Source organism: Eupeodes corollae, chromosome 3 (genome assembly GCF_945859685.1).
Source record: "Eupeodes corollae chromosome 3, idEupCoro1.1, whole genome shotgun sequence".
Lineage (NCBI taxonomy): Eukaryota > Metazoa > Arthropoda > Insecta > Diptera > Syrphidae > Eupeodes > Eupeodes corollae.
The window spans coordinates 75,953,219-76,068,576 of NC_079149.1; the positions used below are offsets into that span (position 1 = coordinate 75,953,219).

Sequence of the window (115,358 nt, forward strand, 5' to 3'; positions counted from 1 at the left end):
CATTCAGTTGTCTATAATCTCCGCAGAGTCTCCAGTCATTATTTTTCTTTCTTACCAGGTGTATTGGACTGGCGAACGGACTTCTTGAAGGTCTGATGATGCCATTTTCCAGCATCTCGGATATATGGGTTTTGGCAGCAGTTGCTTTTTCCCCAGCTAGTTTGCGGGAGCGTGCTGAGACTGGTGGACCTTTAGTTTGGATTCGGTGTGCATATTGCCTATTGTTGAAATTTGGACTGTAGTTGGGTTTTGTGACTTGGATGAATTCTCTAAGCAGCCCCGCATACGGTTCTGGAAGAGATGAGTCCACTGTAGAGATGTTGTAGGTTTTGGTGGCTAAAGATTCTCCTTTTGATGATAGCGAAGTGAGAGGGTCAATCAATCTTTGATGTTTTAAATCCACCAGGAGGTTGTAGTGTGCTAAAAAGTCTGCACCAAGTATTGCTGTTTCTATGTCAGCAATCACGAACGTCCAAAGAAAGGTTCTGCGTAGGTTCAGGTCCAATTTGAGTGTCTTCCAACCGTAGGTGTGAATGGCTGAGGCATTTGCTGCGTAGAGCGTGAGATGGTCTTGTTCGGGTCTGATTTTAAAATAATTGGTTGGGATGATGGAAACAACTGAGCCGGAATCTATGAGGAATATTTGATTAGAAGTAAAATCTTGGATGTGTAGACGGATTTCTTTGGGTGTTGTATTGAATTTGCTGTCACCAACTGCCCCAATTAATGACAGCGTGGCTAGTTTCCCTGGTTTTGTGTTGGTGTTGTAAATTTGCACGGCTTGGTGCAGTGTCGGGCGTCATTCCCCCATCGAGTATGGTAGTAACACACACCACTTCGGTTGGGGGTGATTGACCTGGTTCTTGGGCGCTGCACGTGAGGTTGCGGTTGATGGTGTTGTGTTTGATGTTGGAGCTGTTGCTGAGTGGATTGAAGATTTTTGATGTCTTGTTGGCAGCACTCCAGCATCAACCGCATCTCCAATAGCTGACGCTCTATTTTTGTCAAATCTGGTGAATTGGAGACTTGCTGAGAACTGGACGGGAAACCGCTGTTGTGGACTGACATGACAGAATTGCTTACCAGAGCGTCCATGATTCGGTCAGCCGTCTCGGCCAAGGCGTTTAGGTCATTAAGGTTATCCGAAATGACCAAAAGCGGGCGAATTCTCTCTGGCAATCGTTCGGTCCACAGCTGATGGAGAACCTCGTCAGTCACAGCATTCTTTGAGAGCTCCCTCATCTCTCTGAGAAGCTGGGATGGTTTTTTGTTGCCCAGGACCTTTTCTCGGAGCAATTTTTGAATCTGTTTCTGACGAGATTCCGAGAAACGTTGTAAAATAGCTGTTTTTAGCGTTTCATATTTGTTTTGGGATGGAGCATTGCTCACAATGTCGATCAGCTGGTAAGCGATATTTAAAGGCAGAGATTTTAGCAACTGGTTGTATTTTTGCGCATCGCTTGTTATACGGTTTGCAGTAAAGTCTGCCTCGGCGATCGCAAACCAAATATCTGGTGATTCTGGCGCGAATTGAGGCAAATGCAAGTTTACGGCGTATACGAACTCTTGATGAGCTTGTGTACCCATGTACATTGCTGCTGCCGATGTGAGTGGTGTTTGGATGTTGCCAGTTGGATCACCACCAGAAAGTACGTTGCTTGGTTCTGGGAAATTAGGGACATCAGAGTCAAGCAAACTCTGATTTTTTTCGTCATCAGCCATGGTTCCCAGTTTAGGGATGTTTTTGGGAGGTGTTCTGTTAATCATGTGTATGTAAACAAAAAACTTACAGATTTTATGTGATCACGTAGATCACGTCGGGGTCACCAATGTGGTGTCTTTTATTGACACCAACTTCACAGAAGCTAAGTTACCACAAAAACAAGTGAGGTGAAGAAATGAAACACTTATGTTTTATTTAACACTTATTAAAAGAAATAGAATAATAATTTATTGATTAGCTAAATATATGTATACTAATTTTAAAAATACAGAAACTGTGCGGTTGGATATGAGAAAAAACCAGACCGAATTCAGAAGGAAAGAAAGTAAGAATGGAAAAATATTCAAATTTCAAATTTAATCTGCTCACTTGGGCAGTTTGATTTTTTGTACACTTTGAATCAAAATTATTCTGTTCTAGAATTGTCTATTTTAATTTTGTCATGAGCAGGCAGATGTGCCACCATCGCTACCGTGTCGCCACATGTTTTGGTTGTTCCTGCCATCTATCTGCAACTCAGAGAAAGAGAAGGGAAAAACAAATTCACCTCGGTCTACCGTTATTACTTTTACCGTAAATTATTGACAAACAAAAATTTTTCTAGAATTTATTATTATTTGTGAAAAGTTTTTTTTAATTCAAGAGTTAAAGAAATATATTTATAAAAGTGCTAAGTGTGGTTCTATATAAAAATGAGCTATAAAAATTCAAAAAGAAGGAAAAGAGGATGTGCATTGAATTGCACGGAGTTTCAGACTACGTTTAAGGTTCCAGACGAAGATGAAAGGTTAGTTTTATCCTGTTTAACTTTTGTGATTCGTTTGTTCTGTAATGCAGTACAAAATTCAAAAAAGTGGCTGGTATACGACCCACACTGATAACTTCCAATCTTTTCTGTCGATTTATCTTGCTTAAAAGGTTTGTAGGTTTTCGGGTTTTGTTAAAAAGATTGTCAAATTCTTCTAAAAATTTTAAAAATGAATAACAATATTATTTTGCATTTGATAGTTTGATTTCAAAATCTATTTTTGTAAACAAGATTTTTAGTGGAAAACCAATTTGAATGGCTTTTCTTAAAAGTTTTTATTTCTTACATAAACAAATACAAATCGGATGAATGAAACTATTTTGAAGTCAATATCTTATATTGTTCACGAGATATCGAGAAACAAACATCAATATTTACCAAATTGTTTGTATTTATTTTTGTATGAAAAAACGGACAGTTGGATTTTTATACAAAATTTACGAAATGTTTAAAACAATAGTTTCTGTAAAAAAAATAGTTTGAAGCCAATATTTTTAATTTTTGAAAATATATTTGAGTCGGAAGTAAATTTTTACCAAGTTTTAGTATTGTTTTTTGTAGGTTATTATTTTCAATTCAATTTTTCTCAAAATTTTACCAGCCACGTAATTCCTTGAGAATCCTTTCTGCATTATTATCTGTATAACAAAATTTATTTGAAGTCGTTATCTCTACTGGCTACTACTACGTTTAAATTTTTTTTAATCATTAGTAGGGAAATTTGGAGGTTGAATTTAAACCTCCAAGAATTACCCAAAAACGAAAGAGTCTGCGAAAGACACTTTTCGGACATCATGTTCGCTGGAAGTACCAGAAAGAGATTGAACCAATGGTCTGTGCCCAACCTGAGTGTTGAAGAATCCTTAGAATCCGTATTTACTTTTTACTTAAGTTTTACAATAGAGAGTTAGATGATAAAAGTTTTAGGAATAAAATGCTTACAGTATCCCATTTGTGAGTTACCTACTTACCCATTCAACATTCATATATTTTTACGTTGCTCGTTTTCTTCGCTAATTTTAATTTTACCTGAAAGCTTTTTCTGTGATATTATTGTTTGTCTTTTATGATATTTATATTTATATTTTTCATCTTTATTGTTTGCTTTTGTAATATTAATATTATTTATTTTTAGCATATGGTGTGCAATAGGCCTACTGGGGAAACCGAACACCATTTAAGAAAAAAATCGGTTAACGCGCCTTCATGCTACCTCAATAGCAAAGAAATTTGTCTTGAAGGTGGTGCGGAAAAGCATGAAAACCTCACGTAAATATGTAAATCTTGCTTAAAATAAATAAAACATATGTAAATAGATGTGTTCCTATATTATTGAAATATAATATTATTTTATTGCCAACATTTCTACACCTATTTTAAATTTCATAATTTACACAACAGTCATCATTCAAATAATTAAGGTAACTTAAAAATATCATAATTCTTATAACTCCAGGATGAATCTAAGCATATTTATAATAAAAAGAAAAACACTTTTGACTTACATTGATTTTATATCTAACACCCAATTAAGCTTATAGTGTGATGTATCTTCTTTTATTTTCTTCTTCATATACATAATAATTTTCATCTTATTTCACATACACAGTTTTCATCTTATTTTTTTTTCATGTCTCAAGGGTGTTGCACTATTAGTCGGCTTCTTCTCACCCCCGACGGCACCTTCTCGAAACGAGGAATTATAAGTGGAGGAACCATTAACCTATGTTTGTAGCATTCCAGAAAACGAAGCGTCAACTAATAAAATACAAAACAAAGCACTTTCACAAATATTGTTAAAGAATTAAACAGAATAAAAAACTAACCACTTTTCTGAATATAAATGCGACTTCCTATTACTTTCTTCGGTCTCACTAGTTCGACTGGTGCTGCTATGTTCAGAATGTAAGCCTCTCAACTGTTTGTATATTCGGTTGCATTATTCAATGAACTTCGACTTGCCTCTTGATGCTTATCTGCCTCTTCTTATGTTCACGAAACCGCGGGAAGTATCATATTCAAGGTCAATTTCACTGTGAGAACCAGCAGGTGCTTAGCAGTGATGTAGCTGGCCATTGGTTTTATTCGCATCTGGTGAATCATTTTCAAGAGTTCTGGTGATTTCATTATGAGTTGTGATTCTAAAATTAAAGATAGTTTTCAATGCAAGACTTCAAAAGTATTTCGAAAAAGTGTTAAACTTACCTAACGATATACACAAATAGCAACAATTGACTCTGGCAAAAACTCAACTGCACCGCTTGAAGCTGCGACTGCTCCCCACCACGTTGAAGCACCATTGCTATTCCTAGCACCACTAGCCACTGTTCCAACAATCTTCCACACTTGATTCTTAAATCGTTTTGGCATTTTCTTTCTTATTTTATATACACAATGAAAAAATTTGTGTTTTCCTTATTTTATTACATCCAATTATAATTAAATAATGGGTTGAAATAAAATATGAACGAAATTGTTTTGTTTTCTAATTCTAATTCTACGAGAAATGTCAAATGTCTGAAGTTTTTTCTCTCTCTCTCTCTCTGCTCTTCGAGGTGAAACATGTATACACCGATACGAATTCAACACGCTATAAAAAATGAGAGTAAGAGGTTTCAAAGGGACGGAGACGAGGAAATTTGGCTCTCTCATTTAGTTTTTTCTCTCTGGTCCCACCGATTTCGATGATCCACACCCACTTACTTTAACTTCTTAAGATCACACACTACTTGTTGAAATCACAACATCAATATTCAAATAACAGAATTAACGCTGATAATTTGTGAACAAAAGTTTTATTTTGATAAAAATGGATAATTAATTTCAGGTACAGAAGGGGTATGTTTATGGTTAAACAGCTGACTTCTGACAATTACAATTTGACAGAGCTTGAATATCAGACAGTTATGGTGGAAAAAAAAGGCACGATAACATCAGAATTTTTAAATGGTAGACTTTAATAAAGTCTACCATTTAAAAATTGTTTAGTTTCTGTAAGGAATTATACAAATACCTTTAGACTTTATGGATTACAAAATTATCTCCTAAAATGTTGCAGGTTTATTGAATAAGACTATCTTTATTAGATTTTATAATTTTCTTAATCAACTAGAATATGCTTACTTTTTTTGTAGAAAATATTTGTCGATGAGACTAACTTTATTGAGTTGGATAGTAAGTTTATTAATGTTTAATTTAAATAAATAACAGCTGTGAAATGTGTGAATTTTGAAATTCTTTTTATTCGACATTTTGTTTTACACTTTTAAAGAGTTTAACTTAAACAAAACACAATATTATAAGTAGATTGCCGAATAATGTATCCTCTCAGCTGAGCAGGAAGACATTTACAATAATTAAATCTCATAAACATAAGAATTTATTCGATTTTAAATACATTTCTATAACAATTTATAAACTTAATTTATAACTATTAAAGAAAACTAAATTACAAGCTTTACCTGGATGCAAGGCTTTTTAGGGGCCGGTTATAGCTATCAGTAAAATTTTAGTTTTTAGTTTTTGAACATGTTACAGATTTCTTTCTAGCAAAAGATTGATGCAATAAGATGAATCCTATATACAAGTATTTTTTTCAAAAAGAAACAATGTATCGATAGTTATATTTAATTTATATATGTATCCATTTTAAATTTTTTAATGATGAAATTTCATTTTACTGAACAGCTTTCGTTTTACTGTTGGTGATTCCAATCACATCATTAAAAACTTTACTGAAAAAAGCAACAGTAAAAAACAAACACTTCAAAGCGACATTTTATTTAATGACTTAAATTTACTGATTGCTATAAATGCTCATCAGTTAAACATTTCAGATTCCTCCTGTTTCTTCCTGTTTCGGCCATAGCCGGCTCTTTAGGTATTTTTTATTTTATATAATCCTGTTTGATATAATAAATTTGAATAATACGATTAATTTCAGCGTATTTTTTCGTTTGAAATTAATGAAACATCATTTTAGAGAATTGACAGAAATAAAAGCTCAAGTTAAAACTTCAGATTTGCTGATTTTACGTGAATGCAGGAAGCCGTACAAAAAGGTAAGAAATGTCATGGAATTGAGCAAAAATAGAAGGTCAAATGGCTGTGTTCAATCTTGTGTTGGATGGGCTATCCTGGATGGATAATGGATTTTAAGATACATAATTGAACAATTTGTATGCTTTAATTAAAATAGCAATTAGATAGACGGACATTTAGATTTCAAGGTCAAAATTTATTGTAAACTAAAATTTTCTATGGACAATTTAAATAATTCACTGGATTTTTTCTAAAAAAACTTACAAATTTGAAATCAATTTTTTGTTTCCTTCAAATTGATAAGTTGAACAAGCTGTTTTCTCAGATACCAGAAATTCTTGGATACCTTTTTTGACATCACAGCTGTTTTGGACCTCTTTTCTTCTACACGTAAAACACTATCAAAAAAATATCGGTCTGAGATTGAATGCAGCTAACTTAAACGACAAGTTGGATAAAAGGATCCATTCATCAAAATCTCAATGATGGTAAAGTAGTGAGGGGAACTAATGCAACTTAATTTCATACCACAAATTATTTGCTCTTTGTGCAACTCAAATATTAAAATTCTTAAAAAATAAAAAGGAATATTCTTGGCAGTGACCTTAACGCAAAGAGTTTAAAAAAAAGTATAGTAGAGCTTGGCTTCTTTTTTAACGTTTATGTTGTTGGTGTGATAGTTATGTATTATTTGAGCTATTTAAGCAATTAAATCCAAGAATCTTACCAAACATCTATGTACGTACATACATAAATTATTTTCACTGAATAAAATGCTGCTTGTAAATTGAATGTAAAGTTGTTGAACAAATTACTTTTTAAATTTTAAACTCTTGTTTTTGTATCGAACAAAATATATTATAAAAACAACAATTGAACTATATGCATATAGTGCTAAGTGTAGCAACCATTTATTTGTATAGAAATCATTTTAATTTTTGAAATATCATAGTTTATTAGTTTTGCTATAAAATTTATATTAAAATATGTCAAAAAGTCTTAAGTACTTATATCTTTTTAAAAGTGACCGTGACGCAATCATTACATGCTAATGTAGAAATCGTTCTCGCAACGAGAGGTTAAAACTTTTATCTTCAGGGAGATGTCTACCCTCTTTCATGGCCCGATTCGTAGAAAGTGAAAAAGTACCAATAGAAGCATCCGACCTATAGGGAACTGGGAATGAATTTGGAAAACGGTTCGCAACCGATATTGGTTGTAACTTAGATTGACGTTGATTATGAGATTCATTATGTTTGCTAGAATCTTTTATATGATCTAACTCGTTTTCACTCCTTGAAACGGGAACCTCTTTACTTGTGGGGAACAGATAAAAAAAGTTGAGATATGAGCAGACGCGTTGAAAGAATCCCAATTCTTTTGGTGGAGTTCCCAAATATTGTTTATTGATATTTAAATCCTTTTGCGTTGTTTCACTCGTTGGCACTGGTAGCTCATATGTGTCAGATTGTATTTGGATGTTATCTTTTTTGTCTGCTGTACTGTCCGTGTAATCCAATGACTCAATGAATGCTTTAATTAAATCAATTCCACTTTCAGTTTCCGTCAACTCACGAATTGTTTCAATTGTCTCTTCACGCGATGTTGTGCCTAAGAGATTACTTAATTCGCTTAAGCTGGGAATTTGCTCCAAATTTGTAATCCCCAGTTTTGTTGAAGCGGTTTCAATCAAATCAACAGGAAGCTTTTCATTTTCATTATCAAATGATATTGGTGATGCTTTAGTAGGTCTTATTATTGGTGGGTTTGTAACAACTTCATAGTAGGGATATTTTGTGGGACTTATGTTTTTAATATTCTTTGGTAGTGATATCTTTATAGGCTCAAAAGTAATAACTGTTTTGTCTTTTTTTAAAATAACCGGGTGATAAGCGATCGTTGTTTTCAAGATCACAAGAATAAGAAACATCTAAAAATGTAAGCATTTAGAAAAATAAACGAGCACAATTTTGTTAAAAAACTCACTTTAAGGCACATTGTTTAAAATGAAATGTTAGATGAATGAAACGGTTCGGTTTGGAAAGAACTATTATACAGTTATGACCTCTATGCCGATCAAAATATAAAAGACTAGATTCGAAACGAGGAACACCTTAATATATATGGGGTCTTTATCTACCTGTAATACTGTACATATTTATAATACTTTCCAAGGCAATTCCAGTAGGTCCTTAAAATAATGATAATGAGAAAGATATTTAAATTTGTCAGGTATTTTTTAATAGGGGTTAATATTTGTTGGGTGTTTTCAGTATACCTGTATGTCCATACAAATTATTTAGAATTCAATTTAAAGGATTCTTTTTTCCTTTACTTAATTCTCTTGTGAAAATTGATTTCTTGTTTTATGACTGCCTTGTTTTCTAATGGAAGTGAAAAATAATGAATAATAAATTACAAAGAGTTTACATACTAACTAAATAAACAGCAGCGTGAAATTGTATATTTTTCAACTGTGAACCATACAAGTGTCGCAAAGACTTTTAAGAGCGAAAATGATTTTTATGTTTGTGCTAAGACAAATTTTCGTAGGTACTTTTTTTAATCGACATATGGCGAATTAGTTTGCAAGAATGTACTTCCATATTTTCTCTTAAAATACTGTTTTCAGTATAGTTTGTCATATACAATTATTATTTAATTCTCTTGTATTTTAATACAAAACAGTGAAGTTTTAAAACCGTTTCATAATAAAAATTCAATAATTTAGTTCAGTAACAATTCACAAATCATTTCATTCTGTTCTCCAAATGACCGGTAGAGTTGTCAATTTTATCCCTTAAATATATTTAGCGTCATCATTTCCAATCAATAAAGATCAAAAATCAATAAGTACATATTTTAAGAAATTTAATCGCCTAAACAGTTTTGAAAGAAAATTAAATGTTTTAAAGAAAGGCGTACCTGCATATTTTCAAAATTAAAGCATTGGATAAATTATTTATTATATGTTACACTTGTTAAAGATTAAGGCGATGTTGTTGATTAACTATAAACTAAAGTAAAATTACATTAATATTCCAAAAAATGCGGAAGTTATTAATTGAAGGGTACTTAGTAGTACTTAAACTATCATACAAAACTAATCAGCCTTGTAGAAATGATTTTATCAAATATCTCCCGTACTTAAAACTTTCTCTGGGCTAAAAGTGTCACTACATATACGTAAGACCCTTATATCCCCCGTCTTGATATACGGTCATGAATCATTGACTATGACAAAGCTCATTGGGTTGTTTTTTGAAAAACATTTCATCTGAAATTCGAGTATGAGAGCCATTTACTTACATATTTGAAAGTCGACTAACATACATACTTTAGAAAGTTACTGGTGACTCGGAAGGAATATCAGTTAATTATTTCTTTACTTCATTCTTACTTAGGTTTGAGCAAATAGGATTCTAATGTGGTCAAGGGCAGTAATTGGTAATATAAGGAATTGGCAAGTTTTTGCCAAACATAATTTAGGTTCATTGCAAAGTGAATAAACAGTTAATTTTGGAGAATAAATTTACAAAACTTTCTGCTAAAAATTAATATTGAAACAACATTTTTTTTTTAATTTATGATTTTGGTGTGATTCAAATCTATTTTTTTTTAAAGACAGGCCTTTTGCATTAAGTTTTCATTTTGTTTGTTCTTTTTTTGTACATATATACTTCTATCTCCAAAAATTATTTCTAATTTTTTTGACTAATGCAGTTTAAGCTCATTTCAATTTTAAACATAATTTTAACAATAATGTCCGTTTTAATTACACACATAATGTGCAATAAAATACATGCTAAGAAAAGGAATCTTTTTTCGTCTCAATTTTTCTTTTGTACTTTTATTTAAACGACTTAACGTGAACAAGCTATTAAAAACAAACAATTATTTAAAAATGTAAGTATTGGAGAGCTAAAGATAAATTTGAAAAATCACTAAAAGAAATAAAAAATGTTCGTTATCATGATCAGACATTTTATCAAATAAAATCAATTCACATATTTGTTTTATAGTTTAACATTCATAAGATACAAAATAATTGTTCATTCACTCATTTTTGAAAAAAACCATGTCGTGAATTTAAAATTCAAAGTAACAAAACTAAAAATAATATGCAGATAAAGATTAAATATTATATTCATGAAGAGGCTTTTGACACTCCAACAAGGGCGGGTCGTATGCATCTCTCGTGCAGTTTGTATCCAATTTTGCTGACAACTACAACTGTGTTTGGCTCTACTTTGTCATCATCCTATAAATTAAATTGATTTTGTATTAACAATTATTTTAATTTCATATTCGAATAACCTTTTGAAAAAGTGCTTCGTGGAAGTTTGGATCAAACTTTTCGTTCAATGGATTTATTGGTTCTAGTCCATGACGTTTAAAAACTTGTCCTAAGGAAGCCTTTGTCATTGTGAGACCTTCATAGAGGTTTTTTAAGTGTTTGTTGTTTTCGTTTATCTACAAAGAAATTTCAAAATTATCGTTAAATAAATCTGCCAATTCACAAGTTCTGTCCATTTTGCTTGTATCAATGATACATTTATTGTCCCATAACGTATGCTAATAAATTTAAATAAGAACATTATATGTGCCTTTATTAAATCTGATAACATCAATACAAAAATAAATAAATTGGGTGGCGCAATAGTCCGTTTAGAACTAGATCCTAGTGACTTACGACTATCAACCATTCCTGTGTGCGAGTAATGTTGTCAGGAATGGAAGAGGCAGTACCAGTGAAAAGACATAGGCATAGCTGCCTCGAACCCAAGACCTCTGGCATGACAGTCCAACACACTAACCATTATGCCACGGGTACTACAATAACATCAATATATATCAGGAAAAAAGAAGTAGAAGAAGAAGAGTTCTCAAGGCATTTCTGTATAACCAGCGTTTGGATAGAACAAATCCATAATAAGCTCGTTGAGCTCGAAAACTCAATGTTGTGTTAATGCTAGTTTCAAGTAAAACTGAATTGGATGAGTAAGATGATGAGTAGATTGCTAACAAAGAATACTGATTAAAAAATTAAGTTTTCCTTTTTTTGTTTGTATAGGAATTTGTTGACTTTAGTTCTTAACAAGAAAGGAACAATTATTTACAAACTATAAATATTTATCTTCTAGATACAGTTTAATTCCCTTAGTATCTCACACACTTTAACTCTATCTGAAGTCTGAAATACCTTGAATGTTTCCTTTGTGGATTTGAATGATTCGTTTTAGCTACATTGCGATTTTAGCTATGTGCTCAAATTCGGAAATATTATGTTTCAGCATTATTTTAATATTTTGTTTAAAAAATATATTTAAAAAAAAACTTGATGTTATGACTACGACTTCGTAACAAGATAATGTTTTTTATTTGTAAAAAATACTACTTCATGAATAACCATAGCCTCGAAGGCCTTAATATATGTATGTACGTGAATTTTTGAATTACAAAAAGTTTGTACCTATCTCACAATATATTGATTTTTTAACCGGTTTCAAAATAAGGCTGCCAAACATATAATAAAATGTGTAACTTGATTGTCATCAACAAAGCCTTGGGTTTGATAATGTTTCAATTACCTCTTCTTTGGGGACAGCTTCAGTAGCATGACCCAGAATATCAGCCACCTCCAGCAAATCTTTGCAGAAACCTTGAATGCCAAAAATTTTGGCATCGCTTATCTGTTTTGTTAGACGTGTACGTAGATTTTCACCATCAGCTAATGACCTCTTGTACTTGTCAGTTAGTTCATTGGTCTGCTCCTTCAGAGCTTCTATTTCCTTCGTCAAAGTTTCGATGTCGGCGACCAGTTTCTTTTCATTTTCATTAAGTTCAGCTGTGCCAGTTTTTGTTGATGGTTCAGCCTTTTCACTTCCAAAATGACGAAATGTGATGTAACTTGGTGAAACCCATGATGTTTTTCTTAGAAAATAAAAGATCAAAAACAAAAGAAACATTAATTAAAGATTTTAGGAATAAGTTATTAAATTATCTTTGGTATTAGAAATTTCATATGGTTACAATATTACGTCACGTTGAACATGGTTCGAAAGTCTTCATTTACTTACCGCGCATTATGAGTTTGAAAGTATGAAATAATGCGATTCGTTCGCGTTAAATATGTTACTGTTTTTGTCGTCATTTTAATTTAAAGACAACTTAATTTAAATCGTGTAAATCCAAATGATGGGAAGAATCGAGAAATTACACCAGGTTAGTAGATTTTGAATTTACTATTAACTTCGGTTTTGATTCTGACAGCCGAACTGGAAGTGATTAGAAATTTGACATTGGAATTGGAAGAGATATCATGGTTTCTTCGTATATAGAACTTATGTACAAAGATGTTGCAACATTCAACTACTTAGCGATTCTAGCGCTTGTTGTTTTAAAAAGAAAACTATCGTACTCTTTAAGGCTGTAACACAAGTGACGTCGATAAGACTTGCACAACATAACGGAAAGATGATTATAAAGGGTGGTTACATTTTAAGGGCCGAAGCTATTGAAGCTGCCAAAAGCCTACCCAAAATCAATGAACAGCAGGTATAGTGGTTAGGTAAGATAAGGTTATATTGGTTCTCGTGATGGAGTAGGACACGCTTGGGCCAGTTTAATTGCCCATCAGTGGTGAGCAGTAAATAATTTCAAATGGTATATCTAAGAAAAGTTTGTTACCAACAATTTGAATTGCAAAAGTTTATTTTAAATTTTTTCTCGCAATGCATGTCTTAACGTCAAGCCAAAAAGTCAACTATTTAAAAACAACTTTGCTATACATTTAGTCATTTAATTAAATGTAGCAATGTGCTTAACGCATACAAAAAGTGTTTTCGAAAGAAAACTTTTTGGCAGATGCATATACATATTGTCATCGAGTCTTATTTTTAAAAATAAAATTTGTGAATGGCAACATTCTAATTTGTCATGTCAAGTATAATTGTCTCCCTTTCGAACGAAAGAGAAAAACAATTATGAAACATTGGGCGCGCATGATCTCTTCTCGACGAAATTTTAAGGTTAGAATTAAAAGAAAGACGAATTTTTGGTTAGTTGCTAAAAGCAAGTTTAAAATTGAAGTTAAAATCTGACCAATTGTAAGTTTTGTATTTTTTGTTAAGAAATATTTCTAATATTATATATTTTTCTCTAGAAAATAAAATCGAACCAAATAAAATACATTTGAGTTGTTCTTCGATATTTATTCTTGGACAGAGTTTTTTGTGCTTGCAGCAACATAATTTTATTTTAATTGTTGGTGGTACCTATTCCACAACCGATTTTCTTAGGAAAAGATCACCACTACAGTTTTTCCTAGCCATTTGTTACGGAGAAAATGGTTCACAGTTGCAGTTTGTCCAGTTGTCGTCTACCAGATGATGACTCTATGGTATCTTGTGAAAGGTGTAAGCGCTGGTGGCATTACAGCTGTCACGATTTTGATCCCAGCAAGTACGACACAATAACTCCCTGGTTTTGTGAGGAGGAAGATTGTGTTCTACGAGAAGAGGGTGAAGTTTCAGGTGTGTTTCCAAGTCGCAGAGAATCTTTGCCAACAGCCGCTTCCACAGTAGATGAGGTCGAAGATGAAATTAATTTAATCATAGAAGCTGCTGCAGTGGCGCAAGCTGCTGTGGCTCATCGAGACAAGGAACTTTTGGAGTTGCGTGCTGAACTTGCGGAGACCAAGTTGAAGTTGTCAAAGGTCGCTATCGTCAATGATCACGTAGATTCTAACTCCATCAGCGTTCCAAAATCGAATTTAAACGCTTCAAAAACGAACAAGTTAGAAATAATTAAAAAGATCCAGGCTAATCATCAGGCACTTTTGAACAGCACGATTGGACACTACCAGTCTACTCCGTTACGACAAACTCTCTCTAAGAAACCAGACCAGCCTACACCACCGTTGCAAGAAACATCCGATCAGCATACAAGGGGAAGTGATACTTTTTCTCGAGACCAAGATATGGCAAATCTCCTTACTATATTAAATCGCAACAATGTGCAGGAGCTGCCGAATTTCTCAGGTGATAATAAAAGAGAGTGGCCTTACTTTGAAGAGGTTTTTAGATGTACCACGATCGAGGGGAGATACAGCTCTAAAGAAAATGTTGCACGTTTGCGTAAGGCATTAAAGGGAGAGGCCTATCAACTTGTAAGCGACCGTCTCAAATACTCATCTGATGCTGATGCGATAATGGATTCACTCCGCACCATGTTTGGTCGCTATGACGTCTTGGTTCACGACTTGACTTCGGATTTATTAAACCTCCCGAAGCTCACTTCGAAGTGTGATCCCAAGATTCGTTTATGGGCAGTAAAGCTCAACGGATTTGTCGCAGATATCAAAGCGATGAATAGAGAAGAAGACCTTACAAATGGATATGTTCTCACTAACCTAGCTTCTAGGTTAGCTGCAGGGCTTTACCAAGAATGGCAAAAGAGAAAATCAGTATTGTCAAGAGTTAATTTTCAACATTTTGCTGAGTTTATCACGGAAAGGGTTCTCGATTTACCTCCTGATCTGATGAAACCTGGTGGAACTTCAGAGCAAAAAAAATCACAGTCAGCTGTTATCACGAAATCTTCTCGAGTCCTTTTACATCAACCTGTTTCTTCATCTGCGTCAACCAGCCCATGTTGTAAGTGCCACAAACAACATTCTTTGCTTCAGTGCGAAGAGTTTTTAGCTTTGTCCCCAGATCAGAGGCAGAAATTCGCTAAGGAGAACTTTGTATGTTTCACATGCCTGGACCCATCGAAACACCAGTGGAAAGCATGTGGGAAAAAAAGATCGTGTGGTACTGACGGTTGCAACCGACGTCACCACCCGCTGCTGCACATGACATCAAGTGGCAGCAACTTCGAGTTAAATTCAGCTGCAGTTCCGTTCAATCCACAACCGCATTTCCACTCATCCCATGTTGGAACCGATGTCTCAATCATGTTCAAGATAGTCCCAATAAGGATTTATGGTAATGGAGACTTGTTTGCGGATACTTACGCTTTTCTGGATGATGGATCATCATTGTCGATGATTGAGCAGGATCTCTTTGTTGAACTTGGGCTGGATGGACATCCCGAACAACTAACGTTGCAGTGGACGAAAGGGGTGTCTCGGATTGAAGATTCTATACGTACTTCTTTGTCTGTGTCTGGCATTAAGAGTCGTAAGCGGTATGTATTAGAGAATGTTTACACCATCAAGGATCTAGGACTTGCTAGTCAGTCTATTGATGTTACCCGTTTACAAAGCAAATATCCCCATCTTCGAGGCCTCCCACTTTCTGATCTGGTGAATGCTCGTCCGAAAATATTGCTTGGCTTGGATCAAGCAAAATTCTTACTAGGCCATGGTCAGCGTCATGGCAAGGATGAAGAACCTCACGCCTTAAAGACTCTCTTAGGCTGGATCGTGTACGGCAAATCAGTTCCATCGATGAATTTGTCTAGTTTGAATCCGGTTTCGAAACCATCTATGAACCTCATGTTCCATCATGCTATTAGGGAGGAAGTTGACCTTCACGATCTTGTTCAGCTCCATTTTACCACCGAGGAGTTTGGTGTCATGCCTCCAAAGGGTGAATTGCGAAGTCGAGAAGTCAGTCGTTCCTTTGATATAATGGAACGGTCATTAAAATTGGTAGACCGGCAATATGAGATCGGCCTTTTGTGGAACTCTGATGACGTAAAACTGCCTGACAGTTACGATATGGCTTTTAAACGTCTTATTGGGTTGGAGAAGTCCTTAAGGAAGAAGCCTCATCTACTGGAATGGCAAAACAATTATTTTCGTGATTTGATCTCTAAGGGTTATGCTAGAATAGCCTCGAAGGAAGACCTGGAGAAGGATTGGCCTCGGGTTTGGTACGCGCCAACCTTTATAATTGTAAATCCAAATAAGTTTCCACCAAAACCCAGATGTGTGGCAGATGTGGCTGCAAAAGTCAATGGTATATCGTTAAATACCCACTTGATGAAGGGCCCAGACAACCTAGTCCCATTACATGCTGGACTTTTCAAATTCAGGGAACGGCAAGTAGCTGTGAACGCCGATGTGCGTGAGATGTTCCACAGAATCCGAATAAAGTCTGAAGACCAGCAGTGCCAACGCATTCTATGGCGGGAAGGAGACACCTCTAGGCAACCGACTGTTTACATCATGGAGGTCATGATGTTTGGCCCTAGATGTTCTCCAACATGCGCGCAGTATGTTAAAAATCACCATGCCAACCTTTTCAAACTTGAGTGCCCAGAAGCCGTGGATGGATTGACTAAACGCACGTACGTCGATGACTATTTCAATAGCCATAACTCAGTTGAAGAAGCTATTTCTGTTACGAGAGATGCTATTCGTATTTGCCACACTATGAATTTTGATCTCGTTGGCATACAATCAAATAGTCGTGGCCTTTTGGACCAGATGCCGAAGGGTTATGTCAATTCTAAGTTGGTAAGCATTGATCCTAACGAAAGCGATAGTTTCTTTTCTAAAGTTCTAGGTATGTTTTGGCATCCATCCACTGATCACTTCTCATACAAACTTTCGGATGAGGAGACAATGAAAGAAATGTTAGCCGAGGATGCTGTTATTTCAAAACGACAGATGCTTAAGACCATAATGAAGATTTTCGATCCTCTGGGTATTGTATCATTGTTCATCATCCGTGGACGGATTATACTTCAAGAAGTATGGAGAGAAGGGTATGATTGGGACGAGCCAGTGTCACTTCATTTGCGAAGCTTGTGGTTGAGCTTTATAAATGATCTAAAGCAAATCGAAAATATCAGAATTCCTCGACGCTACGTAATGTGGAACCCTGACGATTGTAAAGTAAGTCTCATAGTTTTCGTCGATGCGTCAGAAAAGGCTTTTGCCGCAGTGGCCTACTTTCGTTTTGCTCGCAATGATGATGTTAAAGTTGCACAGGTCATGGCGAAGGCCAAAGTTGCACCTGTAAAACAATTATCGATACCTCGTTTGGAGTTACAGGCTGCTGTGCTGGGTGTTCGATTGTCAGCCACCATTCAGGAGTCACATACTATTAGAATTGACGAGTTGTTGTTTTTATCTGATTCGAAGACTGTGCTTGCATGGATCAATTGCACCAGTAAATTACCCTCCTTCGTTGCATCTCGAGTAGGTGAAATTCTAGAGTCCACTTCTTCGCGTCAGTGGTTTCATATCGGCTCTAAAGATAACGTGGCCGATGATGGGACAAAACGATTCGAGGCATCAATGGGAGATCAAAATACAAGATGGTTCCAAGGTCCAGATTTCCTAAAACTCTCATTCAAAGAATGGCCCATCACACCTTGCATAACTGTGTCCAATTCTGTGAGAAATAATAGTAAAGGCACCTTATTATTGCTCCACGTTTATAATCGAAAAAGTTACTATGGTGCATATAATTTGTTATCCGCGAGATTTCAAGCCAGATGGTCTTCCTCCGTCAGAGTCATTGCATTTTTGCTACGGTTCAAACGAATCCTTCAGAGAAAGAAAACCGATAGAGAAGTTTTTGTTACGCCTAGTGAGTTTCGTCAAGCCGAAGACTGGTTATTTAGGAAGATCCAAGAAGAGTCTTTCTCTAGTGATATCACTTTTCTTAGGTCAAGTGGTAAGGTCGGCTCTTCAAGCTCTATCCTGAGTTTGACGCCGTTTCTTGACGAGGATGGTACATTACGACTTAGTTCGAGGGCTCAAAAGGCAAATTCTTCGTATTCATCCCGAAATCCAGCAATACTACCCAGCAGACATCCACTGGTCAACTTGTTCATCGATTATCATCATCAAAAGAACTGTCATATGGGAACTGCCACTGTTATTTCTGACATTCGTGAAAGCGCCTGGATAATCAGCATTCGAGGAGCCGTTGAGAGAGTGCGAAAGGCATGTTTTATGTGCAAACGCCTCAAGGCAAGAGCGGCTGTGCCGCTAATGGGGCAGCTTCCCAAAGCTCGCTTAGCCTTTGACTCCAGACCTTTTACTCATGTTGGAGTAGATTGTTTCGGCCCTTTGTTGGTAAAATTTGGTCGAGGTACTGTAAAACGCTACGGTATGATTTTCACCTGCCTTACATTCAGAGCAGTGCAGATAGAGTTGTTGAACGACCTAAGTTTGGACCAATGTACGATGGCTGTTAGACGTTTCCTTATTAACCGAGTTGTCACCAGATATTTCTATAGTGACAACGGTCTTAACTTTGTGGGTACAAAAAATTTATTGGATAAGGATGCTAAAGAGATGGAAGTCTCCCTCTGTGAATATTCGTCAGGGCAGGAGGGTGTTTTATGGCGCTTTATCCCGGCCTATTCTCCATGGATGGGCGGGGCTTGGGAACGTCTTATCCAGTCTATCAAAAGGAGCATCGATTTCGTCCTTAAAGGTCTCGTTCCTAGAGAAGATGTTTTGCGAAACGCCCTCATGGAGGCTCAGGGCCAGATAAACCGACGCCCGCTAACACACATTCCGGTTGATCCTGAAGACCCGAAACCTCTTACTCCGAACTCTATGCTCTTCGGGGAAGATGATCGAGACGTTACGGCCCCTGGAATATTCTCGGAAGCAGATTTTTGCAGCAAACTTTATAGTCGCCGATGCCAGCACTTGATGGCTCAGCTAGTAAGGCCCTGGTACCGCGAATATCTGCCTGTTATCATCAGACGGTCAAAGTGGTTTAAAGACACGAAACCGGTTCAGATGGGAGACATCGTAATCGTAATCGAACCCAACGAAATACGTTCAGCCTGGCATTTAGGTCGTGTCATTGAGATTTATCCGGGACCAGATGGAGTTGCACGAATGGCTGACGTGAAACTATCTAACGGAGTTATAAAATATAAGCGTTCTATTGGGAGACTCGCTGTGTTGGACTTGGAGTCTTCATCCTAGGACCTAGTTCTCAGACGGGCCCCGGAATGTCATCGAGTCTTATTTTTAAAAATAAAATTTGTGAATGGCAACATTCTAATTTGTCATGTCAAGTATAATTGTCTCCCTTTCGAACGAAAGAGAAAAACAATTATGAAACATTGGGCGCGCATGATCTCTTCTCGACGAAATTTTAAGGTTAGAATTAAAAGAAAGACGAATTTTTGGTTAGTTGCTAAAAGCAAGTTTAAAATTGAAGTTAAAATCTGACCAATTGTAAGCTTTGTATTTTTTGTTAAGAAATATTTCTAATATTATATATTTTTCTCTAGAAAATAAAATCGAACCAAATAAAATACATTTGAGTTGTTCTTCGATATTTATTCTTGGACAGAGTTTTTTGTGCTTGCAGCAACACAAATAATGTCTTAAATAAACAAATATGTAGCAATTTTAAATGAAAATAGGAACATCACAATTCAGAAATGTTTTGTTAAAAATAATAATAAAATAAAGAAAATGTAGGTATTAAATAGTTAAAAGCAAAAATATTTTATTTCTAATAAATATATTGATTTCATTGAGTTTAATAAAATATGCATTATGCTTTTAGATCTAATTTACACGCATATTTGTGGCAACCTTTGAGGCATGAGTGCAGAACAGTAATACATACAAACTCATGAAATAAGTGGGAGAGCTGTTTGTTATTTTCTTGTATATACCTATTTTCTTCCTTTGAATAAAATGATTTCCTTTGAATAAAATTAACGTTCGCGCTGCATTACTGCACTGTGAAAAGAATAAAAGATAAACAGAAATTCACCACAAAATAAGACGTAAAAGATCTGGAAGGTAAATAGGGGAATGGTGTAGTCTGTGTACTTGGGAATAAAAAGATAAACGAATGAAAATATCTGACATGATAATAAAGTCGAAGTGATTTAATGTACTGTAGTACCCGTGGCATGATAAACAACAACAGGACAACCATAAACGATCATTGGCCGTATGAGGGCCATGTAGCAAATTACCTTCACTCTGGGGTCAAGCCGACTGCTAAAAAACAGTCGTTTCGTCAGAGCGAAGGCTCCTCTGGCCCTGGTCAGAGCAGCATTTATATGTCTGTCGAAATATAAATACTGATCTAACCAGATACCGAGGTACTTCACTACACTTTTGCTAGCTAATGGCTGCCCGTGAAGATCAACGATGACCATCTTGCGCCAATTCTTACACGTATCCCTCGTGGCCCCAGCCAACGGAGTCCGGAACAGAATTGTCTCTGACTTCTGGACATTTATTTTCAGTTTCCAGTCGTCGCAATATCGCTGAATCTTGTCGAAATCACGCTGCAAGAGAATTCTAATAACCTCAACCTTTCGGGCCGTTCTGTACGCAATTAGATCATCGGCGTACGCAATTGCCTTTGTAAGACTACCTATCAGATCGCTGGTGTAAATGCTGAAGAGAATTGGCGAATTCACCGCTCCCTGTTGAAGACCATTTTTAATTGAGAATGTTGTGGTAGAAGTTACATTGCCACTTTTGACAACAAACTTTCTACTGTTAAGCATATCATAAAGTATATACAACAATGGCTTGCTAATGCCAAGTCTCTAACCATACGGTGTCAAAGGCCTTTTCCAAATCAACCAGGACAGCACCTGTGCATTGTTGTTTTGATTTATTCCATTGGATATCAGAAACGAGTTTAGACGCAGCATGAATTGTGTCATGACCCGCCTTGAACCCGAACTGATTATCCGGAATTATTTTGTTGTCCGCAGCCCACTTAGTCAGAGCCCTATTAATGATTTTTTCGAAAACTTTGCTGATGCTCGGAAGAAGACTTATCGACCGAAGATTTGACGGGTTGGAGTTGTCCTTTCCCTTTTTCGGGAGAGGATAAACCACAGCGGTCTTCCAATGCATTGGATAATATGCATTATTCAGTGCATTATTGAAGAGCGTGGTGTAAATGTCAATTGCTTCCATCGGTAAATGTCTTAGTACAACGTTGGATATACCATCGACACCTGCTGACATTTTTTGTTTTTTATTGAATTAAAGATGAGCTGAAGCTCAACCTTCGTCACTAACAAGGGACTTGGTCCCGTTTGCTCGGCGATTATGGCATTTGCCAAGGAATCGTCATTGAACCGCATGAAACCGCGGTTCTCAGATCGCCAATGTGTGATATCATTACGGAGGTAAAAGTGATTAAGTAGGGCTCTGTTTTCCAGGTCGTGGTTGGGGCGAATGCTAACATTCATCTTGTACACTTGCTGGAAAGCAGCTCCAACCGCCTCCACTTTTTCCTTCGGATCTTCAATTATGTAAAAGTCATCGACAAAGATGGCTTTTTCTGGATCTATTTGCGCTGTCCTGAGTACGTCTTTGTTCTCTTCGGTTCTTTGGAGTTTCAGAGTGGAAAGGTCATTGTCGTTCTTTTTCCTGAATATTTTGTTGATTTTAGGGAACATACTAGGGTCACTTAATTAATTAACTGACCGAATCTTGCGGTCCCAGTACTTGTTAATTGATAACCTGTAGTTCTCCTTAATCAACAGATTGACATTTTTTATTGACGACTTCAGTGTCCTAACCTATAAGTCGTGTGGGTCTGTAAGTCGTCTGTACAAGTTTTTGAGTCTTGGCAGTAAGCCACTCTTGTGCCTTTGCAGTGCGTCAATAGTCGCATTTCTGTATGCGTCCATTTGGTCCCGTTCTTTGTACTTTGGTATTGTCTGTTCCATCGTTCGTTTTATTGTTTCGTTCATCTGTTGTAAGTGTTGGTCAATTTCTGTATTTGTCAGGTTTCTGTTGTTTGGTGGGGCTATGTCACTCAAACGAAGTTCTCTCGCTAAGGCGTTGGTGAAACGAGGCCAACGCATCTTACTGTAATTGTAAGAGTGCGTTGCAACGTATTCTTCCAATTCCACGCGTTCGTTCGGAATCTGCATTACAGCAGCCAGTCCGCAGTGATCACTGTCGTACTCGACTGTCTTGAAGCAGTTTCGAGGGTGATTACCCACTTTGTCTGTAACTGTCAGTCTGGTGTCGTACAGCAAAAGATCCAGAAAGGAGCCACTTCTTGGATACGATGGCTTTTCAGTAGCCAGCAGGTCGACACCATATTCAACGCTGTAAAGATTCATCAAATTAAAAAGATGGTTACCTCTGGGATTATTATGTTGATTTCCCCAATCTTCATGTTTTGCGTTCAAATCACCGGCCAAGATGAAATAGTTTTCTTCCAAGCTCAGTTTAAGTTCCCTAAAAACAATCCCGAGTCCAACGCAATAACCATCATGCCACGGGTACTACTTTCATTTCTTTTGCTAACAGAATATTTTTGCTACGCACATAAACAACACCAACACAGATATTTATGCTTCTACAGCGCTATTTGTTGCAAAATAGCATATCTACTGTATGGAGGGGCAAAAGATCTTTTCCAATATCATATCAACGGCCGCGGACGAATTCCCGAAATGGAATCAACGGTGGAGTCTACGCAATTCCAGTAAGGTTGAACTACTAAGTGAACACTTTATAAGGCTTCTACGACATATTTGGAGTATAGGCCTTTAATGAGCGGTTTATCCGGCTCCCAGTCCTTGCAGTTATACTAAGAATCTGGCCCTCCAGGTTGGGGGTAGTTGCGAAGCACCAACAAGCCTCTGATACTGATGGATTTACCGTTGAGAACCTACGCAAACAAATTTCGGATCTGTACGTGGAATTTTAGGTCCGTTAACAGACCACGTGCGGCCGAACAATTAGCGGAAGCCCTAAACTGCTGAAAGGCACATATTACCGCCATCCAAGAAGTGTGATGGGATGGATCGAGCAGACGCATACTAAAAAAACTACGGTGACTTCTACCGAGAACAAAGACAGTGTCTATTTGGGTGTGGATTTTTTGTTGGAAAGAGAAGACATCTTTAGAATGGTACAATCCGGAGATACAGCCTGCACGACACCACTTCCGATAACGGATTCAGGCTGATCGATTTCGCTGCGAAACGTTCTGGTAGCTAGTACGCAGTTCACACATCTTGATATCCACAAGGGGACATGTAAATCTCCTGATGAATCAACTGTCAACCAGATTGACCACATTGGGATCGACGCACGACACTTATCCAGTTTACAAGATGTCCAAACATTCCGAGGGGCCAACATTGACTCGGACCACTACCTCGTTGTAGCCAAGGTACGTTTACGCATATCCCGATCAAAGCCAAAACAAGGAAGTATTGTGAGAAGATTTGACGTTAGACGGCTGCAATCGCAAAAGACTGCCATGTCCTTTTCCGAACGAGTCTCTAATAACCACTTAAGAAGTCCTATGCTGCCTGAGAATTTTTTATCTTACAACAATAATATTTTAGTTTATTCTTTAATTTCTCAAACACACAGTGTATAGAGTTAGGCTCCCTAAGTACCAACACAAATCTTTTATCATTTAATATTTAGTTATAAGATTAAGTTAAGACAATTGTAATATAAGAATAGTTCAATAAAGATAAATGTAAATGTAATGAGCACACACAGTTTGTTTTTGTTTATCAAGGTTTTCTTATTGCATTGTGAAAAGTATTAGTAAGCAAATAAGATTTAAATTTGAATAAAAGTATTTACGTTGATTATAAATTGAGAAATATTACAATAAAATATCACAAAACCAAAGAAATATTTTGTTTTACACTTTGATTGCACCTTAATATTAAAGATTTTTTCTCAATTTTGGAAAAAATGTGCGCCAAAACAATAAAATGCATCTGACGATGAGTTTCAGGAGCTGCAATTATGTACATATATACTTTTTTTAAAGCAATTTATTTTATTTTGTATTTCTCTTATCGTATCTCAATGCTTTATTAAAAAAAAGATATTGTTGAAATATAATAAAATATAAATTGTGTTTTTGAATTTGGTTTAGTAGACCAAAAAATTGTTATCATTTAATTTATTTTTAAGGAGCCCTTATGACAGATATTTCAATAAAACTTTTTGGATTCAATAAATAAAATCTTGAAGATTTTTTTTGAATTTATAACACACAATATGTATATAACATATTTAATAAAATATTGCGGCTTTGCAAATACCAAAATAATACGCCCTAAAGGGTGCCAATGATTTAAAGGTCCAAAATTTTCATTAAAAAAACTCAAATAGAGTGAGATGGGAAAAGTAAGATCAAATCACTTTTTGTTTGAAACGTTTTTAGATGAAACTCAATTAAGTTTCACAAGATACATGTGTATCTATATATGTATATAGATAAAATGTATCCAAGGACTCCCTTTAGAAATAATACCTACTTATATTTTAAAATTCAAAAATGTTTCTGTAAAATATGTTTTTCTTCAAAAATTTAAATGGATTTGTTAAATTTTTGAATGTATACAATTTAATTAAATATATTCTTTAAAGCGTTAAAAGAAAAAAGTATTTTTAATTTAATTATAAATCTAAAATTTTTATATTGAATTTAAAAATAAAATAGTTAGGTAAAATTTTACCACTTAATGTGGGTTATTGGCATAAACAGTTATTTAGAGCTTATTAATACACGTTTTATATTTGATTTCAGTACAAAAAAAATGATGACGTATTTTAGAGATATCGAATTTAGAAAAAAAATGAGTGTTCATCAATCTAAAAAAACAATAATATTTTTGATTATAAAAGAATTATTAAGACAGTGTAAAAGCTTGTTCAGAACAAAACAATAAGTTCTTAAGAAAACGGTTCTATGGAGGTACCCTTCTGGAGTATAACAGAAGTATTTTTATTCAATTGAAAGAAGACGAGTTAAGAACAAAATTTTTGAGAATATTTCAGAAAAATATATCGGTTCGTTTTTGAGAAAATGCTAATTTTAGATTTTTGACCAACAACAATTTTATTGGGGGTTATGTTATTTTAAGTATTTAAAGCAAAATTTAAAGAAGAGGCTTTGATGCGACCCACAATCGTTTTCGTGTTTTGTTAAAAAAGTTATTTATTAAATGATTCTAAAAAATTAAAAATAACCAACAATATTTTGCATATGTAAAATAGTTTGATTTGAAAATCTGTTTTTGTTACCGAGATTTTTAGTTGTTAACCGATTATTACCAATTTTAGTAGCATTTGCGTACATTGTAGATTTTAATTTTTTATAAATAAACTGACCGTTGTATTTTAAAAAGAATATTCTCTATGAGATAAAATATGTTTGAAGCCAATATTTTTAATTTTTGAAAAGATATTTGAGTCGAAAACCAATGTTTACCAACTTTTATGTTTTGGTACAAAAAAGTACCTGCGAACATTCTGTTATATATGTAAGTGTAAATTCTATTTAATTTTATGGTTTTTCTTGTTTATGCTTATTATTTATTTCATATTCTTTTTGTTAATATATTTTCAATTTTGTGTCAGTGCTGTCGTAGGAAGGGTGCAGTAAGGGGAGTAAAATTAATAAAATAAAGTGATTTAATACAAAATATTGAATAAAGGCAACCCAGAAGATTTAAGGAACACTTACGAAACGTTTGGAAAAGAATGAAATACGTTTTTTATTTGCATTCCAAAAACAAAAAGACCAAAAGAGCCTAACAAAATATCTTATAACTTTGAGTATTGTTTTGTTAAGGTTTTTATTTTTTTATAAAAAAAAAACTGTCAATTCGACTTTTCTCAAAATTTTACAAGATATTAAGAACGCTATTCTTCATTGTGCAAAATTGTTTTGGAGATAAAATAATTTTTTGTTTGAAAAATGTTCAAGGTGACATTTTGTCACCTTGACGTTAATTGGAATTTTTCCCAAAAATGGTATCGCATTATATATAATATAAAATTTAATTCAAGTCATTCGCGTTATTGGTTCGTGAGATATTTAGGGTTAACCAAAAATGTCAACTTTCTTTAAATTGCTATGGTAAAAAAAACCACCCACTTAATTTTTCTCTCTAATTATCTTTTATTTCAGATATAGCGACCTTGAAACGTCGAGAAATGTCAAAATTTTCAATTCAGCAAATTGGACCGATTACAATAACTTCATATGGAAAGTTAAAAATTGCTAACGCGAATCTGCTATTAACCCTTAATTTCCAAGTTTGAACTTAATCGACCCAATGGTTTAGGTTGTAGCGGCTAGAACAGACACACAGACTGACGGAATCGGGGGACTCACTTGTTTCGACTTTTGCACCATTGTAATGGCATGTTTGATTAAAAGTTAAAATGTAGTTTTCAAAATTTTAGAAGTATCGCTCTATTTTTCATTTTTTCATAATTGCAAAGATATCATATTTTATTAGTATGATTTAAACAAATGTTTTTACTAACATTAAAAGTGTATATTTATTTGCTTCTTAACAATTTATGAAATATGACCCTATCTGGGTCTCCTAAGATACGAGTAATAAGACACTATATAACGTCAATAAATACATAATATTAAATGCAAAACATTATCCGAAATAAAAGTATTAACAACGTTGAGTCACGAAATACTTCTGGCTGTCCTTTACAGAATTGCATTAAGGGGGTATTCTGGTCTAGAGACATGAATTTTAGGTAATTTTTGAGGTGCTGTAGAAAAAAGCAAGCAACAATTTTACCATCAATTTTTTTATAGATTATTTATTCACATTAGAAGCATACCTACAAAAAAAATAAAAAAGTAAAAAAAAAATAAAAATTCCGTTAGTTAACAGTGGAGTGGTGCGTCTCAAAAATTTGGTGCGTGACCATACCCACGATTTTAACTCTCCTAGAAATCTGAAATCAAAAACTAAAAAAGATTATTAATCTACAATAATGTCGCAATGTCGGGAACTACGAAAAAGTTACAACCATTTATTTTTACAAAATGGCGACTGCCTAAAAAAAAAGAAAAAAATTACCACTCTTTTGTACATTCTTTGATTTGTTAAAAATAGTAAAAATGAAAATTTGGGGATGGCCGTAGTTCCGGACCTAGACAAGTCCTTAAAGAAGACTCTCTTAAAATTTCAAGTAAATCGGTTCGTCAGAACCTGAGAAATCGTGGGTATCAGACTCAAAAAGACAGTTCTGAGAAAAACGCGTTTAAAGTACCCCATTATGTCTTTTGTTCTATATTAGTTGCAGGCCAACCAATTTGGATGGCTGCTCAGCAAAATACTTATTTCTCCGAAAATAATTTGAATTTGGGAAAATCCTCTCGTAGACATATTCCTAAATAGTTAAACTATGAAAATATGAACAAAAAAATCGATTTTTTTTATTTCTAGACCAGAATACCCCCTTAAAGGAACAATTTTAAACGAAATTTTGAAAAACACAGCTTTTACATATAAAGACGACACATCAATTACTGTTAGTTACATACATCTGAAATGTACTTGTTACAACTTCACAATTTTGGTTTAAGTTTCAATGCTACCAACGCCAAGATTATGCATATTTATGCAAGAGAAGGCAATTAGTATTTTTTCCAAAACCGAAAATGTCTGACTTCGCGAAAAAGTGAATCTATTAAATTAATCAAACCTATCAAAGACATCGGAGTAAAAATAGATGAATGAACACATTAATAGGGCTGATTATTAGGACTGCTATGTTTGCATTATTATATATTAACCGATATTAAAAAAAATGTCTACTTACTTGTTGAATCTCGGTTAAGATTTTAAGGATAATACCTCGAAAACGCACACATACATATAAACTTATTTGTCTTCGAAGGAGAATTCCAAAGATCATCAACATTTCTTGAGGGTGGAATATGTATATTTATGAATACTATGGAGATTTAAAATTTTAGCAGCCACTTTCATGTAGTGTCTTGAAATACCGATGATTAAACCACAACTTAGCTATACTATACCATTAATTCTGAACCAGCTTCCTTAAAATCTTTAAGATATTTGCAAAATATCCTTTTAAATTAATTTTAAGCGCCATGTATTGAAAATAAAATTTAAAAGAATGTTAATTAATACTTATTTTATTTCTTATATAATTATTATTAATATATTAATTGATATTTACACTTAGATCAAATTAAAAATCCAAGAAACTCAAAATACTTTGAAGTTTCAACCATTTCCACCGGCAAGTATAAGCTTCGTGAATAACATTTGAAATATGATTAGGAATACAAATTTAAATCTGAATTTATATCAGTGCTCCAAAATCAATGGCTTAAAGATTACAAAAATGTGCGAATTTTTCATGAAAAATTTCATGAAAAGAAAGGAAATCGTACCTTTGACAGGCATTTGGCACATATAGTCTACTATTTTTAATAATATGTTCCTTTTAACCATAAATAAAATATCCATTTATTTTTCTTGAAATCTACTAATTTTATATCCAATTAAAATCTCTATACAATATATGTACATATGTTATGTACATACCAAAACACAAAACTTGAAGGCTCACTTGTAATGAGAATTAATTAAAAACCTTTCCAAACAATAATCGCTTAGATATCTTTTTTAGTGGTCTAGTGCGCCCGCTATATGCAAATACCATCCCCAAGCCAAACGGATACTCGTACTGTAGTTTTATGGAAAATGTTTAAGTTTGTCGGCACACACCTTTCTAATGTGTGGTATAGCCAGATGGGGCCTTAAAGGGGGTCCACCGTGTGGTCCAGCTGAATACCTCAGGCACAAATCGGGCAGAATAGAACAAATCAGCATCAACCAGCAGATCTTAGACATTTTTCACATTGCGTTCATAGCGAGTCTGTTTTGTATTTGTCTGTGCTAAAAACAAAAACAAATAAGAATCGCGTTCAAGATCGCCTTATGTGGACACAGCGAGTGGTGGCGGTGGCGGTCGTGTCGGCGTTGATGTTGGTTACGAATTTATAGAAGTTTTTCAAAGCACCGAGATTACATACTCAGTTCATTCTGGTCACTCATAGTGTAAGGTTCAACCGCTGTTGAGGAGCAAAGAAACAACGGAAAGTCTGCTTGTTTTTGATTATGAAAATAAAAGATTAATTTACATTCATTTTTACAATCACAAGAACTTAAGGATTTCAGAACCTCAAATTTACCTTATTTAACATATTGATCGTCACCTATAGTTGATCCCTAACACGGGTCACATTTCAAGTGCATTATTACTTTTTCAACAATGTTTCTCTCTCTGTCAACTGAAAGTCACAAAAGAAAACTAAATTTTTAAAATAAAAAATAACATTATATTTAAGCAACAAAATGAAGGAAGAAGATTTGGCGTTGGCTCGTGCTATTGTAGCAGATTCCAAACAATCATCTCCTGGGGCATCTCCAACGCCATTAAGAAGAACCAGAGTAGCCGAACTGATTGATAAGACAAAACAATTTCGGTGAGTGCATGATTTACGTATTATACCATTTTAGTTTATAATGTGCCATTACTATAAATATTTACATAAATAAGTACACATTTTGTTTAATATTTGAATACATCACATCAGCTGCTATTTTTTCTGATGTCCAACATTTCAGTATATGTACATATTTATGTATACAATATAAGTGCTCATTTCTATATCCTATATAATATATTGTAGTACTTGAGTTTTTGATTGGGACACTATTTCGATGCCTGTATAATAAAGATAGTTGACAGATTTCAAGCAGTTGTCAGTTGAATTTATAATTCTTATATTTTGAAATTTTACTTTGAAATGTAAGTATTTGGTCAATTTACATTTTTTTAGAATTGAATTTGTTCATTGGCGGATTTGATGATTTTTTAAAAAAAAGGCCACAAAATATATCTATATTACGTAAGGAATATTCTACATGTTATGGTTCAAAGAGATGCAGACGTTTATGAATTATATAGTGTGTGTTCTATATTTAATTTAAATAAAGGTTGTCTTTCTAGGAGGAAATTTTCTAAAAAATTATAAATTAAGGAGCAAACATAAATGAATTCATGTAATATAGTTATTGAGTAAGACTATGTAATTGAAATAATTTTAATATCCCCTTCTGCTTGGTAAAAGCTTCAAATAAAATCAATGATTGCAGCTCAGTTCAATATTTAATTAAATAAGTTCATAGGATGATTACACTTATGATGAGTAACGAACAGTTTGAGTAAGGTCTTGCGATGTTCATTCTTCTTCAAAATAAAACAATACAAAATCATTTCTTTGCTTTATACATATACAATTCATACATTACGAAGAGATGAATAAACATGAAGTGGCCTCGATTGGACTACAATTTTCGAGGTATTTTATAATCAAAATATCCTTGTACTTTGTACCTATCTCGTAAAGAAAAGATCATTTCGACATTAGATTCTAATCAAATGATCAATACCTTGGTTTTTACATAAAGGGTCTTTGAGAAAGATAAAAGATAACCCAAAGCTTCCTCGAAGTTTTCAACTCTGGCCAAGGCAGCACTCATATGTCTGTCGAAATGTAATTAATTCCACCAAATTTGTTTAAAAGGGAACAAAATTAAAAGAAATTCTGTTTATTAAGCTTAGTACAGAAGATTCTTCAAGACTTTCTGACGATAAAATACCTGACTATTTTTGTCAGATTGTCCTTTGACAATTACATGACAATGAAGTTTTTGATAGTAAAGTCAAAAAAATTTTTATGTCAAGACGATAGTGGGCAGGTTCAGACGACATAAGGGACTTAAATGCTAGGCAAGTTTCTAGTATCTGATTGGCCAGGTACCAAATAATTACCTTCCAATTAAGGCAACTTTAATGGAAGTTAGTCAAGAAAAATCTCCCTAACTATTAAGTCAAGCCTACTTCTATCAAAAAGACAGTTGATCATGTTTTTTCATTCGACTAAAAGCTGAACTTTATTACTCTATAATATATTTATTTTCTGCACAACTTTATTAAATGCTTTCTGTAAAAAGGTTCCTTGTCAATTTGGAAAAGAAATAACTAATATTTCTTTACAATACAAAATTTAAATCGTGATTGACTTGTAAGGAATGTTTTATACACAATCATTTTGTTAGCACTTTTTGTACTATGAAAAGTAGAGGTTTGCGAAGCAAAGTTCTAGATTTAAAGTGCATGACACTTGAAAAACTATAACTAGTTGCCTTGGTCAAAATTTACGTTCAAATAACGAAGTTGACTGCAAATGAAGTCCATTATGTTGCTTGAACCTGCCTAGTAAGATATTTGGGTCGTTTTTTCACTTACAATAATGTCAGATCTGACAATCGGACTAAGCTTTATTGACAAATAAAGAAAGAAGCTATTTAACCATATAATTAACAAACTTGAAAAAGAACGAACTACTATTTTTCAGAAATAACAAAATAAACAGAAGCTGGTTTTGATGAATGCGTTATTAACCTAAAAATTAAAAAAAGCTGTGATGCGACCCACACAGAGAACTTCCCACCCCTTTTGTCGATTTATCTTGCTAAAAATTTAACAGAATGTTCATAACAATTTTAATTTTCAATTTTCTCTTTGTTACTTTATAATACTTAAGTAGAAAACCATTTCGACAGTTTTTACAGGGTTTCGTGTTTTTTTTTAAAAAGTTGTCAGTTAATTTTTTTCTAAGAAATTAAGTAAAAATTACCAACAATATTTTGCATATGATTTGATTTCAAAACTATTTTAATTAATCAGATTTGCAGTTGAAAAACAATTTCAACCAATATTAGTAGCATTTTTTAAAAGTTTTTATTTCATATGTTAACAAATACAGTTTGGTTTTTCCTTAGAAAATTTAGGACGGAATGAAATCATTTAAAAGTTAATACCTTCATTTATTCACAAGATATCGGGAATCAAACATCAATTTTGCGTATTATATTTGTAAATCTTAATTTGTATGAAAAAACTGTCTATCGGATTTTTATTCAAAATTTAATGAATGACGAAAACAATATTTTTATAAGATGGAATTAAGTTGAAGCTAATATCTTTAATTTTTGAAAAATATGCTTAAGTCGAAAATCTCTTTTTACCAATTTTAGTAATTTTTTTCGGGTTTTTATTTTCGATTTTGAAAAAAAAATTACCAGATATTACTTTATTTTTCTTAGTATATAATTACTTTGGAGATAAAATTTTTGTTTGTTTGTAAAACATTCGGTTGCCATTTGATTCAAGATTTAACGTTATTGGTTCGTGAGATATTTCGTTTTAACCAAAATTTTCCCCTTTTGCTATGCTTTGCTACTCAACTTTTTGAGAGTGCTTTTGCGTACAACAAATGTCCATATCTCTACTGGTTCTTGAGATACAGATACCGAAAAAAGCTTCCCGAACGTACGAACACACACACGCACAGACATCTCTTTAAAATCCTTTTATTTAGATTCTAGGGACCTTGAAAAGTCGAGAACTGTCAACATTTTACATTCGACATATCTGACTGATTACAATAACTTCCTATGGGAAGTTAAAAAAAGATTAGTCACTTTAAAAATTTCATTATAATGCACCTCTCTATCATACAGCTAAATTTTGTATCTTAGCACTTATCATAAAATTAAATAAAAAGTACGCACGAGAAAACGAATTTAATCGGTTTCGCACCAACCTCAAGGCCTGTTCAGTATTCCAATGTAACATTTTGCATAGCATAGCATAGCATACACGTATCCAAAATTTGTCTGAAATTCTTCTTGCTTTTGCACAGATCAATGTTTTCACTAGATTAGTGGAAGTTCTTAGTTATTATATACAGAATAAAGACTACAAATGCCCACTCAATAACAACCGCTGATTTATCTAAGAGACATTTCATCATCTAGTCTTGTGCACTTCACTGGAAATAGTTTGAGTTCAACAAACAAACAACTTTTGGCGCCATGTGGAAACTTACTTTGCACATTTTCGAGATGAAACTCTGAATATTTACGTAAAAGTACTCGTAAATACCTTTTTCTTCAAAAAAAAATGTCTAACCAGCGGAAAATTGTGTACCTGTACAGATGTATCTACTGTGCTTTCTTTTATGATTTCCTTATGGATGTCGAAATCAACGAAAAATTTCATTTGCAAGAAGAACTAAAAACAAACAAAAAGGTTAAACAAAATTGAAAAATTTGTTTTCGAAAACGGAACAATTAATAAAGCGGTTTTTGTCAACAAACGGCTTAGTAATGCTATAAGCTTTAAAGGATAATTCAAATATTTTTATGAACATGTACATTTTTAACGGAGCTTATTTATATTTTTGTTTTAATATTTTGAGTGTCTTTGAGCGAAGTTATTAAAGAAACAATTTTAGGAAATTTTTAATATTTCCCCGAAACCCTCCATTGGGTTTTAAGGAACCCAAACAAATTTGAAAAAAGTGTAGATGTATTTCATGTATTTGTTTTACTTGTTTAGTTGTGCCCAAAGATCTTTGTTTGGCTATGATAGAAAAACTCCAATTTTCAATTCGTGTTGTAAAATATTTCATCTTTAAGTTATTTTTATGCGAATTCTCAGTATGTATTATCATAGTTAGTAATAGTTCATCTAAAATTGAATTCTGTTTTTCTTTGCGTTAATCTATGGTTAAATAAAATTACTAGAATTTTACATTCGAGAAAATACACACAGCCATAATTTTGTCCGAATAGTTCTAAAAGATTAAAATCATTAAAAGCGACTTGTTCAAATAATTGAATATTTTTTTTTCTTTCTACACCTCAGAATCTTCAGAAAGTAGTTAGCTTATAGCAAGCGTCAACCTACGATCAAAGGCTCATTATAAGTGCATGTGTTAGTTGTTAGTAAGAAAATAATACAATTATAGCCTAATACACGCACAAAATATAAAACATAATGAAGATTTAACATTTAAAATTAACTAATAAAATAATATAAAGGACACAAAAATAAAAAAAATTAAGACGTTTACGATAGTGAAGCACTGGTTCTAAACAATGATTTTAACTCCACGTTATTTAGATTTAAATCTGTCGATGAACTTGTGAAGTTATATAAAATGCTCATTCGACTTAAAGCCTCATTCTTCTCATATAGTAAGTTTTATGAAATTTAATCAAATGTACGCAGCTCATGAGATGCGCCTCGGTTATTCAAATGTATACAAGATAGTAAATGAGAAGCATCAGTTTCACCATTAATGAGTTTATGAAGAAATATTTAGTCACGCCTTTGATGGAGGGATTGCATTCGAAGAAGATGAATACGATGTACACAGAGAAGCAGATCATCCCAAGGAAGTCCCTTTAGGCCTTTAGGACAAAGCGAATAAAATTATGGTGAATTGATTCAATACGTTTTCTATGAATTTCATCATAGAGAGTCCATATAGCATATTCAAGATAAGGACTAACATGCCAATTGTACAAAGAAAGAGACTCCTTTGCCCAGCGTTTTATAAAACCAAGCATAGAACGTGCCTTATTGACAATAAAATTAATGTGATGGGTAAATTCTAAGTTGGAACAGAAATGAACACCTAAATCTTTGCAGGTGAAGACGCGACAGAGTTCTTGCTGTGATTAACAATAATAAAATATACTAATGATTCGTATTTTAATAAAAGTTATCGTCTGGCATTTTAAAAGGTTAAGGGCAAGGCTATTTTCCCCACACCAAAATGTGAAACTATCAATGTCGACCTGTACAAGAATACGACCATCAGTGGACTTTATTATTTTTAAAATCTTCATGTCATAAGCAAAAATGAGAACTTCACTTGAGCACACATGACCTTACGTCGTTAATAGACAGGATGAACAGAAAATGGCCAATATGGCTTCCCTAGGGAACACCAAATTGAGTGACAAAAGGTTTTAAAGACAATTTCTAAATTTTACATCATGGGGTCTGATTTAAAAATATGATTTGATCCAAGCTAAGAAAATAGTGGAGCTTTAAGTTTAATTAAAATAATTCTGTGGCTTAGTTGGTGAAAAAATAGAAAGAAAGGTCAGTGTATATACAAAGTCAACTTCAGGACCCTGTTCTAAAGCGTTTGATCATATGTTTGAGAATGTTGATCTTTTTAAAACCATGTAGCTGTTTGCAAATAAGATTCTTGCTAAAAAATGCTACACTTTCACAAACAACTTGTTCAAACAATTTAGGAATGCAAGAAAGCTTTGTAATGGGCCTGTAGTTTGTTATATCCGCCTTTTTATCTTTCTTGGAAATTGGTGTGAGAAATGGCTTTTTCCATATACTTGGAAATTTTCCTGTTTTTAGAGAAAGTTTATTTATTTTTGTGATCTTTGAATATTAATTTTGTAAAATTGTGTACGATTTTCGTCGCCTGGATAAACTATTGTCGTATGTTACATTCGAAAATCCGACGGTGGATTTTTTTGCAAATTACATGATAAAAAAAAAACAGAGTAAAACCTTTTTCTTAAAAAAAAGTTAAAAAATTATTTTGATAGGTACTTTCAATAAAAAAAAACTTAAACTTTTAATTCTTAAAAAAGTGAATAAACATTCAATTCAATACATAAAATATATATTTTATGGTTTTAACGAAAAAATTAAAAAAAAATTACATTTAGTTCACAGCAAAATTCAATTTTTAGTCTTTAAAAAAAAATATTTTTAATTTATAATTCAGGTATCAGTAAAAAAAAAAAGATCCAACCCCTTTCTTCGTTTACGCAAAACGCGCATAAAAAAAAGATATGCATTTGTTTGCAACGGACCAAACTTTGTTTTTGTATTCATTTGCAAACAAAATGACAAATGAGAAGAGAAAAGTTTCTAGAAAGAAAAAAACTATGCAAGAGCTTTCTTAGCTTTATTTTTAAAAGCTCTTGTCTGTTAAGGCTTGTCTGTTAAGAGAAAAAATGTTTCATTTTTTCCTGCAGGGAAATTATCTGTGCTTTAATTGTTTAAAAACTAGGTTTACCGATTTTAACCCTAGAAAGATAATCTACGTCTGGCGCGGGGAAAAATTGTTATATCTTTTCAATTATAAGCCGTATTACACTAGTTTTTTATGTTTGCTCAGGACTAGGTCAGAGCTTGCATGGTGCATCTTAAAATTCACGCTGAAGATGCATTAGGGCCAGTAATGACTATGTAATACGTCTGGGAGACGTATGATTATCTTTTATGAAACTTTTGTGCACTGAACAAAAGTATATGGGGAAAAAACTTTTTTTCTCAAAAATTACTAAAACTATTTTTTATAGTTAGCTTACCCCTCAATGAACTAATTTACCAAATATTAAGACTCAAAGTCAATTCAAGGGATTTGTTAAAAAATAAAGAATTTTGTTCGTTCTGTTTTCAAAGGTGGGTCAGATTTTTTATAAATTTTGCTCAAATTTTACTTCTTTTGTACTTAATTATTGATTCATTTTACTTAAAATAACCCAAATAAAATTAATTAAAATACAAAATAATGATGAAAAATCAATGCTCATCTTTAAACGCGCTTAATAAGTGCCATACGTCTCTGAGACGTATGATTATCTTTCACGCACTAAAAAATATGATTATCTTTCTAGGGTCAAGGCATAGTTTTTAAAATCCTTTTGATTCATTAGTAATATTATTAATGTCACGTTAGGAAAATTTATTTTTTTAAAAGTCGAATTAGAGTCACTTGGCTTGGTGTTTCAATATTTGTTAAATATTTTTCGATGACACTATGCACACAGTCAACTTCCTTCAAACTAGAATGCCCCGGCTCAGAAAACTTTTGTATGAATTCTTCAACCGAATCCTGATGGTCATGAATAAATTGAAGGATGGCAGTTGAAGTGATTGTGTTCCTTTTTTGTGGAACACATGAATCACTCCGCATGCTAAAAGAATTTGCAGTAAGAACATCACATACGACAATTGTTTACCGAACGAAAAAATGACAGATTTTGTATGAGAAAATTGTTGTATGTTTTTATTTTGTCGTATGCGCAGTATTTTAACTACTGAAACGATTAGAACCTATACACATACGATAAAACGCAAGTTGGTTATCTCGGAAACTAGGACAGATATCAAAATATCGATACCACAGGTTTGTAGAGAAAAATTGAGATAACAAAACTGCATTCAAATCTCAAAACCTCAATTTTGCACAATAGACAATAGTTTATCCAGGCGACGTTTTATAAAAAAAACGAAAACGTTTTTGATTCAAATACACAGCATTTTACCAAATTTACTAAAAGGGCACAAACAACTACACAATTTTTAAACTAAATTTCATGCATTGAATTAATAAAAAAAGTTATTTTCTTTTTGTGCATTGATTTGTTTAGCTGTGACTTAGCTTAATAGTGATTACCATTGTACAAAATTACCATTGCTATCCAATCATTTTTACTTGACTGAAGTAAACAGTGTCTAAAATTTAATTTTCAAAGCATACAGCAATATGATAAAATACAAATATTTACTTTTTAAAACTTAGTTCGAAAATAATATTCTTTGAATGGGTTGATAAAAGTATGTATATATTACACAAGAACCTTTCATGTTTGGAAAAGGCTCAAACAAGGAAAAGCTATGTTTTTAAATAAATACTACTTAGTAGTTATGTACTAAAACATGATATAATATAACTTCAACCAACACTAGCTGCAGCAATATTTTCAATTAAACGTTCGTTACGATGATGCCTTACATTTAAGTTTAAATTATGTCAACTCTTCCTTCGATTGTTTAGCGATTCATTATCTTAATGTGCAAATATTAAACTAATATCATGACACTTCAGATAATTTGACAAGTCCCAAATATCAGCTACAGCACCTGGAAACTATGAAATGAATGAGCCTGTGTAAGTCAATATAAATTTCCAAATATAACAGCGCCACCTATATAATCAGGATATTAACTTCTTATTTCGTGTTTTAATCTTTCTTACCGACATCAGCTGTGTGAAAACATGATGTGTACCATTGTACACATATAACAATGTGTGTACTAATAAAGTGAAATTGACAGTTCTGAAACTGATGGGATAAAGTGAAAGTTTTTTAAATTATTTTTAATGAAATGCGCTCGGCAAACATTTGTTGTTTTTCAATTCTATCTGATATTAAAAGTGTTACTAAGTAGTTATTCTCCAGCTTCATCAAATTAGAAACTTATTATTGAAGTGCGGACTCTGATATGGTTTCCCATTAAGAAGGTCTTGTGATTAAAGAGTTGATGAAACTACGATTTTGTGAGTGATCAACTTAAACATATTTGTGATTTAATTTATTAAAATAGATATAGTTAGAGTCAAAAGAGCGAAAATAATAATAAAAGTTCGTTTGTATTATATCAATCGGTATGGCGTAGTAGCTTCTTGTAAAAAAGATAAAATCAAAATATACTTTTTTCACAGGGGTGTAATATTGCACTTTAAACTATCGTTATCACATCACTAATGGTTTTATCAGTTGACTTTTTCCTGTATTTGATATGAAAGGCAAAATTGTTGGCAGGAACGTTGTAAAGTATTCATTGTTTATTGTTTTAAAAAACAATTGAGAAACATATTGTCAAGCTAAAACATAAAAATGTCACAACAAAATTTAACATTGAACGGGAATGCAAATGTGGCTAAGAGTGCTGACTCAGTTGATGTCGAAGCCATGAGAGAATGGTGGTAAGTTTTAACAATTTTTTTATTGAGAAATATTTGATTTTCACTTGGATTTTTGTAAAATAATTGACTATTTATGTAATGCAGCAAAAACAAACTGATTATAGTTTCGTTCGCCATCAAAGAGACATGACAATTAAATACATATACATAAATACGATATATAATAAATAATAAAGAAATCGACATTAGTGACCACATGCTATACAGTTGAATTAGACTGTATGCAAAAATGTTTGTTGAATCAATCATTTAAATATAAGTCCAGTCGAGCGTTGCCGCCAACAAAAAAGTAGAACGAACCTTTTTGAAATGAGAATGGATAAAAATATATAGGAACAAGGACTACCGATTGTCTAAAAACACGACCTATACAAATTATTAGGTAGAACCGTGTTTACCAACAAACGGACATTTTTATGTCCTAAACAAAGAGATTTGGCTAAAATGGACGAACACAACCTAAGAAGAACAATGCAAATGAAAAGAAAACAAAAGCGAAGTATTTTATAATGACTTACAGTCCCTGGCCATATTATTAGATGCACTGCAGAATTTTTATAATTATTAGATTATACGCAATGTTTTCAACGTTAAAGAATGGATGTATGGTTACATTTGTATGTAAGATGGAGCTCCATGCCACACAGCCCGGTTCATAAAAACTTATTTGCGTGAAGAAAACATCTGGCCGGGAAATAGCCCTGATATGAGCCCAATTGAAAACGTGTGAGAGCTGATGAAGAGGGAAGTAGGTAAAGATGCGGTCACTTATTGAACGAGTAATTCACGTGTGGAATCAGTACCCACAAATGCAGGAAACAGTAAAATCATGCATTGACAGTATGCCGCGCAGAATTGTGGTTCTTATTAAAGCAAAAGGAGGTTCAACAAAATATTTTAAAAAAATTATAAAAATAACAACAAAAACCTTAAAATATTAATTTTAAAAAAATAATCTTTAAAGATGTTTATATTCTGCATACAAAATAATTTAAATGCATTACAATATTCGAGAACCTGACTAAAATAGCTGGAAATTAAGATTTTGCATAAAATCTAAAGTGCATCTAATAATATGTCCAGGGACTGTACAATATTTGGAAAGGAATAAAACTGTTTCTACAATTTCTATTGTCTGTTAAGCCTAGTACATACTTCCTCGTGAAGTGAACGTTCGCCAGTGGAGAAAGTGAACTTTTGACATTGCTCACTGGTACACACTTGTGAGTACACGTTGTGAACATTTGACTTCAGCTTCACCAACAGTTCCCGTACATTTTGCACGTGAATTGCCCGTGAACGAAAACTCTCCACTTTGTTCTCCACTCAGCTTCACGGACAAGTTCACGGGTGAACCAAAAACTGAAATTTCTATGGGTTCACGAGATGGTTCACAAGTATGTACTAGGCTTTAGGGGTATGAATGTCGGGCCCAAAATAAATATTACATGACTCTTCTTGATCTTATTGTTGATGAAATAAGTAAATCTGAACTATCCTATCTAGTACTACGACATCATCTTTTAAAAAGTGGAATTAATGTTAAGTGCATGTTGGATAAACAAATTGTTATTTAATACAATCTTAGATGATTGGAATAAACTAACACAAAAAAAAAACAAAGGAAGAAAGGTTTTTGAAATATACTGTCTAAAACGCATGGTTTTCAATTGATTATTTTATAGTAATGTTGAACTAAGACATCCAGCATTGTGTATCTCAATTTTGGGCACTAGACGCATAATTATTATTCCCATTTACTTAAATCAAATTGCAAAAAGTTGAACACAATATTGCAATTGAGTATTGGTCTTATTACAACCTTTGTTTTCACATATTGCTTAAAACATGGTTTACACCTTATTGTATATACGAAAAATTATATGGCTTTCAAAAAACATATATTTCAATTGAAGGCAATGGACAAAATGGGTAGCTGACCCTCATTTTTTGGGGACCTGCATTGCTGCGACTGTTTCCTAAGATAAGGTTTACTGTACTAATGACAATAATTTTAAGTATTTTACCTAATCATTGAGTGCAATACGTATTCGGAAGACAACTCGACCTCGTAAACCAATTTGAGTCGATGTATTTCCTCGATATGTTTGCACTTTCTTAAAACGTTGGTAGTTGCGCGTTTTGTAGATATCCTTTATATGAGAACTTGGCAGCAATTTAATTGTCAGACGACAATCTGCACTTCAAAATCTTGACAAATTATACATTTTGGTTGACACAATGAGCCGCCGTCGTCTTGTTGAAACCTCAGCTCCTGCACATCATGATTGTTCAATTAATGAACCAATATCACTTTTAAAGGAGTACTGAACAATTATTCCACCAACCCATAAAACACACCAAATAGTCAGTTTTTTTGTATGTAACTGTGTCTCAGCACTTGAGTTTCCTATTATTTAATTGTTTTTATCATCAGAACAGTACTTGATTTCAGCGATCTTCATAAATTCTCCATATTTTCCACATTTCATCTTTTTCATTCTGAAGTCAATTGTCCTTCGAAAGTATTTATGAGACCTTCGGTTCCTTACTGCAAAAAAAGAAAAAAAAAACTCGAATGTATTTTGTACCTTTTATTAAATGCACAAACAGCCTATAATAATATAATAATTTTACTGTAAATGTTTAAGAAGCTAACGAGACATTATCAATTCTTAACCTGCTTACCTACAAATATTGAATCTTACTTAAACAAATGTAACTACGGTCAAGTTATTCCCTAGTCAATAATAAATAAACTTTTGTTCTTGCATTTATTCACTGTCCCCTCGATGCGTGGACACAAGTGGAAAAATACATTAATATAAAAATCCGAAAGAAAAAACTTTTAAATTATCATAAAGGTACTTTTTCAGTGGGTTGCAGTTGCGCAATCCCTGCAATGGGAGTTGAGAAATCAAAAGCCATATATGCTTTTTTGTGCAGTAGAACTCGATTATTTATGAAAATTCTTTTTTTTTTTTAAATTTAATATGAGCTTAAATTTTCTTATATTTGTTTATAATGTTTTAATAAAATTGCTAAAGTCCATTTATTCAGGGCTGAAAAACCGTTTCTATACAAATTTTAAATAGGTCAAATTGCTCTATAAAATTCAACACATTCCACTTGCAGCTGTCTTAAAACGAATTAATGTCAGTCAGTATAACGTTGAATAAAAAATAAATGTTCAGCTTCAAAATTTAAGAATACCTACAAATTCCATTCCGTTTTTCGACATACTCGTAGTTGAAGTGAAAGAAATTTTGTAAGAGAAAAATGTGTCTATTTAGTTGAAACAGAGTGTACTTCCGAGAGCTCTTGCACATAATATTAAAAAGTCCGACTTGTTCAGTCAGACCAAACGCTTCGCAGCATGATTTAGTTTGCAATCGTTACTAATCGCCGTCGAACGTGTTTCTATAATAAACAATATAAGCTCTTTGAAGCTCTGCCGATGACGGACAAGTCAACTCGCGGCTAGTTGTACTCTTTTGGCCCGATTTGATTTACCGTGACCAACATCTAATCCACCAAGTCGCGGATTCAGTGAAGTAGCAAAAATTATGTAATGCGGTGTCTTTTGGGGGCAAAGAATAGATAAAAATCCACGTTTTATAAGCTTTTGTATAGGCTTAGAACTTTCCCTCGCTGTAAACTCTTTGTAGTTTAATGCCAGATTCGTTTTTGTTGCTGTATTTATTGTAAAGTGTACTTTGTTTACGAAAAAAAAGTTGACACATTTATCCATATCGCATAGGCTACCTTCAACATAAACAAAAGTGCAACACTTTCGCTTTCATTGCAATATCGGCTTTCATATCGTTTTATTCATGTTATTTATTTTCCTTTTTAAAAAAGTTGATTTTTTCTTATTAATAATGCTCAATGCTAAATGGAAACTCGAGCAACGTACTTCGACTATGTCGAGCGAAAACTTTCAAAAATACGATGTGCTCGTCTACCTGCTGCCAAGTTGTTACGTTGTTTTTGATGTGTGTTGCATATGAAATACCGGTTTATTGAAAAGTTTCAAAATATTATTTATAGTAAAATTGTTTTAAATAAAAGTGTTATTGATTTGTTTCTAATATATCTTTATTCAATTGCTAAAAGCCAATTCACAATAACAAACAAAGTGTAGATAAAAGTTTTTTTATTCAGTTCTTAGATGGTTTAAGCTTTTCAAAATGGTGACAAAATTGATCCTGTCGATGTAGAATTGCAAAACATTGCGTTGCCACGGTGTGTTTTGTATGAATAGTAGTTTATTGTTGATAAACATATTTTAATATTCATATGTACATATAATGTTTGTGTTAATCGGAAAAAAACTTGACAACTAAGCTAAATGGATAAACTTTTAATGACATGGATATAACAAGTTTTAGTTCATATTAGTTTATGATAATTTCGTGACCGTAATTTGTTGACGTGAGATAGCTCAGTTTGGGGTCAGGGCATTTTTTTTGTTTTTAAATCGGCACAGCCAGCGTGGCCATTCAAAATGTTATTCATCCGATATTTTATTAATAACAATGTGTGTGTTTCTTGACATTGTTGTTTATACGTTTTTCCCACAAAATAAATTATATAATAAGTGCTGACTGTAGTACCCGTGGCATGATGGTTAGTGCGTTGGACTGTCATGCGATAGGTCTTGGGTCTGATCTTGCCTGTGCCACCTACAGTTTTATTCACGGGGAATGCCTCTTGCGAGGAATTGACAAATTCTCCAAGAGTTATTCTTGTCATGAAAAAGTGCTTTCTCAAATTATCTGTTCGGATTCGGCTTAAAAAACTGTAGGTCCCCTCAATCCCTGCAATTACTCGCACTCATGAATGGTTGAGAGTTGTAAGTCACTAGGCCCTGGTTCTCTACGGGCTGTTGCCCCACCTAATTTATTTATTAATAAGTTATGATTATGACTATTTGAGTTCCAGTTTAGAGTACCTACAAGGATAGCTATTGAAAATGTGTATTTTTTTATAAAATAGTTTCTTTTCTACTATTTCTTAAAACGTTTAAATGCAGATTTGTAATATTTCTTTGCTAGTTACACAAGAGTACAATAGCATCTAGCTTTCAGATTTCGATTAAGAAATTTTAAAAAACATCTAAGGTTAAGTATGCATGCGAATTTTTGGAAATTTGTATGAACCTTTATTGTAAGTTTGTCAATTGTTTTTTAATATTTTTTTCCAAACTTAATCATTTTTTTTTTAAATTGCCCTACCTCCTTATTGGGGAGGGGGGGATAAAGACCCACCATCCAATAGTAAAAAAAATACTTGTTTTTGACCTCTCTACAAAATGGTATCACTTTGTTGCGCCTAAGTACTCTCCTCGATAATTTGGATGTAATCAACTGTTTTGAAAAATGACATGATCCATGGCTGGTACAGGTACCTGTAGTCTAAATTTAGTATTTATTAGCGAAATTTGTTCATACTTGCAACACATGTTGGTTTTTATCTACATAAGACTTATTTTTATATAATAATAGTACCCGTGTTTCATATTTATTTCTCTATCAATTTCTATTATTATCAATCTTGCTGAAATAAGCTTTTAGTTTTAAATTTTGAAAAATAATATTTTTACTCACTTTCAAGTTTATTATTAGCTTTTTATCAAATTATCTCTTACTCACTTACTTTTTTAATTAGATTTAAACTGGCAATTAAATACAAAATATAATTACAATTCAAATACTTCAATGTAATTAAGACTTAAATAATACTTGCTGACTTGCTGAAATAAACTAAGTTTACAAATTTTGAAAAAAATAAAATTTGTACTCACTTTAAAGTTTATTATTTTGGTTTTTATCAAATTATCCAAAAATAAAATAAAAAAAAATATTACAAAATTAAATACTTACTTTTTTAATTAGATTTAACCTCGCACCGAAATACAAAATGTAATTACAATTCAAATACTTTTATGTAATTAAGACTTAAATACTTGTATTTGTATTCGAAATTTGTAATTGCATTGTAATTACTTACTTAAGGTAGCGCTACAGTCCTGTGTGAACTAGGGCCTTACCCAACAAACTTCTCCATCTAGCTCGGTCCCTAGCTAGATGCTTCCAGTTTCGCGGGTAAGGTCACTTTCCACTTGTGCGTGCCACCTGATCAGCGGTCTTCCTCTACTGCGCTGTCCTGTAGGTGTGGATTCGAAGGCTTTCCGGGCCGGAGCATTGGTTTCTATGCGCTCTACATGACCCAGTCATCATAGTCGTTGGACTTTTACCCTTGTGGCTAAGTCTACGACGCTGAACAGCCCGTACAGTTCGTCGTTGCATCTTCTCCTCCACTCCCCTTCGATGCACACGGGACCGTAGATCACACGAAGAACTTTTCTCTCGAAACTACCCAAGGTGCTTTCATCCGCTTTTGTCATAGTCCATGCTTCTGCACCGTATACCAGGACGGGGATGATAAGGGTCTTATATAGCGACACTTTGGTCTTTCGAGAGAGAACTTTTACACTCAATTGCTTTCTTAGCCCAAAGATACAGTGGTTACCAAGAGTTATTCTTCGTTTGATTTTGTTTTCTGCGTTTACAGCGGAGCATAGGTAGACGAAGTCCTTGACACCCTCAAAGTTGCGTCTGTCGATGGTGACTTTTTTACCAAGACGTCGGTGTTTTAGGTCCTTTTTTGACGACAGCATGTACTTTGTTTTGCCCTCATTAACCGTTAAACCCATTCTTGTCGCCTCTGCCTTAATACTCACAAAACCCCCTTTGACATCACGCTGAGTTCTTCCGATTATGTCAATGCCATTAGCATATGCTAGTAATTGGACAGACTTTTGAAAGATAGTGCCTCTGTGAGTTCTGCACTATTCTTTTAAATACGATGTTGAAAAAATTGCATGACAGCGCATCACCTTGTCTGAAACCTTTTTTGACATCGAAAGGTTCTGTTAAGTTGTTTCGAACCTTTATGGAGCAGCGTGAAATCTCCATTATCATCCTGCTTAAATGGACGAGTTTGGTATGCATGCCAAAAGTAGACATGGCTCTATACAGCTCGTCCCTGTAGATGCTGTTATATGCGGCCTTGAAATCGATGAAAAGATAGTGGGTGTCGATTTGGTGTTCTTTGAGTTTTTTTTCCAGAATCTGCCGTTATGTGAATATTTGATCGACTGTGGACTTTTCTGGTCTAAAACCACATTAATAAGGAGCTATCAGGTTGTTGACGATGGGCTTCATACGTTCACATATTACGGCAGGGAAGATTAGGCGAAGTTAAGTATACTGATTCCTCTATAGTTGGTGCAGTTTAGAGTGTCTCCTTTTTTCAGGATCGGGCAAACAATACAACAATACAATTACACTACATTAAAAAAGTACCTGTAATTCTCATGTATTTTATTAAATAACAACCCAACTCTTGTAATTTTCATCAGTTTACCCTTGTGTACACTTTCCTACGTATTTTAGGTACAGAAATTCTTTCTTTAGCCACACTGCACGAACATGGAATGCCTTATTCGTCTTTAAATTTCTCACTTAATGTGCACTGTGCAGGCATTCAAATCCAATGTACACCGGTATTTCCTCTCAAATCCTATTCTACATGCCATGTGTAAGCGTAAAATATAAAAAGTAGTTCATTATAATTCTTTGTTTAATAGAAACCAGTTTAAAGAATTCAATACAAGTGTAGTTTTATACTGTATATCGATGACAGTTTTTGTATATTTTTCATTCCCTTATTCTGAAACTTTTAAAGTTTATTTATCATTCTTTTTTTGTAGGAAAATGTTTTAGACAAAACTTCAAAATTTAATTCTGTAGTGAAGTTATACATTTTATTAGCTGTATATATCCTTAACTTTTTCGTATTTTCGAAAAAAATTGCCAATTTTTATTTCGAAATGTTTTCTTTAAGGTTTAATTTCAATCAAGAATTATTTTTAATTATTTCTTTTCTAATAATTTAATTCAATAGTTTGGAAATTAGTAATTTATGTCCATAATTTATTATTTTTCTTGTGTCAATTTGCAGCTTTTTTAGTTTCCTTTGTAGACTTATTTTTTGCAAGGCCCTTATGCATGTAGACTTAAAGATATGTAGAAGGGCTTTTAACTGCACAAAGAAAGTTTCACCGAAATTAATTAATTCTTATATTGGCATTTTACGTCAGCGACGTTTTAATTTATGCTTTTTTTCTGGGAGAACATATTAAACAATTATATGGCTCGTCCAATTTTACAATCTTTGTTTTTCCACCATTACTTAGTATTGATATTTATGTTTGTTAGGTTCCCTCAATACTTTCTGTATATTTGTAAGATTTGCCTGCAATTCATAATACATACATGAAGAATGCAAACGGTTTTAAAGTCATTAATTAGAAATGTTTGGTACTGCGTCATTCAAAAGACTATGATTAATTTGTGTTATTACAATAATTTGAAACACGATCGATAAAACTTGTTGCATTTTATAATATATATGTACGAGCACAAGTAAAAAAAAACAATATCTTGCAATCAAACTGTGGACTAATTTCAATTTTGTTTTAGCAAAAAGAAAAAATTTAAATTCTACGTGTTTCTCATACTTATTAAAAAATATTCTTTAGTCATTTTATAAAACTGTGCTTTATTGTTCTTTTGTTGTCGTTTATTATTACTTCAGTTATCCCCTTTCAGAACGTCGTCCTATGTTAAATGGTAGTACTCGTTTCTCATTTGGTCAGCCGACGACGTGTAAATTTGCGTTCTACAATGTTTACGTGAGACGAGCTTTTAATACAAAAACGAAAAATGATAATTTTTAATGAATGAACGATATTATGTACACATCATCGATCAAGCACAAAAACGCCTCACTAAGTGTTACGCAATATAAATACAATCTGTGAATAACATTCGCGAGTTTAAAACCATATTTATATTCAGCATTTGCTCAGGTTATCGTTAACAAAACTGTAATTTTTTTTAATCCAAAATTGGTTTTCTCCACAGTTATGTTATGAAATTGAATTAATTAACAAAGTGAATTAAATCTTAGTACCGTGGTTCATGTACAATTTTTGTATAGAATATAATATTGAAAATAAAACTTATTTAACAATTCGTGCTTTTGTGTCAAAACAGCCGGGATAATTATTTTGTTTATATTCTGATATGCTTAAAACCTGTTCAAGAGTGGTTTTATTTTTTTGGATGAATTCAATGCTCTATCTCCATCACATATTTTTATAATAAAATATAATTAATTATAATTTAGCAATAAAAATAAGAAGATCACAATATGTGTCAGAAAAATAAATTAAAGTGAAAGCTAGTTTAGAAAAGTTTAGAAATGGCAATGAACCTCTGTAGCAATTCAGCTTAAAGTACCTACTTTTAACTCAGATTATGAAAGCTCCAATTTGCAAACAAAAATATCTAAAAAAAACAAAAATCTATCTAAAAAATTGTTTTTCATACTATTTTTGATTAGTTAAGACACTACAGTGCTCAGAAAATTGAATAGCGTGATCAAATATTGAATGAATTATGAAAGATAATAGAAGGAGGCAGCTAGTCTATTGCGGTCACAATCCTAGACACACATGCAAAATGTATCTCTTTTGACTCTGTAGTGCTTATTTACAAATACAAAATTGTATATACCCACCACAGTACTTTCGAATAAAGAGTGTGTCAAGGGTGGCATCGAGCGACGACCGACGACGGACGCAACGACAACGAAGAACTTTGGCTGATTGTTTAAGGGGTATCTACTTGTTAGACAACAGCTGTGAAAACTAGTTACGGTCTTTACTTTGATTCGAATGCTTCTGTATTGTTTTGTATTTATTTTTCTGCGGATTGAAAAAAATTAGATTGTTTTGATATTAATTTAGATCATTAGGTTCAAATAATTCAACATAACCCGACAAAATGGCCTGTTTATCTGACATTGATTTGGCTACATTGCATAAAAGTCGACTTGAAGAGCGTCTAAATTACAAATTAGCGTGGAGCTCAAGTCGCAGTGATAGTTTTCATTATGGATTTAGTGAAATCACTAAAGAGTGTCTCCGTCGAAATGTTAAAAAATGCACCAATGATAAGTGTACGACTAAATATTCCAATAATAACTGTGATGCTAAGTTATGTGATAAATTAAATAAATTAAATTTAACGAAACAACAAATTCGACAAGCAGATTTTGCACGGGAAAATCGTTCAGCTGATGAAGAAAAGAATTTGAATTATTTTAGTTCGTATACAAGGAGGCGACGATCGGGGACATGGCCGTAAGTCATATAATAGTAAATATTTTTAAAATGGAAGTAATATAAACTTTTCAAGTTAAAAATCAAGCATTTACATTTTAAGTTCTTCAAATTGATCACCGGGAAATTGTTGTTGAAGTGAATGGAGTATTTTTGTTACAAAAGTTGGGTGTTGTAAGTTGTCGGTTCTATTTCATGTTGCAAGTTGTTAGGATTTAAGAAAAAAGTCATTTGATTGTTGGATGTTTCAAACTTGATCACGACCATGTGAGCTGTTGATGACCGGTTAACATAATCAAAATTTAAACACCTTGCAGAGTAGCAAATATGATTCATTTCAATTTCAGCACAAATTCTCCGGTGACCAAGCTTAATTGATTTAGAAAAAACTTCATCAATAATCAGTAAGTTTTATTAACAGTCATCAAAGAATAATTTTACTAACATATTTAAAATACTTTTACAATTATGGCATTTGATGTTAACATTGTCAAAAATAAGATTTCGTTTTAAGATCACGAACACTAATAAAAAAGCAATCGGTGATGTGTATTTTCAAGAAAATTTCATTATATATTATATTATATAAAGTTTAGTGACTTATAGTTTATTACGTGAAAAATAATATCATTCAAATTACCGTGAAGATTCGCAGAATGTGATTCTTTTGGCGTAATTTTCGCACATTTCAGTCGGTATCATTAATTTAAACTATTGGTGGTGTTCTGTGGATTATTCGTGGTGGAACCACATTTCGTCAAAAAAGGCATTCAAATTCGTTTTGAATTGACTACATCTGTCTGTGCGTTGTCATCTTTGAAGGAATACGGATCAATGACGATTTTTGGCATTAGTGCTAAGATGTCAATTTGTCTTGCAAGTTTTTTCGGTCCCATGTGTCGCAATTTTTTTTTTGTACATACCACCACTGAGGGAGAAAAGTGTTTATAATTTTTTGTTGCATAGCTCAAGAAGCGCATCGATGGCAGGCTTAATTATTGCGTAATTTAAAATGTATATACTCCATAATTAGGTGGATTACACTTATAATTGCTGCGACTAACGGAAAAACGATAAGTTCAGATCATCAGCAACACTTGCACGAGCATTACGATGATGCACTTCACAAACTTTGACATCAATACAACACTTGCGTAGTTGTTCGATTATGACAACCATAATTATCGCGTAGTGCACGAAACGTTTCTACGCTTGAATCACAATTTTGTAGCAAATTTGAATCTTAACTCGTTGTTTGATTGCTAAGCGGCCAGCTATCGTAAGGGGTAAGCACTCAACTAATATTATGTATCTTCAAATGAGTTTGGCAAGTGTCACATGCCAGTGCTACTAACTTGAAACCACGAAATGATTAACCCTATTAAAATTCAACATTCTCTTTGTGACTGTGTGAAAACTTTTAACTTGGTTGTAAGTCAAATTCACATGCGTATTTGTAAAATCTTTCAAGATCTAGCCGTTATATTTTCACAAGCGGTACTATTGTTTGCTGTAATACTTCTAAGCCTCTTCTTCTTTTAAGCCAATTTACGCGTATATCCATGAAACCAGCCTTAAGCATGCTTCTTGTTTTTTGTTAAAAAATCAGGTAGTAGTCCAGTCAATGAACGAACAAAATTGCCTTTACCTACAAAAAAATCAAACAGTTAACAACAAAGAAAAGTCCGCAAGAACACAGAGTTTGTTTGTTTCAGTTTTTCACTTTTATCTTGAAAAATGTTTGTCGTATGAAAAAATGTTGTTCTCTTATAGTTAATAAAATAACTCTAGCAGTGAAGATAAACATACGGTTTTTTCGGTTTTTCGCGTTTATCTTGAAAGCTATTTGTCGTATCAAAAAATAATCTTCTACAAAATTAAAGCTTATTAAATTTTCTAAAGAAATATGATATTAATTTCTTGTAATTGTTTTAGTTTGTAAAATAACTCTATCAGCATTTAAGGAAAACATGTGTTTGTTGGCCTGGTGGTAACATTTGACCAGCCTCTTTATATAAAAAGTAAAGAAATCGTTGCTGCAGCTTAATCTGAGTCCCGTCTATCAAAATGCGTAGTCAAATTGGGTGGATTTAACCTGTAAGAGTTAATGAGTACTATATACGCCCGGTTTCTATTGAAAAGATGCTGCAAGGAAAAGCGATCGCTAGAGCAGTTCGTCCTTCAATACTATTCAGACATATTTAGCTAATATAATAATGGAACAAAACGACATTAGCCAACATGAATTATACTTACTTACTTAGGTCCTCAGACCTGTTAAGTCCGTTGGGAACCCCTTAGGGGCATAGGGCCTCTACTACGCCTACGCGCCATCGTGTACGGTTTCCGGTCGTCCAAGGGCCCTACTCTGTAATGCGTTTCGAAGCAAATATTTTCGAAAACGAATATTTTGGACTCTCTATTTCTAATGCTGATAAGAAATCTAGTACTTACGGAATGACAAATCTGTATTCGGATTTTTCGTACGTGGCAATGCGATTCCGAATGTCATAAGCGTTCGAAAACGAACATTTTGTTTGTACACCAAGAGAGAGAGGTAACGAATTGCAATTCGAAGGCCGTTTTTAAAGGGCAAAAAAAGAAAATTGTGTTAAGTTGTGTGAAATAGATAAAATATAAGTAAGGAAATAATAATTGCATTCATAATTTAAGCAAATAAATCCCATCACAGGAAATCATCAGCAAAAAATGTCCAAACCAAACAAAAGCAATAACTAAATGACTATGAACAAATTCAGCTTAAACTTTCTAATCTTGAATTAAAAAGAGAGATGTGGCAATTGCAAAGCAGTGAAGTGTAAAAAAAGTCATTACGATAATTCCCAAGTGATAATAATTACTGAATTTTAATTTTGATTTTTTCATCGTCTTTGTGATTTGTTTTTTTTGAATTTGTTTTTTTTTTTATTTTTACTAGATGACTGTTTTATTCGATTCGAACATTTTACAGAGTACGAATTCATAAACGAATCGAATATCAGATTCGAATCGGATTGGCTTTCAAAACGCATTACAGAGTAGGGCCCTAGCTCTTCTTCCTTCTTGTGTGATCGGATTCCATTTCGAAGCGTGTGTCCAATACATTGCCACTTACGCCTTCGTATTATAGGCCTGTCCTTGTATTCAGAACCTCATTTGTAATAGCTGAAGTAACCTTCCAAAGTACTGCACCCATAAAGAATCACAGATTCGACATTTTTGCGAAACAGTTGTAGCTTTGTTCTTAAGCTGATAGTGTTATTTCTCCAAATTTTCGACCGCATACCGAACGCCGATTTTGCTTTGCGGCAGATGACGTCTTATTTGGTTCCGCCTTCGATGGAGACAATACTTCCTCCTCCGCTCTCCACTTTTTCCACCGGTTGCGAGGAAATATTTATTTGAGAGGATTTCGGATTCCGAATTTGGTCATTTTTGTTTTGCCGAAATAAATTTTCACCCCCACAACTTCTTCTCTCTCCACACTTCTTGTAATTTGATGGAGATCCATGATCCTATGATAGAGTAAGCAAACATCGTCCGCGTAATCCAAGTGTTTTAAGCAGGATGTAAAAGTCCATTGGATCACTCTGCTACCTGACAACGCTGCGCGCAGTACATCGCTTATCACCAACAAAAACAATATTGACAACAGAATACGGCCCTTTCTGACTCCGCTACGGATTTCAAAATCATCTGACAACCTACCATCGTGCAGAACGTGACTTGCTTTAATAATAGCAGTTAGTTTTTCTGGGATGCCTCTCATCCGTAAAGCTAACCAGATAACGCTATCAAAGGCCTTCTCGATGTCGATGAACAGCAGGTTTAGTATTGATCGATATTCAACGCTCTGTTCAATAATGATCCGCAGGGTGTTAATATAATCAATATAGGAGAATCCAGTGCGGAATCTTGATTGCTCGGCATCGGTCAGCTCTTCGGTTATTCTGTAAAGGGTCCTGCTGGCTCATACTGCGGTAAACCTCTTTCTTTTTCATGTGGTACGAGGACTCCGGGTCATTTCTTTCTTCCCCTTGTGCAACAGTTATTCGAGTTCTTAACTGTTTGCGTTCGTTGATCCTTGCCCAAAATTCTTCTGAAAACCAAGTGGTGTTGTTTCCTTCTTTCCGACCGACTATTCTGTCGGCATGTACTGTGCTGCTGATTGTTCTCCTTTTGTGAGACAGGTGATTTCTAATTTGTTTTTTTATTTTTGCTTTGACAAATCTCATAAGAAATACTTCGAAACTCGGCAAGTCTATTCGATAAATAGGAAAAATTCTTCTGAAAGCCAAGTGGTGTTGTTTCCTTCTTTCCGACCGAATATTCTGTCAGCACCTGAAATGCAATTCCAATGGTGTCGTCATGTACTGTGCTGCTGATTGTTCTCCTTTCGTGAAACAGGTGATCTCTGAATTGTTGACGGGTCGTGGGATCCTTTAGTCTGGCGATGTTGAATTTTGGGACTCGTGTTATTCCGTTGGATCTTTGAACTAAAGCTGTACGCAATCTTAAGGAGCTATCATTAAGTGGTGGTCACGGTCAAGTCCCATGTCGGCGCCTCTTCTGTTTCGGACATCCAAGAGTCTGCTTCTAAAGCGTCAACTAATCGCGAAGTGGTCAATTTGCTTGGAAGACGTTTGCCTGTCCGTCGACACCCAGCTAATTTTATGACATAGTTTGTGTTCAAACATAGTGCCACCAATCACAAGGCTTATTGTGTCCGAAGTCAATGAACCTCTCACCATTGCAATTGCCGACATCATGAACACCCATCCATCACACTTTCGTAAACACTAAAACAAAGCCCTCATTTGATCCATCTTAGTGAGAAGCTACAAACAAATCTTAACAATCTCAAATTTAATGGACGAACCGCAGTTGTTTAATAGGATTATATTGCTTAAAGATTTTATTTATGCTGAGCGGTCTAGCGATTGGAATGGCCATATTAACTGTGTGAAGTATATAATTCCATATTTCCATGCCGCCGGACACTTCTCGTACTTGGTTCATCACCAGACATCCCTTAGTAAGTGTGCCAAGTTTGAAAACTGTTCGATTTTCTTTTTTGATGTGAAAATTGGACTGGAGTATTTTTTGCTCTTACTTGTGCGTTTTTAAATAATTAATTTTTGTTGAATTGTTAATGAGTTTGTTTTGAGTATGTAATTACATGAAGTGAAACGTAAAAAGTTGATATTGATTTTTTGAACTCGTAGGCACTTAGTTCAGACAAAATACAAACTAATTAACAGTCTATACCTTGACTGGTAGGTATTCTTGTGTTATGAAAATCAAAAGGTATTTTAATTTATATAAATTCATTGGAATTAAGTAATCTTCGCAGTTGGAGTTTGTTGAAATTCTTCAATTCAAATGAGCACTTGAATGTTTATTTTAAACTTTGACCTGCAAAATTATACAACTTTTTACAAATGTAGCGTTGAATTGAAGAAAGAATTGTTTTGAATTCTAATATGAGAGTGAATTGAAGCCTAACACGTAGTCCATAATTCAGTGCAAGCCATCTAGGACGGTTTGTGTATCGTTAGTTTTTTGTATTATGACACAAAAAAAGTATTATTAGCAGTAACTAAAATTGGTCTAAAGAAGTGAGTAGTGATAACAAAATTGTATGAGCAGTTTTTTATTTGTTGGCTTATAGGCCAAAATATATAAAAAATAATAAATTAGTAAGTAAAAGTTGTGTTATAGTAAAATATCATAGACTGTATTTATAGTGAAAAAATTAGCCCATAAAGGTTAAGATCGGAAATACAAACGATTTTCCCGATATTTTTGCGATTATTAGACAACGAGGTCAAAAATCGCTCTTATTTGTAAGAGCAAAAAATTGGATCTACCGAATTCAATGAAAAGGCTACTAATATCCAGTGAAAAGACTTTTTTACTACAGACTACGTAAGGATATAAAAAAAAATTGTTTCGAATTGTCTCGAAACTAAAAATATATTTTTAGGTTCGCCTTTTTTGACTTCAGTAAATAATTGACATGTACATTGAACACTTTCAGTACACAACACTCATTTACATACAAATTTGAAATTATTTTTCTGTTGTTTTTAACATTGATATTTAAAATATTTTTTTTTTGAGGCTGGACAAAAAGTTAAAACTAACTTCAAGAATCAGTCTTTGGCTTTCAGAAAAGGTATATAACAATAATGTAGGTTATCCTGTTAACTCACTTTTCTAAAAAAATGTTCCTTCCTAACATGGGAAAAGGGCCCCCCATTCCATTTTTTCTTTTTACCAACTCCACAGTTATGGCATACTTCATGACAAATGGTCTATTTGGTTATTATAGTATAAATTCGTTGAATTTTTGAAATAAAAAACACATCTTAGCTAATTTTTTATCGACCATATTGTCTCAAAATAGTGCCCTTAAAACCGTATAACATGATTGTATTGTAAAAGATTCTGCTTTAGATTAAAAAACACCAATAATTGGAAAAGGTGAGAAATTTTGTGGTTTTTTCTGAACTTTGACCACTTCGATTGTTAATAAGGATAGCATCATAAACAACTGACCAACAATTCAGAACTACCGGATTTAACTGCAGGTCTACTTCTATTTGAATGACAAAGTTCCTGGACCACTAGTTCTTTTGATAAACTTGACTATTTTTCTATTAGGTGATTATAATAGGAATTGTCTACTATCGCGTATATGGGATTAACTTCGGTTCTTTTGAACCATGTAGCAGACACCTGATTTTTTAGAAATCGAAGTACTCAGAATTATGTATACGTTATTATTTCGCTCTTAATTGAATCTGTGAGAAAAAAAAAATAGTCCAAAAATTAGAGTTCGAAATCAAAAGTTACTTTTAAAAACAAAAAAAACTTAAAATATTACTGTATAAGGTATAATACAAAAAACTTTAAACATCGCCTTCATCGCTATCTGCATTGTTCGACATGCGTTGGCCATTAAAGGATACCATCGTTTTGTGCTCATCGGGAATATATTACAGACTCCATCCACTAGTTCTTCCATATGAAAGTTGAAGCCGCCACTACTACTTTTTGTTCTTCGGTATATTTTAGGTGCCTATATTTACTTAGGGTAAAAGTTTCCCTTTTAGAAGGATCTTTGGTGTTTTTTCTTTTCTTAAATGGGTCACCAATCCTTGAAGTTGAGTAATTATTTATTTTTAAGTGATCACACTTCAAAAGGATACAGCTGTCAGTATTTGAAGATTTAAACAGAACATTTCAAACATTGAGTTGAAAAAGGAAATTATTCCTGGAATGTTTTCTTTTTTCTACTCAGTGAATTTTTGTTTGCTCAGTTAAAGCATAGGTTTTATCAAAATATTTTCGTTTATAGGCTTATTAAATGCGCTATAGAAATATCTACACTTCTGCATTTGTAGTTTAGTTTCACCAAATTGTGGAATAATTTCTTCTCATTGATTCAATTATACATGCATTAATATATTTTATCTTATACTGTATTCAACTACGTATTGAAGATACTATTTGTTCCTCAGGGTTGTTTTCAGAAATATTTTCTGTAAAAAGCTTTTCTTGTGTAAATACTGTCATTCTATTGTCAGATATTGACGGTTCGGTAATTCAATCCCATATCAAGAAACTTAAGTTCGATGTTTTAAACATAATGTCTAAATAGTTTATTAAGATATCAATTTACCAATATAACCTCAAGCAGAGCAAAATGTAAGCAACTTTAATATGCTTTTAATATAAATAAATGTTTGTTTATTTATTGTCTAGCTATAAAACAAATATTTTTGTGTAACTGTTATTATTGTGACTAATGTAAGGACATTTAGTAGTAAAAAGATATTAAAAAAAGTCAACTTAATTTATTTTTATTTGATGTTCTCCTTCAAATGGTTTGTTACATTCATAAATGCTTGTGACTTGTTTCTAAAAACCACATACAAACACAGACCTAAATATTGATGTATTGAGAAGCTCTTACTTCACCCACGCTACATGAAACTGAGAGTTTTCAATCAAGTGGCCAAAAAATAAAATAAACCTGTCTCTTCAATTCTCAAAATTCAAAACTTACTTCACATATGCCGTCATAGTGTTAAGTGTAACCTTCAGCCACATACAAAAATAAAAATAAAAACCTGTTAATCAAGTAGGTCTTACTTTTCATATACTCTTGGTGTAAATGCAATTGAGTAAATCGTTCTAAGTTCCAATTCGACGGACTTCAGTGTGTGTTGTCTGAAAATCAAGATTTTCCATTTTGAAGTCTTGTATCTCGGTTTAAAGCTCAAGTTACGACTGGTGAAGTATGTATTAGTTACGTTTCATTGAAAGCACACGAACTAGAAAATCATACAGCCAAAGTTGGTCAAATGAGACTGTTTCAATTTTGAATTGAATTTCGCTGTGTACAATCATTATTACGCGTCTGTTGTTTCTGTTAAACGAATAGTAATATTTGCTTTGTGGAGAGTGTTTTATTAGAAATTGTTTATACTCTTTTAGTGAATTTGGGTGTCCTAAAATGGACTTTTCAGTATTTAGCTCTAGTTCCTGTTATAGCAGTTGTAAAGTCAATAACGAAGCTCTTGTTAATTTTCTCAACAAAAAACAAGAGCAAAATGTTAATTTGGGCCATAATAGTTTCGATTTAGATGAGAATTCGTTTTTGGTGGATCAAAATACAGAAATAATGCCAGTTCATCCTTCATTGAGAATATTAAGGTTTTTATCTTTAAGTCTTTACATTATTAATAAAATTTTATTATTATTTCTTGTATTATATTTATGTATATTCATTTTGGGCATCTAATTGGTGAAGTGATCAAACTAATTTTGTTGGATGGAAGATAAAATGTAAATATAAATTGCATGATCATAAAAGGTGTTTGTTATGAAAAAAGTGTTTACATGTCAAAATGATACAATCGTATGATTAATCTTTTCAATAAGGAGGTACAAGCATATGCCTTGGGTCTCACGTCTGTCTGGTAAACTTTAATAAAAAAAATACTTCTTTTCTTGTTGAAAGAATTTTACTTTATTTCAATTTAAAAATTCAATCCAAGAACTATTAATTCCAACTGTGATCAAAGAGTTTGTTGGTTACCTGTGGACCACTATACTTTCGTACGGTGAGATATTTGTGTAGTTTTTTTTCTGTGCCGAAAATATCGCCGCGACAAGACAATCATTGTTAGTAAAGAAAGTTATGTTTTCTTGGATATGACCATAAACTTTGAAATCTTTTAAAAAATGGCCAGGATTTTGTGTTAAATACATTAAATGTTTACCTTAGTTCAATATAAAATTTTAAAGTCAGTTGTAAACAATAGTACTAGATAATTGAATGATTTGTACAAAAGAAACATATTTGAAATGGCACACGCAAAAAGTGAAAGCCATTTCTTTCAGTCGTCCACAGTTTGAACCTGTAAATTATTGTACTTATTTTATGAAAAACTAAAAAAAAACAGCCTCTTTGTGACATAGTGTCGATCTGAACGCAAACATACAACTTTTAAACACTTTTCTGAGATGACATATCGCGTAATAAACTTAATCAAATTAATCATATAAAATTAACAAATTGAGAATGATTCATAGTTCTTTGGCACAAAGAACTTAATAAGATTGTTTAGTGTAGAATTCGGAGACACCTGGAAGATCGGGCAGGTTCAGACGGCCTAAAGGACTTGAAAGTAAGGTATCTGATTGGCCAACTGTTAAAGAATTGCGTTCCAATGAAAGCAACTTTTTTGGAAAGTTTACTGAAAAGTTAGTACAAAAAAATCTCCCTTACTATAAACTCAAGTCTACTAATGTCAAAATGATAGTTCATCATGTTTTTACATTCAAGTGAAAGCTCTCTATTTTCGACTTTATTATTTTAGCACAATTCCATTTAATATTTTGTGTTAAAAGGTTTCTTACGGAAAAGACATACATAAATAAATTTTGTTTCCAATACAAAATACAAATCGTGCTGGACTGGTAGCTTGCCTATGAAGAATTTTGTTTACAATAACGTTTTTGGTAGCTTTTATACTTCTGAGTTTAAAAAAGTATAACACTTTGGAAACTAACTAACTGCCTTGGCCAAATTTACGTTCAAAGACTGCAGTTGACTGCAAATGAAGTCTCTTATGTTATCTGAACCTGTCCATTTGCTCGTATGTTCTGACATTTAGCCATATTTCACTGACATCAAGACAATTAATACAGATCGGCTTCTTTCCAATTTGCTTTTTTACCATAAGGTTGACATTTATGCGAATAAAAACAAAGTCTCGATGCTCTTTCGGTTTTGGTGTTTGCTGTTTGGAGATTTAATTAAGCACTAGGCCTTATTTGATTTGCATACCTTACACTTGCATGTTATTAGCAAATTACTTGTAATTTCCATGTTTCTATTTCCTCTTCTCTGCATCCAGTCTGAATAGCTGATACAACTGGAAATCCCAATTTATCCAAGAATTTCTGGTGTATGTATGTTACTATCTCTCTAAACCATTTTACAATAAAATTCGACCCCTAAATCTAAATGCGTGTCTGCTTTCTGTAAGCAGCTAAAAGTTTGCATTAAAAAATTCACCTACTCAGAGTAGACTATCCAACAAAAGGTTAAAAATCCACCTGTCATGAAATGAAACGAAACGTTTACAAACATTACCCTCCAACCATTTTGCATAATGGCGTGGACATTATTGTAAACAAAAGTGTTTTCTTATGTAAGGATTCTATTGGGCCCTTCTAGCAATTTTGGCAGCCCCAAAGAAGAAATTAACATTAACTAATTGTTTGACTAATTTTTGAATAAATCGAGTAAAATCATTTAATAAATTATAAAAATGTATTCATTTTTAATTTTGTTTATTACAGGCGAACAAGAAGTTTAAATGCGCCTTCGCCGTTTCAACAGTTTGGACCATGTGGAAGGATTATGAAAAATTCAGCCATGGTTATGTAAGTACACTTTAAAACTGTTTTCTTTGACGGATGAATAAAAAAGAACTAGCTATATGAAGTATCACCACTATTTTATAAAACACAATCAGCTTAACATTTAATTATTACAATGGTACTCACTAACTAAGCGCTTAATAATTAAGTGTTGATTAATTTCTGATTGAATCTGAATTCTGATTATAATATAAAATCTTGTACGTTTATTTAAGAGCAATGTAAAATTAATGATCAATACAAATGTTAATGTTAAATTAAAAATATACAATAATGTATATTAAACATTTATAAAAAGCATAGTAATCGCCAGATTTTACTCTATTGTCAGAACATTCAGTTCTCTTACATTTCTGTCGCAAAATTGTTATATAAATACAACACGAAAGTTGAGTTTTATATAATTTAATTTACTATTTAATAATTTTAAAGGCAAATCCAAGATCCTGCGAGCCAAAGACTTACCTGGTACAAACCCCCATTAACCGTTCTTGTCATAAAAAAAGTTCGTGACTCAACCGTTTTGCAGCCTTTTGTTCAACTTGTTGAGTGGCTTGTTCAGGTAAAGAACTTAAATAATTTTAATCTCCAACTCTAAAATTCTAAGCGTTAACTTGAAAACAGGAAAAAAACATGGTTGTTTGGGTTGAATCAGCCGTCCTGGAAGATCCTCTTCTACGTGAAGATAAAAAATTCCAAGACATCAAAGAGAAACTTGTAACATTTAAGTAAGTTAAATACTTTAATATCGTCTAAAAATTTGAAGTATGTTGTTTTCTTAATTTTTTTCTTAGAGATGGACGCGATGACCTCACTGATCGTATTGATTTCATTGTTTGTCTTGGTGGAGATGGAACACTTCTGTATGCGTCACTGTTATTTCAACAATCGGTTCCACCAGTTATGGCGTTTCATTTGGGCTCATTGGGTTTCCTTACCCCATTCCAATTTGATAACTTTCAAGAGCAGGTGACTAATGTACTTGAAGGCCACGCAGCCCTGACACTTCGAAGTCGTCTTCGATGTGTAATCTTTAGGAAGTCTGAACGCCATCAAAAAGATAGTACAAGTGAACAAAATCATTACAACAATATATCGTCTGGGGTAACGGCTACTAACGAAACCATCGATAACAGCATACATTTACCAAATGCAGTTTCCAACAAAGCATCAACAAATATTTTGGTAAATCTACATTCAATTTTAATTTATCTTAAACAGTTTAAATATTTTTGTTTCCTTTAGGTTCTGAACGAAGTCGTGATCGATCGAGGGCCATCACCTTACTTAAGTAATATTGATCTCTTTCTGGATGGAAAATACATAACTTCCGTGCAAGGAGATGGCTTAATTGTGTCCACGCCAACTGGTAGTACTGCATACGCTGTTGCAGCTGGTGCTTCTATGATTCATCCGTCCGTACCTGCAATCATGGTTACACCAATTTGTCCTCATTCTTTGAGTTTCAGACCGATAGTTGTGCCTGCTGGCGTCGAGTTAAAAGTAAGCTAGCTCTCTAGAATATTAAAAATCACATACAAAATGTATTGACACCTTAACTGTCCCATGTATCACGTTTGATAGAAAAATGTAATCTTCTTTCGTCCCGCCTATGTCCGTGTATCATATTTGATACCTATTGGAATTCAGCTTGACTGTCCCCATACATTTAAAATTATTTTTTTCTCCTGCGTCCTACGTCTATATATTATGTTTGAATCTCAAACATTTATTTTTATTTTTTATAAACATATTTTTTTTGGAAAATAATAATAATTTAACAATATTTATTAAGATGTGTCCTCGTGATGTGAATTAAAGCACTCCAAGCAGAATGGTTTGCTCTATTGTTTGAATCTGTTAATAATTGATTCGAATTAAAAGCTGCACTAACGTCTTTCTTCAAGTTGCTATATGACTGAAAACAACGCTTCCTTATAATTTTACCATTTTCAAGTGGTATACACACCTATATTGGCGTACTAGGCTGAAAGCTGGAGGAATCCTTGATACATTTGTAGCTAATTTTACTTGACCCTCAAAAACATTTCTTGTAATTCCGACATTGAGGGGGGGCTTTAAATGGTAGTTTGTTATATATGCATCTGGCATTTAAAACTGCAACACGAAATAAACAACTGCAATTTTTATATACCACATAATGGTTTTGCTTTTATTAAGATATTTGTATGGGGACATTGAAACTGAGTTGAGGGATGTTGAATGGAATGGATGGGAATGCAACATGAATGAATGACCCATAAACTTGTAATATCAAAACAAAAACCATACGACAGCTCCTTATACAAAAAATATAAAGTTGATGACTAGGATTTTTTTCAAATTGCCATTACATAAAATTTAATTTAAATTATTAATCATATAAAAATGATCTTGAAGCAACACGGCCAATTACTGGCTATTAAGTTGGCTTCGAACATCGCTTGCAAATTTCGTTTACGTTTTTTTAACCCCGGAGGTTGGATTTGAAATAGAAGAAAATTTAAACTCAAGGTTGTAGGCAATATGATTGAATATTCGATTAGGAGTGGAGTTAAAATATCATCGTTGCAATAGAAAGGCTGGGGCTGTCCTCCTGCTATGACCATTTGTCATGTAAGGGTCGTCACGCCTAAGACCCCATTCATAATAAACTACCATTTTTATTGTAGACTACTTTCAATTTCAATTAATAGATGTTGGTAAAAAATGTCTGCTCTCATTTGATCTGATGGAACCATTTTCTAGATTAATTTTAATAATTATTTGCTCTAGTTTTTCAAACCATTGAAATATCTGCAAAATAATCTACTTATATAATTTAATTTTTAGGTGCACTGGAAATCAAATCGGTGTATTCAAAGATGTTGATACAAAAATTAGTTATACCCAAATTAAAAAGAGAACAAAATATTTGTTTTTTATTGTATTTTACAAAATGTAATTTCTAATTCCCTCATTATTCTATCAGTGAAATATAAAAAAATGCATTTACAAGGTAACATTCGGCTAGAACAGCTTCAGTCCGACATTTTATTTGATAAACAAGCACTAAATTTTCTTTTGCATGTTTATTAGTTTAGCTTTAAGTCGCCCTGGGTCAAAGTATCTTTTAAGACATTTTTTTTTATTTTTGCTATAAAACCACACCTATTTTTCAGTCAGCAATAGTTTCATCAACAGTTGATTAAACTCAAGAAGTCAAATAAAACAAATATTTAAAGAAAATAATAAGGTCACAATACAATTAACTGTACAACTTATAGCCAATTAGCAGGAAAATGTAGGTGTTTTAGAAAATTCCACTTCTCGATTAATATAGTAAAAACTATTTTTATTTATAAATATTTCGATTTAGATATTTTCAAATGCATTGCGTTGTTTACATAAATACTTCTGCACTTAAAATAAAATTAGAACTTTTTTTTAAATAATAGTTGAAAAATGTGTCATAAAATAAAATTGCCAAAAAAACCCTTTTTGCTGTGTGATACTTAATAATAATGATTGAACAACGATAATCAATATGTCAATTTGTTTTAATATAATAATATATTTATTTCACAGATCTCGGTATCACCCGATAGTCGTAACACATCTTGGGTTTCATTTGATGGAAGAAATCGTCAAGAACTATTTCATGGTGACAGCCTTCGTGTAACAACATCAATCTACCCAGTACCAAGTATATGCGCTCAAGATCAAATATCCGATTGGTTTGATTCCCTAGCGGAATGTCTTCATTGGAACGTACGCAAAAAGCAGAAGTGTTTGGAGGAATTATCGGACTTAACTACATCCGGATCCGAAGACACCCTTGATGAGTTAGAACGTGGTAATGATCCACTAATTGACAGTTAAATTTGCCTATAAACCGTAGGCCGTTTTTTGCAAAATCAAAATCAGTTAATATTCTTTGATATATTTTGGTAAATAATAATATAAGTTGCGATCTAAAAAAAATCCATAAAAAATTGCCAAACGCACTCAGGGCTTAGGAGTGCCGAAATCAACTATAAAAAATATTACAAAAAGTTTATAAACCTGTACATTGTGTTTTGTTATTGCACTCCTTCTGCCCGAAATGTTCATAGAACAAAACGTATGACATTCGAATTTTACTTAGGATAATTGTTTGTTCTTTCTATTGGTTTCTTAACCTTTGCAATATTTTTCCTATATAATATTAAAAGCAAATAATTATTTAACTATCATTTAATAATTTCTTTTTTTATAAAATGGTTGTAGAAAATATATACAAATTTAATATATAAACTGAGTTTTTTAATTCATTAAAAAAACAACCTAGATTTTAAGCAAAATAAAATTTTTCTTGGTGTCTGAAAAACGAAAAACGGAACAATAAACAACAAATAAAATAACCTATACTTTTAAATTATCGCTTTTATTTCTCCATTCTGATTACTATTTATTATTATATTAAATACTTATTATTATTTAAATTAATAATTATTATTATTTCATTTATTTTTACTATTTTATTAAAATAATACAATTATTAATAGTTTATAATTAGTTTAGGAAAATAATTTATAATAATGTTAATCATTTGTTGTTATTTTAATTATTAACAACTTTTTTTAAACAAAATGCAAACCATTTATTATATTTCAAAAACCTTATAATCGATTTGAAGTACAATCAAGATATTTATGAATGTAACTCGACTTCGTTCATATGACTAGAACGGCCACGTTTACAGCGGTAGATTCGTTATACTCCATTTTCGACGACTCGGATGCACATTTAGGTCGAAACGGGCGCTATTTCGAGCCATACGCACAAAACAATGTGAAGAGACTTTTAATCGCACGGACGAGGCGGCCAATCGACCTATTTCTTGAGTTAACACGCTCATCACAGTTACTCTTTAATAAATCGATTATGGTGTGTGGTTTTGTGTTTTGCAGCACCATCCTGTTGACACCACATGTCGTCCAAGTCCATGTCTTCAACTTTGGACCAAAACTAATCGACTATCATGGAGCGATAACGCCAGCCATTGCCTGTAACGTGGCGTTGTGGTCATCGAATCCGTATTTTGGTAGAAAGTTTTGATCGTTTCTCGTTGGATGATGAAATTGTTGAGTTTATTTATGATTAAAATGACAATGACAGTTTGATGATTAGTGACCCTATTAAAGAACCCTTTACTATTGTTAATATCATTATTATTATTATTATTATTATTATTATTATTATTATTATTATTATTATTATTATTATTATTATTATTATTATTATTATTATTATTATTATTATTATTATTATTATTATTATTATTATTATTATTATTATTATTATTATTATTATTATTATTATTATTATTATTATTATTATTATTATTATTATTATTATTATTATTATTATTATTATTATTATTATTATTATTATTATTATTATTATTATTATTATTATTATTATTATTATTATTATTATTATTATTATTATTATTATTATTATTATTATTATTATTATTATTATTATTATTATTATTATTATTATTATTATTATTATTATTATTATTATTATTATTATTATTATTATTATTATTATTATTATTATTATTATTATTATTATTATTATTATTATTATTATTATTATTATTATTATTATTATTATTATTATTATTATTATTATTATTATTATTATTATTATTATTATTATTATTATTATTATTATTATTATTATTATTATTATTATTATTATTATTATTATTATTATTATTATTATTATTATTATTATTATTATTATTATTATTATTATTATTATTATTATTATTATTATTATTATTATTATTATTATTATTATTATTATTATTATTATTATTATTATTATTATTATTATTATTATTATTATTATTATTATTATTATTATTATTATTATTATTATTATTATTATTATTATTATTATTATTATTATTATTATTATTATTATTATTATTATTATTATTATTATTATTATTATTATTATTATTATTATTATTATTATTATTATTATTATTATTATTATTATTATTATTATTATTATTATTATTATTATTATTATTATTATTATTATTATTATTATTATTATTATTATTATTATTATTATTATTATTATTATTATTATTATTATTATTATTATTATTATTATTATTATTATTATTATTATTATTATTATTATTATTATTATTATTATTATTATTATTATTATTATTATTATTATTATTATTATTATTATTATTATTATTATTATTATTATTATTATTATTATTATTATTATTATTATTATTATTATTATTATTATTATTATTATTATTATTATTATTATTATTATTATTATTATTATTATTATTATTATTATTATTATTATTATTATTATTATTATTATTATTATTATTATTATTATTATTACAATTATTATTATTTTTATTATTATTATTATTATTATTATTATTATTATTATTATTATTATTATTATTATTATTATTGTTGTTATTATTTTTATTATTATTGTTATTGTTATTAACTTTTCATGGGAAGTAATTGTAACTGGCCGGTTAGCCGCATTGAAAATTTTGACATTTCTCGACGTTTTCCTAGAGTCGAAATAAAAGCTTTTTTGAGAGATGTCTTTACGTGCTTCTCTACGTACGTTCGTACGTCCGTACGCAAGGTTATTTTGTCGTTATCCATGGCTCAAGATACAGATAATGATACAGAAAGGACTTTTAAAACAAATTGATTGGGTGGTTTTTTTTACCAAAGCAATTTAAAATAGGGGAACATTTTGGTTATACCAAAATATCTCTCGAAACAATAACGCTAGAGACTTGAATTAAATTTCATATTATATATTATAACGCGATACCAAACTAATACATTAAAAAAAAAATTCAATTAACGGTTTTTTATATAAATCAAAAAAAGTTGAAAAAAATATTTGTCACCTCAAAAATTGTATGAACAAAAAATAATTTTATAACCAAACAAATTTTGTGCAACGAAAAATAATGTTTTTAACATTTTGTAAAATTTTGAAAAAAATCGAATTGACAGCTTTTTATAAGAAAATAAAAACCAAAAAAAAACATTACTCAAAGTTGGTAAAAATTAATTTTCGGCTCAAATATCTTTTCAAAAATTAAAAATATTGTCTTTAAATTAATTTTATCTTATAATAAACATTCAAAATCCAACATTCGGTAAAATTTTGAGAAAAATCAAGTTGACATTTTTTTTTACCAAAAATAAAAACCTAAAATAAAAACCAAATCCAACAGTCAGTTTTTTTTTTATGAAACGATAAAAACTACAAATAAAGTACGTAAGTTTGGTAAAAATTATTGTTCGGTTCTTGATATCTCGTTAGCAATATACGAAATTAAGTTCAAATTAATTTTATTCATTCAATTTGCATTTTTTTATATAAGAAATACAAACTACATATTTCATTATATGGAAAATATCGTTGGTAATTTTAAAATTTTTAAAAAATACTCAACTGACAACTTTTTTAACAAAACACGAAAACCTACAAGCTTTGAAGCAAAACAAATCGTCAGACGGAATGGGAAGTTGTCAGTGTGGGTCGCATCCTAGCCCTTTTTATTATTATATTAATTGTTTTATTATTATTATTTTATTGTTCATAGTTACAATACCTTTCAACGTCGTTGAAGTGGGTACATACCTTTCCCGGACCATGGCAAGGGATTAATCTATGATGATAATTATTCGTCATTTTTCCGAATTTTTGTATAACTTGCTTACAACCCTGCAAGTATTGAAAATGATCAAATTTAAAAGTTCATGTAAAAGAATAATTTGCGATTTATTGAGTTCTCTAACTACTTTTTTCAATCCTACCAGTACTACAAAATTGTTCACAATTTTTAAGCTTTTTAATATACTCTTTCATGTTCTTTCACTCCGTGTGTTAAATCAGCACATTTTTATATTTTTTCCCCAAATGATTGGCTAATGTTTGCTCCTAATGGAACCGACATATCTAAAATGACACCACAACTATATATTTTATCTATCCACACAATAATAAGGGGATTGCCATTATTGTGTGGGCAGTATTCATTTGACGGTCTTAATATAGTTTTAAATTGTTGTTAGTCACGTAGTCATATTGGTAGTTTTTTCCTCAAGTATTAAAGTGAATTATCTTCGCAATATTTCGTTTTAAGTATTTGATTTGCCAGCATTGAGCAAGGCCTGACTACTTTTTCAATTGTCTCTATGGCTTGATGATGATGATCGTCCACATTTTCTGTAAATATCCTCGTGAAGAATTGGCCAGCGATACTGTTTTGTTGCGATGACTCCATCTTGAGTGGCAATTATAAATCCTTCTGGAAAAAAGCTGTCCTCTTGGAAGCAATTTTGTTGAACTTTTCTTATCAATTTTAATCGAATTACTCGTAAGATAGTGAGAACACTCTGTATGAATAAGCTTGATCTTCTGGATCATTGAGTTCTAAAGGGGTAAAATTAAACTTCGACTGACAATCTCTAATTTAGACTCTACCAAGAGCATACCCTGTAGCTCATCTATAATGTGCACTGAAATTAGTAAACCAAATAGTTTTAACTCTTCTTTGAAATAAGTAAGAAATACCACATTTTTCGATTCTATTTTGGCCACAGAGAAAGAATTTACTGATATTAAAATGCAAGTTTTATCTTCTAAAATGTATTCAAACAAATTAGCACTTTACAAATCTTCTCAAACAAAACAAATGTTCAAATGTTTTGGAACAAGGTTATTATACACTGACTTTTAAAAAGCTTTTGACCACCTTAGTCATGGAACTATTTTATTCAAGCCAAATCATATCTTGAAAATAGATCCTATCCTAGGTAAAATTTAGACATTTTTTTCTAGATCCTTTCGTTGCTCATCTGGTGTTCCCTAGAAAATCTACCTATGTGTAACTTCATGTTGGTGTTCAAGTAAGATTCTCATTTTTGCTGATGAGATGAAGATGAAAATTCTTTTACAGTTATTGATAGTTGTACATTTTGGTGTAAAAGAATTAGTTACTTTAATCTTCAAAATTCCAGACAATAATTCTTACTAAAAAACGAATTGTACATAAGTGTATACATATTTCACAAGTATGGACTCCCTTTAGCGAAGTTCATAAAAATCGTATTGAATCAATTCAACATAATTTCATTCAGTTGCCCTTAATGGCCTCTCTAGGAACTTCTTATTCAGCCTATTCAAATTCAATATCTCCACAAAATGCCGTTCTAACCAAGGCTCGTATAACATGCATTTGAATTTCTACATGATAACTAGGTACATACTAATTTTACTGTCAAATATTTTTCAGATGTTCCTAATTTTTTCCACACCCATGGCAAAGCGTGTATTGTAGTAAATTATAAGTACCCATTTCTCAAAAATAAACTGCAGCACGGTGCCTGAAATGAGATAGAGATATCGCACCACATTTAAATACTTGAGATAAAATCCAACAAACAAAAATACATATTCGGAGCTGAAAAAAAAAACAAAAAAAATAATAACAAATTCTGTTACATATCCGATATACACAGTTGTTTGCATTGTCTTTCAGGTTGTATACTTAACGAATTACTAAGCAATCTCTTGACGATAGCTTATTTGTTCCAGATTCTGCATGATTTGGCTAGCTTTCTGTCCAATTTCCTTCTTGGCTCTATCTAAACTAATTGACGTTAACCTGTCCAAACCTAAATAACCTTTCAGGAAACGTTCATGAACATAAAAATGACGAACCTCAATATGCTTTTTGCTTTTGTGAAACTGGGGATTCTTTTCTAGCTTTACAGCACTTGCACTATCCACATATAATATTGGTGCCAGTTCTTTTTTTTTCTGTTAGTTCTTGCAAAAGACGTTTAATCCACATAGCTTGGTTCCTTCACTTGTTCGTTGAAGCTGCCTCATCCATGATACAGCACCACCAGCAAACAATGAAGTTACTCCAGTAGTTGAACGTCTGGTTTTAAGTTCGCCTGGATAATCAGCATCACTGTAAATTGCCAAATTGTCTTTGCTCTTTCCTTGGTATCTTAAAGATAAGCCGGTAGTATCACAAAGATAACGAAAAATCATCAGTCATCTTTGCTAGGATCTTCCTTGCTGCAAAACTTACTGCGATGTCTGGTCGAGTTCCTGTTGTCAGATACATCAAGCTCCCAAAAGCTTCACGGTATGGAACTTGTTCCCTTAAATATTTAAATTTTGAATTTTCTTCCTCTCGACCAACTGGAGTCAAAACTGGATTACATTCATCCATTCTGAAACGATCCAACATTATTTTTGTATATTTATCTTGGCTTACCTTAATTGAACCATCATTTCCAATTTTTATCTTTACACGAGAACATTTTAAAAATTTTTAAGAGTACCAAATGTAATTTTGAATTAATTTTTGAGTGCAAACATACAATTTTGCAGTTCATCTTCGTTATTTCCATCGTCAACATAAATCCCTACATAGAGAACATTTTCACTATAACTGCGATAAAAAAAGACATTTATCAGCAGTTTTTCAGTCCAGCTTTCTTCATAAGGGCCAAAAATCGTACTTCCTCCTCAAGAGAACCATAAAAAAATGCTGTTTTGACGTCAAATTGTTGAATTTTCAGTCTTTTGGTTGCAGCTGCGGCTAACAGCATGCGAACTGTGTCGTAACGGGCTACAGGACTAAATGTTTCATCGTAATCGATACCTTTTTGTTGAACATACCCTTTATGCAACAAGTCGTCCTTTCTACATTGTTCATCCTTAATACCCATCGATTTTGAACTACTTTGACGATTTTACGTCACTTCACAAGTTCCCATGTTTGATTTTCTTTTAGAGATGATATCTACCATTGCTGATAGCCACTGTGATCTGGTTCTTATCATTAGTCGTGTTTTGTATTGGCTCTTCCTTATTTTTTAATTGTTCAATAGTTATCGTATTTAAATATTTGTAGTGGTGTCAAGTTTCACTGAATAAGTGAACCTAATTTTTGTTTTTAATAACCTAATTAATGAAATAAATGTGTTATAATAGTTTTTTTTTTTAATTATTTTAATTTTGTTAGCTTCGTGTTATTTTGCTTGAAACAAAAGTTCTCCCGATAAGGTGTTCACTTCTATGACGTCATAAGAACACATAAATATTCTGTGTCAACGCACGCACCGTTCACAGCGTCAATGCTTAAGATGTTGAATATCACACGATTAGACAAAATAATATTTATTTAAGCCAACGTTATTTTTATTTTTTTTTTTCGTATTAGGGTGTCAAAGAATGTTAAAATTGGTACAGTGTAATCATATTACATAACTATTGTGTAGTTTTAATTGTAAATCTACAAATGACGTAGTTTTTATTTCAAAGAGTCAACGCGTTGACCGTTTACGTTGACCTTCTTGTAGTAGCTTCAGACTTTTTTCTTTAATATTTTGCAGTGCGAAACAGCTGTGTTAAAATTGGAAAAAATGAGAATTTATGCATGTTTATCTATTTTAAAACATATTTTTCTATATTTATCCTTTTGGAGTTGAAAAAGGTACATGAATAAGTACGATAGTATGTCTTTAGGTTGGCAGGTTGTTGCGTAGATAAAAATGTAAGGAAGTTTCTAGGAAATAATTTTGTTTAATTAATGTATTAAACCAAAAAGGTAACAAAATCAGTTTAGGAAACTACTATTCTCCCCATTTTGGTTGTTTCAAAGAACGGACAAATGGCTAAAGATTACTACACTATCTTCTTCTTGCTTCTTGCGTTCTTAGGAAAAATGGCAAATGGTTTTGGTTTGTCAGGTGTAATTAATTATTTAAGTAATCAAGTTACAAAAATTACATTCTAATTTTAAGGAATTTAATTAAGGAATATAGATCAAAAAACCTTAACATTAAAGAAATACACATCAAATTTCATATCAAAATTAAATTCATTTTTTATTTCTAACTAAATCTTTGTCCATTTTAATTTTCACCTCAATTACTATTGATTTATTTCTATGGTGCTAACATCAAATCAACTTAAACGAATTTTTAAATAAGTTACCATTAAAGCTGTTATTTGAACATGAACATATTTTCAATGCAACCCACACTGATAACTTCCCATTCCGATTAATTACTTAACTGTTGGATTTTTATAAAAATTACGTAAATGTAGCAAATAATATTTTCTGTGATATAAAATTAGTTTGAAGCCAAGGTATTTGAGTTAAAAATATATTTTTCCCAAGTTTTAGCATTGTTTTTTTTTTATATATATTTTGTACAAAGACTGTCAATTCAATTTTTCTCATAATTTTACCAGATGTCAAAAACGTTATTTTTCGTTACATAAAATTGTTTTGGAGTTAAAATCATTTTTTGTTCGTAAAATTTTCGAGGTGAAAAATATTTTGTTTTTCAGTTTTTTTGATTTATAAAAAAACGTTAATTGGAATTTTTCCATAAAATATATTTGTTTGGTATCGTTCGTGAGATATTTAGGGTTTACCAATATATTTACCGTTTTTTTTTCAAATTGCTATGTCAAAAAAACCACCCACACAATTTTCTTGAGAGCGTTTTCTGCATCTTTCTGTATTATTGTCTGTATAAAAAGAATTATTTCAAGTCCATATCTCTGCTGGTTCTTGAGCTATGGACGACGAAAAAACGTCGGGAACGTACACAGGCAAGCACAGACAACTCTCTAAAAATCTTTTATTTCGACTCAAGGGACTTTGAAACGTTGAGAAATGTCAAAATTTTCAATTTGACAAATCGGACCCATTACAATAACTCCCTATGTTTAGTTTAAAATGTTCGTACTATTATAAGCATGGTTTAAAAATATTTGTTTCATTTGAAGATAATTCGAAAAAAAATAGGGAAAACCTTAATTTTTCTAATTGGCAACCACAAAAAGTTTATATTCTAATTTTTCTTCTATTTTTTGTCCTGTGTGTTTTTTTTTAAACGATTTCATTATCAATCAACCAATCAAACGATAAAAAAAAAATTATACAAAATATAAATAATAAATTATAACAAAAATGTATTTTCATTGACTCCCTCGAACGTTCACTGAATTTGTATACATTCTTCTCTATCTTCTGTTTTTTTAATAATCTGGAGATTTATTATTTTATATTGGAATTCTCACTCATTTTTGCAACCACCTCAATACATTCCACATGCAAAACATGTGGAACGAATTGCTTAGGAAGTCGTAAAAAGATGTCAGGTCGAGCGTTCCTTCTTCATGATAGTACTATTAAAATATATATACAAAGTGTTGAGTTTGTTTTTCAGAATATAAATGGGGGAGCAAATACTAAATAAAATGCAGAAACGAGTGTTGAATTTGCCTCTCAGAATGAAGACCGTAAAAAATGTACCGAAGAAACTTTAAGCTCTGAAGAAATAAATCAATCAAATTTTCAGAATGAAGAAAATGCTTAATTTTTCAATGAAAAACGAATTGAACATCAACAGAAGAGAAAGAAAAAAGCCAAGTTGGATGATAGGTGGGGACTATCTCATGTTTTGCAGGAGAAGGTGGTTCTAGTCAAGAACCAAGTTCATACTTCGAAGTGTTGTAGATAAATAAGAACGTAAGGGGTTCAACTAAAGCATTACTACACTTTTTGAATACTATCGGGAAAGTCTGAGCTGTCATCATTTAACGCAGATAAAAGATCAAGGACCGTACTCTGTAGCACAGGGATGTGACAACAGTTAGTTTGCGAAAAGGAGTGAAGATTATTAAAATATACTTCATCAACTTCTTGAGGGCTATTAACAAATGACTCACGGAATTTTTTTGCGAAAGCGTTACAGATATCAACAGTTTTATCTAACAAAAGGTTCTTGTAAGTGACGTTAAATGGAAAGCCATCTGATTTTATCTTTAAGTTTAAAAGTTTCCAAATTTTTTTAGGATTCTCTTTCAAAGAGGTGCCCATATCAGTAACATAACAAGCGTATACAAAATTAGAAAAAGACTTAAATTCATTAAATAATCCAACATAAGCAGAGTAGTTGTTTGGAGACAGAGTTGTGAGATAAACGCAATTCTTTCGTGTACCAAGGGTGTTTAAAATTAGTATTTCTTGATTTCTTAAAAGGAAGATTTTTTTCTAAACAATTATTAAGGCGATCTTATAAAAAATTGAAACTGCTTCGTCAATATTAGCAAATGCTAAAGTATCAGCAATTCCAGAAATGGTTTAATCTTCAGACAACAACTGGGAATTAGCTCTTCTGAAATAAAAATTATATAAGCAATCAAAGGAATTATTGTGTTCAGTTGTCTTCTGATGGAATCCAGTCAATGTGTGGTAAATTAAAATCACCTAGAAGTAAAATATTGGTTACAGAGCAGGACAAACTGATAACAAAGTCTAATGCTAAGGAGAGTTTGCTATAAACAGATTCTAAACTTTTTGGAGGAATATAAACGTTTAAAATAAAAGTAGTCTTAGTCTGTAGCATTATCTTTACACATACCAGTTCAATTGATAATTCAAATGAAAAATGTATAGAAGAAGAGATATATATTTTTTTTTTACCGCTATGAGAACACCTCCACCTAATCCTTTGCATTACCAACATGACTATCATTTCTGTAACCTTCGAACTCTTGGCTGAAAAGTTCTGTGTCAGAAAAGCTTGAATCAAGCCAAGTTTCAGTCAAAACGAATACGTCATGTGGAAATGATTGGGAGTTGAGTTTTTTGGCTTGGTTTTCAAAGAAACACCTCGTTTTTGACTTTGTGTAAATTCTTTGAGAAAGAACGTGGGATTCGTTACTAATATAAAAGAAGAAAAAAAGCTATTTGGTTTATTGATCTTAGTACACCTAATGGATGAGCTACAAGGTATGCTCTTGTTAGAAACTAAGTGAGAAATTATATCTTCTGGCGTTGTTAGTGGGTCTAGACGAGATATACAAATTATTTTTGGTGTTTGTGGTTTAGCTTAGTTTCGCTAGCCACAAACACATCGGGACTGTAGTCTGTCAACAATTGGAACATATTAACTCTTTGTTCAATCCTAATGAGTGAATTAAATTGCGCCAGGCCAGGCAACAAAGAGTAGAGATAATCTACCCTTTTACCTTGTTCCATTATCTGACTTTGCAGCCCTGTTAGTTGACCTTGAATGCTCAACAACAAGGCTACAATGTCAGGCTGCACCCCTGGTGCCTTAGGCACAGGGGTCTTGGGGTCAACCGTTGTGGAGCCTGTCTCGTTTTCCCATTCCCTGACACCATTTGGGCGTAAGAGAATTTGGGATCCACGAATTTTTGTGTTGGAGCCTGTCGAACTGTTCGACTTCTTTCCGCTTTTTGACTGGTCTGTTTTTGTTTTATTTGTTCGACCTTAGGGCAACCCCTATAGTTAGCCGGGTGACCTTGGTTTCCACAAAGAACACACTTGAGTAGGGTCAAATCCTCAACCCGCGCATTCCCCAGCTTGCATTCGCCTTCGATGTGGGTTTCTGAGCATCTGACACAGTGCAACTGCATATTGCAGTTGGCATTTGCATGGCCAAACCTCTGGCAGTTCGTACATTGCAGAATGTAGTCGTGCCTTTTTAATGTGTCCCAGTGTACAGCTTGATTGTCGAGAGATGTTATTTTCTTCACACTCTCAAAACTGCTTTGGGGAGATAATGTTACCAGGAACATTGGCAGCCTATAACCCCCTCGCCTGGACTTCACCGTAGTGAAAGGCTTGACCCCGATAAAATCGATATCGTCATTGGCTTTTTGACGGAGCTCAGCTAAGAGCTCCTCCGATTCCGTGCAGTTATGCCCTTCAGAAGGACCGTCTTAAATTTCTCACTTTTAGGCGTGTAGCTGAAGAACTCAGCTGTGGTCTCTTTTAGTAACTCTTTCACTAGCTTGTATTCGGCCAGTGAGAAGCACTGCACCGAATACCGTTTTTCTTTTTCGTTCAAAATATTTAGTAAAAAATTTCCCTTAGTGGCCGACTTATATACCTGTTTCAAGTCCTGCAGGTCCTTATTGGTGGCACCTTCTCCTTCTTGGGCTGTGGTTGTTACTGGTGTTGCTGCTTTTTCTGCTGCTGCTGTTTCTGCTGCTGCTGTTGTTGCTGCTGCTGTTGTTGCTGCTACTGTTGTTGCTGCTGCATTACTTTAGTTGAGGTCGATAGGCCCTCAACATCGGGGCCTGAAATTGCTGATGGCGGTTTTTTCTTTTGCTCCGCTCCTGTATGTATTGGAAGCGGGCTTGGGTTGTGGCTGTTTTTGCTGCTGTGGTTGTTGTTGCAGTTGCCGTTGCGCTGCCTCTTGTTGTCGGCTCGCTTCCTGCTTCAGCTTAAGTTGGCTGAGGAGTGGCTCCAGTTCGTTCTTTAGTTTTCTCAAGCTGTCTTCGAACTTACTGATGGCTGCCTGTTTAGTTTGCAGGGCCTCCATCAGTGAATTTTCTTCTTGGAGGATTTGGTCCACCTCCATCAATTTATTTGTTGACGGTTCTGGCTCCGATAGGATCTTGTTCCTATATTTCGGAGACCTAAACTGTCCTTCTACACCCTCTGAGATGTAATCTATGGTCCCAGCGTCGTCACTCTCTGAGGTTTCGTGATCTGACGTCACACCTTTAGTTTTTTTCTGCATTTTTTTTAATTAGCGTTCCGCTTAGCAGAATTGGTTCGCTTCACCAAATTGGGGGATTGACTTTGCTATTTGGCCTATGCAAGGGCTTAAAATTTGAATCAGTTTAATCGAACAAAGAAACTGATATATAAATATAATTTAAAACAAAAAAGCACTCACACATTGACAAGGGAACACTTTGAGCAAAACAAAAATACTGAACACCTTTCTAAACGGTGATTTTTTAAGAGCTTAAGAACTTTTAAAAAAAAAAAACGCATAAAATTTGCAAAATCTCATCGATTCTTTATTTGAAACGTTAGATTGGTCCATGACATTTATACTTTTTGAAGATAATTTCATTTAAATGTTGACCGCGGCTGCGTCTTAGGTGGTCCATTCGGAAAGTCCAATTTTGGGTAACTTTTTCGAGCATTTCGGCCGGAATAGCCCGAATTTCTTCGGAAATGTTGTCTTCCAAAGCTGGAATAGTTGCTGGCTTATTTGTGTAGACTTTAGACTTGACGTAGCTCCACAAAAAATAGTCTAAAGGCGTCAAATCGCATGATCTTGGTGGCCAACTTACCGGTTCATTCCTTGAGATGAATTGTTCTCAGAAGTTTTCCCTCAAAATGGCCATAGAATCGCGAGCTGTGTGGAATGTAGCGCCATCTTGTTGAAACCACATGTCAACCAAGTTCAGTTCTTCCATTTTTGGCAACAAAAAGTTTGTTAGCATTGAACGATAGCGATCGCCATTCGTTGCGTCCAACAGCATCTTTGAAAAAATACGGTCCAATGATTCCACCAGCGTACAAACCACACCAAACAGTGCATTTTTCGGGATGCATGGGCAGTTCTTCGAATCCAATCCCGAGGGACGGCGCAGTAGAGGAAAACCGCGACTCAGGTGGCGCACCCAGGTGGGAGAGGACCTCAACCAACTTGGCGTGCGAAACTGGAGACAGCTAGCTAGGGACCGAGCTGGCTGGAGACGCTTGTTGGTTGAGGCCCAGGTCCGCCCCGGACTGTAGCGCCACCTTAAGTAAGTAAGTAAGTATGGGCAGTTCTTGAACGGCTTCTGGTTGCTCTTCACTCCAAATGCGGCAATTTTGCTTATTTACATAGCCATTCAACCAGAAATGAGCCTCATCGCTGAACAAAATTTGTCGATAAAAAAGCGGATTTTCTGCCAACTTTTCTAGGGCCCATTCACTGAAAATTCGACGTTGTGGCAGATCGTTCGGCTTCAGTTCTTGCACGAGCTGTATTTTATACAGTTTTACACCAAGATCTTTGCGTAAAATCTTCCATGTGGTCGAATAACACAAACCCAATTGCTGCGAACGGCGACGAATCGACATTTCACGGTCTTCAGCAACACTCTCAGAAACAGACGCAATATTCTCTTCTGTACGCACTGTACGCATTCGTGTGGTTGTTTTAATGTCCAATAAAGTAAACTGAGTGCGAAACTTGGTCACAATCGCATTAATTGTTTGCTCACTTGGTCGATTATGTAGACCATAAATGGGACGTAATGCGCGAAACACATTTCGAACCGAACACTGATTTTGGTAATACAATTCAATGATTTGCAAGCGTTGCTCGCTAGTAAGTCTATTCATGATGAAATGTCAAAGCATACTGAGCATCTTTCTCTTTGACACCATGTCTGAAATCCCGCGTGATCTGTCAAATACTAATGCATGAAAATCCTAACCTCAAAAAAATCACCCTTTATATATATTCAAATAAATATACAAAGCTCAACACTGTTTCTATTACTCTTTTCAGCAAAAGGAATGTCTTTATTAGATTTGATCTCTTCTAGGAATGTTTTTTCAGGTTTCGCACTGCAAACCACTTCTGGCTGGAAAATTACTTCATAACTGCAGACAGTTTTCTTCAGGTTTTGAATGAACGCGCGATATCCATCTTTTTTGATCACATACCCAACAAATCTTCCATTCACAGCCTTTTCACCAACCTTTTTTCGAAGTTCCTTCGGTATGTGTACATAACATCCAGTGCCAAAAAAGCGTAAATGGCTTAGAGTTTCCAGTTCTTATCCATACCATAATTCATACGGTGCGTTATTTCGATTGTTGTCGGTCCTGTACGGTTCGAGACATATGCTGCTGTATTACATGCCTCAGCCCACAGACATTTTGGCAAGTTACTGATATAAGGGGGGTCCTATTTATTGCACTATGCCGAATTTTGACAGCAATATTCTTACCTCTTTATTGTCAAACTCTCTACCGCCATCACATCTCAACTTTTTGAATATGTGTCCGTCAGTTTTGGCTTCATTCAAAATTGTGATTTACATACTTCGCTCTATTGCTTCAAAAAGAAGAGCCTACGAAACTTGCTTAAATTATCTTTGAAACAAACAAAATATCGGGATCCTCCTACTGATGTTGTTTCAATCGGGCCTAGGACATCTGCGTGGGCTCATCAACATTAGCTGATCGATCACTTCTAGACTTGAAAGGAAGTCAATGCATTTTATCAGCTGCACATCCATCACAGAACTCTTCAACACTTTTGGGAAAACTTCACATGGCGTTTATTCTGAAGACTTTCTGAAGCCTTTGACATGTATACCTGCAAAAGTTTTGATGGTTTCTCAACTTGTATTTTCAAAACTACAGCTCATCATTAAAATACCCCTCTACTTCTACTTCGCCATACAGGTGTTTTGAATTGTAACAGTTCGCTCATTCATTCTCTTGTTTCGATGGTACAGATTAATTAGTTCAGCGTTTGTTTTTAAGAAGGAATCGTATCCCACAACTCTCTAAAATTGTCAAATTCATTACCAAGGGTTGACCATGGTACCATTTAGAGTCCGATCAGAGAGGATATTTTCCTTAATATCCTATAATATTCACATGTTAAGACAAGTTCTGCGATCTGTGAGCTTAGCGATGCAACATCAAGCCAGCAACTTTTGCATCTTTCAACCAATCGTTTTGTTCTCTCTTTTCTTCCGTTTTTGATGTTGATGTGATTGTAGGATATTTGTTTACCATTTCCATTTCGCCCAATCGCTAGGGCCTTCAAGCTTGTCTACAGATACCTTCAAATCATTGGATGCCATTTTCCTCTAATGCAGAGACCTGGGCCCATAACCTGATAAGGATTATCTAAACGAAAGGCAGTCTTACAAACAAACAATATATGTACATATGTATATTTATTTAGGGAAAACGTTCTTACAGCTTGAAGTATTTATTTGATAATTAATTAATAAATTTTCTAATTGATTAACTAATAATAAAATAACTACTTATAAGCTACAAAGTAAGATATTTTGTTAAGTGATTTATCTAGCTTCAACAACATTCAATCACTGATTTTAATTGTTGGAAAAATATTTGAAATGGTGTGAATTGTTGGATTTGATTAAGAAAGAAACTGTTAAACGGTTTGCATACTATTTGTAGAATATATGAGCCAATTTTCATGTGCATGTTATAAGATGTTATAAAGTTTTATAATAAAGAATACATTTTACATATATTTACGTACGTCTTCACTTACTAGTAGCACCAAAAGCACTGAACACTATGACAAAAATAGCCCATATCAAAAAATTCTAAATGCCAGAAGAATTACAGGCAATAAATCAAAAGTTAATAAGACCAGGAATTTTCTCTCTATAGGATTGTTTAAGGAGTGGCAGGCCAAACATTTCGCTGGTCTACTTTCATATGTACCTACATATGTATGTACGTAATGGTTCTACCAACTAACTAGATTAATGCAACAAGTAGGAAGAGTCCTTTATATACATATGTATGCAGGTATGTAACTTGAATATGCGAAGTTTTAATATAAAATTTTGCCTTCGGATAAAATAGATTTCTCCTCGAAGAGGATGTAACAAATTAATGGTTATTTTCTAGGCACGCCCAGTTTCTAGTAGTGCGCAGGTTTAGAGAAATTTCCAAACACACTTTAACAATAATTATTATCTATGAAATTTGGAATGATCAAGTTAGTTGATAAAGTTTTGTAGTGAATAAAATAGAATGATGTGATAATGGTTAGGAAAGTATTAATTAAAAAATGTAACCATTTTAAATACAGGGAATTTAAAGTACAATGGTTTATATTGAGGCACATAAATAAAATTACATATAAATATATGAGAAAAGTAAACTTTAATCGTTTAAATTTGTACACCGTTAAAAATCCTAGGATTAATTTTAAAATTTTTATTTAACAATTCTTAAAATATATAGACGAAAAATGTTCTGCTAAAATTCAATGTTTCCTTTTTTTATTTAATTTAATACTGTTGTTTGATTAATCAAAACTCCACATGTATCAAGTGTATATCTTATCATATTAAATATGTAGAAGTTAAGGTTTTGATATAATGTATATTTTAAAACGAATAAGATTTTTTAAATTCAAAAAAGGTTTCTTACAACAAAAAAAAAATTAAAATAAGAATTAAATAATACGAAGTGCATTAAAATATAATGCAAAATAAAATTTGTTTTAAGGATATAGAGTAAGTGCGACAAACGTGGCCAATGACGGTATTTCCACACCGGAAACGAACACGTTCAAACCGGTTTAGCCTCAGTCTTTCGTTGACGATATTTGACGCAATTTTTTTTAAATATTATGATTTATGAAGTTCCTCTAAGTTTTTGTTTTGTTATGTTTCTTTTTTTAGTTAAAGTTTTGAAAAGCCGAATTACAAATTTTTTGTTAGAATGTTTAAACAAAAATATATGAATTAGACTTAAATTTATGGTTTTATTTTTTTTATGGGCCATATTTGCCGCACTTACTCTACATATGTTTCTAGAGGCAAAATAGCTTACGTTCTACCTACATGCATACATATTTAAAAATAAACTTCCTAAATAAAAACAAAGAAGATTGTCCGGTTCTTTTTCCGAATGAAAAAAATGTATTAATAATTAAGACTTAAGCTAGAGCATCAAAAGTTTCTTGATGATCTGAACTGGAAAACCGTAAGGGTCACTACTTAAGGTCGGGTAGGTGGAAATATATAAGCCATTTATGTAAAGGAAATGAAGCGAAGTACATAATGTAAAACCGCATTATGACCACATTTTTTGCAGGCCATTTTCGATTGAATTTTCTGCACCAAGGAATGTCATGGGCTGAGTCTAAAAACAAGATAAATTCTGAAAAGGGTTTGAATGAAGACATAAAATTTATTTATTTATTTATTTATTTATTTATTTATCATCAAGCAGAGAGCTAACTCTTACAGGCTAGGATTTACATAATTTTTTTAATTTATTAATAATATAGATAATATTTATATGAATGAGAAAAACAAAAACTCAACAATAATATAATAACAATTAACAAAAATATTAAAGTTCAGCTGATTGAATAGTTAATTCATTTAAAACATATGTTTTGAAGGTATCTCTTGAACAACTTTTAAAAATATCTATTTTATTACATACAGCATTAGTTTCCCTGATGCAACGAGAAATTGGCTCATTAAGTCCATAATTTGTGCGATGAAAATATTCATATAAAAGGTTAGATTCACGAACATTCCTCTGAGGAACACGAAGTTTTATAAGATTTAATAAATTAGGACATTTTATGTGATACGTTAAAATATCTCTGATGAATATAACAGAGAAGCAAGTACGCCGACTTTCCAGAGTTTTAATATCGAATAGTGAGCACCTTGTTTTGTAGGTTGGCATATCAATTCGCCAATGTAGTTTAAAGATTAAATATCGAGTAAAGTTTCTTTGAACTTTTTCAATTCTATTACAGGAGTTTCTATAAAAAGGATTCCAAACTACACTAGAATACTCCAACACAGATCTTACCAGAGAATTAAAAAGTGACTTAAGAGAATATGGATCTTTGAACTCTCTTGTGTTTCTCTTTAAAAACCCGAGCATTTGATTAGCCTTGTTAACCGTATAGTCAATGTGTGGCAGGAATGAAAGTTTAAAGTCTAAAACGACTCCAAGGTCCTTTTTACATTCAACTCGTTCTAGATTTACATGATTAAGTTCATAATTGAATAGAATAGGGGTAGTATGTCTAAAACACGACATAACTTGACATTTAGAAACATTAAGATGGAGGAAATTAGACTGACACCATTCTGTTAATCTTAGTACATCTTCAAGAAGTAAATGACAATCAGATAGACATTTAATTCCACGATACAACTTAAGGTCATCGGCAAATAAGAGACAAGGAGAAGATACAAAAATTGACGGAATATCATTTATGAATAATAAAAATAACAATGGGCCCAAATGACTTCCTTGAGGAACACCTGATGGGACATAAATATTTTCAGAATAATAGTCTTCAATTTTAACAATTTGAATCCTGTTGGAAAGGTAAGATTTTAACCAGCTCAGAAGTGTAGAGTGAAAACCGAGAGAATACAATTTATGCAGAAGCACCCTGTGGTTAACACGATCGAATGCTTTAGCAAAGTCAGTAAATATAATATCTGTTTGTATATGATCTTCAAATTTATTTATGATGTAATTAGTCATTAGAGACAGATTTGTTGTTGTTGATTTACCAGAAATAAAACCGTGTTGATATTCGGATATATAGTTACGTAATTGAAAAGATAACCTGTTGTAAACAATTTTTTCAAATAGTTTTGGCATTGCAGAAATCTTGCTAATAGGCCGGTAATTGGTAATATCCTGCTTAGATCCAGATTTAAAAACTGGGGTAAGAAATGATAGTTTCCAACTATCCAGAAATTTACCATCGGATAGAGATGCATTGAAAATGTCCGTAAGTGGTTAAGCCAGTGAACGAGCACATTTATGAAAAATAATAGGTGGAATCCCATCCGGACCCTCCTTTTTACTTGCATCAAGCTCAAGCAACGCTTGTTCTACTTCGGAGACATCCAAAATCATAGAACCTATATCAAAAACCTTAGAAACACTTGGTAGTTCCTGGTTTGAAAATAATTCCGAGGAGTAAACGGATTGGAAATATCTAGCAAAAAGGTTACAAATTTTTTGAACATCACTAGTTGTAGAATCATTGAATTTCATGCAGCTTGGATAACCAATGGTCTTACGTTTAGAATTAATAAAGTTCCAGAAACATTTACTGTTATTCCTCATATTACATTCAATCGTAAACATGTAGGAATTATAACAAAATGTATTTAATATGTCAAATTCGCGTTGAATAGCCTTATATTTAGATCGAAGTTCAAGATTATTATAATTTTGTTTATGTAATTTGAAAGCTTTATTCTTTCTATTTTTAAGATTAATTAATCTCTTATTAAACCATACAGGGTTTGAGCTCAATTTCGAGTATTTACTTGGAATAAATCGATGCATTGCTTCTTTGATGGCTGTCAGTAGATTTTTATTGGCGATTTCTAATTGAATTTTGCTATCAAATATAAAAACAGAATCCCAATGAAAGTTAAGAAAATACTCATTCATTGCATCAAAGTTTGCTTTGCTGAAATTTGGAACATATGTATTATAAACATTATTTTTTTTAATATAATCATAAAAATGAAAGGTACCTTCTAACGCAACATGGTGTATAGAATTTTGTATAAGCGGCAAATCAGACTTTTCAATAACAATAAAAAATTCTTTATCAACAAAAACCAAGTCAAGAAGTCTTAAATTATCATTTACAAAAGAGTTGATTTGAATTAAGTCAAATTGACTGTAAAAATCTATGATACTTTCTTCAATTTCGGAATTGACATTGTAAGGAACAAAATATTTTTCATCTAAGTCTAGAATCCAATTTATATTTCCTTGATTAAAATCTCCAATACATATAACATGTTGAAAATTATTAAGATTTTCTAAAATATTTTTACAATTATTAAAATGTATATTATACACCTCAAGAGAACTCCTAGGAGGAATGTAGCTTAACATAACAAAAACTTCAATATTATTATTAAATAAAAGTGCTACAATTAACTGATCAATATCAATCTTTGCTTCACTGATGTTATTATTAGATAGTAAATTTACTTGTTTACATGATAATGAAGAGCGTATGGCAATCAAAATACCTCAGTTGACTAGGAAGTTGTAAGGTGTCCGTATACCTCAAAGAACGATATATCTAGCACAGACAAAAATGTAAGCATAGAATTTAAACATTAAGAATCCTTTGGGCTGACCAAGTTCGAGTGGACCAAAATAAAAAAAAATCTTAAAATTTCTTAAGTGAGTCTTGCTGCGTACACAAGGTAGCTAATCAAATTTCAATCAGTCTAAATTTATTTATTTTGTATTTGTATGTACATATACAAATTGCAAAAAATCTATGTCAGTATTGAACGCACAAACAATAAACAAATTTTTTAAATATTGTAATTACTTGCTGTGCACAACCATAAAATGAAGGAATTCCTTTAATTCAATCTAAAAATTTGAATGCATTTATTTGAAGTGGGCGAATAAATAATAAAAAGTGACCCAAACCTTCGACATACTTTGTGCGTGTTTCGGCAAACGATTCGAAATATGTCTTTAATGGCCTTACAAATAATTGCCTCAAAGCTTCGTCGCAGTGGGTTAGCAACAACATTGGCCACTCCGTAATATTATTAAGTACTTATAATCAATTCCAAAGCACACAGAGTACACCATCCACCAACTGCAATTCGATATAAACTTCCAGATTTCCTACCAGATCTTTCTGAGAGGATAGGGCATTCATGGAAGACGACTCAGTCCGTTTTTATAAAGATGCATCAACAAACAAATGAAGGGGTTGGTGGAGGTGTATACTCTATACGACTGAAATTAAGTCCTTGTAGCGTGTTTCAGGCGGAAGTTTTGGAGATAAAATAAGTCTCGTCCTGGCTTAAAAAAAATAGTGATTGTGGCTAAGCAGATCACATATGAGCATGATAATCGATAATATAACCTAGTAATGTCTAATAGGAAAGCTTTTCACGTAGCTAGGCGTATTCTCAAATGTATGAATGAGGAAGAGTAGGAAACAGTTCTTCACCTCCTCGGAAAATGCCCTGCTCTAGCTGAAAAACTCAATAATTACCTAGGAGAATAATTTTATAAGGATCGGGTCTACCACGATATCTAGAAATGAATTATCTAGAAAGTAAAAATCTCGAATATGAAAATCTCGAAAACAAAAATCTAGAATGGAAAAAATCTCTAAACCAAAAATCTAGAAAATAAAATCTCGAAATGCCAAAATCTAGAAAAAAAATCTCGAATGCAAAAATCCAGAATGTATGTTTGAATTTTTGAGACAATGTTTAAAATTCGCGCGAAAAATTCAAACATACATTTTGGATAACTTACTTATCTTAAAGCTGACAAGTAAAGTTATCAATCATACAATTGCCATTGCTACTCATGCAACTATTTTTCTTGCTCAGAACTGACGTATTTATGTTTTATTGAGTTTTAACTGTTAAAAATACAAAAAAAAAATCTCGAATTTTTATTTTTTTTCGAGATTTTTTTCTAGATAGAGTCTTTTGAGATTTTTGTTAATTCTGGATTTTTGTGGATTCGAGATTTTTGCGTTCTAGATAATTTTTTTTTATTTTCAAGATTTTCGGCATTCGAGATTTTCGGCATTCTAGATTTCGTCATGATCCCATCTTAATCGTATTAACGTAATAAGCCTCTCAGGTTTCGTAAGGTACTTAAACTGGTTTCATTGAGCTAAGAAGAAAGCCTCAAGATTCAAATGCTATAACAATGAGCCATTAAAATGGCCTAAGTATGTCCTACTCCATCACGGACAGCCACTTTAACCTAACCTAACCTTACAAATTTTCCACTGCATCAAAACACGTTCTTTAAATCTAATAGGTTGGGAACTTAAACGATTAATTTGTGTAAAGGATTTTTGTTACTGCTGTATGGAATTAGTTTAAATTAATTTCCTTTAAAATTGTTTTTAATCAATTTACATTCAGTTTAAAAAACTGTTATACTTAACGCAAGTAAAATAAAACAAAAATGGTTTAGACATATGATTTAGTTTATTCATTTATTTTAATACTAATTTTAATTTCACTAAGAAATGTAATTTTAACGAAGTGAATATTTTTTGTATTTATTAATTAAAATTGTATAAATACTCGTATATAAGATAGGGGCATATTTTACGTGTATTCTAATAAAAACTTACACAGAATGATACCCGCACAATTATTTTAAAAGCAACAAGGAGCAATTCTAATACATAAGCTGTTATAATAATACATTTAAATTAAACATTTTGATACAATTGTCATAGATATTAATAAATCGCCAATATATTCTAACATAGTGTTAGAATTTGGATAAATGAGCATTAAGCATTAAAAAACTGTATTAAACTGAAATATGTAAATATTTTATTTGTAATACAATTTTAATTGAATGCATATATAATTGTGTTGATATTTGAGTTTATGAAACTCAAAAACATTTTTAAATTTACTTCATAATTCCAATATTTGGGATACATGAAGGTTCAATATAATTTTGGTATTGTTAAATAATAAAATAATAATATTGAAGTTATAATGTAATTTTGGTACTGTTAAGTAATGTATGAGATGTCAAAGACATTATTCTTCGTTGCACAAAACTGTTTTGAAGATAAAATCATATTTTAGTCGTAAAATTCTGGGGGTGAAACATTTTTTTTTCAGTTTTTTTGATGTATAAAAAAACCATTGAATGGATTTTTTTCAAAATATATACTTCTTTGATATCACGTTGCAATATATTATATAAAATTTAATTCAAGTCTCTAGCGTTTTTGGTTCGTAAGATATTCAGGGTTAACCAAAATGTTCACCTTTTTTCAAACTGCTATGGTAAAAAAACCACCCACGCAATTTTCTTGAGAGCCCTATCTGCATCTTTCTGCCTTATTATCTGTATAACAAAATTTATTTGAAATCGATATCCCTTCTAGTTCTTGAACTATGGACGACGAAAAAAACGTCGCGAACGTACGTACACACGCATGCACAGACATCTTTCTATAAATCTTTTATTTCAACTCTAGGGACCTTGAAACGTTGAGAAATGTTAAAATTTTCAATTTGACAAATCGCACCCATTACAAAAACTTCATATGGGAAGTTAATAAGGATGCGCAATGGTCTGTTGAGAACTAGGACCCAGTGACTTACGACTCCCAGCCATTCTTGTGAGCGAGTACTGTGGTCAGGGATAAACGGGACCTACCTACCTTTTCATGACAAGAATTATTCTAGGATTTGTCAATTCCTCGCAAGGGGCAGTACAGTGAAAAAACCTTTAGATGGAACAGACAGGAATTGAACCCACCACAGTACCTGGCAGTAAAAAATAGTTGGCCTTATTTTTTAAAACAATTTGGCCTTATTTCAATTTGTAAAAAAGAGGCTGGGATGCGACTCACACTGATAACTTCCCATTCCGACTGTCTGTTTGTCTTGCTTAAAAGTTTGTAGGATTTCTTTTTGGGTTTAAAAAGTTGTTAATTGAATTATTCATACAAATTTTAAAATTACGAACAATGTTTTGCCTATAATGAAATAGTATTATTTCAAAATATAGTTTTGTTAACGAGATTTTTAGTCGAAAACATTTTTTTGCCAATTTTAGTAGCATTTCTTAAATTTTTACAAATTGGATGAACGAAATTAATTTGCGAGATATCAATAACCGTACATCAATTTTTACCAAATTTGCGAACTATTTTCTGTAGAATTTATTTTTTTTATGAAAAACGGACTGTTGGATTTTTATAAAAAAAAACCTACTGAATATCAAAAACAATATTTTCTGTAAAATAAAAAGAGTTTGAACACAATATTTTAAATTTTTAGAAGCTTTTTGAGTCAGAAGTATTTTTTTACCAAGTTTTAGTACTGTTTTTTTGTTAGGTTTTTATGTTTTGTTAAAAAAAATGTGAATTAGATATTTTTCAAAAAAAAAAATACTTGTTAGTACCACGTTCCCAATATATTATATAGAATTTAATTTAAGTCTATAGCGTTTTTGGCTCGTAAGATATTTAGGGTTAACCAAAATGTTCAACTTTTTTTAAACTGCTATGGTAAAAAAAGCGCCCACGCAATTTTCTTGAGAGCCTTTTCTGCATCTTTCTGTCTTTTTATCTGTATAGTAAAATTTATTTGAAGTCTATATCTCTACTGGTTCTTGAGCTATGGACAACGAAAAAAACGTCACGAACGTACAAACTTACGCAGGTACATACGCACGACATCATTCTAAAAATCTTTTATTTCGACTCTAGAGACCTTGAAACGTCGACAACTCGGATCCATTACAATAACTTCCTATGGGAAGTTAAAAATTCAAATGTTAGTCTTATTGCACTTTACAAAAGCAAAATAAACCAATTTTCGGTAGTTTGTCGTAATGCTCCCGACCTTATTTCATGGCACAACTTTCCTAACTAAGTTAATTCAGAGTTCCCGCATAGACCCATGAGGGTAATTCGGTTGGAGGTAACTGATGATTAGGCTAGTTTTATGAACTTTCGCATATCTTTAAGATAGTTTCAATATCAGTTTTCAAACATCAGTTAGCGCTGGTAGTCGAAAGATAGGTTATCAGAAGTTTGTTTAGTTTATTATTTTGTCTCTCTTTCTCTGTATCGAAAAGTTTGAGCCACATTTTGTAAAACGCGAATAACTTTTGTATTTTCCGATATATTTTACACTACAAATTAACTTGTTGAATAATTTTAAAATGGGCACCCAACCCAAATAAAATACATATTTACCTATAAAAAAGTTAGAACGTCTCTCTATATGCATTAAACCATGCTTGCCACCCTTGTGCACACTTTTTTTGTTTGGTTAATGGTTGTGCTAAGTCAGTATATTCGAAATACTTTATGATTTTCTTTTCCAAACGATGAAGACTAGGTGTACAGAAACAACTTTTACAAATAGGACACTTGTACATTTACCATTGGTTTTCTTAAAGTCTTCGTTGATGCTTCGCTGACCATTAAAATTCAACTCCATAAAATCAAGGAAGATGCCGATGAAAAATGCGAGGCAGAACTCGTCGCCAATCCTCTGACGGAATTAAGAATGATGAGTCGCGTTCAACTTATGGAATGGCTGATAATTATACATCAGAACTAAACGTTTATTTACGTTAACTACTCGTAGCTGCTTCTAATTCATTTGTTGTATTATTTCGCTTTTGAAGTCTACTGGCACGTCAAATACAACCCTCAGCAACGCAGTTGAACACATTCGTACATGCATGAGGAATACTGGCCCCTGAAAATTCTGATTTGCTTCAAATAGTTGTTCTAGTCAAACTATAGAATCGTCAAAATGTTTCTTGATATGAATCCCCAAAAATCATAGGAACAGCTGTGCTACTTGATAGTTTATTCATTGTTAGCGATGGAATAATTTTCACAATGGATATGTTTGGCCTTTTGGAATAGCATGAAAAGCGGCATTTCCAGTTCCCAACTTTTTAGAAGTTCTGTTTTTACATCAAGGGTGTTCATGAAACTTTTGACTTAATGATAAAGATTTGGATTCAATTGGGGCCTTTTCATGTTAGATCCATCTTAACTTAATCTTGTCTTCTGGATGGCTTGAATCACTTTTTTTTGTTTGCGGAATCATCAAATACTTTTAAGTTCAGATAGGAAATAACAACTACCAAGGGACTGTAAAGTGATATCTCACCGTCCTGAGATATGGTCGGAAAAAATAATTAACTATTTCTATTTTGTATACGAAAGTATATGGTGAAAAAAAAAACAAAGAAAGTAGTGAACAAATTGTATATTTATGAAATTTATGAAAACTAATATTAAGCTTACACCCAAGTTGAATAAATAAAAATAAAATTGTACTTCCTTTCATATTACATTAATGTCTTTTGTGTTTCAAATCACGTCAAAATTGAATTAATACAAAATTGTAATTTAAAACTAATTTATTATGTAACGAATTAATTACTTAATTAATATATCATATTGATTCATATATGTTTAAATTCATTTACATTTATTTATATAATGTCTTTCCGGCAGACGGCAAATATGCCAAGTCCGTAATCTTACTACAAATTAAGATAAGATGAAAATAAAGAACAATAGTAACAACAATAGTGAACAAATATTTTACAATCCTGCTAAGGGAGCTATTTTGATAGAATGAAAAACAAATCAGTTTGTTCAGCAATAACAACTACTCGTAGTTTCATGGTTTTCATAGGGAGAAAAATAGCTGGTCGGTAAAGCTTAGGTTTCTGGGAGATAATATTCAATGAAAGAGGAACATATTAATCATGCGCTTCGTTAACCAAGCTTTTCGATTACATTCGAAAATATTGTGGTAGTCTTCAGCAAGTGAAAATTGTCATATTGTTACATTTGCTAAAAAAATGTCTTATATTAGAATAAAGTTCAAAGCTTTTAAGCATAAAGTGTAAAAAATGTAATGATCCAAATTTTTTAAATAATTTTAAAATAAAAGTTAAAATATTTAAAAAAAGCTATACTTTTTCTTTTATCTTACTAAGAATTGAATTAAGCCAAGACCATGATCGTTAGGCATTAACGGAATCACATAATTATTATCAAAATTCCTCAAAAAATTACATTTTTTTACTCAATCAAAAACGTTCGATAAAAATATGTTTTAACACTGATAAATTAAAGGTTTTCGGTGATTTATAAGTTTATTTTGATTTGATAATATAAAATTAATACAAAATAAAGATAAACCACAGCTAATGGGTAGTTGCTCATTATTTTGAATTTTTGTTTTTCAGAAAAACGATATGATTTATTCAATCCGGATTAGTGAGTCAAAAATGTTGCTCTAATTCGCACGTATAAAGAAGCATAACTACGATTCAACTTTCTTTTGTTGAATCTCAAGAACCCAATATAATAATAATAACCACATGAATTTATCTATTACTTACACAACTCACTGTTGCAATAGAGGGAAGAGAGGTCATACACAAAATCGTATTCGCAACGCTGAAAGAAGTTAATGGAGTAGAAAGCCGTCTACTGAGCAAGATGACATAGGGAAAAGGACAATTCAGATTGAAACGCTCCCACAATTGGTTCCATAAAAGGAAACTGGAAACTCAATGAATGTGTTGTTTAATGGTGGCATTACAGCTTTTCTATTCCCAATCCCCAGATCTTTGCAAGAAAATGAATGAGTCAACAATACAAAAAAAATTCACCCTTCAATTTAAAGCGAAACTCACTGTTGAATGTAACTACTTAATGCAGACAAAATCGAAGAAATGCCTGTGGTAAGTATTTGGGGTATTTCTTTAAAATTTATTTTATACATTCATACATACACACATTCATTGATTTGGTCACTTACCAAAGGCCTACTTTAAGTATTTACTGTTTGACTTGTTTACGTGTCGTCGCGTCGTCGGTCGGGAGTTTATAAACATTCTTTCCGAAGGCCAAAATCATCAGTATCATATATTTCCATTTTAGATAAAAACTGTTCTTAACAGTGGATTGATGTACAAATATATACGAGTACATTGCCTACTTGAAATTCAAAGATTTTGTGTCATTGTTGTCGTCCTCCTTCAGCTAGAATTTGTAAATTAATTTAATTTAATATCGGGATCTACAGCAAATATGATTTTATAAAATTGTTTCAGATTTAGTTATAAGTTGTTTCAAGATTTCTAATTCATTTTGCACTTGTATTAAATAACAGTTTCACAATATTAATTTCTGTACATGTTTTGTATCTATATCTACATCAATAAAAATGAGACGCCAAATGTGTTGCTAACCGCACCACCTGAAAAAGGCTAAAGAAATCGGCTAATTGTGTTAATAATTTCCTTAAGAAACAAGAAAGGTTCTAACAGAGATAAATAAAGTTTAAATTGCTGAAATTAAAACCACACTTTAACTTTCAAAAGGAAGTTATTACAATCGGTCGAATTGAAAATTATGACATTTCTCCACTTTTCAAGGTCCCTGCATCTATATAAAAGATGTTTGTGCTTGCGTGTGTACGTACTCCTGTACGTTCAGCAAGCTATTTTCGTAGTCCATATCTCAAAAACCAGTAGATATATCGGCTCAAAATATACAGATAATAATGCAGAAAGGACTTTTAAAAAATTGAGTGGGTGGTCTTCTTTACCCTAGCAATTTTAAAAATGTTGGTTAACCAAAACCATTTCACAAACCAATAACGCTAGCGAATTGAATATATTTTGATGTGTTACCAAACTGATATAATTTTGAAAAAAAATTTAAATAAAGATTGTTTTTATTACTCAACTCAAACTCAAAAAAAATTATTGTTGTCACGAATATTTTACGAAAAAAAACGATTTTATATACAAAATAATTGTATGCAACGAAGAATAATGTTTATGATATCCAAAAAATATTAAGAAAAATCGAATTGGCCAAGAAAAAAAAAAAACATTACTAAAAGTTAACAGTTTTTTTTATATTAATACAAATCTAAATAAACATTCCTAAAAGTTGGTAAAAATTGATTTTCTACTCGGATATCTTTTCAAAAATTTAATATATTTGCTTCAAACTTATTTCTTCTTATATAAAATATTGGTTTTAATATTTAGTTAAATTTTTATAAAATTTTTATAAAAATGCAAGAGTCAGCTTTATTCATAAAAACTAAAATCTACAAAAAATAGTACGTGCAATTAATTTTACAATCTATCTACTACAATCAAATTATTTTATTAAGTGCAACGTATTGTTGGTAATTTTAAGTCAATCTTTTAAAAAAATTCAATAACGACAACTTAAAAAAACTGATAAAAAATGGTTTTCGACTCAAGTATTAATTTTAAATTTAATTTATTTATTTATCAATATGAGATTTAAAAATCTACAATTAGACTAATTTTTTCCAATACATTTGTGTTATTCATCGATTTTTTTTTATTTCAAACTAACTTAACCTATCCCTCATCCCCAAACTAAGAATCGGCATTACAATAGAATATTCTTGGTGAATATTAATTTTCCAAGTACGAAAAATTTATCATACACAACCAAATGCTTTTCCTTTGAAAGTGTTTTACTTGCGAATTAAGAAAACCTCATAAAACGCATCCCATTTCTTTAAAAAGTATAAGCCAAATGCTCATGCTCGTAAATTCAATCGAATAGTAATAAATCGAATAAAATATTCTCACGAACTTCCTATAAAGAATTTTTCTGCCAGCCCCTTCTTTTTACAAAACATCATGCCGAGTAAGAATATGGGATCAAAAACCAAAGAATTTCTTAATGAATTCTTTTCTCTAGAGCATTGTCTTTTTGGAATTGTTCAGATGCGGATGCGTATGGAAATTTATCACACAAAAGCTAAGCGAACTATCTGTGACGTCCTTACGTCCCGATTCCACATTTAGTGTTAGATTAATGTTATGGGGGCGTTGATAGCTTGGAAAGTATAAGTATAAGTACAGTGCGTGGTGGGTGAACTTGCTTTAATGATTGAGAACGAATAAGAGAACGTAAAATGTGTAGAAAGTTGAAACGGAAAGAATGGAGGTCCTTTTCTGCCGTTATGACCAGTATGTATAAGTGTATAGAGCTCTTTTGTGAATATGATTGATCTTTGGAAGGGGTTCTATGTAGCATAGAAAAAAAAGTTCTATCTTTCGGTGAAGAACTGTGAATGACACACTAAATGTCCTTGAGCTTTAACTTCACTGGCACTCTCCATAATACGGGTTTGAACAGTGAAGGATGGAGCAGCAAGTGATAAAGGAATACTTTAGAAATACCAACTCAGTCTGTCGTGCTAATGGAATTTAAAAAATTTAATAACCAATATGATTAAGGGAGGTTATTTCTTCTTTTTGTTTGATTCATATTCGTAGTTATATATGAGTTTTGTGGATGCATGTAAGAAGAAATGATTTTAAATATTCCATTCTAAAATGTTATCTTAACCTGTTATCAATTTAAGTTTTTCTTTTTCATATTATGTAAATATGAATAAAACAATAAAACTTATGTGTACAATAATAAGTTTGATAATACGTCAAGTACATTTTTTGAATGGGTGGTAGAAAATTTGTCATCATAATGGATTGATATTTTTATTATGGTACCTATTGAAGGCATACCTAGAGATTTAATCTTATAATTTTTAATGGGCTTACTACACAGGTCTGCAAAAGTAAGTACTTTTGTCTGCAGTTACGTCTAAGGCTTTACATCCCCCGTAACCCCGACCACTCCCTTTTGCCTAACGGCATTCATATCCAAAATTCCATAACGGATTCGTACGCCATTTGGGCCGACATTGCAAAAACTGTCGGATACATCTCATTTTCCTTATACCTAACAACATCAGCAAAATCATAGAATAATGTACTTAACTAAATGAAATATGAATATTTATCTTTATCCTTACTTTATTGTAGCATACATTTTATAATATTGGTTCTTAATCTAAATTACACAACTTATTGAAACATGGTATAAGGCTACCTTACTACTGTCAATATATTATAATTATTACATTAATCAACCAAGAATACAAACAGAAATAATATAGTATTACTACATAAAAACCTTCATATAAAACAATAAGAAAAAAGAATTAAAGAAAGGTGGGCGATGAAAAAAAATATTCAAACCAAGCTTTAAATCTTACAACAAGTAGGTAAAAATATATAGAATATAGAACAGAAAAGAATAAATTAATTAAAATAATTAAAATGAATATAACAATAAATAAATATATAAATAGATAGATAAATAAATAAATAAAGAAAGAAAGAAAATAACTTAGTAATACAATAATTAATACAAACAAATAAATATATATTTAAATAAACAAATAGTTAAATAAATAAACAAATAGACGAGTAAATTAAATAAATAAGTAAATAAATGTGTGCACACAAATTTAAAGATAATTAATATACAAAAATAGTAAATAAATATAGTGAAAAGTCATTTTGAAGCAAGGTTTGAAATCAAGGTATTATCAGACATAGTACATTATGCAAGGTATCGCTCATTAAGTTTGCCAATTCTTCCTCATACCGTAACTATAGCTAAAATGGAATGAAGTTCTTTAGTTGAAAATGACAATGGAAGCTTCAGAACTATTTTCAGAATCTTATTTTGAGCTATCTGCAGCCGTCGTATATTAGAGATGGATCAATTACCCCATACTGGTAAACCATAGTACATGATAGCTTGGAAAACAACTTTGCATATTAGAAGCTTATTATCGCTGCTAAGCATTGATTTGCGATTAACTAAGGGATAAAGAAAATTAACCATATGATTTATTTTCTGAAGCGTACAAAATATACAAGCCAAATTTTAATATTTTATCCAAATGCATTTCGAGATATTTTCGAGTGACAAAGATTGTCTGCGTTTGTACTTGACGGATTGTACTGTGATGCAATCTGAAGCCCAACTGCTCGTTTGGTAAAATGTTATTATTGGTTAAGTGTGAATATATTCTAATTTTAAAAACTTGTTCAAAACATGAACAAACTAATGGGTCTGTAGCATTTTTACCAGGTTTTAAAATCGGTATTATCTTGGCAGTTTTCAAATTGTTTGGAAAATAGACAATTTTAAGACATTTATAATATAAGACTTGCAAGTATTTTAAACCTAATGCTGGTAACTTTTTCAAATATGTATTTTTAATACCATCAAAACCAGCTGAACTCCTTGCTTTAAGATTTCGAAGTATACCTTTGATATCATCCAGCGAAATCTCGTTTTGGAGGTCATTTATAGGTAATGAGTATTGGCTTAATTGAGTTGCTGATAATTGATTCAATAATGTTATTGTTCATGTTGTTATTGGCCATATGGGTCGCAGGAAAATATTTCTGATAAAAAATTTAATTTTTCGTTGTTCGTGATTAGAATATTGTTACCTACTTTAAATCAGGAATGTGGGCGTTTGTCTTCTTTATGATTTTAACTACACTCCCAGAAGGGTTTAATCACCTTATCTAAACTCGAAAGTTTTCGATTCCAATATGGATTCCTATGGTAAGAGATTTAATTTTTTATAATTATGTTGAGTGTTTTTACTACAACAAGTTAGGTTCTCGGTTTATTATCCATTTGCTTTTAACGAAATTTCGATGTTTTATCAGATTAAACTGAAACTAATTTTTCCATGCTTACATGAACAGTCAGTTTTTGGAAAACCGTATAAATTATGAGGCGACTTTAAGGTCTTCATTTGACTTAATATGAAAGTTTGAATCTTGGATGTTATGCTCTCGTAGTTCAATTAGGATTTTTTGAATAGTAAATAGGTTAGATACTTAAAATGTTTAACAAGAACATGATTATAGATTTTGAAAATTTTATTGAAATAAAAATATTTCATGAAATTACATATCCTCAAAAACGTAAAAAAATGTTTTTTTTTTTTGTTTAATATGGTACTAGCTACAAACATCCTCCGTTACTGTCACATAGCTCTTGGCATCGGTTTTGTAACCGCCTATCTCCTAATATTTATAGAAATTAGTTACGGAAGTCTGTACCCAGCTTTGCTTATGATAATTAAAAAAAAAATACATAAACGAATATCTAACTAGACTGGTCTTATTAGAAATAAAATTGCACTTTTGCAATGGGGTTTAATGGCCTTAACTCAAATCCGACTTCAAAACCACACCAGTTTTTTAAAATGTAACTTTTGAAAATACTTAAAACACGTTGGTATCTATATAAGGCTTTTTGAGGTTATTTTATGAAGTGTTTTTTTTTTTTTTAAATCCGTGATGGTTTTCCTAATCTACATATGTTCCTTTCTGTCAATATTCAGTTGAAAAATTTATATTTTAAGTTCCCATGGGAAGTTATTGTAATGGTTCCGATTTGTCGAATTGAAAATGTTGACATTTCTCGACGTTTCAAGGTCGAAAAAAAAGTTATACGGATATTTTTTTTTATTTTATCAAATAGTTAAAACCTAAGATCCCCTATGCAAACAATTGAACAAATTGATCATGAAGTAGAACAATTTATTGCTGATGTGCAGCAGGCTGCAGAAGAAAGTACTCCAACTATTTCGAATGCGAGAGAAAAAGAAATAAAATATCCTATCGAAATAAAGGAGTTGATATTGGAAAAAAGAAGAGCTAGAAGGAAATGGCAATCCACGAGATTCCCAGATGATAAGGTAGTTTTTAACCGTCTTAACAACGAATTAAAAAAAAGAATCTGTGAGTTTAAAAATGATTCACTAAGTAGATTCCTGAAAAGTCTGACGACGGATGCTTCTACAGAATACTCCTTATGGAAAGCAGCTAAGCGCCTAAAAAGACCTTAGACACAAAAACCGCCGATAAAATCTCAAGATGGTAAATGGATCGGAAACCCGAAACAAAAGGCTGATCTCTTCGCTGAACATCTCGCGTATGTTTTTAAGCCATTCCCAGCAAGCACAGCTACAGATCCCTTACAGTTTGTTGACAGAAACGACGAATGTGAAATATCTTTTGTCACGCTCAAAGAAGTAAGAAGCATGTGTCAACATAAGTTGTCAAACAAAAAATCACCAGGGTACGATCTTATAACTGCTCAGGTTCTGAAAGAAATGCCTCTTATAGCCTTCAAGAAACTCCAATTTATAATAAACGCATGCCTTAAACTAAGATATGTGCCACATCATTGGAAAATTGCAGAAGTCATTGTTATACCTAAAAAAGGTAAGCGACCAACAGAAGTTACATCTTACAGACCAATATCGCTTATACCAATCATGGCAAAAGTTTTTGAAAAACTGCTACTGAAAAGGCTTAGCAAAATAATTGAAGAAAGAAGACTAATTAAGAGCCATCAGTTTGGATTAAGAAATAAACATTCCACGATAGACCAAGTGCATCGAATTACGGATGTTGTGGAAAAGGCATTTGAAGAAAAACAAGTATGCTCGTCTGTATTCTTAGATGTTGCTCAAGCTTTTGACAAGGTTTGGCACTTGGGATTTGAGTACAAACTGCATAGGGACTTCCCCAGGCAGTACTACGAAATACTGAAATCCTACGTTACGAACCGACTCTTTAGAGTACGGTACGACCAAATTTACTCGGAAATTAAGAAAATTGAAGCCGGTGTACCACAAGGAAGTGTCCTAGGACCAACCCTGTATCTGTTATATACGGGATATTATAGTGGACATCAACGCTATCATGGCCACCTTTGCTGATGATACTGCAATATTGGTGCCAGATAAATCCGTTACGAAGGCTACACAAAAATTGCAAAATGCAGTCGATAAAGTTAGTGATTGGGCGCACAAATGGCGTATCAAATTAAACGCAACAAAATCGAAGAATATAAACTTTACAAACAAAAACATAAACAATGTTCCAATTTTTATAAACAGTACAGAAATACCTTACTCCAATACCGCCAAATACCTTGGAATGAATTTGGATGCAAAGCTTAAATGGAAAGAACACATCAAAAAGAAAAGAGAAGAACTACACTTGAAGTACAGAAAGAAACTCTGACCTATCTATCCAGAACAAACTAATGTTATATAAGCAAGTATTGAAACCCGTTTGGACATATGGCATCCAACTATGGGGCTGTACAAAGAAAACAAATGCTGAACCCATCCAAAAATTCCAAAGCAAGGTCCTTCGTGGAATAATAAATGCCCCTTGCTATATAAGAAATAGCGATCTACATCGTGACCTTCAAATTGAAATGGTTACAAAAGTGGTTAAGAAACACGCTGTATCACACAATCAGCGACTGCAAAGTCATATGAGCTGATGGGCTAAAAGCTACGGGAAAGTGTTATAACCTTAAACTTCCCCCAATGCGATTTAAAAATTAAGAAATAAAAATCATTTGTCGATCTTTCATAGATTGGTCCTGATTCACCGGTGGTTTTAGTGCGGTAAGAGTTCCACACTACTCGGTACCGATTCTTACCGAGTGTCTTTTGAAGATTTCCATCGGATAAAAAAAAAAAAAAAAAAAAAAAAAATAGTTAAAATAGAAGTTTGGATTCGAAATCTGCACTTAAAATTAACTCCAAAACGTATTTTTTAAAACTATGGAAAGGTTAAAGTGGCTGTCCGTGATGGAGTAGGACTTACGTAGGCTATTTTAATGGCCCATTGTGATACCAGATAAATCTTGAGGCTTTCTTTTAAGCTCAATGAAACCAGTGAGCATGAGAGGCTGATTATGCTAATATGATTTAGATCCTTTTTCGTTATAGAAGAATTCTCCTATGTAATTCTTGCATTTTTGAGCTAGTGCAGGGCATGTACAGAGAAGGTGAAGAATTATTTGCTCTTCTTCCTCGTCCATAGAGCTTCTGCAAAAGTCATTTGAGAAAACGACTAGCCACGTGGCGTGCTTTCCTATTACACAGTTCCCGGTTATGACAACTATTATAGAGCTTATACGCAAACTGCTTAGATATAGCAAGCACCTTGATCGCTGTAAATCTAGTGTGGGCCAGATGTTTTTTGTGACCTGACACATGGTGATTTTCTTCCACCTGATGTTTGCCTTCTTCATATCGTCCTGCATTAGCAATAGTTTACATGTAGCGATTGGTATGCCAGCATTTGCCCAAATTGGAAGAATGGGTAGTACTGTGCCGTTCATGGCGAATTCATCTGCCTTGCATTCAGCAAAGGTGAAGGTGTGCCATCTCTATTAGAGGTGATCGACCGATGTAATTGACTGTTATAGAGTTTGTAGAGATAGAATCCAGAGATTTTATAGCGGCCTGATTATGAGACTATGAGAAAATAGGGATATTAGATGTTGATACAATGAAACAAGGATTCTTTAAATCTTAAATGGTATTGATTGAATTTATAGCAGAAGTGTAAGAGATTTGTTTAATCTTTTTAAATAAAATATTGCGTAAATATTTGCTCAGTAAAATCTAGAAGGGGTTACATACTTTCGAAATCGCTGTGTGGTCCGCCAACTGGCTACGTGTTGTACCTATTAAACATATTTTTACTATAATAACCAACAAAAACTTCCAAAAACTTAATGTTCTTTAAATTAATTATTCTTATACCTATGAAGCACTTTATTCAATAAGACTTTCCGTTCACAATAATCTAGGTCATCTTCATGATGACTGATTTAAGGCTACAGGCTAGTATATTGTGCTCAACAGTCTTATTTTAACATTTCTTTATATTTGGATTTGGTTGTATTTTAAAAATTACTTTCTATTTGAAACTCACATGTTCGTATTTCATTTTTTAAAACGGTTTATATTTTACTGAATGGTAAAATAGAACTTAGCTGACAGTTATACATACTAATACATACAAAACACTTTCATTTCTTAAAGATACATTTTTGTCGTTTACCTTATGAAAACCTTTCAGAAATCATATCGTGATCTTATATGAATTAAGTTAATCAATAGAACTTCGTAAGAGTTAGAATAAGGTGGGTGCAAAAAAGTTTGAGAAACAATTATCTCCTTTAAAAATATGTTTGCTAAAGGTAGGTATAAAGATTTGTTGATATTTGAGCGATATTCTATATATTCTGAATAAAATATAATTATTATTATCTTTTTTAAAGTGTATGCCTTATACTTTAAGTGCGGATTTTGTGTTAAATTTGAGGGATGAGCAGAATGGTTGAGGTTAAATTATATTGATACAATTTTGTACAGAAACAAAAAGTTATTTATTATTTTCGTTGTAATAAATGGGTTGAAAACTTGAATTTTAACAAAATAAAAAATATTGCACCTAGAGGATTGAAAATAAAAAAAATCGATGTTATGGGGTTCTAAATTTATTTTAATAAATACGATTTAAAATCATGAAAAATGAATTTAAAATAAACCAGCTTGGTGTTAAAATATGCGTTTCGCCCCGATGCAATGGTTGGGCTCGGGGTAATGGTAATTTGCAAAAACATCATAATCAATTCAACATTGGTACTCATATTTGACATTATAACTTGAATGAGAGAGACATTTTTTTGAGTCGTCCTTGCTTGATTTTTTATAAATAAATGAACCGAAGTAAAAAATTGCTTTGAAAGTGTTAAGAAAGTATTTTGTCGTTCTAAAAAACGTTTTTCCTCAAGTATGACGTAGGGGCTGCAATTTTCTACGAACAAAGTCTTTTTTAAGAAATATAGCTAAGCTTAATTTTTGTAATTGAAATTACTTCTGTTTTAAAACAAATTCCACGCGTCCAATTCTAATAACACCGACTTTAAAATCTCAAAAATCAGTGTGTAGAACATTGAAAGAAAAGGAACCGATATCGATGAAATTAAATTTCTGAACTCCAATTTTCTTTTTGAATTTTATATAATTTTAAAAAGAAACCTGGAACCTAGATATACATATACAGGGTTATCCATTTGACAGTTTCAAAAGTAAACGTAAGTAAAACACATACAAAATATTTTGTTTATGATACTACATCATTCAAATAACCACCACGTGAATTGTTGCAAGCATAGATTCTTTTGAAGTAATTTTCGACAACTTTTTGTCACATATTGGGTGTTATCTCAGCCATAACTTGACGAATGTTGATTTTTAAGAGCTTAAGAAATATAATTTATTTGCATTATTACGGTCTTTTGCGTAGCCCAACAAAAAAGTCCATCGGTGTCAAATCGCATGATCATGGTTCCTAGTTGATATCGCCACGAGAAATTACGCGGCCAGGAATTGCAATGAAGCCATATTCGCTCCATTTGTAAGGCATGTGGCACCGTCTTGTTGAAACCACTTATTATGCAAGTCGTTTTTTTCAATAGCAGTAAACAAAAATCGGATATCATATGACCATAACGCACCAAACAGTGACTTTTTGTGGATGCAATGTCCTCTCTTCGATTTCTTAAGGATTCTTAGAACCCAAAATAAGAAAATTTCTTAAGGATTCTTAGAACCCAAAATAAGAAAATTTTGTTTATTAACATACCCACCGAGTAAAAAATGTGCTTCGTCGCTGAACAAAATTTTGTTCGAAAAATCGTCGTCCAAAACGCCTCTGGTTCAAGCACCTATATGACGTACACACACGTTGTGAATGGTTAGCTGGCTTCGGTTGTTGTGTGAGCTGTTCTTTATATGAATGTAGGTGTGGATCTAAATACACTTACAGCAGCGATATTTTCAGTGGTACGATCGAAACAATGATGAACAGGCCGTACAATATCTGTAACTAATCTAGTCTCTTCAAAATTCTTCACAATTTTTTAACAATTTGTATGCGTTGTGCGAGTACCCGTAGCATGATGGTTAGTGCATTGGACTGCAACGGGGCTCGAATCAACATAATTGACAATTTCGTGATAAAACTCGTTCGAGGTCACATTGCAAGAGCTATGTCTTCGACCAACAATTTAATTTTCGTTGCGTTCTATCCGAACGATGAGTATTTTGAGAGTGCACGCTTGAGCGGCTTCATTCCCCCTGAGGCATTCCTCTTTTTAGATAGATGCGGTCTGATACAGGATAGATTGGCTGTTCCGTTAATCTACCACGTCAGACGACGAACCGTGGATAGGCGACTCCTGTACAATCGGGACGTCATGGCACAAGGTGGAGCAAAGCTCCTTCGGTTCAGTAGGGCGGTGTCCGAACGGGACCGAACTGATAGGGTGAAGCAGGAGAACCAGTTTTGGTGGCTTCAATCGGCACTTGATAGTGGGTAGTTGGGATGGGGTTTTAAGCCTTGGCCGGCTTACATACTTGTTTTATAGTTTTAGGGTTTAGTTTTAAGTAGAATAGGCATGGTGGCACAAAAAAAAAATACAAACAAAAAAATAAAAAACTAAAGAAATTAAAAAAATAATAATGATAATAATAATAATAATAATAATAATATAAATATAATAATAAAAACATGTAATATAAAAACAAAACAAAAATAAATAAAAAACGTACAAAAAAGACAATAAAATATAAAAACGAAAACGTTAGATTTGCTGCTGTGGTTGTTCTAGTTTTAAGTAGTTTATAGTTAGAATAGGTAGTTTAAGTTAGCTTTAAGTTTTATTTAAGGACCTAACTTTAAGTAGTTTGTAAGTAAAAATAAATAAAAAAAAGGATATTGATATTAGTTTTTTGTTCAAATTTTCTAATAAATACAAAAATAAATAAAATGAAATTTAAATGAAGTAAAATAGATCTTAGGTCCGAAAGGCATTAGTTTTAAGTGTTATAGTTTAACTTAGAGTGTCCGTATGGGACCATTAAGTTAGTTGTAAGTTATGGATAATTAGGTTAGTTTTATGAATTTTTGTCTAGCTCTAAGATAGGTTTAAGAATGAATTAATAAAAATGAATTACATATAAAAAAAAAGTGCATTGGACTGGCATGCAAGGGGTCTTGGGTTCAATCCCTGCCTGTTCCACCTTATTTATTTAAAAAATAAAATAATTTTCGCGGGTACTGCCTCTAGCGAGGAATTGACAAATCTTTCAAGAGTAATTTTTGTCATGAAAAAGTGCTTTCTCAAACTAGCCGTTCGGATTCGGCCTAAAATTGTAGGTCCCTTCCATTCCTGTCAACAGTACTCGCACACAGGAATGGTTGAGAGTTGTAAGTCACTAGGCCCTGGTTCACAACGGACTGTTGCGTCACCCCATTTGATTTTGATTTGTGCGATAGTTAAGCGATCCATTTTCGTAAATGTCAAACTTTTAACTGACAAAAAAAAAAATGGTTTCACAACTTAGTTTGACAGATGTCGAATTCCAGCCGTATACTTTTGAAACCGCAACTTAGATAATCCGTTGTATTATATAAAATGTTAATCAATCATGTAGCGTTCTTCCTCCTTTCTTTCCAACTTATTTTTTGCAATATTTGAAGCGTAGGGCCGTCTTTTAACTATTTTTTCACCTGTACAAAAGAAAGATTGTCTTTTATAATAATAAGAAAATATTGAAGATGTTCGGATCATCAGTCATCGACTAACCTTTAAGTCGGCTAGTTATACCTTCTGTGTGATTTGTTATATTTTTTCGGTGGTATACGTTACCTGCTTTCTTTAGAGTGAATTCTCATCACTTTTAATTTATCCTCTTTTTTCTTTGGTTATATTTTTTTAAATTTACTTAGTAAGTGAAAAATCTAATCAACAAGTGAGTAACATCTCTTTAAATGATGGGCTCTGGACCTAGTGGTCATCCGAGTGGTCGGTATGGGATTCTCGATTTAGAGATAATTTCCGAACAACAACACGGTAAAAAAAGAAGACCCACTACTACCTTATCACCTTTGGATTTAAACACATCCCTAATTAGTTCTAATTTTTCGAACCCCAAATTCATTGTAATCGTACCTTCAGACCAAAACAAAAAACTGACATCCTTTAGCATATTTGTGCTAAGAAAAGCAATTGATAGCATAAGCACTGGTTATGAGTTCATATCTCAACTGCGAGATGGAAATTTTAAATCTTAACAAAATAAAAAAAAATTGCTGAGATTTTCCTATAAAAAAAAATGCTCTCTAACCTTTGTCCAATATCAGTGACACTTCATTCCAACCTCAATCAATGCAAAGGTACAGTCTACACACCCTGTCTAATAAATGTATTAGTAACTAAAATTTTCCATGAAATGAAAGACCAAGGCGTTACAAGTGTACTTATATAAATTTACTAAGCCATCAGTAGATAAGGAAGGCAAGCCCATAGCGGTTTGTACAGTCCTGGTGTTGATTATATTTGACCTCTTCCGTCCTAATACTTCACTTCATATTGGCTGGAAACACGTAAAAGTCGAGGAATTCTTTCCCAACCCGATGCGCTGCCGTAATTGTCAGCTGCTGGGGCATACTTCTAAATGGTGTAAAGGTAAAACTTCATGTGTCACTTGCAATTTACCCCCTCATTCTCCTGTTGATTGTACACGTATATTCTGCGCCAACTGCTCTGAACCACACCCTTCGTCTTCGAGGCAATATCCACTTACTTACAGGCTAAAGAAATACTCAAAAAAAAAACTGTCGAAAAATGTAGCATAGCTGATGCAAAACAAATTTACAACGAACGAAATCCCCCCACAACTCTCTCATCTTCTTACTCATCTGTAATAAAAAGTTCATCTAAACTAAAACCTACTAAAAATACAAAAATAGAAACAAAACCTACCACACTAGAAAAAACTAATCCACCATTCGAGTTCAACTGCTTTTAGTCTCGTCCCCCCTACCAACCAGCAGCAGGCAACAGTCCCTCATCATCATACCTCATCTTCTCTTGCCTCAAACACTCAACTTCCACATATTCAAAACAATCGAATCAAAAACCACTCATCGATAACACAAAACAATGGAACCGATTCTCTCAATTCACTCTTCACTATCAAACCATCAAATCTCTCCCACGGCTCCAGACCATTTTAAAATCACTCAAAATCTCCACGTCATAGCTCAAACACAAACTTTTCTAAACCTCCGTTTACTCATAAATCTCCCATTTCAACTGAAACAACAAAAAATAGTGCTTCTATCCAAATAGGCGCTAAATTCTAGTATCTAGTCATACTCATACTCAATCTCTTAACTCAATTAAACAAACGACACCTATAGAAACAGATGAAGATGAAATATAAAAACAATAATGACGCTCCCCAATCTGACTCTGCGGTCCCGGAATTGAATCGCCCAATCTCTACAGAGACCTTGAGTGCTTCAACATCTGGACTGCAGAGTCATCTATCTCGAACATACGCAATCTTTCCAACACAGTTTTGTCACGGCATAAGTATAATTATGTTGTACAAAATTCTGAACCCAAAACAAAATCAATGTTTAAGATCCTCCAGTGGATCTTAATGGCTGATTGAATAATTATCACGAGCTACAACTCCTTATTAATGAAATAAACCCCGCCATTATATCTCTTCAATAGACCCACATTAAATTCAACTTTCAACCAATATCACCCAAAAATTATTCATCTTACTTTCAAAACTCACCCTCCATTACCTCTTCGACTCAAGGTGTAGGTCTTCTAGTACACAAATCTATGCCTCATACTTTCAAAAATATTGATTCTAGACTCCCAGCTATAGCAATTGAAATAGAGCTTAAAATTAAAATTACAATAATCTCAGTATACATTCATCCAGATCAAGCATTCCGTGACCAAGATTTGGAACACATCGTCAACGGCTTTCAAACACCAATTATATTCACAGGAGACTTTAAATCATGGAATCCATTATGGGGTTCACCTTCTCAAAACAGCCGTGGTAAAATAGTAGAAGATTTCCTAAACACCTCAAACATTTACCCATGTCGATTTAACTTCAAATCTGTCCCAACTCATATTGGGCAAGGCTTTCTGACTTGCATGGAAGTGACCACTTCCCAATTGTAACCACATTAACTTTTGAATCTCCACTGATAAATACAAAAGCTCTTCCAAGCTAACTGGACTTTATTTCAATCTGAAGTGTCCAACTCTTATCTGACAAGAAAAAATCGCTTAACATCAACAAAGAAACAGCTATTATCCAAAAATCCGTCCGCTTTGCGGCTAACACAGCTATCCCCCAAACGCATTACAAACCAAAACAACATAGAAATGTCTCTTGGTGGAATAATGAGATTGCAGAACTCAGAGCAAGCAAACAAAATGACAGGGAAAAATTTAAATAGTATCAATCAGATCAAAACCTCATAGCTTTTCGCAAACGCAAAGCCAATGCAGGTTTTAGGAAAACAGCAAAAATTCCCAAAGGTTCATGTTTCCAAAAATGTACAGAACCCAAATTCCAGCTCTAAAAAGCTCTGGACTGACGTTAAGTCAATAACAGGCAACTACAATAATCTTTTAGTAAGAAGCATAAAAACTCCAACTGAAAATTTAAGATGTCCGCTTGAAATCGCAAGAGCACTTCGCTCAAATGTGGTCACTATATTCCAAGGACCAAAACTTTCCCCCTGAATTCATTATCCAAAAACAAGAAGTTTAGTAAATAACAACTTCGCTCCAATCTATGAAACTGATTCAACAGCAAAACACATTGAACTTCCTATTAATTTAATAGAACTAGAAAGCTGTCTTCGTCCAGCAAAAGGCAAAAACCCTGGTTTTGACAGAATTTCCTACACAATGCTAAAGAATGCACCAATGGATTTTAAACAAAGGTTTCTATATCTTTGTAATGAAATTCTTAACAACGCCAATGCCAATCCCAAAATCAAAAAAGAGGCTGGGATGTGACCCACACTGATAACTTCCCAACCCGTCAGTCGATTTGTCTTGCTTAAAAGTTTGTCTAGATTTTATTTTTTATGAAAAAACGGACCGTTGGATTTTTAGTTTTAGTATTGTTTTTTTAGAGTTTTATTTTTTGTAAAAAAAACTATCAATTCAATTTTTTTCAAAATTTTCTGTGAAATAAAATAATTTTGAATTTTTTTTAGTTTTCAAAGTTTTGAAAAGATATTTGAGTCGAAAATCAATTTTTACTAATTTTTGTTAAATTTTTTTAGGTTTTTAATTTTTTGTATAAAAACTGACAATTCGATTTTTTTCCCAAATTTTACTGAATGTTAACAATAGTATTTTTTAAAAGATAAAAGTAGTTTAAGGAAAATATCTACAATTTTTTAAAAGATATTTGAGTCGAAAATCAGTTTCTACCAACTATTATACATTTTTTTATGTTTTTATTTTTTGTAAAAAAAAACTGTCAATTCGATTTTTCTCAAGATTTGTCCAAATGTTGAAAACAATATTTCAAAATTAGTAAGAAGCTAGTGTCTCAAATTTTTGAAAGGATATTTGAGTCGAAAATCATTTTTTACCAACTTTTATAAATTTTTTTCGGTTTTTATTTTTTTGTAAAAAAACTGTCAATTCGATTTTTTTCAAAATTTCAATGAATGTTGACAACAATATTTTTTTTTGAAAGATAAAAGTAAACTAAAGCCAATATCTCAAAGTTTTGAAAAGATATTTGAGTCGAAAATCAGTTTTTACCAACTTTAATTAATTTTTGTTTAGGTTTTTATTTTTTGTAAATAAACTATCAATTCGATTTTTCTCAACATTTTCCAGAATGTTGAAAACAATATTTCTTATAAGATAAAATAAGTTTGAAAACTAAATTTCAAGTTTTTGAAAAGATATTTGAATCGATATACAATTTTTACCAACTTTGTGTAATGTTTTTTTTTAGATTTTTATTTTTTATAAAAAACTCTCAATTCGATTTTTCTCAAAATTTTATCAAAAGTCAAAAACATAATTCTTCGTTGCACAAAATTGTTTTGGAGATGAAATCATATTTTAGTAGTCAAATTTTGGAGGTGACAAATTTTTTTTAGTTTTTTTGATTTATAAAAAAAACGTTAAATGTTTTTTTTTTCAAAAAATATACTTCTTTGATATCACGTTACAATATATTATATAAAATTTAATTCAAGTCTCTAGCGTTTTGGGTTCGTAAGATATTTAAGGTTAACCAAAATGTTCACCTTTTTTTCAAACTGCTCTGGTAAAAAAACCACCAACGCAATTGTCTTGAGAGCCCTTTCTGCATCTTTTTGCCTTATTATCTGTGTAACAAAATTTATTTGAAGTCGATATCTCTTTTGGTTCTTGAGCTATGGAAGACGAAAAAAACGTCGCCAACGTACGGACGTACGGAAGTACGTACACACGCACGCACAGACATCTTTCTAAAAATCTTTTATTTCGACTCTAGGAGCCTTGAAACGTCGAGAAATGTCAAAATTTTCAATTTGGCAAATCGGACCATTACAATAACTTCCTATGGGAAATTAATAAACTCTGTTTGCTTGGTATAATATTTAATTTTAAGTAGCACTGTTTGTTTTTAAAAAAAAGCTTGGCTACCAGACTTAAAATTATAAAGTATTTATCATGTAAAACAGTTTAGTTCACGTTAACTCACTAATAAGTATCATCAGATGAACCATACTCGCCAAAATTGATTATGGCATGAGTATTTATGGTAAATGTTCAAAGTCTTCACTGAATATAGTAAAACCCCAGTACCATAATGCTATTCGGCTGAGCTTTAAAGTATTTAGAACTACGCTTATTAAAAACATGTTAACTGAAGCTGGTCTTCCTTACCAAAATTGACAACCCCAAATGAGCAGTATAAACAGAGCTTCTTTGAAATTATAGATACAAAAAACCAACACAACTTTAATTTCATCTTCACTGATGGATCTAAAAACAATATCGGCACCGCATTTGCTGTTTCCACCACAGACGGTACTATAATCTCAAAAGGACTCCTTCGATATTCTGCTTATGTTCTCTCAGCCGAAGCTATAGCTGTTTTAAAAGCAATCGAAATTTCAGGATCGAAAAAAACAATTATCTGCGCTTACAGTCTCAGTTATAGAACCGGAACTAACTAATTGGCAGCAAGGACAAAATTAAGCTTTTGTGGATTCCAGGACACGTTGGAATAAAAGACAACGAATCAGCATACCAAGCTGCTAAATCTGCAACAAGTGAACCACTATATACGTTTTACTTTCCAAACACCAAAGACACTCGAAAAGAAATTAATGAATATTGGAAGGAGAAACTTCATGACGATTGGATGCAATATGTACATCATTATTTTCATATTAATCCAAACACCCAACGAATCATTTTTCCTACTCAATGCTCATGGAAAAAGATTAAAATATATCTTAGGCTGCGAATGGGCCACACTACTACCCACGGTCATCTCATGACAAGAACCGAGCCTCCAAACTGTCATCTCTGTAATACAATCGACATAATCACCATTAAACACCTCGTCTATGATTGTTCTAAAATTAAAGAAGTAGCCAAAACAGTACTTCCCGACTCATCCTTAAATAATCTACTTAAGAACCCATCAGAAGAGAACGTCAACCATACTTACAAGATAATATGCAAAATAAATTTAGAAAAAATTATTTGAAAATTAGTTATTAAATTAAAATTACCTTACTTTTGTTTTAATATTGTATAAATTAATCTTATTGTAGTAATAATTCGAGCTGGTAGTCATGGTAGCTAAAGCTCGCTAAGTATTAGCATTGTAATTTATTTACGTGTTAATAAAGATATAAATAAATAAATAAAAAAAATGTTCGGATCATACTTTTTCTAACAGTGATTAAGATATTGAATTCCTTAACCAGAATTTCAACGAAAGAAGGCGAATACAAGACACCTTTTTAAGTTTCATGTAAACAAACTATATGTATATATAATATATATACATACATATGTATATATGTATGTATGTTCGGTTATTTTATTAAGAAAGTTACAAAATTGTTAATAACTGTAAATAACAATTAAATCAGAAAGTGTATTTAAAATGTTGCAAGGTAAGATTTTAGAACTTCAACTTGCTGTTTAATATATTGACCAAGTTTGATTTTAACTTCAGAATGTGACAATCTCATTTTAGTATATTAGTATGCATATCGATTTTATTATAGATGTAAACATTGCCACTTTTTTTAAGTTCCTTATGCAGGACCCTTAATCTCTTCGGGAATACTTTCCCCCTTGTAACAGGTTTAGCTTTCGAACAAAATCTTTTGGAGAGCTGTACGTTCTCTTCTATTAACTGTTAACTGCTTAATGTTATAACTAATCCATAGAAAAACATACTTACCAATATAACCGATCGGTACCCGTCTTACCTGAAACAGCCACTGTACATAGTTGATTTGTATGACGTGTACCTTAAGGAGAAACAAATCGTAGGCTAAGGAATGTCTTGTTCCCGCGGAGTATCAATTTTCTAAAAACAATAACCCAAAACAATCTCAGCTTTTGAGAAGTTAAAAAAATATTGAATTTCATTTTTTCCTAGAAAACAATTGTTTTTTGGTTTTCCCACGTTGGATCTGTTTTTTAACTTTTGTTGAGGGATGTGTGCAATTTAACAATTTTAACTTATTCCTGTTTGCCCAAAATAAAGGATTAAGTACTTATGACAAAACAAAAAAAAATATTTTACGTAACTACAAAGAAATAAATATGCAAGGGCATTCCATTTAAGACTAATAAATAAATTAATTGGCCCGTACTACCCCGTTGGTGAGAGTTAGGAAATCCGCAATGGACACTTTTCTACATCGTTAATTTCTGTGTGGGATGATACTATACACTGTATACATTTAAAGGTCAATGATCAAAATTTACCTGTATTTTATATTAATATTAAGGTAGAAATTCTCAGAAAATACCATTTTGACATTTCCCAGTATCTAGATACTTTTGTACATATTTTATGAGTATATAAACTTGTTGCCGCATTGACATTCTAAAAAAATCAATTATATCTTAAATCTTCCCAAAAATTGCATTCAACAAGTTCCAAAGTGATTTCGTTTGGCTTCATTTCTTCCCAACTAAAGAATCTTGCACATAATTGAGTTGCCATCGATATCGTCACGTTCTTTTCTACTATTCCTATAGACATCCATATAAAGTATGTCATAAAAACCTAAAGATTTCCCCTTATCCAATTTTATCCAGTACGAAGTTGGAACCGAACACTAGTTGCGCACATAGAGAAATAACCTCTTTACGAACGATATTGCGTAATAATTCAACCACTTGTTTTATATCCTGAGGGTTGGAATGCCATGCACCATAACATCTCTCACCACTCATCGCCAGCTTTAATCGTCCTGTTGCTCCACTTTTACCGCTGCCGTCATTGTACACACATAAGGGCAGATCTGTTGCGTTCTGTTTTTATGACAATTCTCCTGCTTTTAGGGGAGCAGGGTGGCATCTTAACTTCTAACTCTCATTGTGAATAACGAGATGTTGAAATCCAACTTACTGGCATGATATTCTGAAATCTGATAGCATCCTTACAAGACATTAGTCAGTGATAGCTTCAGTACTAGGTGAGATCTCGTGGCAGCAGGAACTGTCTTCTTCCTTTAAACTGAACTCGGACAAAAAAACTTAATAAAACCATTTTCCTGTGAGTGCTTTACAAAAACAAAAAATAATATAACATAAAAAAGTAAAAAAGAGAAATCAGTGAAGTTAAATGTAAGTGAGTGTTCGAAGAAAAAGTTTTCAATTACAAAAAAAAACAATAATAACCATACAAGGGTTTAAAATTTGTCTTGAAAGGACGAACCCTAATTTGAACCCAGAGGTCCTTTCAATCTAACCAAACACTTATACCTACTAAATTAATTTGTTAACGATTGACCAAAATGGACAGATACGAGTAGGTAGGTATGTAGTTGAAGAAATACACTTCACACTTAGCAAAACCACATTACACTTGAAAATCAAAAACATTCCTTTCCACTTAAAGCAATCGGCTTTCGACCCGACTTCAACAGACCGATTTCAACTCCCCTCTCCAATAGCCTCAAAACCGTTCGGGTGATTTTTTAGACCATATTTAAACGTTAACGGAGGTAAATGTTTATGTGAGGGGTTGTAAGTATTCATCACCATTCTCTGCTGTCACACACTTAATTGACCAAATGATTTTGACTCCCCGCAAAAGGTTAATGGTACACGAATACCAACCCCAAACATAATTGGCTCTCAATTATTGAAGCTTCTCTGATTTGATTGGAATAGGCGTGTGTTGTGTACTGATATTTTTTGACTTAACTTAACAAATTTTATTTAAATGGCAACGATTCAATTCAAGAGTTTAAACTTGAATTCGTGAGTTCTTTATATTTTGCTTTAATATAATGTCAGAAAATCTGTATGGCCTAAAAAATACATACCTTGAAATATCTTTTTACAACAACAGATAAAATGTACTGTAATAGTGATTTTTGAAGAAGAAATGAAGATTTTTAGACAAAAATGGACTTCCATATTTTCACATAACTATGCTTTTTTTTTTAAATGTTCTCCTGCAAATGAAGTATGTAAATGTTACAATGTAATTGTGACTACAAACTTTGCATAACTTAACACATTTTTTGCAATCATTGTCTTCAATTTTGTCTAAATACTATGAATACTAGCAACCAGTTTTGTTTTTATTAACCACTTTTTCGCACGTTTCGGACGGTTTCTCGTTCATAGCTTGGAAAATGGTGGTCAAAACCCTGTGACATTTTCAAAGAAATACTAACCTAACCAAAAACAGCTTTATCTGAATCCGATGATGGCCTCTTCTATAACTTGTGGTTTTTCTTAGCTCAAAGTGAAGACAGTTTCTTTGACATGTCTACTAATTAATGAATGTGCCTCATCGCTGAAGAAAATTTTGCTTAAAAATCGATGTTTATTATCTGCAATTCGAACATACAAGAAGCGTGATAAGTGGTCAGGAGGCTTCAATTATTGCGTAACTTGATATTTTCAGTTTTGCAAAATACACTGCGACCTTCGGGAAATCGATAAATTCAGATAATCAACAAAAACTGGATTGCATAATGGAGGCATATCAAGACTCCCTAAACTTCGAAAACTTTTACGTCGAAATATTTAATCCAAATACGATTGAGAAGCCTTATTTTGGATTAGTAAACATATGTACGTAAACAAATAAATAAGTTGGCGTAACACTCTGTAGAAAAATTGGGCCTAGTGACTTCCATTTCCCAACCATTCCTGAGTTCGAGTCACTTAAGAGGGACCTACATTTTTTTTTGGTCAATACCCGCTTTAGACACAAACAGGGATTGGACTCAAGGGTGTAAGTCCTATACACTAATCAGTGTCCCACGCATACTACTTATTATTATAAGTATTGTTGCTGACTAAACAAACCCATATTGTACTATTTTTTCCTTTTAATCGAAAGCCACTCTAAGCGAAGCATTTTTTCAAATTTCTTGCTCGATATACATGTAAGAAGCAGTTTTAGGCAGCCTCATAGAAAAATGGTTGGAATGACGAAAAAATGTATAGCACTGACGAAAACTTTGGACTTATAGTATAGGACATTGAAAAACACGTTGGAGATGGCCATAACCAAAAAGCCTTCAAATCAAACTAAATACAAGTTACTAAAAAGGAGGAAAAGACTGTAACAAGTCCAAGCTAATTTTGATAGGTTGGCTTACCTGGCGTATGAAGAAGTATCACAAATAAACCTTCAGCGAACAATTCGAAATGTTGCAAAATGCAACATGAATCACTCCTTTTCATGACTATTGAAGCTGTACAATAGGCTTTCAAAACTCTAAAGGAGGCCTAAGGATAAGAAAAGTTGTAGTGGGAGCATGTGTTTGTCGTTTTCTAAAGAAATCAGCGCTGAAACTGCAACAAGAAAGGATCTCCACCGGCAGTGCAGATTTTCACTAATAAGAGCCGCTTGCCAACACTGTGAGCACCGAAATATTATTATAAAACGGGAAGGCTCTTCTGCTTGACTTGATTTTTAGTCCGGACACGAATAATACACACTTCTAAGGCAGATTCTGATATCAAAGTCTCCTAGAACTACCATCCAGGTTTGCCAGACCGAAAATGACTACAAAAGTTTCACAATGGAGGCAACTAAAAATTA

General features: G+C 32.4%; 5 protein-coding genes and 1 long non-coding RNA gene across 16 annotated transcripts; 2 read left to right on the forward strand and 4 right to left on the reverse strand.

Annotated features, from left to right (window-relative positions):
* Nucleotides 1–3,905: 3,905 nt before the first annotated feature.
* LOC129951215 (uncharacterized) lies at nt 3,906–5,146 on the reverse strand. The gene is made up of 3 exons (XR_008782150.1): nt 4,737–5,146; nt 4,358–4,672; nt 3,906–4,289 (listed from the first exon to the last, which is right to left on the reverse strand). It is a non-coding gene; the product is annotated as an uncharacterized LOC129951215 (long non-coding RNA).
* Nucleotides 5,147–7,451: 2,305 nt separating this feature from the next.
* On the reverse strand, nt 7,452–9,279 carry LOC129952872 (uncharacterized). Its single transcript, XM_056065787.1, has 2 exons — nt 8,559–9,279; nt 7,452–8,502 (listed from the first exon to the last, which is right to left on the reverse strand). The coding sequence occupies exons 1-2, from the start codon at nt 8,568–8,570 to the stop codon at nt 7,621–7,623; spliced, it is 894 nt and encodes a 297-aa protein (XP_055921762.1). The 5' UTR covers nt 8,571–9,279; the 3' UTR covers nt 7,452–7,620.
* A 1,123-nt stretch (nt 9,280–10,402) lies between these two features.
* On the reverse strand, nt 10,403–12,861 carry LOC129952297 (grpE protein homolog, mitochondrial). Its single transcript, XM_056064814.1, has 4 exons — nt 12,653–12,861; nt 12,164–12,506; nt 10,890–11,045; nt 10,403–10,833 (listed from the first exon to the last, which is right to left on the reverse strand). Exons 1-4 carry the CDS (start codon nt 12,724–12,726, stop codon nt 10,720–10,722), a joined length of 687 nt encoding a protein of 228 aa, XP_055920789.1. The 5' UTR covers nt 12,727–12,861; the 3' UTR covers nt 10,403–10,719.
* Nucleotides 12,862–13,460: 599 nt separating this feature from the next.
* Nucleotides 13,461–19,802, forward strand: LOC129952526 (uncharacterized). The gene is made up of 2 exons (XM_056065140.1): nt 13,461–13,681; nt 13,738–19,802. The coding sequence occupies exon 2, from the start codon at nt 13,921–13,923 to the stop codon at nt 19,480–19,482; it is 5,562 nt and encodes a 1,853-aa protein (XP_055921115.1). The 5' UTR covers nt 13,461–13,681; nt 13,738–13,920; the 3' UTR covers nt 19,483–19,802.
* Nucleotides 19,803–29,400: 9,598 nt separating this feature from the next.
* Nucleotides 29,401–64,502, forward strand: LOC129952606 (NAD kinase-like). Of its 11 annotated transcripts, none has more exons than XM_056065285.1 (8): nt 38,380–38,581; nt 38,747–39,010; nt 60,147–60,230; nt 60,660–60,789; nt 60,852–60,955; nt 61,022–61,412; nt 61,473–61,730; nt 63,795–64,502. In XM_056065285.1, the coding sequence occupies exons 2-8, from the start codon at nt 38,922–38,924 to the stop codon at nt 64,086–64,088; spliced, it is 1,350 nt and encodes a 449-aa protein (XP_055921260.1). In that variant the 5' UTR covers nt 38,380–38,581; nt 38,747–38,921; the 3' UTR covers nt 64,089–64,502. The 11 variants fall into 11 exon arrangements, with proteins under 11 accessions (XP_055921259.1, XP_055921260.1, XP_055921256.1 ...); XM_056065281.1 differs by lacking the exons at nt 38,380–38,581; nt 38,747–39,010 and adding exons at nt 42,412–42,564; nt 48,891–49,286; XM_056065282.1 differs by lacking the exons at nt 38,380–38,581; nt 38,747–39,010 and adding exons at nt 42,414–42,564; nt 48,899–49,286.
* A 955-nt stretch (nt 64,503–65,457) lies between these two features.
* LOC129952060 (probable serine/threonine-protein kinase clkA) lies at nt 65,458–66,345 on the reverse strand (the record flags this gene model as incomplete). Its single annotated transcript, XM_056064484.1, has 1 exon — nt 65,458–66,345. A coding segment is annotated over one exon (888 nt), but the record flags the coding sequence as incomplete, so codon positions are not given.
* Nucleotides 66,346–115,358: the final 49,013 nt, after the last annotated feature.

Bases quoted from the DNA above. Each gene is read 5' to 3' on its own strand.
- LOC129952297 (XM_056064814.1), bottom strand. From the start codon at position 12,726: ATGACGACAAAAACAGTAACATATTTAACGCGAACGAATCGCATTATT. The intron at 12,507-12,652 runs GTAAGTAAATGA...TTATTTTCTAAG, and splicing joins TTTCAAACTCATAATGCGCG to AAAAACATCATGGGTTTCAC. The intron at 10,834-10,889 runs GTTATTCGAATA...TTTAATTTATAG, and splicing joins ACGAAGCACTTTTTCAAAAG to GATGATGACAAAGTAGAGCC.
- LOC129952526 (XM_056065140.1), top strand. From the start codon at position 13,921: ATGGTTCACAGTTGCAGTTTGTCCAGTTGTCGTCTACCAGATGATGAC.
- LOC129952606 (XM_056065281.1), top strand. From the start codon at position 48,928: ATGGCCTGTTTATCTGACATTGATTTGGCTACATTGCATAAAAGTCGA. The intron at 49,287-60,146 runs GTAAGTCATATA...TGTTTATTACAG, and splicing joins CGACGATCGGGGACATGGCC to GCGAACAAGAAGTTTAAATG. The intron at 60,790-60,851 runs GTAAAGAACTTA...ACTTGAAAACAG, and splicing joins TTGTTGAGTGGCTTGTTCAG to GAAAAAAACATGGTTGTTTG.